At 40.8% G+C, this 144179-nt stretch overlaps 2 protein-coding genes across 2 annotated transcripts; one reads left to right on the top strand and one right to left on the bottom strand.

The window, feature by feature from the left end:
- Positions 1 to 33050: 33050 nt before the first annotated feature.
- On the top strand, positions 33051 to 126437 carry Dennd4c (DENN domain containing 4C). The gene is given in 34 exon segments (XM_032902220.1): positions 33051 to 33413; positions 47334 to 47658; positions 50721 to 50973; positions 52890 to 52959; positions 54627 to 54796; positions 60125 to 60363; positions 62519 to 62585; positions 63607 to 63665; positions 65263 to 65407; positions 69192 to 69367; positions 72172 to 72272; positions 73433 to 73651; positions 77013 to 77158; positions 78969 to 79004; positions 79096 to 79226; positions 80417 to 80549; positions 84154 to 84360; positions 85087 to 85215; positions 86157 to 86301; positions 86546 to 86692; positions 91910 to 91949; positions 91951 to 92027; positions 93302 to 93448; positions 97884 to 99046; positions 100897 to 101077; positions 108591 to 108700; positions 108970 to 109145; positions 113805 to 113987; positions 114722 to 114914; positions 116794 to 117039; positions 118050 to 118167; positions 120837 to 120987; positions 123860 to 123924; positions 124654 to 126437. Coding segments are annotated over 33 exon segments (5868 nt in total). The 5' UTR covers positions 33051 to 33413; positions 47334 to 47350; the 3' UTR covers positions 124791 to 126437.
- A 1882-nt stretch (positions 126438 to 128319) lies between these two features.
- Rps6 (ribosomal protein S6) lies at positions 128320 to 131234 on the bottom strand. Its single transcript, XM_032902210.1, has 5 exons — positions 131147 to 131234; positions 130506 to 130637; positions 129967 to 130177; positions 129691 to 129837; positions 128320 to 128611 (listed from the first exon to the last, which is right to left on the bottom strand). Exons 1-5 carry the CDS (start codon positions 131150 to 131152, stop codon positions 128358 to 128360), a joined length of 750 nt encoding a protein of 249 aa, XP_032758101.1. The 5' UTR covers positions 131153 to 131234; the 3' UTR covers positions 128320 to 128357.
- Between the last annotated feature and the right edge of the window lie 12945 nt (positions 131235 to 144179).

Genomic DNA, 144179 nt, shown 5'->3' with positions numbered 1-144179 from the left:
TTGCGGATTAAATCAGTGGCAGACATCTTTCCTTTAAAGTCCTGGGTTCAGTTTGGTCCCCAGCACTAAGGGGAAAAGAAAAATTAAGAAGCAAAAATACAGAATTTGTTTCCCCATAAGCAGAGCACAGGAATAGCCACAGCTATTACCAAATATGAATCATTTGATCCAATTCTATGAGCCCAGAAAGATTATCCTATCTCTTCCGTAGTGTCAGGAGACCTACATATGTCCTGACTCTCTGCCTACAGTCATAAGTTGACTTTATCCTGGAAACATTAAAAGCTTTGGCTTTGTTTTGAAACCATAACAACAGAGAGTGTGATCTTTGCAAAACCAAGGACTCCTGAACCTTGAAGATAATTTTGTAACTAGTTTTGTTATTTATTTGGCACAAGTCTTTTTTCTTTTTAGTAAAGTTTTATTTATTTTTACTTGCGTGTATGTGTGCATGTGTGCACATGTTTATGTGCGCCACTACCAAACGCCGGTGGAGGCCAGAGGGGGTCTTCGATCCCCTGAAAATGCAGCTGTAGAAAGTGGTGAGCCGCCTCATCTGAGTATTAGACCTCACCTGGGTGTTCTGGGAGAGCAAAGCTGTGTCTCCAGCCCTGTCTGCAGAGCTATAATAGAAACAAACAAATATAAGAAAAATGAAAGCCAGGGGCTAGAGAGATGGCTAGCGTGTTAAGAGTACCCTCTGCTCTTTCAGAAGACTTGGGCTGCATTCCCAGTGTCCGCATCCGGTGTCTTAACAACCAGGGCTCCTGATCCAGAGCATCTGATGTCCTTTGGCCCCATGTGCTGTACACAAGCACATGCACTGTCACACACACACACACACACACACACACACAACACACACACACACACACACACATCTAATTAATTAATGTGCACACGTATCACCAGGCAAAATGAATAAATCTTTTAAAAAAAGAAACAAAAGAAGGTAGGAAGGAAGGAAGGAAAGAAGAAAGAAAGAAAGAAAAAAAGAAAGAAAGAAAAATGAGAGCTACACAGATTCCCACAAAGAAGGGCAGGTATTTGGCTTGTATGGTGTTCTCTTCCCATGGCTGCAGTTCGCTGAGGAATGCTAAGGCTCCCTGGTATTTCACTAACTTGTTCTGATCTTCTCAGTTCACGGAGTAGCCAAACTGAGACTTGGTGGAGCTGAGTCAGAGATCTGTAACTCAAGCTACTCAGGCAGAAGAATCTTGAGTTCCAATCTAGACTAGGTAATTTAGTAAAACTCCTCCTTGTTGAGAGGTAGGCACGGAGGGAGGAAAGAGAAGAGATGGGAGGGGAAAGAGAAGAGAGAGAGAGAGAGAGAGAGAGAGAGAGAGAGAGAGAGAGAGAGAGAGAAGAGAAAGAGAGCACGAGAGAGCACATGGCAGCTTATAACCACTGTTAACTCTATGCCTAGGGCACCCAATACCCTCTTCTGGCCTCCATGGGGACTAACCATACATGTGTTGCACTGACATACATGCAGGCAAAGCCCCATATACGTAAAATAAAAATAATAAAATAAAAACAACAGCAAAAAAGAAAGCTAATAGTTACTTCAGAACTGTTTATCAAATTTAAAGCTGCAGTCTATTCGCTTGATGACTTATGTGGCTAACCAAGCAGGGTTCTCTGTTTCATTTACTCCTGGCAAGATTTCTCTGAGGCATAGGTGATAGTGATATCAACTCAAGAGATTAAAAAAATCGAGACGATAAGTAAATTGCTCAAGGTTGCACAATTTCAATGTTGTCTCTCTTCTCAACAGAAGTTGCTCCATCAGTAATTGGATGAGGTCATTTTCTGAGGCACACGCTAATGTGGATCTATAAAACTGTCTGGCCACAATCTCATGTTGTAAGACTGGTTCTTCTACCATGATCATTTTGTTTTATTTATTTATTTTTTTAGAGTCAGGCACATTCATCTACAATGTGAAACATGCAAAGGGACATTTAAAATGTAATCTTCAATTTCCCAATCAAGCAAGGTTAATAGCCCACTTAAGGGTAGGCACAGTAGTGCACACCTTTAATTCCAGTACTCGGAGGAAGAGGCAGGCAGATCTTTGTGACTTCATGGTCTACATAGTGAGTTCTAGGCCATCAGGGCTGCAAAGCAAGACCCAGCCTCTTGTCTACAGTAAACAAACAAACAAACCCACTTGAGAGCAAGTGCTACAAGGCCCCAGTGTGCCTTGTACAGTTAGCTACATCACAGGGGAAAGGAAATTGCCATTCTAAGTTTGCTATTCTGGAATATGGTTGCCTTGAGTAGGTCTCATTGTGAGAAACTGTCCTTTGTATATCTGACTTAAATTGGGATTTAAGTTTTCATTTATAAACTGGACATGGTGGTGCTCACGTCTTCAATCTTAGCACTTGGGAGGCAGAGGCAGGCAATCTGCGCGTTCAAGGCCAGCACAGAGTTTCAGGACCGACAGCACTACATAATAGAAACCCTGTCTCAAAACATTTTTTTTTTTTTTTTTTTTTTTTTTTTTTTTTTTTGGAGTTTCTTTTTTGGGGACCTGGCCTTGCACTCCCTAGGTGGCGCTCTACCACTGAGCTAAAACCCAGTCAAAAACATTTCTTTTGCATTTGTAAAAGTGTCTCCTTCTCTCACCCTGGAAAAGGAGAGTGACTCTTAATCGCTCCAGACTCTTAGCAACCCAAGTCTTTTGTCTGTTTTTCAGGTCCAGATAGGGAACTTAGGAGGGCAGGAAGAAAAGGGTTTGGTTTTATTTTGTTTTCTCTTTTTCCACTACATTTTGATGGGACCTCAAAGTATTGGTGTGGGGATTCTTGTGATCAGAGAACAATGAAATAAGTACTAGGAGGAGGAGGAGGAGGAGGAGGAGGAGGAGGAGGAGATCTGCCTACCTCTGCCTCCAGCGTGTTGGGTAAAAGGCATATGTTACCATACCTGGCTCAGCGTTCTTCAGGAAATGGGCAGCACGTTTTCATTTTATTTATTTTTTCTGTGTGTGCATTGATGTTTCCCCTGCTTGTATGCCTGCGTGAGGATGTTGGATCCTGGAACTGGAGTTGCAGACAGTTGTGAGATGCCATGTGGGTGCTGGAAATTGAACCCAGATCCTTTAGAAGAGCAGTCAGTTCTCTTAAACATCGAGTCATCTCTCCAACCCCTGGGTAACACATTTGCAGTTAAGAGAAGATTTTGGGTAGATAACACACCACACATCTGTCATCTTAGCATGTAAAAGGGACATGCTGGAACGGAGCAATCTAGAGGCAACTCAGCAAAACAAAACCCGGATGAAAATTGTTTATAGTAAGCCTGGATAAAAAGGTAACGTTTGGCAAGGAAATTAAAACATAGGACCCCGATGATCTTCGAGCTGCTGTGATGAACTTTCAATAAGACAGGGCTAGTTAGTAAGATGGCTCAGTGGGTAAAGGCTCAGCAGCCCCCAAAGAATTGGACATAGGGAGTTCAGACCAATTTAGGTACATTTTTGTTCTATATTCGATGGCACCCATTCTCCTTAACTTTGCCAGAGATCCCGAGACTATAAAAATGCCATGCCATCCCATAGTCTGGGGTCGAACGGTTTATTATGATGGCAGTAATCTCAGATCAAACGTCTTTGTTTCAAAGTTCCCTCCAAAACAGCGACCTAATCTTTGTTTGGGAATGGGGCTAACCCTGGAGCAGCAGCAACTCAGCAGAGGATGCCGGAGGGTCCGGGACCTGGCTGGATAGGCGGTAGTTGGCGGTAGGTACTCATGAAGTCTGAGGAAGCGATGTTCTGAGAAAAGAGTGGGGAAAAGGAGCAGTCCGCGCGCGCACATGACAAGGAAAGACCTGGGCCACCAGCTGGGAACCCAGCTCCTTCCAGGTTTTGACATCTGATAAGTTATTTCTCCACCCCAGAAATAAGCCAATTCAAACCGGATTAAAAGTAAAACAAGGGGTTGGGGATTTAGCTCAGTGGTAGAGCACTTGCCTAGGAAGCGCAAGGCCCTGGGTTCGGTCCCCAGCTCAAAAAAAAAAAAAAAGTAAAACAAGGCAGGTTTATTGGGAAACTGCTCTCGGGCAAATTCGATGGACCCAAGGACAGAAGCCAGGGAGAGGGAAAGGAAAAAGAGAAAGGGCATGCAAACAGAGAAAGAAAAGAAGAGAGAGAAGACCAAAATATCTGGATTTTATTGGGAAGAGCCTCTCGAAAAAGGGCAGCCCAGTCCCTGGGATAGAAAGTTCAGGTTTGGGGATAGGGTGTGCCAGGTAAGGACTGAGGGATGCTGGGAGAGCCTGGAGGCCTAGTCTGCTTTGATATGTAAAATATACACCTGGGGGCAGGGGGCTTGTCCCAGAGTCTGAAGGAAGTGTTTAAGGCCAAAGTTGATGGCCTAAGTTAGATCCTTAGGACTCTCAAAAGTTGTCCTCTGACCTCCACACTTGCTATGGCATACAGGGTTTGGGCATGTGACACACACACACACACACACACACACACACACACACACACACACACACACACACACGAATATATAATAAATGTGATAAAACTTTTAAATGCAAGCAATGTTTCTATGAAGATAATCAGTTCTTGAACTTTGACCCCAGTAAGTATTAAACACAGAGACGATTACACCTAACATCAAAGTAGCGTGGGTCTTTAATCTTCCTCATTTTACTGTTTCAAGTAACACTTAAACTCAGAATAGTTCTCTGGCTCTCTTGATTTGATTTCCTGAACAGGAAGCTTGGTTTCTCACCTCTCTGTATACATGCCAACTTAAAAGACATCTTTCACTAAGAGAATGAAACTACAGTGACTTTTAAAAGCTGGGGACTGGTGACCTCTGCTTATGATCGCAGAATTGAATAGGTAAAGGCAGAAGGATCAGGATTTCCAGGTCATCTTCTGTTACTTGGAACTGGAGGCCAGCCTGAGTTACTTGAGATCCTGTCTCATAAACAATGACAAACAAAATCCCCTGACATTAAAGGAGTAGCTGAGTGGCCAAGGGAAGGCTGAGCATGTACAAAAGACCTCGGTTCAACCCCAAGCATCACAAAACAAACAAACCAGCCTTGCAGTTCCGAAGTCCACTGACTTCTCCCACTTCCTGGGTTATCCCTTCTCCATTCTCATCTATCTTATGCTCCAATATTATGGCTTTTTTTTTTCTTTTATGGTAAAGCGAACAAAGAACAAAGATTTATTAAAGAGAAATGGTGAAAACCCCCAAGACAGGAAAAGGTTCCAAGGAGGAATACTTATGGAAGTTCTTTTTAAACATTGTATGTGTGTATTTGAGACACAGTCTCATGTAGCCCAGGCTGGCCTTGAACTAACTGTGCAGAAGATGATATAGAACTCCTAATTCCCCTGCCTCAGTGCAGCAATCCCTCCCTGCTAGAATTACACATGTGCACCATCATGTCTAGTTTTATGCAGGAGACCAAACCTAGCACTTTATGCTTGTTAGACAAGCTAACCCCCTGCCCCTGCAAGGTGAGATGAGTGTCGGGTTTCAGCCTGCTTTCCTCCAGCAGTCCTCCTATGACTCAGTATAGCTCTCCATTACACTGTATGCATCTCGGCACCATGGCACCCGCTTGCTTCATCCCCAGAACAATTACCTTTTCTTCCTGTGTTCTTCCATACTCTTGCCCAACTCACACTCTAAGACTATAATCAAGTAGCACATTCGTTATCTCTCTCTTGTTTTTTGCTTGTTGGTTTTTTAAAAAAAAAAAAAAAAAATCTGGGTCTTTGCTCTATAGTCCTTGGATGGTGTAGTTCGTGATTTGTAGCCCAAGCTAGCCTCAAATTCATGGCAGTCCTCCTGCTTCAGCCTCTCAATTGCTAGGATTATAAGTCTTCACCAGCACAACTGGATATCTACTTGCTCTTGGAGGTTTGGTTTGGTTTGGTTTGGTTTGGTTTGGTTTGGTTTGGTTTGGTTTGGTTTGGTTTGGTTTGGGAGACATGGTTTCTATGCATAACTCTGGCTGTCCTGGACCACACTTTGGAGACCAGGCTGGCCTCAAACTCTGAGATCTGCCTGCCTCAGCCTCCCAGCTGTTTGTTTTGGCTTTTGTTTTTGTTTCTTGGGAGATAAAGTCTCCCTGTGCAGCTCAGGCTGATCTGGAACTCACTACGTTGCTCTGAGTCGTCTTGAACCCTTGGTGATACTCCTGCCTCTGCATCCCCAGTGCTGAGATTTCAGGCATGAACTACCACACATTTCACCAACTCGATTCTTATTGTTTACCTAAAACCAGTGTCACTGTGTGGTTGCCATGGACCAGACACTCAGAGAGGAAGGGAAACCTTGACCAAGTTCCTGTTTTTGAAAACTTTGTGAGTTGATGCAGGACACTAACATTTAGCTCTACAGAGCAGTTTCTAAGTGTTGTATTATGATGTCTCCATTACAAACAACTGAACCAAAAGCCAAAAGCCAGGTCAGGAGTTCAAAATCACCCCCTGGCTACACATCAAATTCAATACCCTGTCTCAAAAAATAAAAATAATGGCTAAATAGATAAATAAATAAGGGGCTGGAGAGATGGCTCAGTGGTTAAGAGCACCATCTGCTCTTCCAGAGGACCCGGGCTCAGGTTCCAGCACCCATAGGACAGTTCACAGCTGTCTGTAACTCCAGCTCCAGGGGATCTGGCACCTTCGCTGACGTACATGCAGGTAAAACACCAATACGCATAAAACAAAAATAAATAAAAATTTTTTTTTTTGTTCTTTTTTTCGGGGCTGGGGACCGAACCCAGGGCCTTGCGCTTCCTAGGCAAGCGCTCTACCACTGAGCTAAATCCCCAACCCCATAAAATTTTTAAAAAGTAAAAAAAACCTCTGGCTTGGTATGGGGGCTAATGCTTGTCTGTAATCAGCATTGAGAAAACAGAAGCACGGGAGTTTTTACATAGCAAGTAGCCGGGACTACATAAAAAGCCTCTGCTTAAAGAAAAAAAGGGAAAAAAAGAAGAAAGAAAAGAAAGGAAAATGAGAAGACAGAGCCTGTACACCCATGCTTGCCTAGATGATGAAGCCCCTGGCTTGGTCCCCAGAACTTAATAAATTGGGTGTGATGTTGAGCACCTTGAGGGCAGCCTGGGCTACAGCGTGAGACTCTCTCTGGCCCCCAAATTGCTGTTCATTTCCGCTGCCGTTTATGTACAAAGTGGTACCACCTCTGGAAGAGTTTGGTGGTTCTCTCAAGTAAAGTATAGAAAGCCTACTACTGAGGTGCATATCTGTTGCCCAGACGTGGAGGCAGGAGGATGAGAAACAGCAAGTTCAAGGATAATCTAGGTGCAGGAAACCAGAACTTAAAGCACAGACTTAGTACCTGACTGCTGGTGGGAAGTAAATCCCTATCCTCAGCACTTCTCGAAGTGGAAGCAAGAACTAAGAGAGGCTATACACTGAGACCTCCACATTTTTCTCTTTAGAGTACAGTTTAAAGGGCATGGATAACTTGCTATTCCAAACTGGTTTCTTGTAGTCTTTGGCAAGATCCAGACACTCCCTGGACCAGTTTCTTATGTGTTAGATAAAGAGGCTGAACTAAAACTCCTTGAAAGTTCCTTAATGCTGTCAAAAATCTAAAAATCTAGGGGTCCTGATAGAACCTAAATAAAGGCTAAGCAGCCAATGGTTTTCAAACTGTTTCTCAGCCAGACCAGAGTTGAAGAAATTGGAACAAAGATCAAACAAGCCTTGGCTCTAACTACTTTCCCTACCTACAAAACAAACAGCAAACTCAACTCGGGAGAAAATGCAGAGTAGGCCAAGGTGTACATCAAAGCAAAGTGAGCTGCACAAAGGCCGGCTGACTCACTTACCTTCTTATCTCATAGATAAACAGCTGTAAATGGGCCATAAATACAGAGTATCAAGTTGGAACCCAGAAAGAGAAGCAGCTCCCTGAGAGAGCTTCAGAGAAGCCTGTCACTGGGCACTCTGTGCTGAGGAGAAACTAGCTGGACAGCTGGGATGGAGTGGGAGAGGTGGTCTTAGACCAAGGTGTTGTTGAGGTGAGGGGGAGGGCTACCCCGAATGAGGCATGAGATATAAAGCCTTCACAGAGGAACACCAGAGGGTGTTTGTAGGTGAGACACCTTCTCAGCTAAAGGCATTTTATCTTAGTGGGCTCAGTTCTGAAGACACAATCTGACCACTCACAGTCGGGAGTTTCTGAGCTCACCAGAAATGCAGAATCTCAGGTTTAACCTACATCTGCTGAATAGAAAAGTGCCTATAAGGACAGCATGGGAAATTAGTGTCTTTACAGGATCCTTGCAATTCTTTGCAGCAAAGCTTGGGTCTGGCTGGAATGCTAGTTTCGCAGACTGTCAGACATTAATCATGTGGGCTGTACCAGTGATTAGAAAACCACTGAGCACTCAAGCCATTACACATAGAAGGTTTCTCTGAAAGTCTTAATAAAGACACCAAAGACAGGGTTTTGCTGTATAGCTTTGGTTGTCTTGGAACTTATTCTGTAGACCAGGCTGGTCTCAAACTCACAGAGATCTACCTCTTCTGCTTCCTGAATGCTGGGATTAAAATTTTGCCATCACACCCAGCAAGAGATTAACTCTTACAAATCATTTCATTTAAGAAATTTAAGGAGGGGGTGGGGGCTGGAGAGATGGCTCAGCGGTTAAGAGCACTGCTGCTCTTCCAGAGGTCCTGAGTTCAAATCCCAGCAACCACATGGTGGCTCACAACCATCTGAAATGGGATCCAAGGTCCTCTTCTGGTGTGTCTGAAGAGAGTGACAGAGTACTCACATAACACAAATAAATCTTAAAAAAAAAAAAAGAAAGAAAGAAAAAGAAAGATAGCCTTATATTCAATCCCAGGAACAGTTTGATATAAGTATAGATTAATTCTAATCAATCTTGGTATGTTTCAAGTGCAGATAAATAAAGCAGGCTAACCACTGAAGATGGAAAACTCAAATCTTCATTCCACCTTCTATGCTAGGGATTGAAGCCAGCCTTTCACATGCTAAGGCACACACTGAGCAAATTCCCCCCCGGAATTCCCCTCAGTACAAGAAGCTGAAGTCTTGCTGTGTGATAACTCATCTGTACCATTTATGAAGGTTGGTTCTATCTCTATTTCATTTTGTAATACAGTAAATTGTATAATTCATATTTGATAAATATGGGGGCCAGAGAATACTGGTTCAGTATGTTCAAGGCCCGAATTTCATCTTCAACACACAAAAATATAAATTAAATAAAATAAGTTGAATGAATATTGGCACAGCTGGCAAATTGGGCTTTTCTTTCTTTTCTTTCCTTCTTTCTTTTCCTCATTCTTTTCTTTTTCTTTTCTTTCTTTTCCTTCTTTTCTTTTTTTCTTTTTCTTACCTAATGTAGCCTAGGGGTGGCTCCAACTTGTTATATGGCAAGGCCTGACCTTGAACTCCTGATCTTCCCTGTCTCCAGATACAACTGGGAAGGTACTATATAAGATTGGGAGCAACTTTGAGTACCTTACGTTTGCTTTTCAAAATATTCCATGTCTTAGTGTCCTATTGCTGTGAAGAAACACCATGACCATATCAATTTTGTAAGACAAAATAAAGCATTTGATTGGGGCTCCCTGGAAGTTTCAGAGGTTTAATCCTTTATTATCATGGTGGGACGGTGGAAAGTATGGGGCACACACACAGTCCTGGTGCTGGAGAGGTAGCTGAGGGCTCCTAACCTCAAAGCCCACCTGCAGTGACACACTTTTCAAATAGTGCCACTCCCTGGTGACCAAGCAAATCTATGAGCTATGGGGGCCATTCTTATTCAAACTACCACACCTGCCACATCCTGCATGGCTCCAGGGATTGACCTGGCCAGAAGGGAAAAGAAGAAAAAAATGTGGACAGAGAAAAGCTGGGGTTGGCTGGATTCGGGTGGCTGATGGAGGACTAAAGTATCCTGGAAACTCAGTGTGTTTATCATACACATTTGAACAGGAAGAGAGGCTATCGTGTACATGTGAACCGAGGATGCTGGTTTACCTAATCTCATTAGGAATGGTGTTTGTAGAGAAGTGGTCTTCAGGCTATGATCAGCTGGGGATGAGACTGAGAAAGCTGTGACGGATATTTTCTGCACTTGGTTCCTTTCATGAAGCAGCGGAAGGCTTTGACTTCTTCCTTCTGAGCCTCATTCTGGGAAGGCTATGCCACTCCCATGGGACCAAGGCTCTGTGGGGTACTTGATGTATCAGCAGCACACAATTCACTCAATACTTCACTCAATCCCTACAATCCCCATCACAAATTTAGTAGACATTTAGCATATTTGCTGGAGGAATACGTAATAGAATGAATGGATTTTACCAAGCATTTGAAAGACAGGTCACTTTTCTAGGAACAAACTGAAATTGGTATGGACACTGGGCAGTCTTAGAAGAGCCTGCCGTACTTTAGTCCCTATGTTCTCACGGTCAGAAAGATAAAATTACCTAACACTGAAATGGAACATAGCTGGATGCGGTGGCATGCATCTTAATCCCAGCATCCTCAGCACCCATAGGGCAGCTCACTATTGTCTGTAACTCCAGCTCCAGAGGGATCTAACACTGTCGCGGTCTCCTCAGGTACCTGAGCACACATGCATACACACACATATCCACAGAATTTTAAATCATAAAAGTAGCTGAGTATGGTGGTCTACTATATATCTTTTTTAAAATTTTTACTTCATATGCATTAATATTTTCCCTGCATCTGTGCCTAGGTAAGGGTGTTGGAGACCCTAGAACTGCCGTTATAGACAGTTGTGAGCTGCCGTGTGGGTGCTGAGAATTGAACCCAAGACCTCTGGAAGAGCAGCCAGTGCTTTTAACAGCTGAGCCATCTCGCTAGCCCAGTATACTCTGCATCTTTAATCCCAGCACTCAGGAGGCAGAAGCAGGCAGATCTCTGTGAGTTTGAGGCCAGCTCGGTTTACTAAGGAGTCCTAGGCCAACCAGGGCTATACAGAAAAAACTGTTTTAAATAACAACAGGAATGGGGAGATGGCTCAGCATTGAAGAGTATTTACTACTCTTGTAAAGCACTCAGGTTTGATTTCCAACACCCACATGGTGGCATACGAACACCTTTAACTCCAGTTCCAGGATATCTGATATCTGATACCTTCTTCTTCTTCTTCTTCTTCTTCTTCTTCTTCTTCTTCTTCTTCTTCTTCTTCTTCTTCTTCTTCTTCTTCTTCTTCTTCTTCTTCTTCTTCTTCTTCTCTTCCTCTTCTTCTTCTTCTTCTTCTTCTCCTTCTTCTCCTTCTTCTCTCCTCCTTCTTCTTCTTTTTTTTTTTTTCTTTTTTTTTTTTTTTTTGGAGCTGGGGACTGAACTCAGGGCCTTGTGCTTGCTAGGCAAACACTCTACTACTGAGCTAAATCCCCAACCCCTCTGACACCTTCTTCTAACTTCTGTGGGTACCAGGCATGAATATATATATTTACAGGGAAGTCCTACAAAATGAACAAACCTAAAATAATCTTAAAAATTAAAGGAAAGATATGAACCCAAAATAGCAGGAATTTCAGACACGGAGGCAGGCCGATGCTTTAATTTATGGTTAAGGCTGTTTCTACTTGCAATATTTCTGTTTCCTAACACAAGGCATTAAATTGATGATGCTAGATTCTCAGAAATTAAGAGGATCGAACACCTCCACACCCATGACGAATATTCATAGTGTAACACTGTAACAGGAACAGATTGGTATCAGGTTCGTTACAGTAACAGTAGAGCAGGTACAGTAAGGGTACAGTGGATTCACCTTAAGCAAGCGTATTCCTACTGCTCTAACCTCCACACCCAGAGGGAAGCCTGTGCCTAGGCTGACAGGTAGTGACAACCTGGAGAAACCTTGGCTCCTCCCACTAAACTATCTGATCTAGACAGAACCGTTGAGGCAAACGAGCCTGCATCTGATGAGCAAATTCGGGGGTGAGTGCTAAGGGAAAGACAGGTCTCAGCTGGGTAATCCCATGAATCTTCTCTCAGCTCAGCAATGACAGTGAATCTAGCAGGTTCTTGGTGTCCCTTTGCAGGGAAAGCACAGACAGATAACTCTTACACAATGATTGGGTTTTGTTTTGTTTTGTTTTCGTTTTTTTTTTTTTTAATCTTTTAAAGCTTTTATTATTGCTGTGTGTGTATGATGTGCGTGTGGGGGCACACTTGTGCCCTAACACCTAACTACTGAGCCATCTCTCCAGCCCTGAACTTAGGTTTGGAGAGTAGGGTTTTGTTAAGCTGTTCAGGTTAGCACTTGTCTGGAGGTTAGAAGACAACTTTCAGGACCGGATTCTCCCCGAGTGTGGTGGGCTATGGGGATTGAACCAGGCTGTCAGGTTTATGTGGCAAGTGCCTTTAAGATGAAGCATCTTGGGGCTGGGGATTTAGCTCAGCGGTAGAGCGCTTACCTAGGAAGCGCAAGGCCCTGGGTTCAGTCCCCAGCTCCGAAAAAAAGAACCAAATAAAAAAAAAAAGATGAAGTATCTTGCCAGCCTACAGTGGCTCTTAGATTATATATAGTCGGGGTTTGTTGATGATGGTGGTAATTAAAAACAAATATTTGTCTTATTTTTATTTTACATGTATGAGTATTTCACCTTCATACAAAAATATACATCAAATAAATTTGTGTGTGTGTGTGTGTGTGTGTGTGTGTGTGTGTGTGTGTGTGTGTGTGTGTCCCTTGTGCCTCTGTAGGCCAGAAGAGAACATCTGACCCCCTGAAATTGCAGTTACAGGTAGTAAGAGAGAGTGGTGCTGGGAACTGAACCTATATCCTATGGAAAAACAGCAAGTGATCTAAGTGCTAAGCCATCCCTCCAGCCCTGAACTTCAGGTTTTGAGAGCAGGGTTTTGTTAAGTTGTTCAGGTTAGCACTGACCTCTCAGTCCTTTCACCTGCCCTCTGTGATTTCCTCTGAGCAGCTGTGATTCCAAGAGAGCACCACCCCATCTGCTCCAGATTTCGGACTCTATGTGAGGACATTTCATCTAATAAAAGGCCTTACCTATTTTGTTTTATTCACTTGCTTATTGTTTCAGCAGCACACAGTGAGCTTGTAGAAGTCACAGGGCAAGTTGTGTGGGAGTCGTTTCTCTTCTTCCATAATGTGGGTCCCAGGATTCAAACGCAGGTTGTCATGTTTGTTGGCAAATGCCATCATCTGCTTAGCCATCTGCATCTGGAGGGTCCACAGATCTTAAAAAGGAGGCTTTTCTAGCTGAGCTGATATTTCTTCTATGGTTTTAGGCTCTAGATCTGACTTAACAAGTGAGGGGTGATGGCGTTAGAGCTTGGGCATGTCAAATTCAGGATTTTGTATTAGATACCAGCCCTGTATGGAACAAAAGTAGAAAAACATACCACAAGTAGGTCCTAAAATATGAGGAAACTAATAGATAAAAACCAAAATCCAAATCTAAGCTCACAATTGAGCAATACAGCAGGAAAAATTAAAAAAAAAATCAGATTCAGAATATGCAGAGAATATGGGAAGGCAGATATCAAATTGTGAAGCTTCATTATGCTACTCGAACTGAGAAATATAAACAGCCACCATGTGTGTGGATCATGTGACAGCCTGGACCTGAGGTGAGGACACTTGATCCCTCCTACATCTGATACCCGACTACACCGTAAGTTAACAGGTTGAATCAACCCATGTAAGTATTTAGCCAACAATATTACGTAAACAAATTAGTGCATCTTATGACTGTGTACACTGTTATATCCGAGAATTTCTGAGAATTAATTTTCTGTTGTGAGGTTTGTAGTTAGAAAACGTTATTTTGTGGAAAACCTAACAATAGGGCTGGTCACATAGCTCAGTGGAGAGAACGAAGCACTTTCTGAGCAGATCTGACATCCTGAGTTTGACTCCAGGAGCCCATGGTGGGAGAAGAGAACCAACTTTCCAATATTGCCATCCTTTGACCCCCACATAGCTCTGTGGCCCAAGAGTGCCCCACCCCCAGAACTAACCAACATTCACCCAATAATAATAAACTTAAAACCTGGGAATAAAATATGTAATAATAGCGATTTAACTTAAGAGCTGCTTGGCCATTTCTTCTCTGCTTGGCAGTTTTACCGATTTGATTTGGTCAAAGCTTTAGTTTCGAATTCAGAGCTCTGAGGATTCTGTATGCCTTTGAGTTTGTAAATCATGTTTACTGTTAACAGGGCTCCGTGATTCAAACAGCTGGACTTTAGGACCAAGTGTTGGTCAAGAGCAAGATTAAGACATTTGTACATTCTTCTTTCTCTTCTGGAAATAAAAGGTGATTGCTTACCACCGTGTTTGCATGGTGTCTTAGTCAAGGTTCTATTACTGTGAAGAGGCACCGTGACCAAGGCAACTCTTAAAAAGCATTTGACCGGGGTCCGCTTACAGTTTCAGAGGTTTAGTCCACTAGCATCATGGTGGGAAGCACACAGCACACAGCACACAGGCAGACGTGGTGCTGGAGCTAGGAGTTCTACATCCTGATGAGGAGAAAACAGGGAGAGAGACACATGGCCTGACTTTGATGTCTGAAACCTCTAAGTCAGTGACACTTTTCCTCTAAAATGACCACACCCCCTAATCTTTGTCCGTAGTGCCACTCCCTGATGACTAAGCATTCAAATCTATGCGCCTGTGGGGCCGGTCTTAGAGTTTCTACTGCTGTGATACAATACCATGACCAAAACGTTAAGCTGGGGAGGAAATACTTCCATATTGATCTTCATCACTGAAGGGAGTCAGGAAAGGAACTCCAACAGGGCAGGAACCCACAGGCAGGAGCGATGCATAGGCTACAGACGGGTGCTGCTTACTGGCTTGCTTCCCTGGCTTGCTCAGCCTGTTTTCTTATAGAACCCAGGGCTACCAGCTCAGGGATGGGCCTTCCCGCATCAGTCATTAATGAAGAAAATGCTTTATAGCTGGATCCTATAGGGTAAGCTTTTTCTCTCTCCGCGACAGACACAGGCCAGGTTAGACCAGATTAAAACAGTTAAAGTCAGGTTTACTAGGAGGCAGCTCTGTGGCAGGCTCACTGATCTCACAGGTGGAGGGCAGTGGAGTCATGAATCCAGGCTAAAGCAAGGGGGTTTTATAGCGCTTAGGCGAGGAGTGATGACGTGTCAGCTAGGAGCTGGGATGGTGTCCATACATGGTCAAAAACTGAGCCCCTGGACGGGCACTCTTGGGTGGGGTGGTGGTAACTTGGAGATGAGGAGTGATGGCATGCTAGCCCGGAATTTTTTCCAAGCTGGTAGGAAGTTTTCTCTGTATGGGCAGTGTTGAGGGACGGAGGGCAGATGGTTTCCTAGCTTGTGCAGGGGATGAGCAGGTGTTCCAGGCTAACACTATGGAGGCATCGTCTCCGTTGAGGTTCCCTGCTTTCACTTATCTCTGGTTCGTGTATCAAGTTGACATAAGCCTAGCCAGCACATCTGACCCCGTGTCACCTTCACACGCAAACACACTGTTAAGCCACACCTTTCCTGTCTTATTCATCTCACATTAATAGCATAAAGAACTAGAAAATTCCCATTGTATTTACAAATTAAAACACATTAAATTTTCCATCTCTTTAAAATATCCAGTCTCTCAAAAAAAAAAAAAAATCCAACATTTCTTTTAAACTTCCCAAAGTCTTTCAGTTGTGGGTTCCTGTAAAATCCAAATTAACTTCAATAACTTCTTCAGAGGGAAGAGCCAGGGCACAGTCACAATCTGAACCAACCAAAACCAAACTCCAATAGCATCAACAATTCCATGTCCATTTATGTGGGATTCACTCATAATCTTCCGGACTCCTCCGAAGGGCCCCCTGCAGCACAGTTTGGCTCCACTGCTGTTGGATCATCAAGGTGGTAGTCATCCCATGGTACTGGGATCTCCAAACGCACTGAGGTCCTTCACTGTGAGCAGGCTTCACTTTCACCAATCGCCTCTCACAGTCTCTCTTCCTGGTGCCAAGCCTCAACTTCTTCGCTTGACTGCTTCAGTCCTGGGCCTTCAACTGCCACTGAGGCTGCACCTTCACCCAAGGCCTCTCCTGGTCTCTCACGGTGCCAAGCTTCAGCTGCTCTTCATGACCCCTTCATGCCTTCAAAACCAGTACCCCCCGGGTGACTCTTACACATTACCAAGTCCAGCTGCCAATACAAGGGACGTACGTGGCCACCTCTGGAACTCAGTTTCTCTATGCTTTCAGTAAACACTTCCAGGAAGATTTCACCTCAGGGATGCTTGTCTCTTCTTAATTGCTGCTAATTTCTTAGCTCTAGCTAACCAGCATCAATTGTCCTAGTCACACAAAGGTTTCCTTTAATGGTGCTAGTGGTCTCTTGTTAATCATGGCTGACTCTTCAGCTCCAGCTGACCAGAATCTCAATTCAGAATCGCAAATGGCCCTTGTCTTAGTTAGGGTTTTATTGTTGTGAAAAGACACCATGACCAAGGCAACTCGTATAAAGGACAACATTTAATTGGGCTGGATTATAGGTTCATAGGATCAGTCCATTATGGTGGGAGCATAGCAGCATCTATGCAGTCATAGCTTGGAGTAGCTGAGAGTTCTACATCTTCAGATACAGACAGCAGAAGACTGGCTTCCAAGCAGCTACACACACACACACACACACACACACACACACACACACACACACACACACACACACACAATCCTTTGGTAACAGGAATGCAATGAAGTTTTTTTTTTACATTTTAATAAGATTAGACTATTTTCTTGCTATAAACAATAACATCAAGAATTAATTTAGTTTTGTTTTCTAGTTGACTCCCCAGTCAGCTATGGCCCTTATCAGCTTCTTCTGCCTGCTTTGTTCTCTTTCCACTTGGCATAAGAATAAAGAGATGATAGTCACAAAAATATATCTATGGAGACAGGGTAAGTCCCACATATGAGATCTAGACTTTTCTTCAAGAAAAAGCAAACCTTCCTTGTCAATAAACATTGGGCCATCTCTGTCTGCTTTTCTTTTCTTTTTCTCTATTTGTTTATAAGCCTTTTTGTTTGAATGTATTGAAGGACATTTTGAAAAAGGATTTTAAGTATGAGGGCTAAGAAAGGTGTTTAGAAAAAAAAAAAAAACAACCAACAAAAACACAGACAAAAACACCTGAGGACATGGATTGGGCTCTAGGAGGGAGACACTTGATTTTTATTGACTTTATTTTGAGACAGGGTCTTCATTGTAGTTCAGGTTGGCCAGGAACTCGCTATGTAGCTCAAGATGGCTTTGAACTTATGGCTGCATTCTTCAGCTTGCAAGGGCTAGGACTGCAGGACGCCACACCCGACAGATTCATTGCTCTTGTATTTTGCAGGTGAAGACTCACTTCTCAGCAGTCCAGACTGGCCTGGAACTTGCTATGTCTCTCAATCTGACTTTGAACACAGAGAAGTTCTCCTTCTTAGCGTCCTAGGATTACAAGTACGAGCCATTATATCTAGTTTATTCTTCCTCATAGCCAAATGATACCCCATCGAATCATATAACCCCAACTCTTTCATTAATTCATCCAGTAACAGCACTTAAGCTGACTCCATAGCTTGGTCATTGTGAATAGTTCTGCTTCTGAGAAACATGGGTGTGTAGACATTTCTATGCTAACTTAAGTTCCTTTGGGTAAATATCTGGAAATGACAGCTAGAGATCATAAGTAGTTCTCTTTTAAAAATATAAAAAATTGCTGAGTGGTAGCACTGTGGAGGCAAAGGCAGGCAGATCTCTGAGTTGGAGGGTAGTCTGGTCTACAGACTGAGTTCCAAGACAAACCCTGAGTTCCAAGAGAAACCCTGTCTTGAAAATCCAAAATAAAATAAAATAAGAAATTTACTTTTTCTCTTCCTTCTTCTCTCCCTTCCCCTCCCCTCTCCTTCTTCTTATTGTTTGCATATGTGACGTGTGTGCCCGTGTGTAAGATCAGAGGATAGTACTTTGACGTCTTCTCCTTCCACTTTTATATAGGGGCCTTTACTCACTGAACCATCTCTCTCTCTCTAATGCTCTAAACATTTTTTACATTATATTAATTATGTGTCATCCTTCCTTTAAAAAATATTTAAACTTTATTTTGCATCTGTAGGTGCTTTGCCTGAGTGTTTATCTGTGAACCACATGAACGCAGTGTCCTTAGAGGCCAGGAGAGGGTGGAACTAGAGTTATGGATGATTGTAAACGACCATGTGGGTGCTGGGAGCTGAACCCAAGGCCTCTTCGAGAGCAACAAGTGTTCCTAACCACTGAACCATCTCGCTAGACCCTTGAACCACTTCATTGCACCCCCCTTTTTAAATGAACTTTATCTTGATGTCTTTAGTGGCTACTCTAACTTGCATACCCTTCAACAGTTTATAGACATTCCTTTTCTCTACATTCTCTCCAGAAATTTTTTTTTTTATTGTCATTTTCCCTGCTTTGTGATAGTTGTTATTCTGGTACGGGTAAGATAACATTTTTCAAAATTGACTTTATTATTTTATGGGTATGGACATTTTGCCTGCATGTATGTCTGGGTACCATATGCATTTCTGGTCCCCTCTCAGATCTCTCAGAATTAGAATTACAAACGGTTGTGAGCTACCATGTGGGTGCTGAGAATAAAACCCAGGTCCTCTGGAAAGGCATCTGGTGTTCTTACCTGCTGCATCATCACTCAAGCTGCAGGAAATCTCCCGGAGCTGAGGACCGAACCCAGGGCTTTGCGCTTGCTAGGCAAGCGCTCTACCACTGAGCTAAATCCCCAACCCCAAGCTGCAGGAAATCTTAATGCAGTGTTTGTTTTTTTCTGAGAATGGGTTTTGCTGTGTAGCCCTGGATGGACTGAAATTCAACTCACAGCAACCCTCCTGCCTCAGCCTCTTGAATCCTGGAATTAGATTTGCAACTCCATGCTCCACTATTATTATTTGTTCTTTTGGTGTTTATCTATGGTTCTTCTCTCTCTCTCTCTCTCTCTCTCTCTCTCTCTCTCTCTCTCTCTCTCTCTCTCTCTTTTGTTTCTTTTTCTTTCTTTTTTTTTTTTCTCAGAGGGGTATCTCTCTCTACATATTCCTGGCTACTCCCTATGTATTCCTGGCTACTCTTTATGTAGTCCTGGAATTCTCTGTGTGGACTGAGGGAATGGCCAACCAATAACCAGTCCAACTTAAGATCCATTGCATGTGTAAGAACCAATCCTTGGCACTATTAGTGATAATCTGTCATGCTTGCAGACAGGAGCCTTGTATAACTGACCTCTGAGAGGCTCCACCCATCAGCTGACTGAAACAGATGCAGAGACCCACAGCCAAATATTAGATGGAATCTTATGGAAGAGGTGGGAGCACTGAGGGACCTGAAGGGGACATGGACTCCAAAGGAAGACCAACAAAATCAACTAACCTGGACTGTTGGGGCTCCCAGAGACTGAATCACCAACCAAAGAGCAAGCATGGCCTGGACCTAGGCCTCCCATACATATGTAGCAGATGTGCAGCTTGGTCTTCATGTGGGTCCCCTAACAACCGGAGAGGGGGCTATCCCTGAATATGTTGCTGCCTGTGGATCCTGTTCCCCTAACTGAGCTTTCCTTGTCTGGCCTCAGTGGGAGAGGATGTGCCTAGCCCTGCAGAGACTTGATGTACCGGGGCGGTTGATACCCAGAGGGGGGCTCCTCATTCTCAGAGGAGAAGAGAAGGTGTGGGAAGGTGTGGAGAGGACTTGTGGGAAGAGAAGGGACCAATAGGTTATAGACAACAGTTTATAGACATTCCTTTTCTCTACATTCTCTCCAGAATTTTTTATTGTCATTTTTCCTGCTTCATGATAGTTGATATAAAGTGAGTAAATTAATTAATGAAAACAAACAAACACAGGTTCCCAGGGTTAGTAGCAGGCACCGTTACCTATTGAGCTATCTCAAGCTCACCCTGGTATAAAACTAACTTTTATTTGCCTGATGTAATTGTTGTCTCCAGGCTTACTGACTTCATTGTGCAAACCTAGACCTAGTCCTGGACATTTCTTGCCTCCATACAATCTAATCTAGGCCTAGAATGTTTTCAGCCTGTGAGACTGGCTGAATGAGCTCACCCCTTTCCAGTCCTTTCTCTGGCTGGCTGATTCAACTCAGCAGGTCTGGCTCTGAACTCCTCTTCACGTTAACTGATTCATACTGACTTCTTTTACTTCTGACTGCACTGGTCTGCTTGGCCTCAAACTAACTCTAACAATCCGTTCTGATCTGACTCCTCAGTCTGTCTACATCTGTGTCTAGCTTTTTCTCTCTTCAGCCTGTCTCGGTAAAAGTATTCTGTTAAAACTGCTTCTCTTCAATTCTCTCTGCCCTGCCCCTCAAGAAGCTTCTCTTTTTTATTCTCTTCTCATGAGAGATGGGCATACTGTATTCTGTCAAATCTTTCTTATTCATCACTTTGTCTACCACACAATTAGACATCACTTTCAAACAGGGTGCTTCTGTCAACAGACTTTACCTTCATTGTTTGGGAATAGAGGTGTGTACTAAGGGTGCTTCTGTGTTCCAGTCAGAGAGCTTAAGGTATGTACTAAAGGACCACCCACACTACAACTAGAAACATTTTTTTTCAGTAAATAACACAACCTCGGGTGTTTGTAGTATGATTGAATATTCTGCAACATTCTAACCTTGAATTTCTGGTCTTGCCTCCACCTTCCACATGTTTGGCTCATAGGCATATAGCATCATGTCTGGCTTGGTGTTCAAGTTTTTAGTTCATTCTACATCTGGATATTAATCTTCTGTCTGTTGAATGGTAGATAGATACTTTCTCCTTTTCTGTGGGTTTTCTCTTTACTGTGCCATGGTGGATTCATTAGGTATGATACCCCACCCCACCCCAACCCCCATAGAGTCATGTGTTTGAATGCTTGGCCAATAGGGAATGGCGCTAACAGGAGGTGTGGCCTTGTTTGAGTAGGTGTGCTTTGTTGGAGGAACTATGTCTCTATGAAGGCAGGCTTTGAGGCCTCTTAAGCTCTAACTATGCCTAGTGTGGCACACAGTCTCCTTCTGATGCCTATTCAGCTTTTCGGTTTGTCTAGTACTATTAGCTAAAGGGGCTTCCTTTTCTCCAATGTGAATCTGGCCTGCCCCCCACTGTTAAGAATCAGATGACAGTAGCTCTGTGGATTGCTTTCTGGGTCCTCTAGTCTACCAAACTGCTCTGCAAGGTGGGTAGTTTATGGATGAGAAAACAGAGAATCAGAAATTTTGAGTAACTAGTCCAATAATAGCTAAAAAGTGACTGAGATTCAAGAGCTGTTCTATTTGTTCCGTAAGTGGTCATTTTTGTTGTACTAGGCTGTAGAAAATACCAGTATAAATGAGCAGATTCCGGGATATACAGATCAGGAGTTTAGGAGCATAGAGGGACTAGATTTAAAATGTCTGCAGAAACTTGCCTTCTTTTAGTTTCTTAATTAATGTTCTTTATTAATATATCAAAAGAGCATTTAAAATAGCGATTACAGGGCTGAGATGGCTCAGTCATTAAAGATTTAGACTCACAACCAAAAATATACACAGCAATTACACTTGGTGACTAAACTGAAATGCAATTTTCCCTTTGACAAACTAAAAAGGAAAAAAAAAGCCCTCTAATAATATTTGATGTAGGTGGCAGAAAGAGTAAAAAAAAAAAAAAATGGAGTCAAAGATTGATAGAACACTGAAGGTTGACACTTGTTCTCTGTGGACTCTTGCTTTGTTCTGGTGACTGTGAGCTTGCAAATGCTCACAGCCACATTTCATGCTGTGGACCCAACTCAAAGAACCCTCTGGCTTTGTCTTTTTTTTTTTTTTTTTTTTTTTTTTTTTTTTTTTTCGGAGCTGGGGACCAACCCAGGGCCTTGCGCTTGCTAGGCAAGTGCTCTACCACTGAGCTAAATCCCCAACCCCTGGCTTTGTCTTTTTATGACAGAGTTCCATTTAGCACAAGCTGGTCTCAAACTCTCTATGTGGTAAAAGAGTAGACTCAAGCTTATAATCCTCCTATCTCAACCTTCCGAGTTTTGGGGTTACAGGTATGAACCTCCAACAGGAAGAAACTGCATGGAAGGAATATGGAAATAGACTGGGAGTGAACTGACAGACGCTGATAGAGAGCCTCAGGAGGTGGCTTGTGCTACAGCGCTCTGCTTGCCTCTGCTTTCTGAGCACCAGGATTACAGGCATGTACCACCTATCCGGTTCCAATTACTTACCTCTAATTAATTGATTTTGAGACAGAGACTCAACATGTAGTCCTGGTATAAAGTACTAGATTAGACAAGGACAAGGGAGGCAGTTGGATAACTGACTCTAATCATTCAAGGGAATTTGGAATTAGAGAAATGTATTTACTAGCAAACAAATTAAGGACAGAATTAATACTATTGGGATAAACCTCTCTCCATCAAAGGGGAAGAGGTTGAGCCTAAAACAATAACGAAAGGTTAAAATGGTCCCTGACAAAATGACTCATTGGGTGAAACTGCTAATCACCAGGCCACATGACTGAGTCCCATCCCTGGAATCCATATGAAAGGACAACTCAGGGTCATCAGGAAGTACCGCACTGTCTTCTCTCTCTCTCTCTCTCTCTCTCTCTCTCTCTCTCTCTCTCTCTCTTCCCCCTGAGGATGATTTTGAACTTCTGACTTTCCTCTACCTTCTCCTAGGGATTCTGTGCATGGTAGGCAAGCATTATACTTAACCATATTTCTACTGTTTATCCCTAGCCCCAACAGTTTTTTTTTTTTCTATCAACTCACTATATTCTCTCTCTCTCTCTCTCTCTTTTTTTTTTTTTGGTTCTTTTTTTCGGAGTTGGAGACCGAACCCAGGGCCTTGCGCTTCCTAGGCAAGCGCTCTACCACTGAGCTACAATATACCCCAACCCACTATATTCTCTTTTAAGGTTTTAAAAAAATTGAGACAGGGTCTCACTATATAGACCAGGCTGGCCCCAAACTTACAGAGATCTGCCTACCTCTACTTCTTGAGTGCTGGGATCAAAGCAAAGCAAAAACCTTTTTTAGGGAGACAATGAGATGTTTATACAGGAAATGATAGGCTGCTTGCTCCAAAATACCCAGGAAAGAGCAAAAAGAGAGTAGAGAAATAAGATCAGCATTAGCTAACTGATAAAGCTAGGCAAAGGATACCGAAGCCATTTTATTTATTTCTGGTGCTGGACATGAACCCCAGGGCCTTGTATATGCTACACAAGTGCTCATCACTTCTAACTCTAGAAAATTTCACTGGGAGTGAACTGACAGACACTGATAGAGAGCCTCAGGAGGTGGCTTGTGTTACAGCGCTCTGCTTGCCTCTGCTTTCTGAGCACCAGAATTACAGGCATGTACCACCTATCCGGTTCCAATTACTTACCTCTAATTAATTGGTGTGTTAATTGCTGTATTTTATAAAAAGATAAGGAAGAGAAGAAGAAGAAGAAGAAGAGAGAAGAAGAAGAAGAGGAGGAGGAAGAGGAGGAGGAGGAAGAAGAGGGGTAGGGGGAGGAGGAGTAGAAGCCAGTCATGAGTCCATAGAGGCGGGGAGGGGAATAGGGAGAAAGGGAGAGGGCAGGAACAAGAGGAGAGAGCAAGAACAAGAGGGTAAGAGAGAGCTGAAGGGCAAGCAGCTTTTTTTATAGTGAGAGTCAGGCACACCTGGCTGTTGCCAGGTAACTGTATGGCAGAGACTAGACTAAATGCCAACAGTACTATTTGTACGATAGTCGTCCAGTCTAGACTCACCATGAATTTTTGATCTTCTTGCCTCTGCCTCTCAAGTTCAGGGGTTTATACCACATATGACTTTCCCCTTACTCTTTTTAGATTTTATTTTTATTTGTGTCTACGTGTCTCTGTAGTGTATGCTTCATGTGTGCAGGTAACTAGAGAGATCAGTAGAGGGCTCAGACCCCTGGGATCTGGAGTTACAGAAGTTTGTGAGCCACTCAATGTGGGTTCTGGAAATTGAACTCAGTCCTCTGCAAGAGCAAGTGCTCTTAACCATTGAGCCATCTCTCTAGCCCCTCCCTTTACTCTCTGCACACTATTCTGAGGATCACTTCCTTTCCTCCAACTCAAGCTGTATCTCGTCAAGCTTGCCTGAGAGGCCTTGCAGAGGAGGCTGAATAGGGACTGCTGAGTAACCACCAGATTCTCACATGAGCCCATCCTGATAATGCAGGGACAAAGTGTATGCAGACAAGGTGCGAGAAGAGAGACGTGGAGCTTGCCAGCACTCTGGGTCATTTAGGTATCATAAGAGTAAAGCAGATTGTTGGCGGTATAGCTTAGTGGAACATGTACGTGCCTGGCATATGCATGACCTAGTTCTCCCTAACCCCCAGTGAATACACAATGTCTGGCTTCATGGTATGTCTATTATCCTAGCAATGGGAGGTAGAGGCAGGAGGAGTTCAAGGCCATATTTGGCTCCATAGCAGGTCAATAGGCAGCTGTAATATATGTGTATTAGTCAGGATTCTCTACAGTAACAGAACTTACAGAATAAATGAATATATATTTATATGTATAAATTTATGTATAATATACATCAATATATGTGTATATTATATAGATATATAAAGGGGATTTATTGGAATGACTTACAGTCTGTACTCCAACTAACCCAACAATGAGCAGCTGTGAATGGAAGTCCAAGCAATCTCGTAGTTGCTCAGTCCCATGAAGCCGAGAGTTTCAGCTGGTCTTCTGTATAAGCTGGAATCCTGAAGAAGTAGGTCCAATAGATGTGCTAGCAAGTACGTGCAAGCAGGATAAGAAATCTTTCCTTCTCCCATTGTGCTTATGTAGGCCTCCAGCAGAAGGTATGGCCCAGATGAAAGGGAGCCTCAAGATCTGGATTAAATGTGTGTAAAGACTCAGATTAAGAATGTGGGGGTTGGGGATTTAGCTCAGTGGTAGAGCACTTGCCTAGCAAGCGCAAGGCCCTGGGTTCGGTCCCCAGCTCTGGAAAAAAAAAAAACAACAAAAAAACAAAAAAACAAAGAATGTGTGTCAGGGCAGGAGAGATGGCTCAGCAGTTGAGAGCACTGAGTGCTCTTTCAGAGGTCCTGAGTTCAAATCCCAGCAACCACATGGTGGCTCAGAACCATCTGTAATGAGATCTGATGCCCTCTTTGGGTGTGGCTGAAGACAGCATATATATTTGCTCTTGCAGAGGACTGAGGTCAATTTCTAGAACACGCACACATATGTAATACATATAATAAACAAATAAATCTTTAAAAAAAAGAGTATGTGTTAATTCACCTCAACCTCAAGATCTGGGTCACAGGTGTCCCTTCCATTTGTGGACTGTAGTTCATTCCAGGTATAGTCAAGTTGACAACCAGGAATAGCCATCATAATGTGAGATCTTGCTTTAAACAGACAAATGAGAGACAGTGAGGACCCGACCATAGAAATCATACTTACTCCATTTTCCAAATCAGTTTGTTAGAAGAAGTCCTCTCTAAATACTCCCTTGAGCATCAAACTTAAGGCTTCACGAAATAATGAAGACACGTTTCTTTTTTCCATTATGGATAACTTCTTTAAAAAGAGTACTTTAAGAAATTCCCAATCAAACCACTTTAACACTTTTTTCCCTGTTTTTGTTTGTTTGTTTGTTTGTTTGTTTTGTTTTCACACAGGATCTTTCTAGATCACTCTGGCTGTTCTGGAACTCTATGCAAACCAGTTGGCCTCAAAGTCACAGAGATCCACCTGCCTCTGTCTTCGGCACTTGTTTTTTAATGTGTATATGTGTGCACGTGTACCCAGGCGCCTGCAGAAGCCAGAATAACATTCGATGTGAGAGGTGCTGCCATTGGTGAGCTCTTGCTCACTTCTATGCACACTAAATTGACTTAGTCGGTTCTTGCTGTGTGTCAGATTCCTCCCAAATTTCGTGGCTAGAAAAAAAAAAGAAAGAAAGAAAGAAAGAAACGTTTGTTATCTCATAGTTTCTGTGACTAAAGGCTTCTGGAATGAAATAGTTGGCATTCATGCTCAGGAGCTATGGGGAAGATGCAGGAGGATGTGTTCACGTGGTAGGTGGTTTTCTTCTCAAGAGCAAGCAACAATTCCAGAAGTTGAATGTGCAGTCTGAATTTTCTTTCTTCTTTTTATTTTTTCATTTCTTTTCTTTCCTTTTTTTTTTTTAGGCTGCCGCCAAACCTTTTGGCAATCCTCTTCCCTCTGTTTCCTGCTGCTTGGGGTTATAAGCATGTGCTACCATACCAGGCTTAAGTCAATTAATTAATTAGTGAATTAATGTGACTGGTGATTGAACCCAGGGCCTTGTCTATGCTAGGCAAGTGTCTTCCACTGAACTACACTCTAGTCCTTAGTCAGATTTTCAGAATAGCTCCAAATATTGCCTCTAGACAGGGACCAAGTTTTTAACATTGATCTCTCATATTTAAGACGTAAGACAGAGAGACATACCGGAAGAGCAAGTGTTTTTTATCATTTCACAGTCTTAAATCTTCTTGCTCTCTACCTTCCTGAAATGGCCCCATGAAGCTTGTTCCATTTGTGCCATGCAGACCAGGCTGCTCTCAAACTTGCAGTGATCCTCCTGCCTGTGCTTCTGGAGAGCTGTCAAAGCCAGATGTGGTGATCCCAGGGCTCAGAGGTAGAGACAGGAGGAGTGCTGCAAGTTTGGGCTCAGCTTGATCTGTATAATGAGTTCCAGGATAGCAGAGACTATTCGGGAAGCAGAGGAAAAAGGATCAGTTCAAGGCCATCCTTAACTATAGAGCGAGTTGGAGGATAGCCTGGGCTACACAAAACCCTGTTTCAAGAAAACCCCAAAACAAATCTAATCGAGATGGCAAGATGGCTCAGTGGGTAACAGTACTTGCATCAAATTTGAGTTCAATCCCTGGAACCTACAAGGTGAAAAGAGGGAACCAACAATGGAAGGTTGGTCTCTGACCTCTAACCCTGACTCCCACAAAATAGACAAATGTTAAAAACAACAAAAACCCTCAAATCCAAGCAACAGAAAAGATAGTAAACAAACAAACCCACCTACAAACAAAGATATGGCTGTAACACTAGTGTTGATTTGGCTGGTGAGGTGCAGATTTCTCTCTTCCCTCACAGATTCATCAGTACTCCTGAAGCCATGCCCTTAACCTTGATGGATTGTTGAGCTCTGTTCTTCTGTCAAAGGTATACAGAGTAATTTTGCTCTCCTGCTAAAATTTGCAAACAGGCTCTCAAGTTCCACTTGTAGGAGAATATAGGGTTGTCAAACTAATCAAGATTCCAAGACTCCAAACATCTCTACAGGAGGAACTACACTAGCTTCCTCTTCTCTCCTTCTGGTCTCCTTCCTTTCCTCCACTTGCTCTCCCCTCCTTAAAGTGGAAACTTAAGGGTTCTCTGGAAATTCAGCTGTGTTGGATGGTGTTTTGCTGGGGCAAACATGTGAAGGAACATTTAGCTGAAGTGGACACAGGTGTGAAAAACTAAGGCAGACTGGTGAAGGGACGTTTTGCTGAAGTAGACCCAGGAGAGAGGATATTCTGTTAAAGCAAGCATGTGGAAGCACAGGTGATGAAGGATTCTTTGCTAACAACACACATGTATTGGTTCACCTTACATTTCTTAGTTATGAACCAACATTAAAAATAAGGTTTGAGGGGCCGGAGAGATGGCTCAGTGGTTAAGAGCACTGACTGCTCTTCCAGAGGTCCTGAGTTCAAATCCTAGCAACCACATGGTGACTCACAACCATCTGAAATGGGATCTGATGCCCTCTTCTGGTGTGTCTGAAGACAGCTACAGTGGACTTATAAATAAATAAATAAATCTTTTAAAAAAGACTTTTTTAAAAAAATAAGGTTTGAAAAAAAAAATAAAGATACACCTCCTCTTCATTCTTTTTTCTGAGACAGGGTTACATGAATTTGAGGCTGGCCTAGAACTAGATCTGTAGCCAAGGTTGACCTTGAATTTTTGATCCTTTTGCTTTTACCTGTGGAGGTGTAGGTACCACCATCTTGAGTGTGCCTTTTTTAAAAGAAAAAGAAAAATGAAACCAGTTAATATTTCTATCCTATACACAGAGGGAAGGAACTACCTGGGGTTGGGGATTTAGCTCAGTGGTAGAGCGCTTGCCTAGCAAGCACAAGGCCCTGGATTCGGTCCCCAGCTCCGAAAAAAAAAAAAGAAAAAAAAAAAAAAAAAAAAAAAAAGGAACTACCTAGAAGGCAGGACCTCTTATAAAAAGGAAAGCCTGCTTATCACCTGCATACTGTTTACCCAACAGGTCCATGACCTCTGCATCAGCTCCTGCCTCCAGGTTCCCGCCCTGTTTAAGTTCCTGTCCTGGCTTCCTCCAGTGTTGGGTACAATGCAGAAGTGTAAGCCAAATAAACCTTTTCCTCCCCAACTTGCTTTTTGGCCATGGTGTTTCATGGCATCAAAAGAAACCCCAAGACAGTATTGCATATTAATAAAGTATTTTCATTGGGAAAATCGTTCTACTCAGTGAGCCCCCAGATAGAACGAAAATGAGCAAAGCATAGGGTTATTTGTGTAAACCATTCATCAGTTCTTTTTCCTCTTCTCCATCCATCCTTTCTGTTTTGGTTTTGTTTGTGGCACTGAGGAGTGGACCAGTGCTAAACAGCTCCCCTTTACCTCTGACCGCACCCTCATCTTTCGTCCGCCCTCGTTACTTTTTTTTTTTTTTTTAAAGATTTATTCATTTATTATATATAAGTACACTGTAGTTGTCTTCAGATACACCAGAAGAGGGCATTGGATCTCTTTACAGATGGTTGTGAGCCACCATGTGGTTGCTGGGAATTGAACTCAGGACCTCTGGAAGAGCAGTCGGGTGCTCTTAACCACTGAGCCATCTCTCCAGCCCCGCCCTCGTTACTTTTGAGACGACTCTTTATGTTTTCCTGTGACAGGGTCTGTGCACCTGGAAAGAACACCATGCAACCTTGTCCCCACAGGAGAATATCAGAAGATTTTGAAAAGAACAGAAAGAATGAGCAAAAATGGCACCTGTAAGATGCAGTGCTGAAGACAGCCACCAAAACCTGCCTACTTGAAGAAGATAACTCTTCTGTCTGTCTAGTTCGTTCGCCCTGTAAATCCAGAGGACTCGACAGTGATCATGAGCACTGGAGGGTGGGGGTGAGGAGCTTCCAGCTAGAATGTCACTTCCTTTTATGGAGGGTTGGCCAGATTAGTCCTGTGCACCCCACCCCTCCTCTTTTTGTGAAGCCAGGTCAACCTGGGACCTCATACATGTTAGGGAAGAGGGCTGCAGCTGAGCTATACCCTCGGCCCTTAAGTATGTTTTTATTTATTTAGTGATAGGGTCTGACTATGTAGCCCAGGCGGGCTTGGAACTCACAGGAATCTCTGCCCCTGCCCCTGCCCCTGCCCCTGCCCCTGCCCCTGCCCCTGCCCCTACCCCTGTCTCTGCCCCTGCATCCCAAGTGCTGGGATTAAAGACATATGACACCATGCCTGACTTGTATGTATTCTCGTATCTATAAATTTAAATAAAACTCTGATGCTGTAATGATTATAACAGTTATATGCTTATTGGGCTCTTCAGTTCTCCTCCAGCTTTTTAGACAAATAATTTGGTTTTTTTTTGTAAGGATTTATTCATTTTATGTTACATATGTGTGTTTTTGATCATTCATATGTACACCATGCTTGTGCAGGTGATCACAGAGGCCAAAAGAGGGCATTGTGTCTCCCAGAACTGGAGTCTCAGGCTCTCTGCAAGAGGAGTAAATGCTCTTAATCTTGGGCTCATGTATTCAGCCCCTATTTATTTTTTTTTAATTGAACATTGAATGTTGTCTTTATTCTTTAGCATTTCATAACGTACACAATGAGAAATGATCCTATGTATTCCCACCCAAATATATGTGTATTCTTTTAAGTTCAGTTAGTGCTGCTCATATGGCCTTGGGTGAGGGACAATCCACTGGGACATGGGACTCTGGCAAGTAGCCAGATCCTCAAAAAAGGACTCTCTTTCCCTGAACAACTATTAACTGCAAATAGTTCCTCAGTAGGGAGAGACGAATAGCTCTATATTAAACACCAACGTGAACTTATTTATCCTGGATGTGCAAGAGTGATGAAAACATGCAAGACGAGAACAGCTGGCTCAGATGAGACGTTAGACGTGCCAGTCCATTCTACGAGATATTGGGAAGGAAATGGAGATGAAAAGCTATGGCAAAACTTTAGGGTGATGAAAATATTAAGGAAAATCAAGGGAAAAAATATGGATTTTTCTCAACTCTTGTAATCCACCATATGGAAAAATGGCTTCTTCCAATTTTCTTTCTTTCTCTCTCTCTCTGTCTCTCTCTCTCTCTCTTTCTTTCTTTCTTTCTTTCTTCTTTCTCTTTTAAGTGGGATAAGGTTTTGGCATTTCTGTCTTAGTTAGGGTTACTATTGCTGTGATGAAACACCATGGCCAAAAACAATTTGGGGAGGAAAGAGTTTATTTGGCTTACACTTCTACATCACTGTACATCACTGGAGGAAGTCAGAACAGGAACGCAAGAAGGTCTGGAACCTGGAGGCAGGAGCAGACACAGAGGCCTTAAGGAATGGCTGGCTCCCCATGATTTGCTCAGCCTGTGTCCTGGCTAGTTTTATGTCAAATTGGCACAAGCTAGAGTCATGAGAGAAGAGTGAACCTCAGTTGAGAAAAGCCAGCACACTGGCTTATTTATATGTATGGTGGATGAGTCTTAGTCAGGGTTTTACTGCTGTGAGCAGACACCATGACCAAGGCAACTCATAAGGACAACATTTAACTGGGGCTGGCTTAAGGTTCAGAGGTTCAGTCCATTATCATCAAGGCAGGAGCATGACAGCATCCAGGTAGGCATGGTGCAGGAGGAGCTGAGAGTTCTACATTTTCATCTGAAGGCCTGTAAGAGAAGACTGCTGGGCTGCTGTGTGGTTAGGAGGAAGGTCTTAAGCCACATCCACACCTCCTCCAATAAAGCCACACCTCCAAATAGTGCCACTCCCTGGACCAAGCATATTCAAAGTACCACAGGGTGTTAGTTAGATCCCCTGTTGTGAACCTCAGGACTGGGTGCTGAGAATTTAATGCTGGTCCTCAAGAAGAGCAGAAAGTACTCTGAAATAGTAAGTCTCTGGCATCCACTCTTCAGATTTACAGGTACCAAAGAGTATGGGTTGAGGAGAAAGGTAGGCACTTCAGTGCCTAAGAGTTAATGATATGCACCCATCAGAGCTAGAGATCCAACCTAGGGTCTGGTCTTGCTCTAGCTAAATATGCTCTCTCTCATTAAGTTAAACCCATAGCTCTGTTTAAATATTTTGAAAGCATTAGTTTTACATTGACAAGGAAATACAAGAAGTTCACAGTTAGGTTTTCAAATATGAATGTGTCCTTATCGTTTCTGCTGTCTGAACTGTTAGTGACAGGATGCTTCCAGGACCCCAGACCAACTCCTAACTATTGTTAATAAGGCGATATTCATATTGCTAAGTGTTTCTTCTTGAATCAATTCTGACTGCTAATGTGGTTAGGAAAATGGCATCTGTTACAGAAGTCGAAAGCCAAAACTTTTCAAACCTGCTGTTAACTTCAGAAATAGATCGCCAACCAGGCATGTATCAACCAGACTTAACATTATACTTGTTAGCAAGTATAGTGAGCAAATGAAAGAGTAATTCTCAGTAAAATGACCATTATGTACACAGGTGCTCACCAGTTTTGCACAAATCTTTAAAATAATTTAATGAACTTTTAAACAGCATACATAGAAACAAGTTTCACTAAGACATGCTCACACACGTCATTGTTGTTCTACCCCCCTTCCCCCATCTTATCAGTTCTAATTTCAATCAGCTACAGGTCATGAGCCAACCCATCTTTTGCCAGGAGAAAAAAAAAGTTGTTAACTTATTTTAAGCTATTTGTTTTTTGAAAACTTGATACCTTAAAAAAAATGTCACCAAGTAGTGGCACAAGTCTTTAATTTCAGCAATGAAATGAGTGTTTAAGGCCAGCCTCGTCTACAAATAAGACTTGTAGGAAATGCCAGGGCTAAATAGAGAGACCCTGCACACCCTCACCCTCCACTAAACAAAACAAAACCAAAACAAGCCAGAAATATTTTGCCAAAATTGCATACAGTGAAGACTCTCCAACCCCATTCGTCTGTACCTGCAAAACTGAAAAAATGGGTGCTAAAGAGATGACTCAGTATTTCAGAGTACTTGCTGCTCTTCTTGTGTCCTGAAGCTCACAACCATCAGCTTCAGAATGTTTACCTCTCGATCTAAGTTACCTTTGGGAGGCAGCGTGTTACGATTATCTAAATTAAAGAGTTACACGTTCGACGTTATCACAATCTGGGCAGAAGTACAGAAAGCCAACGCAGCCAAGGCCTCTCCCGAGAGGTCTTTGGATAGCTTAGAGAAGGGCAGTCCTCCAATGTCACTCAGACTTTGGGGTCACACAGTTATGGGTGGGACTTCCAGCCTCTACTAAAGAGAAACTGCAAGTCTCCCTTGGCTTTTTTTTTTTTTCCCCATTGACCTTGAGCTATTCTATGTCACTTTCTAAGTCTTTGAAAGCCCGACCTTGAGAGGCCTAGGTAGTCACCTGCCACAGGCCACCGCAAAAAACGCAGAACAAACAGTAAGGCTGCAACTAGAGCCCGGAGAGCTGGCGGTCTCTCCCTTCGGGGTCGGGTAGGCCAGCGTCAGGATTCCAAGGAGCGCTCCGAGGTCGGCCGGAATGGGTCCCTTTGCCAGGAGGAGGGCGCTCACGGGGCGGAGCGCAACTGAAGAGGCGTGGCCCGAGCGCGAGTCTTGGAAGGAGTCTGGGGGCGTGGGACAACCTTTGGGCGGAGCCCAACCAAGGGGCGTGGTCCTAGCGGGCGGGTCCGACCTCGGACCCCACCCCCGCGTCCTTTCTACCGCCCCCGCAGAAGGAAAGGGAGAGGGACGGAGGGAGGGAAAGTGGTGTTCTGTGGAAAGGGGCGGAAGGAGTGGAAAGCAAAAAAGAAAAGGAAACAGAAACATGGCGGTCTGTAGTCGGGACAGTCTCGCCGCGGGCAGCGCCTAGACCTCGGTCCTCCCGCAGCACTCGCGGCCCGCGAGCCCCTCGGTCGGCAGTTGCTCTCGCTGCAGGCTGTGTCCCTGGAGAGCCGGCCGCGCTGAGGCGCAGGCGCAGAGGGGCCACCGGAGTCCCGGCCCTGCCAGCGGAGGGTGTCCAGGCCGCGTAGCCGGCGCTTTCTTGCTCAGGAAGCTACGGTGTCGGGACGGTCGCCGACTGGGCGGGCGCAGGTAAGTCCGCACCGCCGCCCTGCCTATTCCCTCCCGCGCAGTCAGGCCGCTCAGGTAGAGCTGGAGGAGGGGAGCGGCCGGCTGGCCTAGTCGCCGAGCGGGCCGGAGGTCCCCAGAGCTTGCGGGCTGCGGTGCGGAGAGGCTGCGGCTGGAGGGTCTCCTGAGGATCGCCTCAGTGCAGGGACAGGGCCTGGCCTCTGCCGCCGGGGTGAAGCGGGAACTAGGCTCTCGGGCCCTGGCCTGGCCGGTGGGGTGCTGAGCGGTGGCGGCTGGGGTGGAGCGTAAGGATCCGCGGACGCTGCGGAGGTGGAGGTACCGGGGTGCAGGCAGGTGCCGCAGGTGAATCCAGGGCATTTCCTCCTCTGCCGGACCGTGGCTGATGTTTAGGGCTACTTTGTTGGGGATAACTTATAGGAAGGCTCCATTCAGCTCCGGAGTGACTAAACCCAAATAAAGCCAAGTAATGAGCCCCTAGTGCTGACTCTTGTAAGAGCCGCAACTTTAAAGCATTGGAGATGCTGTCACGACTTCCCTCTCCCTTTTTTGTGATTCGTAGGCCCTTTCCTCACGAAGAATGTGCTTGGAAAGAACAAATAAGGAATGACCCAGTTTTTAAAATGCCCCCTCTCTTTCTTCCCCTCAAAATTTGTTGGTTTCACACGGGAAAATTTAGGGCAGTTACTGTAGTTACTTGAGCAAATGTGAGAGAAGGTGTCATTCCCCCGTACTGAAAGCTCAACTTGCTGTGCGATTGTATCTAGAGAGGTCATGCACTGTAGTCTGAGTAGTTGACATACTGAGGCTACTTAATTGTGTGCAAACTCGAGTCCAGTTAACCCTAGAAATAGGTATTGCCGTCTATCTCCATGCTTCCAAGGAGAAGATAGAAAAGATCTTTAGGTGTAATGACCTGATGCCAGGTTTTCAGTAAACATTTGATTTGATAATCATGACTATATACTAAACTAACTTAAATCTTGAACTCATTATGTGACTTTTCTGTTTAAAAAAGAATTGCAAAAGGAAACTTTTTTTTGTATCACAGTCATTATGACCATAAAAACCCTCTATATTTTCTGCTCTGTTCTCAATATTAATGTTAAAAGTTGGCAAACTGCCTTCTTGATGTAAGACTGGGAACTCAGAAATCTCAGACATAATCTTAGATCTGTGCTCATGAACATGACCTGCTTCTTACTGGGTTGCTTTGAATTGTTTTTTAGTTAGTAGCAAAAGGTTTTCTGGTATTCAGTCCACTCCTCTGACTCTTTGCTACTTATAAAGCAATGGATTGAGATTAAGGGGTCTAATCGTCTTTATTACCGGCTTTAGTGAAATGATCCCATGTCATTTGATTTTTGGCCAACAGTACCTTGGTTGGAGTATAATTGTTTGCTTATTTGAATAATAGAAACGATGTGTCAGAAATGTTGATGTTTTGCATTTTAGTAATTTACTCCTGTGTAGTTTGTAAATGAGTGCATCTTGTTGGAATAAATACAGCGTTTTGCAGTGTAAACTTGAGCTACTTGTAGCTGAAGAGATTTGTGGAAAAGTTGTGGGTGGAGACTATTCTTAAAAGTAAATGTTTTAAATCACAAGGAAGTGCTGTGTTGTGTAGGCTGTGACAGTTGAGGATGGCAGATTTGGATGGTTATTTGGGCCACAGGTCTTTCTAAGGAAACACGCTAAGCATCTGTAGTAAAAGGCAGTTTGTAACTTATGCGTGAAGAGTTTTGCATGGTAAATAATGACAAGGCACCTTCGCTTTTTTTGTGTGTTTGCCAATTAAGACAGAAGCATCTCATATTTTCATTGGTGTTCCCTGCTAAGACAAATACCGTATTGGCTTTGCTGCTCACGTTGAAAGTTACGTTTTCACCTTGTTCTTGAACCTTAAGTACAGGTTGTAAAGGGAAAAAGAAAGCAGCTGAGTCAGTGGCAAGCTGTCTCCCTCGTCCGCCTGCTCTGATTTGAAAACAGAGTGCCTGTTATAACTCGAATTTCTAGTAGAAAATACTTGCAGAAAATGAGGACACAAGTTTTCATAATGCATGAATTAAAATGTTACCCTTTTAAGGACTGTGCTGCACAAGCCATACCAGATTGTCAGTTTTGTAGATTTATAGCAATGGAATGGGAAGTGTCTTTACCAGTTAAACTTTGGGAAGCCAGGTGTGGTGTTGCATACCTGTACTCCCCCCAGCACTTGGAAGGTGGAGGCAGGGTGACTGTGTAGAAGCGAGGCCAGCCTTCGTACTCAGCATTCCATGTCAGTCAGCTTGGGTTAAGTGGTGACACCTTGTTTAGAAGAAACAAAACAGAGCACCAAACAGAGAGTTGAAAATCAGGGAAGAGTGTCCTGTATGATAACCTAGTAAAAGAGGTCTTTTAGGATCATGGTATAAGGAATTGCAAATTTAGATACTTATATTATATAAGATTTATAAGAGTATTTGTGGGAAGAAGGCCTTGAATTTTTATAACCCTCCTGCTTTTGCCTTAGTGTGGGACTAAAGGCATGCCTACCTGCCTTTTTTTTTTTTTTTTTTTTTTTTGGTACAAAGTCCTGGTATATAGTTTAGGTAAGCCTGGAACTTGCTGTGCTTGCTGTTGTCTTAAATGCTGCAAGAGGTAAATGCCTAGGTAACCTTGAACTTACTACACAGCTGAGGATGACAAACTCTTCGGCCTCCTATTCCCAAGTGCAGGGCTTGCAGGTCATCCTCACTGTGGTCTGCTCGGCCTTTCATTTTACCTCCAATTGCTCTTACATTTATTTTCTTTTTCCCCCGAGTGCATTCATAGTTTTTGCTGAGAAGCCTGTCGGTACTTCCTTCTTCAGATTGGATCTGCTTGGGTTGCTGCTGTGGAGGAGAGGCAGTGTAATTCTCACTCATAACTTCTTTATGTTACTATGAGTTTTTAGGTTGAACTCAGCCTTATGCATAATGAACATTCCCTCAACCACTAAGTCATACATACCTCCAGCTCACATATGTAGTTTAGAAATTTAGTGACCCTACACTAAAATGAGTAACAATAAATGGAATCAAATAGTTGGGCGTGAATGCACATGCCTGTAATCACCAGTAGTTAGAAGGTGGCAACAGGAGGAAGAATCAAGACTAGCTTGAGCTTCAGAGTGAGGTTGAGGCCAGCCTGGCTACTCAAGATCCTGTCTCAGAAAACAAAATAAGGGTCACTGAGACAGCTGAGCATGTACAGCACTTGCTACCAACCCTAATGATCTGAATTTGATCCCTAGGCCCCGTATGGTAGGAGCAATGTGACTCCTGCAAGTTGTCTTTTGATCTTCATACATGTGACTGTATACCATGTGCTTCACTTATATACACAAATAAAAGAATAAACAAACAATAAAAATTAGACAAATGAAAACAAAACAAAAAAATCCCCAAAGCCCCAGGAACAATAAAATATGGTTTTGGTTCATGCCTGTCATCCTAGTACTTGGGAGGATTTTGAGTTTAAAGCCAATCTGGACTATAAGACCCTGTCTCAAAAAAAGCAATAAGGAAAAGAAATATAACAACAGAAGGAGGGGGGGTAGGTAAAGGAAGAGGTGGGGGAGGTGAACACAGAAAATACTTAATGAAACTATAATAGTAGATGTGTGCACTATTCATTTGTTCAAAGCCATAGAATTAATACCAAGAGGGACCCTGTACACTAGAGACTGTACATGATGACAGTGTGTAGACACAGCAGATTCTCCAGTTATTAACACAGATAACACTCTGAAGGGGGTGTTTATAGTGGAAGTGGCTATGCACTGGTGAGATTATATGGGAACTATAGTATGTATAGCTGGGCTAATCGTCACAGTCTGGCCTTAGATTTGAGACCCTCCTGCCACTGATTCCCGAGGGGTGGGATTTCAGGTGTGTGCCACTATGCTGGCTCTTGATTTTTTTGTTGCTCTAGATTTCTCTCTGTTAAAATTGCTTGCACATTCAGTGGTGCCTGAGGAGGTTAAAAGAGTAGATTAGATCTGAAGGATATGGTGCTGGGAACTCAACTTGGGTCCTTTGGAAAAGTGGCAAATGTTAACTGTTGAGCCATCTCTTCCTAAGTTTGCCTTTCTTTTTGTCTTAAAAGCTTTATTTTTATTATTTTGATCATGTATATGTCTGTGTGTAGGTACGTACATGTGAGTGTATATGCCTGCAGATGCCAGAGGAGTGTCCATCATCAGTCCTCAAATTCATGTCCTAGTAGCTGTTTTTCTCCTTTTTGCTTTCCAAGTGATGGACTGTAAGCCCAGTTGTGTTCAGTATCTTCGTTGTTCTAATTCTTAACATTTTGGACAAGGCCTACCAGTAAGCTTCTTTACTCACGGAGCTGTCTCCCGATTCCCCTGTACTGTGCTTTACAGTAGTTCTGGGGCTGCTGAGAAGTGACTCAGCAGGTAAGCACACTGTTCTTGCCAAGGATCTGGGTTTGGTTCCAACACCCACGTGTAGCCTCCAGTTCCAGAGATTGTCAGACCTTCTGACTCTTCTCTGACCTCGACAAGTACAGGGTTGCATTTGGTACACATACATATAGGGAGTAAGACACTCAGACCCATAAATACATCTTTTAAAAAGAAACAAAACTCTCCACTTGCTCCCTCTAAAACATTTTGTTCTTATTTGTTGATTGAGTGAGATTTTTCTGTATATCCCAAGCTCCTGCAGTTCACGGTGTGGCATGATAGGTCTCAAACGCATGGCAGTCCTTTCGTTAGCCTCTTGGATGCCATGATTAGAAGTATGTACCACTAAACAAGCCTCTTTCTCCTGAATGAATTAACCTGAAAAGTTTTGTTTTGTTTTGGAAAGAGTGAAGAGAGGGAGTTTACAAGATCAAACCACAGACCTATCACAATTAACTGGAGTTGCTTGGGAATTGGCTAATGGAATAAAACAGAAGGTAGAATTTTTTTTAAAAGGGTGCTGTACATTGAATTTGGAGCCTTCTTTTACAAGGTGGTCATGTACATCAGCATTTATCGAGATTCCCAGCTCCTACCTAGGATATTTTAATATATAGAAAGGTGAATTATTCAGAGGTAATGAGACGGCTCAGTAGATAAGGTCACTTGCTGTGTTTCCCTCCCACATAAAATAGACAGATGTTACATATGTGTTTTATAAAAGAAATTATTCAGTAATTTGGTTTTTCCATGATCAATAGGAGACCATGGTTGCACTGTAGACTGTAACACAGTGGTAACCATAAGACATGTTGGAGGTGTGGGGCTCTTTACTTTTCAGATAAAAGACTTAGTTAACTGGCCTTAAGCTTTCTTCTCTCTTATAAAATAGTTTCCTTATTACATGACAGTTTCTTTGCTGAAAGACTATTCTCACCTGTAATCCCAGCATCTTTAATTTTTAAAATTCTATGTGTATGGGTCTTTTGCCCGCATGTATATCCCCTGGACTGGAGCTATAGATGGACATGAGTTGTCATGTGGTTGCCAGGAATGAAACCCAGGTCCTTTGGAAGAGCAGTTGGTGCTCTTAAACTCTTAAACACAGAGCCCTCTTTCCAGCCTGTATGTTTTTCTTTTCTTTTTGAGACAGGGTCTCATTCTATAGGGTAGGCTAGCCTTAAACTTGCAAAAAAAAAAAAAAAAATTTGCCTTAGCTTTCATACCTGGCTTGAAGCTGGCTTTCAGTTATTTGGAGAGTTCCTTTCCCCCTACAGACTGGGTCTCTCACTGTGTAGTACTGGCTAGCCTGGCCTTCAACTTGCAGACTCTGTCTCTGGAGTGCTGAGATTAAAGATAAGGCTCTGTGTGTGTGTGTGTGTGTGTGTGTGTGTGTGTGTGTGTGTGTTTCCATGTCACTATTTTAAAACTTTTTCATGTGATTATGTATATGTGTTAAATGTGTTTACATGTGTGAAGCATGTTTACAGGTGTGCATGCAGGCATGTGAGTGCGCATATGGAGGACTGAGGTTGATATCAGGGAATCTTCCTCAATTTTTCTTCCACTGATTTCTTTACAGGCAGGATCAACCCAAAAGCTCACATAAGCTAGTCTCAGAAGCCCGCTTATTCTGGGATTCCCATCTCTGCCTTCAGAGGTGGAATTATAGGAAAGCTACAGGCCCACTCAGAATTTACATGGGTTCTGGGGATTGAACTCTTGCTTGTGGGGCAAGAACTGCAATCACTGGGCCATCTCTGACACCCCACCCCTTTTAAATAAACATTTGTGTGGTGTGTATGTGTGTGGTTGCCATGGTGCCTGTGTGGTGGTCAGAGGACAATTTGTAGGAATTGGTTTCTCCTACCATTTGAGACCTGGAGACCAAGGTTGTCAGGTATATTGGTAAGTGCTTTTATCTACTGAGCCATCTGTTTTGATTTTTGAGACATGATCTTTCTTTGCAGTCCAGACTAGCCTGGAGTTCCATATTTATTAGTTCAGGCCATCCTTAAATGCAAGATCCTCCTGTCCAGCATTTTGAGTGCTAAGTTCCAGGTATATTGTCTCTCACCAGACTAACATTTTATAGTTGCTGTAACAGTTTCTAGTGGACTTTTGCTCAGTGTTCTTTGAATGGAAAAGTAATTGTTGTGTTTTATTAAAAAAAAAAAAGTCCAGAATATGTTTTATAGAGCACAGTATGGTGAGGTGGGAAGGGTGCCTTAGTGTGCCCATGCTGAGGTATCCCTTTCCCCTGAGGTATGGTAGACAGGTATAGTGTGGAATAGAATTTATTTAGGGCATGGGAAGGGGAGTTGAAAAGGGAGTAGAGACAGAGAAAGATGGGTGGGGTCGGCCAGGAACACATGGAGAAGGGGGGTGATGAGGAGAGAAAGAAAAGGGGTCAGGGAGTGAGGAGTCCAACAGCTTCTTTTATTGCAAGCCAGGCCTATTTGGCTGTTGCCAGGTAACTGTTGGGCGGAGCCTAGAAGGAATGCCAACATAAATAAAAAAGGTTGTGACTGCTGCTAGGTATAGTGGAGGAGAAAGTTTATTATAGATAAAAAGGAGTGTGTAGCCAGAGACAGGGATATCTGGGAGAGTCCAGAGTGGACATGACTCTGAACCATGTGAGGAGAAGGTGAAGGGAAAGAGGGAAGGGGAAGGAGGGAAAAGAGAGAGAACCAGGTGCAGCAATCAGGAGGCCCAAAAGTGAAGGGGTAACCAAAATGACTGGATTATATAGAAAGGGTCCCTGGAGGACCAGTCCAATATCTGGACTAGAGTTGAGGATAGGGGGCCAAGGTATGCTAGCCAGGAAGATCCTGTGTTAGGTAGGGACTAAGGGATGCAGAGAGAACCTGGTAGCCTGGTCCACTTTGATATGTTAAACAGGCCCTCAGCCCTTTGTCCCAGGTTTGAAACCTAACACTTAGTCTCCTTCATTCTGGCTCACGTCTGAATGTGTGATTAGAAAATGGCTATATTCTATCATTCCTTCTCCCCACCTGTACCACTTGACATTCTATTGTAAAAAGTCTTCTGACCTTCATTTTGTAGGAACAGAATGGGCTCATATTTAGAAAACTTAATGTATTATAATCTATTGCTACCATCCTTTGTCTTTTTGTATGCAGTTTACTCCTGAGTCATGCCCCTAGTTTCTGCCACACATTTTGATTCAGAGATCATCCACAGTTTGAACTATGGGAGACTCATTAACCTAGTACTTGTGACTACTGACAGGACTCCATTAATCTTTAAAGTGCCTTTTGCCCTTTGCATGTGGCATTCTGGGTGTACCATACATTTTCCTTGATTCATTTCAGCCTTGTCATTTCTCTAAGGGACCCTGCCCCAGGGTGTTACTGTAGGGGGTGGCTTAAGTAATATTTGTTGTTTTTGGTGACATTGTTTCTGTGAGTGTGGGCTTTTGTTTGTTTTTGTATTTTGCTTTGGTTTTTCATTTTTTAAAAAAATTTTATTCATTTAATTTATGAGTGCTCTGCTGCATATGCATCTACCTGCCTGAAAAGAGCATCAGATCCACCTGTAGATTGTTGTGAGCCACCATGTGGTTGCTGGGAATTGAACTCATGACCTCTGGAAGAGTAGCCAGTGCTCTTAACTGCTGAGCCATGTCTCCAGCCCCCTGGTTATTGAATTTTCAATACAGGGTTTTTCTGTAGCTTTGGCTGTCCTGGAACTCACTCTGTAGACCTTCAACCTCAGAGATCCAGCTCCCTCTGCTTCCCTGGAATTAAAGAAGTAAGCCACCCTCTTCTGGCTCTGAGTGTGTTCTTAACCAGTCAGAACTAGGAAGGACACCCATATACACAGCTTTTAAAAAATTTTCTTCTTATGTGTATATGCATTTGGCTATGTAAATATGAATGCAGGTACCCACAGAGGCCATGAAAGGATATTGGATTTTCTGGAGCTAAAGTTATAGGTGGTTGTGAACTTACTCACGTGGCTTCTGGGAACTGGACTCAGTTCTCTGGAAAAGCAACAAGCACTTTCAGTCTTACTAATACTGCAACCCTTTAATACAGTACTCATGTTATGGTGACCTCAATCATAAAATTATTTTTGTATCCCCTTCTTTTTTTTTTTTTAGATTTATTTATTTTAATGTATGATGTACACTGTTGATATCTTCAGACACACCAGAAGAGGGCATCTGATCCCCTTACAGATGGTTGTGAGCCACCGTGTGTTGCTGGGATTTGAACTCAGGACCTCTGGAAGAGCCGTCAGTGCTCTTAACCACTAAGCCATCTCTCCAGCCCTTGTATCCCCTTCTTAACTGTAATTTTGCTACTATTATGAATCATAATGTAAGTATCTAACACGTGACCCCCAAAGGGGGTCTAGTACCTGTTAATAGTTGTGAGACCAGATCTTCTATTCCCCAATTGGCTTCTACATCTCCAGCTCTCCTCTCTTTCTCTCTAATGCTGGGATCACAGGCATGTTGGCCCATCCTTGGCTCTGTGGAACATCATGGTTTGAACAGGAGCCTCTTTTCTATTAGCAGCCCTTCTGCATTTCTCTTGAGTCCCTGCCTGCCTGAGTCTGCCATTCATCCACTTCTGCTTCTATATCCACTTTTGCTGCTGTTCTGAGCATTTTACTGAAATAGAACCATATCGCATATGTTTTCTGTGGCTAGATGATTCCAGTTAGTGGAGTGTTTTCAAGCATCATCTTTGTGGAAGCGTGTGTTGGTACTTTATTCCTTATTGTTGAACGGCACTCGATTGTGTAAATAAATATATGGTACCAATTGATGGGCACGTGGACTGTTTTTATTGCTGTTGACAATACTGTCCACATACATACATAATAAATTAATAAAACTTATATATTTAAATTATTGGAGCAGGGATATTGACTCATTTGTTAAAGTGTTTCCTGTGCAAGCAAGAGTACTTGATTCCTAGCACCCACATAAAAAGCCATGTGTGACATTGTGCTCCCATAATCCCAACACTGAGAAGGTAAGGAGACAGGAGGATCCCTGCATCTTGCTGGCCAATCTATTGAATTGGTGAACTCTAGGTTCAGTGACAAACCTTGGCTCAAAAATAAGACAGAAAAACACTTGAGGAAGATACCCAGGATCTACCCATGGCTACCACAGGCTTGTGTTCACAAAGTCATGGGCACTTCCTTTTCCTTCAGTAAAAAAATTAAAGAAAATCAAATTTTAATTTTATCTAGTGATGCTGTAGATTGAACTCAGAACTCCCTAGAAAAGTGACCTATCACTGAGATATGTACTCAACCTTAAAATTATAATTTTTAAAATAATTTTAGGTTTGTAGAAAAGTTGAAAAGATTGTATGAATTTTTGTATTTTTCTTCTAATAACATTTTACGCTACTATTTGGATGTGGTAGCTCACAATTCAGATCCCAGCACTGTTGAGGCAGAGGCAGGAGGATTGCCATGTTTTCCATACCAGACTGGGCACATAGTGAGTGGCAAAGTGAGACCTTGTCTCAAAAAACAGATTTCTTCAAGATGAAACATTTTGCATAATTGAAAATGAACATTGTGGGGTTGGGGATTTAGCTCAGTGGTAGAGCACTTGCCTAGCAAGCGCAAGGCCCTGGGTTCGGTATCCAGCTCCGAAAAAAAAGAAAAAAGAAAAAAAAAAAAAAAAGAAAATGAACATTGTGCAAAAATGAAATGATGCATAATTATCCTACTAATGAGCTTCATGTCCATACATACTTTGGTTTTATATCAATACACGTTTATTTAAGTTTTCCTTAAAATTTTTCATGTTTTTATTTGCATATATTATTTATGCATAATAATATGTTTAATTATGACATCCTCATACATGCATGTAGTGTAATGTAATCCTATTCATCCCTTACTCTCTTGTTTCCCTACTATTCTCCATCTGCTCCCATCTTTTTTGTGACCTAATAAGTTTAATTAGGGTTGTTTACAGGGGCATAGGGAACAGGTTATTTATAGGAACAACATTGAAGAAAATGTCTCTCTTCGTCTAAGAACTGTTAACTGTCTATAGTTCCCATGGAGTGGGTGGTACCTTATAACTCCCTCATCCTTCCACATAATATGTTAATGGATGTCGTCTTGTTCAGGAAATCATTTCTGCTGAGGCTTCATATCAGGTTTACCTGGGTGATAGACTTTCACAACATTCCATCCCAAACTTTGTCTCTTAGTTTCTTTCTACTCTCTTTTCTGCTGTTCCTTGAGCCTTGGTGTGGGTTTTATAGATAGCCTGTTCATTAAATATCCAAACATTCAGCAGGTGCTTGGTTTCAGTTTGCTTGGATTTCTTGAGACAGAACGTTGCTACTTAACATAGGCTGGCCTGACATCGTCCTGCCTCAGCTTCCTGAGTGCTGGGATTATGGGCCAGGCTAGTGCCACCACACCTAGCTTAATATGCTGTTTAAGGGCATGAAATTGCCTTAGCATACATATGCACTCACACTGTTGCTTCTGATTTCATTCTAGTATATTGAATCTTGTCTTCACACTTTCCAAATTTGTATTCTTTTCTTACAGCAGGAATTCTGACAAGCGTACTGATAGACGTAAGCACAGAATAATTTCAAAATTGTCACACCCATACCACCATGAGAAAGAACCTTTCTAAAAACAAAACAGTAAGGGTCAAAATTTCTTTTTCAGTTCTTGTCAAAGTACTCTTTCACTGGGAATAATAGATTTTTTTTTAAAAATAAACTTTATATATAAACTTTTTAATATATATAAAACCATGCCAAAAATGAATACACACACACATCAAAATTAACCAGACCCAAAGTTGTTCTTTTTAAAATTTCCAGCATGTGTTATACTCTCAGATACATAGGTGCATTGGCTTATGAACCTTAAGGTAAAGCTAATGGCCGCCTCCTCTTCTGCCTCTTTCCTCTTTCCTTTATGGGATCTCCTGCAGCCCAGGCTGGCTCCAGAATCCCTCCATTAGGTTGGCCACGAATTCCTGATCTTTCTACTGCAACCTCCCAAGTTCTGGGATTTTGCCACCCACCTCCACCCCTACATCCTTTCTTTGAGATAATGTCTCACTGGCTGGTTTAGAACTCACTGTGAAGACCAGGCCAGCCTCAAGCTCCTGGTGAACTTCTCTGTTTGCCACCACACCTGGCCAATTTGACTTTGTATAACATTCAAAAACGGAAGTTGTAGTTTTCCCAAGTGGATCAGGCAGTTAACAACTGGATTTACCCTATTAGTGGCTGCCTGCATCTTCTTCTACTTTCCAGGTCTTAATCATCCTGCCTGGCTTTCTCTTTTCTTTCTTTCCCCCCTCCCACCCCTCCCCTCCCTCCTTTCCCTCCTCTCAATCCCCTCACTCCTCTGGCCCTAGCTCCCTTGAGATAGGACCTCAGTCAGTAGCCTTTGCTGACCTGGAAACTCACCATCTAGCCTAGGCCTGGAACTTGCTTTAATCCTCCTGTTTTAGCCTTCTGTTGGCTGGCCTAAATACTTTTAAGCACTTGTGTTTGCAGCCTCTCTTTAGGTCACTCTTGTGTAAAACTTTGAGCCACATACACAACAGTGGAGAATATCATTGTTCTGTCAGCTGATTTTATTCAAAATGACTTCAGTGTTAAAGTTCTTTGGCTTAAGTGGTATAGCTGATCTTGATAGAGCTGTCTAAAGGAAACCACTAACCCCTTCTTTTGCATTGTTTAAATGTAGCCAATGTTTAAATGTAGCCATTTCAAAGAGAGGCAAGTCAGGAATATGTGGGGATTGTGGTGGTGGTGGGATGATGAGGAGATGGAGATACACTTTAAAAAGAAAAGCTTTGTTAAAGCTAAGCATGATGATTTATACCTGAAATCCCTTCAGCAGAATGACTAATGAGAGTTTGAATTCTAGCTAGTGTGGGTTTCAGAATGAGACCCTGTCTTTAAAAAACAAACAGAAAGAAAAGCTTTTGCTACACAGAGTTGCTCAAGGTTTAGAGCAGAGAGTCATGAAACACTATTTGTGGGATTATAAATTGGTACAAACATGGGAATTAATTAGGGAAATTACTCAATATTAAAAATAGAACCACTATATGGTCTGGCAATCAAATGTCTAGTTATTTAACCAGAGTAAAATTTCTTTCTTGAGGTGATACCTGTACCCTCAAGCTCATTTCAGCATTGTGATAGCAGCAGGGTACAGAAATAATTTAGTGTCATTAAGTAGATGGACGAATAAAAAATGTCAGGTACAAAAAAAAAAAAAATGTCAGGTACACATACACACAGAGCTAGTCTTCAGCCATAAAGTACATGCAGTATGAAGTGGTCATGGTAAAGAGAGTTAAATGTCTAGTGCCTGGGCATTTCAGAGGGTGAGGCCAAAGGGTAAAAGGATTGCTGTGTCTGAGTCCCATTCCTCTGCTGCCCCCACTGGGGAAAAAAAAATAAAGCTAAACAAATAAAGGATTGGAAAGATAGCTCAGCAGTTAAGAGCATTGGCTTTTCTTTCAGAGGACCTGGATTCGGTTCCCAGACCTTGTTCTCAAAAAACCCATATACACACATACATACATACACACACACAAAACATACATACATACATACACACACACATACAAAAAACACACACACATACATACACACGCACACACACACACTAATAAGAACAATAATACAAATGCCATCATATCCTTTTGGGGGTGCTCTGGTTGCTTCTACTTATTAATTTCACATCATTTTATTATTCATCCATAGATCAACATTGCATAAATCTTTAATGAATAGTAGTATGTATATGTGCATATATGATTGAATAGTTGTGTGTATGTGTGTGTGTGTGTGTGTGTGTGTGTGTGTGTGTGTGTGTGTGTGTACGCGCGTGCGCACATGCCACATTGTGAGTGTAAGGGTCAGAGAACAGATTGCAGGGGTGCTGGTTCTGTCCTTTTGTGGGTTTCAAGTATCAAGCTGAGGTCATTAGATTTTTGAGGCACATATTTTACCCCTCAAGTCACCCCAGTGCCCCCCTTTTTCAGGTTTTGAAACAGGATCTCACTGTGTAGTACTGGTCTCAAACTCAGAATCCTCCTGCTTTATCTTTCCAAGTGCTGGGATTGCAGGCTGAGCCACCATACTCAGCTGATGATCTTAAAGGAAGAACTGTAGGAATATGAAATGAATATAGTGGTGTTGCAAATGTACTAGATTTTGGTGTAGATAAAAGCTGACAAGAGGGGTTGGGGATTTAGCTCAGTGGTAGAGCGCTTTGCAAGCACAAGGCCCTGGGTTCGGTCCCCAGCTCCGAAGGAGAAAAAAAAAAAAAAAAAGCTGACAAAAATGGTAAAATGTTCTACAGAATGAAGTTTGATTACAAATTTGAGAAATGTGGTAGCTGATTATTCCTAACTCAAGAATGTCTTAATTTTGATCAGTATAAAGTATTTCCAACCAATGATACATTTTCTTCTCTTTTAGGAAATAGAACAGCCATCATGATAGAAGACAAAGGACCAAGAGTGACAGACTACTTTGTTGTGGCAGGTCTCACTGATACATCCACTCTTTTGGATCAAGAAATAAATCGTATAGATACAAATAAATCAATTGGCCCTAAAGCTCCAATCACAGACATTGCTGTTATTATCAAATCAGCTGGGGAAACTGTACCTGAAGGTTACACCTGTGTTGAAGCCACTCCATCAGCGCTCCAAGCAAACTTGAATTATGGAAGTCTGAAAAGCCCAGAGCTTTTCCTGTGTTATAGGAGGGGGAGAGATAAACCACCCCTGACAGATATTGGGTATGATCACTTTCTTTTGCTATGGTAAAGGGAATTAAATTTATTTAAAGGTTAAAAAAAGGTACATAGTAGAAATTAGAAGTTTCTGATAGTTATTATTTTTATTTCAAGATTAAGTTTAAAGATATATTGTATATCTATATGTATTCTTAATTAGATATAAAACATGAGGAGTTATGATTATGGGCATTGTGTTTTTAAGAGATAAGTGTTGAATGATGAATGACTATAAACATGAACATCTTTAGGAAAGAGCATTCCTTTTTAAAATACATATTTGGAAGCCAAGTGGTGGCTCATGCTTGTATCCGAGCACTTGGGAGATTGAAGCAGGAAGATTTAAAAATTGAGTTCATCTTTGTCTGTATAACATGTTCAAGACCAACCTAGGCTATATGAGATCCTATCTCAAATATTGGGGTTGGGGGTAGTCTTTTCTTCTTTCTCCCTGGAGATGGGCCTGCTTTTCTTAACATATAAGTGTTTGGGTTCAATTCCCAGCACTGCTTAAAAAAGAACTAGGCAGTAATGGTGTGCTCAGCACTCCCAGCACTCAGGAGGCAGAGGCAAATGGATCTCTGAGGTCCAGGCCAGCCAGGTCTACAGAGTGAGTTCTAGGACAGTCAAGGCTGTGATGAAAAACACAACCAACCAACCAACCAACCAAGAAAACCAAAACAACTTTTTTTAGTAGTTGTTGTGAGTGGCTGAGAGATGGCTCTGTAGTTAAGAGCACTGGTTGACTTTTTGGAGGACCTGGGTTCAATTTCCATAACTCATATTGCAGCTCGCAACTGTCTGTAAATCTATGGGATTTGACACCCTTATATAGACATAAATAAAAACAAATCATTAAAAAAATCAGTAGTTGTAGTTTGTTAATTGTCTCTTAAGATTTCTTCTTTGTAACTGATGCAAAGACTTTTAATTTCAAAATTTGTATTGATATTTTTCTTTGAAAATGATGTTACTTTTATAATCCCCTGATGATTTACTATGTGTGGATGCTATATTGAAGTGTCATGTTTATTATAACTACTGCTATAAAAACTGATGGTAGAACTGGGAGTCATAGAGGTACACGCCTGTGATCTTGGCAGGATCAGTAATCAAGGCTGTTTGGGTATATGTCTAGTTTGATAGATTTCTTGAAAGCCTGTCTTAGAACCATCCCCATCTCTAACACACAGACATAGACACATACAGACACAGACACAGACACACATATACACACACACACACACACACACACACACACACACACACACACACACACACACAAGTATTGTGGTTTCCACCATTTGCATGTCTATTTTTGAATATCTGTTTACATTCTTTGCCTACTTTAAAAAACAGGGATGGGCTAGAGAGATGGCTCAGTGGTTAAGAGCACTGACTGCTCTTCCAGAGGTCCTGAGTTCAAATCCCAGCAACCACATGGTGGCTCACAACTATCTGTAATCAGATCTGATGCCCTCTTCTGGTGTGTCTGAAGACAGCTATGGTGTACTTATATATAATAAATAAATCTTTAAAAACAAAACAAAACAAAACAGGGACATTTCATTTTAAGCATTTTTTAAAATTAGTACTTACTTGGTTTCTGGAGACATGGTCTAGTTGCACAGCCCAGTCTGCTCTAGAGCTTTCAGTCCTGCTTAGCTGTCCTGAGTCCGGGCAAAAACCAGTTTAGTTGAAAACATTTTTGTCTTGAAACAGGCACTGAAAGGGTAACAGAGTTCTCTCATGTCCTTCAGCAAGCTTTGTGCCTTTTTATTTTATATATTTTGTAAATTTTTACCTATTTTTAAAAATATTTATTATTTATTTCATGTGTAAGGGTGTTTCGTGTTATGTTTGTCTATACACTATGTGTAATCCAGCCTGAGTCTCCTGGAAGAGCAGCCGAGCTCTTAACTACTGAGCCATCTCTCCAGCCCAACTTGACTCATGTTTTTGAGACACAGTCTTACGATGTAGCTCTGACTGACCTGGAACTCAGACAGACATTATGTAGAAATCTATTTGCCGCTTGCCCCTGAGTTCTGGGAGGAAAGGTGTGTACCACCACACCTAGCCCCGTTTATTTTCCTGAGGCAGTTTAATTATACTCCCTGCAGTCTCGGCATCATAATTGCAGGACATGGTGTGTGCTACCATGTCCGGTTGTGTGTACTTTTACAAATTGTATTATGTTACTTGCAGACTTTTTTCACATTTTGTATAATTTTTTACTTATTCTTTTTGACATTACATTTTAAAAATTATTTTCTGTGTGTGCAAATGTGTGCGTGTGGGTACATGTGGAGTTTAGCCTACAAGAGTCCTTTCTCTGCTTTCACCATGTGGGTCTCAGCGATCAGAGCTAAGGTCGGGCTGGGTGGTAATTGCCCTTACCTACTGAGCCACCTCTCAAGCCAGAGAGCTCTGGCGCTTGTTTGTTTTGATACAGGGTTTCACTCTGTAGCCTAGGCGGACCTGGAATTGGCTGTGTATTCAAGGCAGGCCTTGGACTTTGTCAGTCGTGTGCCTCAGTGGGGTTGCTTGGCACGGTTTCCTTACTTGATAGTACTTACTGAGTGTATGGTTTTGTTGTTGTTTGCCTTCTTTCCCTGTCTGGCCTGGAACTTGTATAGACCAGGCTGACCTTGAACTAAGGGAGATCCTCATGCCTCTGCCTCCCTAGTAAATGGAACTCATTCTGTCTAAGGATTTTTAAAGATAAAAGTGTGACAAGAATTAGGAGGGATGTTTTTCTAAAACCAGCTTAATACTCTAGAAATTTTAGAGCCTGACCAGAGGATGTCTATAGTATTCCCATTCCTTTCTTATGTGTCCTGTCATAAAAAGTTGAGTTGCTCAATCCAAATTTTGCCTCTTAAATCATGTTTAAGGTTTTAAAAATTAATGCAGAGAAGAATAATTTCTAAAATAATACTTTAAGTTATGGTTTCTAGTTGAAGTTTGGAGAGCAACAGGAATGGCTAAGTTTTGTTTGCTCATTTCAAGAAGAAATGGCCTTAACTTAAAACCTTTCTCTTCCTTTCTTCCCTGCCATACAGAGTGCTATATGAAGGGAAAGAAAGGCTTATTCCAGGATGTGAAGTGATCCAAGCCACGCCATATGGCCGCTGTGCCAATGTCAACAATAGTTCAACTACTTCTCAAAGAATCTTTATCACCTATCGAAGGGCTCCTCCAGTGCGGTCCCAGAATTCCTTGGCTGTAACTGATATCTGTGTTATTATAACCAGTAAAGGAGAAACCCCTCCTCATACTTTCTGCAAAGTTGATAAAAACTTAAACTGTGGCATGGTAAGAACAAAGTTGTTTCCTTTTCAAAGTTTTGTTTGGAAATAAGCCAAAAAAGCTTAATTCTGGGTTCATAGTATATTTTCATATTTATATGATTCTTGTTTATATTTTTTTTATGTCTCCATTTTTTAAAATTAAAAAACTCGTGGAGCTGGGGATCAAGCCAGGGCCTTGTGCATGCTAGACCAGCTCTCTTGTTATGGAGTACTAGCTGTGTCTTTCTGATGTGCACCAATCATGAATCTTAATGTTCTGGTGACACAGAGAAAGTATAATTTCAGCTTGGGATTTTATATATGTCTGTATTTTAGTATTTTCTGTTATATCAATACAGAGATTTATTAACTTGGCTTTCAAGTAGCTTTAAGGACAGTTGCAGATAGATTGAGTGGGAACTCTCCTTACATTGTGGTTTTACTTTTTGACAGGGCTAGTAAAATTCAGACATGACTGTAATCCCAGCACTGAGGTATAGGCAGAAGAGTCAGGAGTTCAAAGCCAACTTTGATGGAATAGAGCATTCCTTAGCTGATCTGGGTTACAAAAGTCAGACCTACCTCAAATAAGCACACAGAGTGGTGAGGAAGGGAATTGGGCATATGCATTTGAATTATAGTTTCATAAGACTGAGACATCATTGGGTTAGGTTTACTGTGAAGGTCAATGGTGATGTTCACACCCATAACTGTTAGTGGAGGTGATAACCTCATAGTCTAGGGGACTCAGGTTTTCCTGTTTGGGCTTTAGTGTCCATTCTTCTCTATGTGGCTTCTTTCAGGTACTAGTAGGCTCTGAATGATTACAAAACTATACACTTTTGATTTAAAAAGTTACCCCCCCACCCCCGTGCATGTGTGTGTTGCCTTGCATATGTGCACATGGAGGACAGGAGATCACTTTTGGGAGTTGAGTCTCTTATTTCCAGCATGTGGCTCCCGGAAGATTGAACTCAGTTGTCAGGCTTAACAGTGAGCACCTTTGTCCACTGAGCCATCTCCCACTGGCCTCATCAACTCTAAACTTTTTGAAATTGTCTTTTAAAAAAACCAACAAAAACCAAAAAACCAACTTGTTTCTTTCTAGTTAGTATTGTCAACCATATTTTTACATTATTCCATATAGTCTGTTTAGTAAATAGTATTTTTATTTATTTATTTTTGGGTGCTGGCATTGAACTCTACCACTGAGCAACATTTCTACCCTTATAAATGTAGGTTTTAGTTTAAGAATATTTATTATTGTTGCTGTTGTTGAGTTAAGAGTCTCACGTATGCCATTCCAGGCTGGTTTGGACATGGTTATGTAGGTAAAGAAGACCTTGAACTCCAGTCTCCTGTCTCCACTTCCCCCCAGTGCCAAGATAGCATGTATGCACCACCAAGCCCAATTTTATGTGGCACTGGGGATCAAACTCAGGGTTTCACACATACTAGGCAGGCATTTATTATTAACTAGGACACACAGCTCTTCCCTGCCCTTCCTGCTCCCAACACGCACACACACACACACACACACACACACACACACACACACACACACACACACACACACACACACACACACGGTTTCTCTGTGTGGCCCTGGCTGACCCTTGCCTTGCTCTGTAGACCAGACTGGCCTCAATACTCCTAGGCATCCTCTTGCCTCTGTCTCCAGAATGCTGGGATTAAAGGCGAGCACAACCGTTGTCAAAGACAGGAGCTGTGCATTTTGTAACCCAGGGTGGCCTCAGATTACTGTCCTCTGCTTCCTCATTCTAAATGCTGGGATTACAGGCAGGTATTGCCTCTCCTGACTCACTACCAGTGAAAATGATTTCTGTGGATGAATATCAAAATCTAAATGACATTAGAGAGCATCAGTTCTGCCCTTTTCACTTTTTGGTAGTTTTTTGAAAACCTATTTATCTTTTCCAGTGGGGTTCCAATGTGTTTCTGTGTTACAAGAAGTCTGTTCCTGCTTCAAATGCAATAGCATACAAGGCTGGTAAGTGAACTGAAGTTCTGTCCCAATTGAACAAACTGGTGGGTGCTGTATACATTGGGCTGGCTAGAAGAGACAAAATATGTTCTGTAATATACTTTGTAGAATTGGTTTATTAGTTATCTATAATTTTAGCATGTAAATGCTGAAGTTTTCTTATTATATGCTGTAAGATTACTAATACCACCCTCTATATGTTGTTAAGTTTAAACTTTTGTCCAAGCAAGTATTTGAGGCATAAACCTGCAAGCTTTTGGTCTACACTAATAGATTTAATAATTCAGTGGAAATTGCTTACTCTTTAGTCTTTGTATTTGGGCAATCATAGAAGTGTCAAACTGCGTCTTTACTTCTTACATTTCCTTCTCTTATCTTTGTGTGTCTGATTTGAAAGCACATGTTACTTGCCATGAAAGGTGGACTTGCTTCCTTTCTCTCTTGTTGCAAAGAATCAGCTATGTGGAGGAGAGGAGGGCCTGAGAAACTTTTCTGCCATGAAGTTTTTGGGAAATCTATCGCCACATTCTAACTGAACACTAAAGTGTCAAGGGCTGTAAAGATTTAAATGTGCCTTCTCCATCCCACTGGTATGGTGGGATAAAATCTGAGAATACAGGTATGCTCCAGTTGTAAATAGCAGATACTGGAATGCTTCTTTGTGAAAAGAAGCAATGTCAATTACTTTTTGCTTATACAGTTTTTAATATGAAATTTTATTTTAGGAAAATTAGGCAAATCCATATTTGAAAACTCTTGTCCTCATAATATCATTTATACTAATGGATTAAACCATTTACTTTATATAAAACAAAAACAACAATTAATTGGAAATTCAGAATCATTTTAGAATGTGATATTGTTGTAATGTGTCTATAATACACGATTTCCTTGAAGTCTTTTCTTTGAAAGGGACATGGTACCAATAGATAATGCTCAAGCCTAAATTATTTACAGAAAGGTTACAAAAGTATTTAGAATCTGAATTTTACACATAGAATACAGAGTTTTAAAGATTGAACTTTCAAGTTTTTAGCTTTGAAATAGGCTGTGTGTTGGTGACATTAGAGGCTAACTAATTGATGGTGTGTAGCTCCTTCATCTGAAGGGGCTGTTAGGGCTCTCAGTGCGGCTTGCTACCTGCCCTCCTCCTGGGTGTCATGTACTTACTCATGTTGAACGCCTTTCACACTGTAGCTTTCAGCACTGCCTTAGTTTAAGAAATAACATTTAGCTGGTCTCTGAATTTCTCCCAAATATTAACTGGAGTAGTTAGTAAATTTGCCTTTGCCTTTCTTATTATTCTTTATAAGGTATTGACATATTTAGGTTAAGCAAATATATAAATATGTGGATTGTTGATCAGATTGACTGAATTCTTTATTAGTGTCTTTTTTTTTTTATTTTAAGGTAGGGTTTTCCATCTAATGGAGTCCTGGCTGTCCTGGAATATTATTATTCTTAATATATTTTATGTTGTAATTATAAGTTCAAGGATAACATATAAAGGATAGATTAGCTTATCTTAATTTCTGTTATAGCAAAAATTAATTTAAAATTTTATATAAATATTTTAAAGAAATTTGATATTACAATGTGTTATTAAATATGTTTCATGAATAATTTATATAAAGCAAATTTTTAAAAAAGAAATGTTATCCTTTCTCTGAAAGGTTTGATTTTTCGATATCCGGAAGAAGACTATGAGTCTTTTCCGCTCTCAGAATCTGTGCCTCTCTTCTGCCTTCCTATGGGAGCCACTATTGAATGCTGGGATCCTCAAACCAAATATCCACTTCCGGTTTTCTCAACATTTGTCCTGACAGGTTCTTCAGCTGAAAAGGTATATTTTGGGTCTTATTCATTAAACCTTTTTTGTCCATATTTTAATGTTGTAAAGTGGTTCATATATGTTTTATTTGAATGTTAGGATTATTTGGATAAAAGATATTACTATAATTCCCAGTAAAAAAGTAAAAAATAACCAGCCCCAAAGTATGCACAATCCAGTGAACTTTTTTTTTTTTTTCAGAGCTGGGGACCGAACCCAGGGCCTTGCGCTTGCTAGGCAAGCACTCTACCACTGAGCTAAATCCCCAACCCCCCAGTGAACTTATTTTTTTTTTTTTTTTTTTTTTCGGAGTTGGGGACCGAACCCAGGGCCTTGCGCTTGCTAGGCAAGCACTCTACCACTGAGCTAAATCCCCAACCCCCCCCCAGTGAACTTATATACAGTTAGAATTAACAGACTTTGGGGTAGGTTGATTTTAGTATATTTTTTTAAATTTATTTGCAAGCTTTTTAAAATAATAAAGTTTATAAAATTTTAAAATACTGACATGAAAACTGTGATTGGGAGGGAGAGAGGCAGGTTCAGACAGATCTGTGAGTTTGAGGCCAGCCTGGTCTACATAGCGAGTTATAGGATAACCAGAGGTACATAGAGAGATGCTGTCTCAAAAAAAGAAACAAACAAAATTAATAGACAGAAGAAAACAGATGACTAGAAATTAGGAATATGATCTTTAAAATTAAAAAAATAAATGCAATTAAAATTCAGTGACTTTGATTTTGGATTTTGAGATAGTGTAGCTTAGACTGGACTGATCTCATTTACATGAGTCTTCTTGCCTCGGCCTCTTGTGTTGAATTATAGGCATGTTCTACAATGCCTAGCTTTCAGCAACACATATCTAAATACCCAAAGGGAGAATTAATGAAGAGAAAGGTAGATTTTCTAAAATGCAGCACTGAAAAGAGTAGAAAATGAAATTCAAAAATATAGTAGATATGAGTAGGCATGGTGGTACATACCTTTAATTCTAGCACTTGGGAGGGAGCTGGATCTCTGAGTTTAAGGCCAGTCAGGTCTACATAGCAATTCTGTCCCAGCAGGGGACAGTGGGACCCTGTCTTAAACAAACAAACAAGCAGATAACAAATAAAAATATAACATATAGAGTAGTTAGAGGGGTCAATAAATGAATTCCAATGCAATAGCAAAGATTGCATTTTTAGTGCCTAGCACTTACTTGGGTACTGGGGATCCGAGCTTAGTTTCTCATGCTTGTATGGCAAGTGCTTCATTCACTGAGCCATCCTCCCAGTGTCTGTTGACTTTTGAAAATAGTGGCTTATGTTACTGGTCTAGATAGGGATGTTACCAAGTCATCTGGACATAAGAATTGATTTCTGGGATGAGGTCAGACAAAAATAAAGATATGTGTTCTGTTAGTGAGATGGTTGTAGTTCAAACCATTAGAGAATGAAATTTTTCCCAATAGAATTAGCCAAAAAATGGCAGTATTTAAATGATGAGCAGTGGGTTGGGAATTTAGCTTAGTGGTAGAGCGTAAGGCCCTGGGTTCGGTCCTCAACTCTGGAAAAAAAAAATTACAAACTTAAATGATGAGCAGAATTGGATCTACTGTGGGAAAGAAAGAAGTTAGCAGAATAAAGAAAAGTGTTTACTCTCATACCAGAGAAGTCGAGATTTTGAAGATAGCACTGTTCATTTTAATTTCGTTATAGAGAGGGAAAGGAGGCAAGCACTGAAAGTAGTCTTGCTAGCTCATTGTTGGTAATCTTGATGAGAATTGTGGTAATGGGCTGAGGTGAAAACAGTTACCTAACATAGAGCATGACTATTAGCCTGCCACAGGTGCTTCACTGGGAGGCTGCGGGACAGCAGATCATTCAGGACACATAGGGACCTATAACGTCAGATAACTGGAGAAAAGGAGAGAAGAGTTTAAATGTGACCAACAACCAGACAGGGATTAGACCGTGTGAAAATCAGCTGTCCTTCAGTAATCTAGCGCTTGCTGTGTGCAGCCCTGACTTGTATTGCCAGACAAACAACCAAATCACATGCTAAATAAACTCAGATTCTACTTCAGGCTTCATCTTAAGGACTGAAAGGTATAAATCTCTTAGAGGACTGGCCAGAATGGTAAAGGCACATGCCCCACCAGCCTGGTTACTGGGGCCCACATAAGGTAAAGAGAAAGAACTGATTCCACAGATTGGCCCTCTAATCTCCACACTGAAAACATGCCCTGTACACACACACTCTCTTCTCTCTAATGATAAAATGTTAAAGGAATATTTTATAAGAAACCATTGGGAAAAGTCTTCATGCATGCCATTGAATTTGCTAATATGACACCAAAAGGTCAATTGGCTAAATTAGATTTCACCAAAATGAAAAACTTTGATCTGTCAAAAAAATATATGAGTGGTGCACACGTGTGGCTCTAGCATTTGGACAAGGAGCCTGAGCCTCTCAAGTTTGAAGCCAACCAAGATTACATGAGACTATCTCAAAACAAGCAAAACAAAACAAATAAAAAGCCCCAACATTTTAAGAGAGGGAAAGAAACCACAACTGACAAGAAGGGAGAAAATATTTGCAAAATATGTATCTTCAAAGGCTTTTATTTTCTCTGGTGGGGATTGAACTCAGGGACCTCTTTGCAGGCAAATGTTCTGTTTACACACCTAGCTCATAAGTGTTTATATTCAAAGTATATAAACACACTAACAACAAAGTCTTGACCAATTCAAAAATGAGTCAAGGGACTGTGTTTAAGTTTGATTTCTGTTGTTGTGATAAACATCATGGCTTAGAGCAACTTAGGGAGCAAATGGTTTATTTTATCCTACACTTCCAAGTCATAGTCTATCATTGAGGGAATTCAGGTCAGGCACTGATGCAGGAGAGGCTGTGGATGAAAATGGTTTACTGTGTGTTTCTCCAGCTCATTTTCAGCTACTTTTAAAAGAGCCCAGGCTCACCCTTGTGGAGATGGTACCACCCACAGTGGACAGGGCCCTGAGACATCAATTTGCATTCAAGAAAATGCCTCAGAGTTATAGCTACAGGCCATTGTGGTAGAAGTAGTAATTGAGGTTTAAAACCTCTTTTCAATTGTGTCAGGTTGACAACCAAGATTAGTCATCACAGACTTACAGTTCTATTGCTGTGAAAGTAGACTATGACCAAGGTAACACTCATAAGAGAAAGCATTTGATTGGGTCTGGCTTATACTTTCAGAGGTTGTTCATTATCATGGTGGGAAGCATTCTGCACACAGGTAGACATGGTGTTGGAGAGTAGCTTAGAGTTCTATATCCTAACTCATGGGCTTCAGGAAGAGATAGTGACATTGGGCCTAGCTTGGGCTTTTGAAACTTCAAAGCCCACTCCCAGGGATGAATTTCTTTCAACAAGGCCACACCTCTAATCCTTCCCCAATAGTGCTACTCCTTGATGACTAAGCATTCTAATCTATGAGCCTGTGGGGCCGGTCTTATTCAAACCACCACACAGACTTAAATAGACAGTAATCCAAAGAGACATAAATGGCCAGTGAGCGTGTAAGAGATGCTCAGCTTCATGTAATTTGGAGATGCAAAGTTATGGTAAAGTAGCAAGTATTTCACATCTATTAGGTTGGCTTTTGTAACAGCAATAAAACAAAGTCAGTATTCCTAAAGATATATAGAGAGTGGAACCCTTGAACCCTGCTTGTATGAACAACAAACTGGCAGCTCTTTTGAAAGGAAAATGGAATTATTACTTGATGAAGTTGTTCTATTCTGAAGACTGTACCCAGAGAACCTGAGACTCATTAAACCTAGGGCCTTAGAAAGAACCTGGATGCCAGTACAGTATTATCCCAGCACAAGTGTCCACTGAGGAATGAAAGGAACGTGGAATTTAGTTTATATATTTTATAGAATATTACTCAGCCTTAAAGATAAAATTCAACTACATGCTGTAACATGAATGAACTTTGAAAACATACAAAGAAAAATAAGCAAGACACAAAGAGCATAAACACTGCTTGTAACTATAGTAGGTACCATTAGAATAGGAAGTTTTATTGAGACAGAAGAATAGAAACTATTAACAATTTGGATTAGGAGTGGGAGAACAGGGAAGTTATTGTTTGAAGGGTACAGAGCTTCTTTTTAGTGGTCAAAAAGATTTTGAAAGTGGATAACAGTGATGGTTACCCACGATTGTGAAGATTAATGCCACTGAGCTGTATTCGTAAGAGTGGTTAATTGTTCAGAGGTGAGCGACACCTGCCTTTAACCCCCAACACTCAGGTGACAGAAATGGGTGAATCTATGAGTTCCAGACCAGCCAAGGTTATGTATCTTAAGAGAAAAAAGGAAAATTAATGTTGGCAGAAGAGATGGCTCAGTGCTTAATGTCTTGTCATGCAGGTATGAGGGCCCACATTTGAATCCATAGAGCCCACCTACAGTCAGATATGGTAGTAACCTCAGTGTTCCAGTGGCTAGATGGGAAGCAGGAACAGGAGAATCCCAGAAGCATGTTAGTTGTTAGGCCTCTTAGCTGGGCATATATAATGCAAACAACAGAGACCCTGTGTCATGGTGGAAAGGGAGGGTTGATATAGATACCATGGCACATGCTTCACATGTAGGTACATTTAAAAACTGACAAATGTGACCAGTTGTGTGTTTCTGTATATTCAGTGTTCTAAGAAATGGCATACAAGCAAGTACAAGTTGAGTAAGGTCCTTAGAGTATTCTCTCTAGGTGTTGGGTAAAAATACAAAGTGGTTAAAGGTGAGAACAAGTCAAAACAAGGTTGTCTTTTTAAAAAATGCATGTGTTAGTGTAGGAATACATGTGTTGTATATGCCTGTAGTGGTCAGAGGGCAGGTTTTAGGAGTCCGTTCCCTCCTATTGTGGAATCTGGCAGTTTGGATTCAGGGTTCAGGCTTACAATGTAAATGTGCCTGCTAAGCCGCTCACCTGCACAAAAGGCTGCCCTTTCCTCCTCTTCTGTTTTACTTCCCTGTTCTGGCTCTGCTCTCTTCTGTTCTCCCCCTCTTTCTTTCTTTTGTAGATAAAATATTTAAAATATTTAATCATACTGTGGGAACATCTAGATGGGTTTGCATCAAAATCTGGTCGAGATATTTCACTTTATTTGTTTGGTATATAGTCCGATAAAATATTTGTTTAAAAAAGAGCATTGGGCATGAATATCTACTGGCCGAGTGGTTGCCTAAGATGTTTGGGGCTTTGGATTTAATTTCAGCATGAAATATAAAAAGTGAAAAATGTAGAGAAAAAGTTGAATTTTCAAAAACAATTTCAAGTCTTACAACAGTTCTTTGACTGTAGGTGTATGGAGCTGCCATCCAGTTTTATGAGCCTTACTCTCGGGAACTTCTCACAGAGAAACAGCTGTCACAGCTGGGCCTGCTGACCCCCGTGGAGAGAAAAGTGGTCTCTAAGCCCATCAATTCAAACAAGTGCATTTGTTTGCTTTCACACTGGCCTTTTTTTGAAGCTTTTAAGAAATTTCTTATGTTTATCTACAAAGTCTCTGTGTCTGGACCACATCCTCTTCCCATTGAAAAGTATGTATATGAGGAGGCGTCATGACTATGGAAATCAGATGCGTAATGCTCATTTCATTGTTTATATAACTTAGCAGCAGAGTTGAAAGGAAAGGAGAGTTATAGCTTTTTCCCTTCTCCACCTGAATCGTTTAAATTAGGAACTTGCCTTATGACTGTTCTAAGAGTTGTGGTGAGGAATTAACTGGCACAGATGTGTGTTTTCTTCCTATTCATTCTTCAGAAATCAAGACAACGAGTGTACACTTGGGCTTTGTGTGAGTGGTCAAAACAAGACCTAGGTATAATGAATGCTCACCTCTAGACTAATGGGGAAATTAGAAAGGTACATTATCTGATTTCAAATACATGGTTTTAGCATGAAGCAGAATGCTCCATAATTCTCTTTGACATGGAAATGGTTTATAAGGAAGGAAAACAGATGTGGAACTGTGAGGACTGTGGATTTTTTTTTTTTTTTTTTTTTTTTTTTTTTTGGGGGGGTTGTTTTCAGATAGGGTTCTCCTTGTAGCCCAGACTGGCTGCAAACTCCTGAGCCTCTTAGTTTCTGAGTTCAGGGACTTTATGGGTGTGCATAGATCATTTATTTTTTGAGGTCAGAGAGATGGTTCAGCAGGTAAGAGGATATGCTCTTGCAGAAGACTTGGGTTGAATTTCCAGCACCCTCATGTCAGCCCACAAGTTAACCATAACTTAGTTCTAGAATATCTAATATACTCTTCTGACCTCCACATGTTGTGCATGTACAGACATGTATGAACAAAACATTCAGACACATAAAATTAGTGAATGAAATAAATGAGTAAATAAAAACTTACGGTATATATGCATTTATCTATGAGCACACATGTATATATACCACCAAGGCACATAAATAGAGGCCAGAAAATAACTGAGTGTCTGTTCTCTCCTTCCACCACGTGGGCTCTGGGAGAATCAAACTCAGGTTGTCAGGCTTGGTAGCAGACACTTTTTACCCACTGAGCCATCTTTCTGGCCCATGGTTTTTGTTGATTGTTGTATCTAATAAAGATTTTAGTAACCAAGAAAGGTCAAGAACTTTGTGTAAACTCATCACAAAATCAAAATTTAGTATAAAAATAGGATTTCTACTTTTTTCCCAGAATGCAAATTAGTGGTTTATGGTTTTACATTTAATTTTCAGTTGTCAGATTAATTACATTGAGGTGAAATTTAACGTTGGTGGTAAGTAAACAACTTGTGGACAGTTGAGAGTCTGTGGTTTCTACAGTAGATACAGAGATCAGTGATGTGATCATTGTTCTCTTAAGGTAAATTCTACATTTTGTCTCTCCCCAGAGCCAGACCTCTGGAGAAATTTGAAAAACATTGTTTTTAAGTAGAGAAATAGCATTTAGGTGTTCAAAGTTCAAGTAGTAAATCTAGGATTAAATTTCTTATCTATATTTCCTTATATTAGCATTGATAAGCAGGGCTATAAAAATAACTCTTGTTTGTTTTTATTTTTCAAAACAGGGTTTCTCTGTGTGGCCCTGACTGCCCTGGAATTCACTCTGTAGGCGAGGCTATTCTCGATCTCAGAGATCTACCTGCCTCTGCCTTCTGAGTGCTGGGATTAAAGGCATGTACTTCCACTGCCTGGCAAAATTAGCTTTTTCAAAGAAGATTATTTTTACTTGTGTATGTTCATGTTCATATATATATGTATACCACAAGTCTATGATGCCTATGGAGGCCAGAAGAGGGGCATGGACCCCTGGAGCTGGAGGTTGTTGTGAGCCACTGTGAGCTTAACTCAGGCTCACTGCAAGAGTGTAATTATTCTTGGCTGCCTCTGTATTCTATTGGAGCTACATTTATTGTTTTCCTGATGAAAATAATGTTTTTTTTTTTGTTTTATTAGACAAGTTCTCACTCTGTAGTACAGGCTGGCCTAGAACTCATTAGGAAACCCAGGCTAGTTTTCAACTTGTAGTAATCCTCCTGCCTCAACCTTTTAAGTACCAGAATTACAAGAATCTACCAGTATGCTTTGCAGGTGTTTGTTCTTTGGCTCAGTTTTAAATAAATAGTTTTTCTATTGGGATGATATATAGTGGAATGAAAGGCTTGCTGAGATCTGAGATACATTTAAGAAAAGTAACTATGGTATTCATTTTACGATCTTTTCTAGGCACATTTCACATTTTATGCAAAACATCCCTTTTCCTTCGCCACAAAGACCAAGAATCCTTGTACAGGTAATGAAAAGGAGTCTATTCATGTTAGTTTGTGCTAAGTTTTTTGAGTTTGAGATGAAGCAGTATGTGTGTTTGAAGTTCTGACTATTCGTTATTTAGTAGCTGTGTTAAGCATTCTTTCCTAGTCGGCTTTTAGACCCCAGGTGAATAGAACTGGAGTAAATATAGCTTGTGATTCATGGTATTGTTTTCATGGTCTATGTGTGCTTTTTACATAGCTAAATTTAATAATTAAATAGTTAAGCCCATAACATAAGATTATGTTATGGTCATGTCCTTAGTTTCTGAGTAACTGATAATATTTAGTGTTTCAATATTTAAATGCTAAGTATTTAAAATTTATTTGGGAGGAAGGAAATTGATACAGCTTTTTACAGTACTTTCAGACTAGACTAAAGAAGTTGCTTCTTTAGTGATAGGCCTAGGTAGGTGCACAACTTGTGACATTTACTATTTAGAATCAGTACAGACAAGATTCCATAGACTTACTGCATGGCTATACGAATGAGATCAGGTTGTTATGAAAGTTGCAAAATATTTAGCTTTCTGTTTATTTACTGTCTCTTCCTGAATCATAACAGTTTACAAACTGACACTGAGTAACATTATAGTCTAACGAAACAATCTATTTAATATTTCTTCTAAGATATTATCTATACTCTAGCAGAACTAAGTCAGACACTATTGGTCTTGAAGGTATTTCAGTTCAGCAAGTATTAATTTGTACTAGACAACTACTAAATGCTTAACTTTCTTGAATGAATAAATTTGAAGTTCTTATAAAAATTATTCCAAAATTTTAAATAACTGCATTTAACCTCCTAACTGGGTCAAACCTCAGTCATGAATATGAGAAGAGCTGATTAAAAACAAACCTCTGAGTATTCACACTTATCATTTACATCTCGGTGCTTGAAATTTTATACCTTTCTGTATATTAAGCAATTTTCTGTTTAGCCCTTGATCTAAATATTGAGAGTATAAAATTGCTTTGGCTAATTTATCTCTTTGTTTGTTTAAGCTATCAGTCCACGATGCCTTAATATTATCACAACCAGTTTCCACACCTTTGCCGTTAAGGTAATGATGGTTTGCTTGTTTGTTTGTCTGTGGCTAGAACCCAGGATGTTATATATGTTGGGCCTTATGATCCACACCCGCATCCCATTTTATAATATTTGAAATGCTATATTTATTTGCTTAGAACAAAATGCTTTAAAATATTTTACTGAGCTAAGCATGGCTGTACAAGCTTGTAATCCTAAAATCTTGGAAGACTCAGGCAGGAGAATTGCAAGTTTAAGGCCAGCATGGGCAACTTAATGAGACCCTGTCTTAAGTGAGAAATCAGAGTGCATGTCGTATAGAACCTCTGATAGAGCACTGGTTTAGCTTCGCACCCCGCCCGAGTACAGCCTCAAAAAGAAACAGGGTCAGAATACTTTTAGGGGCTTCTTTAAATTCAGAATTCTGTAGAGGCAGGATGACACTAGGTAAGGTAGGGTCTCACTTAGTATTGCCATCCTTGATACCTGGGTGGATGGTATGGCTAATTTAATATGGAGGCACTTTGAGACAATTGCAAGGCTGGGGAAGCGATTCTGTAGGTGAAACATTTGCCCTGCAAGTTTGAGAAACTGAATTTTGGTCTACAGAACCCATGTATGTAGAAAGCATGTTTGGGTCATACATGTCAGAAATCCCAACAGTGGGCAGACAGGAAACAAAGACAAATGAACTCTAGAAATCATGGGCCAGCCAGGAAGCCCACTTGGTTAAGTTCTAGGCCAGGGATAGACTCTTGTAAACAAAAGATGGCAGGTGCCAAAGACCAACACCTGAAGCTGTCTTCTGACCACCACATACATGTCCACATACTTGATGCACAGGCTTCTACAAAATCTGCAACCATAACTCTCTCCTTTTCATAGTCAGTCTGTAAGTAAATGTCCATGGTAAGCTGATGTTTACCCCCGACATACCCCTTTGCTGCTTTTCATCTGCATCACGGATCCCGCTACTCTCTGGACTATTTCCTTAGTAACCTCTTGATTGATCCTTTTACCCTTAGACCTTCAGTTCTTTACCTGCAGCCAGCGCATCCTCTTATGAGTATGAGTTTAACTGAGTCATTTCTCTTTACCATAATCTCTTGTTATTTTCACATGCTCCCTTGTTTTGAAATTCTTGGATTATGATATTAACTTTCTCCTACTTCAGAGTTTTTATATAATGCTGTCTCCCAGGCCCATTACACCCCTACCTCTGTTCCTTTAAATTCAGCTCAAATATTTGAGTTTCAGAAAATGTTTACTTTTTTATTTTTTATTGGTTATTTTGTTCTACATTTCAAATGTTATCCCTCTTCCTGGTTTCACCTCCAAAAACCCCCCATTCCACCCCTCCTCCCCCTGCCTCCATGAGGGTGGTCTTCCACCCACCCACCCACTCCAACCCCACTGCCCTATCATTCCCCTACACTGGGGCATCAAGCCTTCACAGAAAATCTTTCTTAATAATGCTCATTTGAATCATAACCATAAACTACCTCATTAAATTAGTTGTATTCTGCAAAGTTATGAATTGAAATTAACATTAGATTCTTAACCTGCTTAATAAGTAACTCTTGATATGTTTAGTAAAGTAGTACCCAGTCCTTTTTTTCTCTGTTCTCTAGTGGAGCCAACTTTAGTTCCTTGCTGATGAATCTGGGTCCTGAGAATTGTGCAACATTGCTGCTGCTGGTTTTACTTGAGAGTAAGATTCTGCTACATTCTCTTAGGCCAGCTGTACTGACTGGGGTAGCCGAAGCTGTTGTTGCTGTAAGTATGGTTTTTCTTTTAGAACAAAATTACTACTAGAGGATTTTATACTCTTCTTCAAAGAAGGCAACTTTGCAAATTCCAGCCCAGTCACATTAAAATGGATGTAATTTGAGCGTATGAAAGAAACAAAAGTTTGAGAAAAAAAAATGTCACTTTCTAATTTTTCATATTTTATTTAGTGTTCTTTTGAGAGTAAATTCTCATTACATAACAGTAAAACTTGTAAGTGGAGCCTGGCAGTCTCTCCCTGTAGTCTTATGTTGTCTGGGGTGACACAAACAAGGGTCTTGTCATCCTAATAGAGAATCCAGGAGAGACTAAAGTAATGAATCTCCCAAAGTCCAAATTGGAAACCAGTTTTATTGAGATCACTCACAAGAGTATAGATGAGCAATTTCACAGAGGAGCAGGGACAACCCTGATGTAGCTGAATCATGGAGCGGTTCACTGTAGCCTGCATGACCACTCATGGACGCTGGAACCCCTAACCCCCCTAGCCTAGCATCTCTATGGGAGGGACTTGAGGCATCTCAGTAGGTCAGAGTCTTCCAGATACTGAGCTGGTGCGATTATTTACTGTTCTTTGATCTAGGAGAGGGGCCTTATGAATCCCAGTTAAGTTTCCCAGACTTGTTAGTTTAATCTCCTGAGTCTCTGCTTTTTCAAGAAGGGAATTCTTCAATTGGAAGAAAGTTGCTATACAGTATCATAGCACTTGGGAGGCTGAACCAGAAATATGTGTGTGTGTGTGTGTCTGTGTGTATGTGTGTGTGTGTGTGTGTGTGTGTGTGTGTGTATCAAAATCTTGCCTCAAAAAATATAAAAAAGAAATAAACCAAAACACTAATGAAACTCTAGTTGATTTTATTTTAAGTTGTGCAAATTAATTACATGGTTAATTTCTAATTTTAACTTTTAACTATTGTCTCTTGCTATATATATGGCTTTATTGTGAATAGGATACTATAAAAATGATTCACTCCTGGGTAAATCACAGATGAAGTCAAATTGTATTTAAAACACTGTAATGCCTTTTTACCGCACTTAGAAATCAGATCACAGTGAGTTTTTTTTATTGCTGTATGTAGCTGTGTGCACATGCCTCTGCATTCATGAAATACTGGGCTTGCTCTGTGGGTGCTGGGATCTGAACCTCAACTCATATGATCCTGCAGCTGTCTGTCTGTCTGTCTGTCTGTCTGTTTACATGAGTGCAGGTGCCTGTGGAGACCAGAAGAGAGCATTGGATCTCCTGGAGATGGAGTTACAGGTGCTTGTGAGCTATTAGACGTAGGTTCCTGGAACTAAATTGAGGTCTTCAAGAGCAGAACTCACTCTTAAATGCCAGGCCATCTTTCCCATCCCTGGCTGTGCTTCGTTTTGTTTTTTAAAGGCAGGCTCACATCAGCTTGAGTTTACCTGGAACTTACTTACAGGTTGGCCGTGTGAACTTTCACAGTTCTCCTGCCTTGACTGGCTGACTGGGTTGTGACTAGAGGTGGAAGCTGCCATGCTTGCCACCCTGCTTCCTTGGTGTATTTCTGGAACATTTTTGTTCATGTTTCAGGCAGTTGTCTCTTTGTAGTAAGGCTCACTTCGCCTGTACTAGTGCAACCTGCTCTGAACTCTGTTCATAGGCTTTTTTCTCCACAGTATGATTTGCTTTCTGATAGAATATATACTTTTTATGTCTTTTGTTTATTGTGTACCTCTTCCTGTCAGACTAGGTGTCAACAGACCGGGCAGGTCAGGCCTGCCAGGAGAATATGACAATAGTTTTATTGGAACATAGACTACTTATTGACTTATTACTTGTTACTGTTTCCTTGTACAGTAGCGGAATTAAGTAATTGTTACAAAGGCTTTGAGACCTAAAATACTCTGCACTTTATAGGAAAAAAAAGACTAAAATTTTAGATTTCAAAGCTAGGAGGCATGGGTCTGTTTTATTGATACTGTAACCTCATGGTCTAAGAGTGCTTGGCACTTAACAAATGCTCGTGTATCTATTAGTACATAATTCTTGAATACAGAAATGCCAGTCTTGAATAATTATCTGTAATGCCTAGCAGAGGTGGTGCTATAGGTATTCCTTTGGGATTGGTGATGATGAATAAGAGTGAAAATTGAACCTGACTTTAGAGCAATAGGTCATCACTGATTACATTTGTAGCCAATTGTTATTGAGCATTCAGGTGCCAGAGCAGGCCATTGTCTGCATAATGAGTTTGAAGCCACCTATACTATGTAATGCTCTGTCTCATATAAAAGTATGTTTTTTGAATGAGGCTTTGTAGTCACTATAGTACATTTGGTTGGGAAGGTAACTTTATATGAACCAAACAATATTTTACTCTCTTTTTTTCTTCTTAGATTTGTTTTATGTGTCTATGCCTGTGTGTGTATGGGCTAGTGCCCATGGAGGCCAGAGCAGGGCATCAGATCTCCTAGAACTGAAGTTACAGAAGGTTGTGAGCCACTTCAGTGTGAATTCTAGGAATTGAACCCAGGGCCTCTGGAAGACTAGCCAGTGCTCTTAAACACTAAGCCATCTCTCCAGCCCCTTAGTATTATTTTTTTCAACCTATTAAAAACTGCTCTTAAAAATAGAAACAAAACAAAACAAAACAAACAAAACAAAAACCTAAGCACACATACATTAAGATGGCAATTTGTGAATTAAAAATTTCCATTAAATTTTTTTGTGTGTATAAGTTTGTGTGCGTGCGTGTGTGTGTGTGTGTGTGTGTGTGTGTGTGTGTGTGTGTGTGTGTGCGCGCGCGCGCGCGCGCGCACTACAGACAAACATCTGACATCATTCTTGTCCGGTGCATTCTACTTTTTTGGGAGACAGAGTCTCTCATTGACTATGTTGGATGGCTAGCAAGACACAGAGATCTGCCTGCATCTGCCTCCCCATTTTTGGGATTGTAAGAGCCCCTTATGCCTGGCTTTTTGTTTATTTATTTGAGATTCTCAGAGAATATTTAACATCAACTATATTTTGTAGAGGTCAAGCTTCACTGAAGTTGAATTATTTTAAATAAATTATTATTAAATGAAATTATTAATTAAATAATTTATTTGAAGTGTAGAAAATGTTTGTTGAGATCTTTAAGTGATTAAAGATTTTTTTTGGTTCTTTTTTTTCGGAGCTGGGGACCGAACCCAGGGCCTTGCGCTTCCTAGGCAAGCGCTTACCACTGAGCTAAATCCCCAACCCCGATTACATTTTTTTTAATTATTTTTATTGGTTTTTTTATTTATTTACATTTCCCAAGTGATTACATTTTAATTATTATATTTTATTTTTTAGTGTGGCGCTTGAGATAGAACCCCAGGTTCCTAAAACACGCTAAGCAAACACTATACCTAACCATAGTCCCACACTAGTTTGTTTCTCTCACTGCCGGTAGGCCCTCTGTGCACTTAGATTTTGGTCAGAGCTCATAAGTGGGTAAAATGCCCAAGTTTATAAAAATGTAGGTTTGTTTTATTATTTTGGGGGCAGTTTTATCTTTTTACTTTGATTCTCCATAAAGTATGCATGAGATTTGTGTAAAACAATTAAACTGCAAAGAGCTATTAGTGTGCCATGATCGTCAGTATTCTTGAACATTTTAACCCAATAATATGTGTAATCACTTAACTTTGGAATGAAACTTAAAGTTGAAAAAAATGTTTTTCATTGCTTTTCAATGGTTCCTTTCAGTAATAGTTAATTGTATAGTTGTCATTGTAAATTCAAATTTGGTTAATTTTTAAAAAACTTTTCCCCTAGATGATCTTTCCATTTCAGTGGCAGTGCCCATATATCCCCCTTTGTCCTCTTTCATTGGCTGGAGTGCTTAGTGCACCTTTACCATTTATAGTTGGAGTGGACTCAAGGTACTTTGATCTTCATGACCCACCACAAGATGTTGTTTGCATTGACTTGGATACGAACACGTTATATGTGTAAGTGATTCATCTTCTATTATCTCCCATGTGTACTTTCCACCATATATAATTAAAGTTATTTAGAAGCATTTAAGAATAAGTTGAATTGCCAGGAAATGTGTAGATAAAGAAATTGGAGGTGCTACTGGTAGTAGTGGTACATGCCTTTAATCCTGGCACTAGGGAGGCAGAAGCAGGTTAATCTCTGTGTTCAAGGCTAGCCTGATCTACAGAGCAAGGTTCCAGGATAGCCAGGCTTGCTCAGAGAAACTCTATCTTAAAAATCCATAAAAGGGGTGGGGTGAGGGTATAGCTCAGTTGGTGGAGGGGTTGCTTAGCATTCCTGAAGCCTGGGTTCCAGGTCCAGTGCTGTAGTGGTATTTGCACTTAGGTCACAGAGGTAGCAGCATCAGAAATTCATGGACCTTCTACAGAGGAATTTTGGAGTCAGCCTATACTACATGAGGCCCTCTTTATCCAGGCCCATGGTCACTGCAGGACAATTGTTTGGGCAGATACCTGTATGTGACTGACAGAATATCTGTATGAAAGGCAGAAAGTATTGCTTAGAAGATAATACTGAAGCTAGTGTGGTAGCTTGTGTTTATAAACCCAGTACTTGGAAAGCTAAAGAAGGTCATCTTGAATTAGAGATCATTGTGGGGCCACATAGTGAGATCCAGGTCAGCTTTAGCTGCAGAGTGAGATATTGCCTCAAACAACCCCACAAAAAATTTAAAGTTAAAACAATACTGAAGTAGATACACTATATTTTGAAACTGTATCCCTACCGTAGCTCATTATTACGTATATCTAGATTTATAGATAACTTGGAATATTGAGTCACTTCATGAATTCAGTTAGCTCCACCTCACCTCCCCATCTTCCTCCCTCATTTCTTACATTTCTTTCCATCCTCTCCTGGGAATTGAGCCCAGGGTCAGCTTTGAGTTAGGTCTGATCGCTACCATTCAGCCTCATAGCCATCTCTGAAATTTTTGTTTGTTTGCGAAAGTCTCATATATCCCAGACTGGTCCTGAGTTAGAGCTAGCTGTGGTAGCCAGGATGATCTTGAATTGATCTTCCTGCCTTTCCAAAGTTCCAGCGTTACAGGTATGTGTCATACACCAAGTCTAACATCCTTTCTTTTATGGCAGTAAAAACAAGTGTTTTATAGTTGATGGCTCTCCTTGGATTAGACAGACTGTGGCATGTGGATATATGTCAGTTCCTAGTCATTTGGTACATTATCATTGCCATTTTTTAAAAAAGATTTCTTTATTATGTATACAGTGTTCTGCCTGCATGTATGCCAGCAGGCCAGTAGAAAACAGCAGATCTCATTACAGATGGTTTTGAGCTACCATATGGTTGCTGGGAATTGAACTCAGGACCTCTGGAAGAGCAGTCAGTGTTCTTAACTGCTGAGCCATCTCTCCAGCCCATCATTTTGTAGAGAAGAAATTTGAGTAACAGACTTTCAAAGTGATTAATTTTCAAGGTCAGATAGATAGTAAATGTTAGAGCCAGATTCCAAACTGATGATGATTCATATAAGGATGACAGTGTTCATTTGGGGATTTAAAGGGCAGCACTAAAATAGATACTGTGTAATTACATCAAGTGAGAGTACATGATCAGAGTTAAATGTTACATGCCATCAATTTTAAATACATGAAAGTTTCATAGTTGATTTGACATCTTATTTACTTAATTATAAGAAAAATCTTTCTATGTGTCCTTGGCTGGTCTGGAACTTGTTAGAGTTCAGGATGTCCTTAAACTTGGGGTGATCTTCCTGTCTTTGCTTCCTAAGTCATAGATACGGACCATCATGCTCAAGTCAAGTGTGAGTCTAACAGTACCTGGAACATGGCAGTGGTTACAGCCCTTTTAGTCAGTTTTCTTTGTAGGGAGGATACCATATTTGCTCTGTGCTGGTAGCATTATCAGCCAGGGAGTATTGGAAGTTAATTTCTACTTGGAGTTCCTTGGATGGTACTAGTAAATTTGGTTGGATAGTAGTTATTAAAGGAAGGAATCCCTTCTTCCCAGTTGAAATCTAAGTGAAGCCAGTGTTACTGAGTCTTAGTTTGGTTTTCTTTCAACACTGTACTTGATTGAGACCAAAACAGGGGCCTGTTAATTAATCCTTAGGTCAGATGGGGCTTTGGCATTTCTGTAAGTTTCTGATCACTGAAGACTGAAGACTAAGCTATAACACTAAAAAAGAAAACCTGGTACATACATGCTGACTTGTAGAAGAACACTTTTCAAGCCGTTGTCTCTGCTCTATTTTATATTTCTGGATTATAAAATTTTGAAAATTTTAAGTGTCTTTAGTTTATCTGAGTCTTTAGGGTTTTTTTTTAATGTTTTTATGGTCATAGATTATGTTAAATAATGTTGTGTTTGATTTCTTCTTATACTTCTGTGAGGAATCCAATGAACTAGATGTACTTTGATTCTTTGTTAAATTTCATCCAGGTCTTGGTTTGGGCATATAGTATTTTAGAGTTCTGCCAATAGGTTAATGTTTCAAGTCAGTTAATTTAACTCGTAAAATAATATAGGGTTTAAGTGTAACTTTTTTAGAGGCAGACTTCAAGTCAGTATTGCACTGTGGTTGTGAAGGCTGCTGGAGACAGTCACATTGTCTAAGGTCTATTGGAAAGAGGAGAGAAACACCCTAAAGCACCTCCCATTCCACATGCCAGTGTTAGTCTTCAGTGCATGAAAATGTCTCTTTTAACTTTGACAGAAGAATTTTGTTTAGTACAAATGAATTATATAGCAGATTTTCTTAACTTTCATTTAATAGAGCGGATGAAAAAAAGAACATAAACTGGAAGCAGCTTCCCAAAAAGCCGTGCAAGAGTCTGCTTGGCACCCTGAGGAGGCTGTATCTCCAGCTCTGCTCAGGTGAGTGTGAGGAGGGAGGGCTGGGGCGCTCACCACAGTCCGTGTGTGTGTGTGTGTGTGTGTGTGTGTGTGTGTGTGTGTGTGTGTGTGTGTGTGTGTGTGAGAGAGAGAGAGAGAGAGAGAGAGTGTGTGAGAGAGAGAGAGAGAGAGAGTATGTGTGTGAGAGAGAGAGTGGTACATATCTGTGAGTGACTGTATGTGTGAGAGTGTGAGTGCGTGTGTGTGTGTGCGTGTGAGTGAGTGGGTGTGTGTGTGTGTGTGTGTGTGTGTGTGTGTGTGTGTGTGTGTGTGTGTGTGTGAGAGAGAGAGAGAGAGAGAGAGAGAGAGAGAGAGGAGAGGTGCATACATGTGTTAGGTACCTGTGCAGTCCCAAAGAGTAAGCTGCCCAGCGTGGGTGGTTAGTCTTATGCAAGAATAGTACGCATTCTTAACCACTGACCTATCTCTCGAGCCCCTTTTTGTGTTTCCAGACAGTCTCTTTGCTACACAGTTCAAGTTGACCTGGAACTTGTGATCCCTTTGTTTCTGCCTCTACCCTTTGAAAGTATTTTAAATGTGAAAACAAGATAAGATAATTAAAATAAAGATAATTGTTGATTAAACATTTTATTCTATTTAGTGAGTTTTTTTATATCAGACCTAAACAATCTTTGGTTAGTTATCTTTTGTTTTTTTAACATATTCTTTGTACCTTGTCCTCTTTGCTACCCATTGTCCTGAGATCTAAAGATGACTTCAAACTCCTGATGCTTTTGTCTCGACCTCCCAAATGTTAGAGTTATGAGTGTAAAGTCCAAGGCCAGTTTGTGTCGTGCTGGGGTTGGACCCGGGGTGGGTAGGCACACCATCTGAGCTGCAACCTGAGTCCGATTTTTTGTTTTGTTGGTTTGTTTGTTTGTTTAGGGTTCTTGAGATTGGAGCTAATGTTTGTCCTAGGGCTAGTTCCAGCCTGCTATGTATCTGAGTAACTCCAGCACTTAGGGAGGCTGAGACAGAAGATGAATGTGGCTGTGTGGCTAGATATAGCAAGACTGTCAAGGGAGAGAGAATGAGAGGGGTGTGGGGAGTATTGTGAACTTTATTTTGACCATTTTCTTATCATCCAATCATGATATAATATTATATATTAATACCCGTTTTGCTTTTACTTCCTTTGTCAGTTCACCGAAAACCTCAGGAAAGTTCAGCAATTGAGATGACTCCAATTGAAGCAGATTTCTCTTGGCAAAAAAAGATGACACAACTTGAGATGGAAATTCAAGAGACATTTTTGCGATTTATGGCATCTGTTTTAAAAGGATACAGGTCATACCTCAGACCAATCACAGAAGCTCCCTCCAATAAAGCCACAGCTGCAGACTCACTGTTTGACCGACAGGGTGAGTGCCAGTGAGCTCACAGTTGCCTTCATTAAAGTCAGAGGTATTTCTATTAGGGTTGGTACACAGATGCATTTACTACACCATAGAAGTTCATACTCAAATGTAAGGAATTTCCACTTTCTGTAACCTACCTCTGTTCTTGGATAACTTTCTATTTTTATGCCCTAGTGTTTTTTATGAGAAATGTGAAACTGAATGTGTTTAATTTGATTAGTCCAATGTGTTGTGTACGATCCCGTATGATCAGTTATTTTCAAGACACATCTGAGATTTGCCAGGGTTTTTTTTGGCAGCTTTTCTTTCCTCAGTTTTGTAATTTGTGCCTCAACAATTATTTTACAGACTGAAAGCACCAGTTTTTATGGCATGGTCTGAAGTTTTATGTAAATAGTACAGCACTTGTTCTAGGGAATGAAGACATTGGACAACAAAGTACTGTGAATACTAGGTTCAGTGTTCATTCCATGAAAGGGCTAACTTGGTAATATGTCCTGAAGACGTAACAAAGTGGATAGGAATTGGAGAGTGGCTTTGGCTTAACTTCTATGCAAATAAAACACCTGTGCAATCCCTCACATAGCTGTCATCCAGCTTCAGTGGTTTGTGTGCCTCGGCCATTCCCTTCCCCCCATTTTATTTGAAGCACAATGTAAACAGGTCATCATTTCTTCAGTAACTGTTGTTACCTTAGAATTTTCTAGATTTATATGTATGAGCTGCTACATCATTGTGTTGTTCAACGTTTTTATCTCCTATTTCTTAGAAACTTGATTGCGTCAAGAGCCACTCTCTGCCTAGTAAAAACTACCCTGTGAGCTACACAGAGTTTTAAATTTTCAGTAGTCACATAAAAATTTAACAATCAGGAAAAACTAATTGTAACTGTATTTGCTCTAACATGTTTGAAAGAGTATCATTTCAACATATAATTTTAAAAATTAAGATTTATTTATTTTATACATGTGAGTATATTGTAGCTGTCTTCAGACACACTAGAAAGCATGGGATCCCATTAACAGATGGTTGTGAGCCACCATGTAGTTGCTGGGAATTGAACTCAGGATCTCTGGAGAGAAGTCAGTACTCTAAACCACCGAGCCATCTCTCCTGCACCCAATCAATAATTTTTAGTTACTAATGCTATAGCCTTACATTCCTTATGTTTATATCATCTATAAAATGCAGTATGTATTGTGTAACTTGCAGTATAGTTCCATTAGTTGCATTTAAGATGGTGTATTACCACCCATGGTTACTGAACTGAGTAGTACAGGACTGGCAGCTTCATTATTAAAGATTGAAGTTCAGTAGTTTGGCATATAACAGAATGCCATCCATTCTCTCTCTTTTCCTGTCTTACGGTTTCCTCTTTCCCTCTATTTCCTTTCTTCTTCTCTGTTCATTTCTCTCCTTCCCTCCTCACCTTTTCCCACTCTCCTAACTTACCCTCATAATTTGTTCCTGTTTTATTTAATAATTTTTCTGTTGATCAAGAGGATGGGAATGAATACTGCATGCCAAATGCCCTAAGGCATCAAAAAAAAAAAAAAAAGCAAAGCAAAACAAAACAAACAAACAAAAACGAAGACAGAAAAAGTAGCCTAAAAATCATATTTTAAATGGTGTTGAAGCATGGAGAGGATTATTTGAGATAGTTAAAATTTCAGTCTTGAAGAATGAATTGGCTGAGCTTACATGCCCTTAATTCCAGCATTCAAGACGCAGAGGGAGAAAAATCTCTTGAGTTCAAGGGTGTCCTGGTCTATATAGAAAGCTATAGGCCAACCAGTGCTGCACAGTGAAACTCTGTCTCAAAACAAAAGAGATAGCTAGCAGTTAAGAGAACAAACTGCTCTTGTAGAAAAACTGAGTTTGGTTCCCAGAACCATTGTTGAACAGCTCACAGCTGCCTTTAACTCTAGTTCCAGGGAATCCAGTGTCTTCTAATGGCCTCCTAGGACCCCTGCACACATGGATCATGTACCTACACACACACACACACACACACACACACACACACACACACACACACACACACACACACAGACAATGAAAGAGAGAGAAAGAGCTCAAATAAATCTTAAAAGTCTTTTTAAAGGGTTGGTGTAGTGGTGGTTTCAGTAAGCCTATTTCCTCACCTTCTTTGTCTGCTACCTTCACCAGAAAAAGAAATAAAAGTTAAAATTTAAAAAAAAAAGGGAAAAGGACTGGTAGTAGTAATTCAACTTTATAGAAGCAAACCAAATAAAGATAGTGATCTGAAAGTGACATGGAAATTAAAGATTAGTAGTTATATTGAGAACCAGCAAGGAACATATGATGAATATGCCTCTGTGAAGACTCATTGAGAACCGTGGTCTTTCATGGTTTGTGCACATTAGTTACCTTTTAATCACTGTGACAATATGCCGGAGGAAAATAGCCTCTGATAAGACAGAATTTCCCATGGCAGAGCATGGCTAAGGAAAACTGTGCACCTCTTGACAGTCAGGAAACAGGGAGAGACAGGGCTCTTGGGGCAAGACATTCCCTTTCCAGAACTGCCCATACTCACCTGCTTCCTCCTGTGGACCTTCCTGCTAATTCCTCCTTTAATTTGAACTAAATGGGTTAACCTGTTGGTGAATAACCTGGTCACCTCTCAATAGTGCCCTCAGCTGTGGGCGTGAGCCACTTCATGGGACACCTCAAGCCAGAACACAACAATGAAGAATGATTGACGATGGTAGGAATGAGGGACTGATGTGTGCTCACAGAAGGAGAGGCTCCTGGCCTCAGTGAAACAGTGGATTACTAGCCAAGTGCTTAAACTTGAACCACACAGCAATCTTCATCACGTGCAGGAATGATGCCTGATAGCAGAGGAAGAAACTGACCCATTAATATATATCAGCCATTGGCATAAGAATGAAGAGTCTCAGAGAAAAATTAGTTTTTTTTTTTTTTGAGACAGGGTTCTCTCTGTAGACTTGGGTGTCCAGGAGTTTGTTCTGTAGACTATGCTAGACCTGAACTCAAAACTCAGAGATCCACCTGCCTCTGCTTCTAAGTACTGGGATTCAAGGCATATGGCACCATGCCTAGCTAGAGAATAAGAGTTCCTATCTTGCTGAGGACATAGAAACGAGGTTCCTTAGAAGACTCATAATTCAGTGACATAATTCAGTGAAGAGATTGGTATCAGGGGTTTTCATCGTTAAATCAGGCAGAAAGAACTTTACATTATTGTTAGAAACTCCCATAAATGATGTGAATTTGCACGAAGGGAATATAATATATATTATTCATATATATATGAATAATGTTTGACACGACATTAGTCTGTTTTTAAAATTTATTACGATTTTGTTTTCTTTAGGTTTTTTGAAAAGTCGGGATCGTGCCTATACAAAATTTTATACACTTTTATCCAAAACACAGATTTTTATTCGTTTCATTGAAGAATGCAGTTTTGTAAGTGATAAAGATACTGGATTAGCATTTTTTGATGATTGCATTGAGAAGGTAATATTTGTTTTATATGCCAATTTAAGAGAAATAACCTTGCTTTAATATCTATAGTAAAGGGGTGTGTGTGTGTGTGTTTAAAAGAGCGCAGCAGAGATGTGGGAGGGGAGAGAGAGAGAGAGGGAGTGGGGAGAGAGAGAGAGAGAGAGAGAGAGAGAGAGAGAGAGAGAGAGAGAGAGAGAGAGAGAATATGAATATCTTTGCTCTGTGGTATGTACTTCCTTCTATACTTGATTTGCTTTTCTCTCTGAGTCTTGAATGTTAAAACTGTTTCCTTACTTTTTTAAGTCTATCTGTTGTTGTTGGTTTAATCTAAATGAACAGGATATGATTAGTTTTATTATTTAAAAGCTATGGAGTTATGGGTAGTGATGTGCTATGTCTTCTTGCTTTAATGTCTTTCAGAATACTTTGATAGTATCTCTAAGACTTTTTTGTTACTGTTCAAGGTTTCTTTTGAGCCCGAGTCTTATGTGACCCAGGCTGGCCTTGAATTGGCTACTTGACTAAGGATGACTTGAATTCCTCCTTCCAAGTGCTGTAATTTAGGCATGTGTCACCCCTTCTCCAACCCCACACCGTATCATTTTCTTTTTATTTTGATAGGGTTTTGATATGTTACCCTGGCTGGCCTGGAATTTGTTGTATAGACTAAGACTAGTCTGGCCTGGAACTTGAAATTGTACCTCTGCTTCCCAAATACTGGGGTGATTAGAGCCATCTACCTCTATGTCCAGCTCTTAACTTTCTACAGTGAGGAATTAAGTTCCTATGTCTTCCTAATTTTAATAGTTTTCACATTTTTTCTAAATAGATCTAGGAGCCGCTTTTTTTCTTTTCTTTTTTTAAATAGTTATTTACTTTATGTATATGAGTACACTGTAGCTGTCTTCAGACACACCAGAAGAGGGCATCAGATCCCATTACAGATGGTTGTGAACCACCATGTGGTTGCTGGGAATTGAACTCAGGACCTCTGGAAGAGCAGTCAGTGCCCTTAACTGCTGAGCCATCTCTCCAGGCCGGAGCCACTTTTTCTTTACACAAATCATATTGTGTATAAGATTTGAGATTGTATTCATGAATGATTGAGTATTATGTTTTAATTTTTATTGGTCTTCAGTGATTCATATACCTTAGAAACCATGTTTGACCATGTTATGACTAATCAAAGTCAAGTATGATAACATGCCTGTGATCCCTCTGCTTGAGAGGATAAGGCAGAAAGATGGGAAGTTCAGGGTCAGCCTAGACTATACAGCAAATTCTAGGCCAGCGTGGCCTAGAGTGAAAAAGAGGAAGGAAAAGAAACTAATAAAAAGAAATAACCTCTGACCTATATAAGTCATCAACAAATATGCTTTAATATAAGCATAGAAAGCCTAATTGTATATACCTGGTATTGAAAAAAAAGTTTATTTTTATGTATGTGAGGTGCATGCACACACATGTGGTGATGGACATGTGCAGAGGCCAGAGGAGGATGTTGGGTGTCATGCTGTTCCGTTCTCCACCATGCTCCTTTGAGATAGGGTCTCTCACTGAACCTGGTGCTGGGCTGGTCAGCAGGGTCCAGCAGCCTTCCTGTCTCTTCCCCTTGGTGCTGGGCTTACAGGCGCTGAGGTCGAGCTCAGATCCTTATGTTACTGTATCAAGTGCTCTTAATCACTGAACAGTTCTCCAGCACCAAGTTGTTTCTCCTCTTCCTCCTCCTCCTCCTCCTTTTTAAAATTAGGATTTAAAATTTTTAAAAATTATTCAACCTGATACAGGTTTTCACTTAGAATTTCTCTTTTTCTCTTTTTAGTTGTTTCCAGATAAAGGTGTAGAGAAAACAGACAAGGTATGATTTTTTTTCTTAGGTTTAAATATTGCCTTTCAGAATTAGATTTTACTTTATATGTACATTAATTGGAGGACATTCTTATTTTCAGGTTGATTTGGATTCAGCAGAAGACACCAAATTGATAGAGCTAGATGACTCACAGAAAAGCGAGCACACTGTATTTATAACGCCCCCTGAGCCCCCTCCAGATGACGGGAGTAACCTGTCACCTCAGTACAGGTGGGTGAATTTCTTTAAGAGCTACTTGGGCATATGTCTCAGTTTTTGCCATGATTAAGAGATGCACATGTTTGTAATATGTGTAGATAATTTTCAGTGTGAACTCAGTGACCTGAGAGAAATGTTCTGTGGAGTTAATAACCGAGTGTTCAGTGTAAGGGTGAGTGGCCTTACTGGAAGGGAGGTGGGGCAGTAATGTCTACTTAGGAGTCTCACTATAGTTTAATCTGCAGAATTGTATTTCTTAAAAAAAAGTTTTGAGTTTGGGTTTTTTTTGTTGTTTTGTTTTGAGATTACCTACTGACTAACTTTTAGGAGTTTTAATCTTGTGAGATTCTTCAGTTAGTGAGATGGAGGAAATGTGAAAGTAGAGGAATCAGCCTGTTTAAAGACAGCCTAGCAAGTAGAACTTAGATAAGAATCCTTTCAGAAATTACAGTAAGCTTTTTCCTTATTATAATCATCACAGTACATGGCTTAATAAACTTAAGTAAAATCAGAAATGTAGCACACAATTTTAGTACTAATTTTAGATATATTAGTAACTTTAGGTATATGTATATATTGTGTAGACAAGTTTATCTTAAACATTTAATTTGAAACCTGTGTTTATCTTTAATGGTCTGAACATTGTTTCATGCCACTGAAAATTTTCATGGTTTATAATTTTAGCACGCACCAACTTTGTGTGCAGTTAATGTAATTTATTTACCTTGTTTCTTGTGGGTTTGTTCATAGTTATTTGTATCTGCATGCATGCATACATACACATGTACATATATACAAACATACATACATTTGAACATTTTTATTTTAAATACTGATGTAAACTAATGTGTTAAAGAAAAAGAAGATTATTAAATATACTAACTGATATTTTAAATAAAATTATCCATGAACATAGAGATTTTTTTAAAAGAGTTATGAATTCCTCTGTAAGACAGACATCAGAAATTTTTCTTTTTTGCAAACTGGTTAAAAATAACAGATAGCTGGGACCAGCTAGAGGTCCTGACAGGACATTCTGTAGTACTAGCTGTGTTTTCTCATACTCTGAAACAAATTATATGGAGTTTTAAAGAATATTATAGGATAATATTTGAAGTTTAGATATTTTTACCTAAATACTGAGTATTTGAAGAATTTGATGGATTGTAAACCAGCTTTTCTATTTTTGCTTTCTATTTTAGTTACACATACTTTCCAAGATTGGATCTTAAGCTTTTTGACAGCCCACAGGAGCCGAAATTGTGCTTCAGTAGACATCCTCCTGGGAGTGGCATTACAAATAGCCCTGCCCTCATGGCTAAAAGAACTAAACAGGTCAGATACTCTTTATATAACTCATGCTCATTGACAATGTAAATATATATATATATATATATATATGTGTGTGTGTGTGTGTGCGTGTGTGTGTGTGTGCGTGTGTGTGTGTGTGTGTGTGTAAATCCTTAGCAGCCATTTGAAGGCTCTCTGTGGTTGTCATTTGTGTATTGCTTTTTCTTATATCCAACTTGATATTAAAACTGAAGTTTAAAGCACCCATTTATATTTAAGGGAAGTCTTGGGAACCAAAGAAACCTTAACTTTTCTGGACTCGTGGTGGCACACTTAATCCCAGCATTCAGGAAGCAAAGACAAGAGGATTTCTCTGTGTTTGAGGCCACCCTGGCCTATATAGTGAATTCCAGCTAGCCAGGGCTACTTAGTGAGACTGCCTCAAAAATTAAACAAAATAAAATAAAAGTATGTAATTTAGTTGGACAGTGGTGGTATATACCTTTAATCCCAATACTTGAAAGTCAGGGTTAGGCAGACCTTTGAGTTGGAGGTCAATGTGTGTGTGTGTTTGTGTGTGTGTGTATAAAACTTTATTATGATAAAATTCATACACCACATAATTTACCCACTCTCAGTATTTGTAATTCAGTAGCTTATCTTCTGCCCTGGTACTTTTTTTTTTCTTTTTTTCGGAGCTGGGGACCGAACCCAGGGCCTTGCGCTTGCTAGACAAGCGCTCTATCACTGAGCTAAATCCCCAACCCCTACCCTGGTACTTTTAATGTGTTCTCAGAGTTGTGCAGCCACCACCTCAGTTCATTTTAGAGATGAAAATAACTCTAGAAGAAAAGCTTATATCCTCTGCAACCACTAATCTTGTTTTCTGTCTCCACAACTGGTGCACTATTCTAGGCATTTCATCTAAGTAGGATAATGATGTAGTAGTATTTTGTGATTATCTCTTTTAGCTTAGCATAGCTTTTTTAGGATCTAGCCATGCTCTAGCATGCATTAGTCTTAATTTTGACTGAGCGGCATGTACAGAGCAGCTTATCTGTTCATAGGCATGCAGCAGTTCTTATTGTTGGCTACTATAAATAATGTTGGTGTAAGCATTTGTGTGCAGTTGCCAAGTAGATGTATGTTTTCATGTCTTTCCAGAATATCTAGGAATAAAGCTGTTATATTTATTATATGGTAATTCTGTGTTTCTGTTTCTGAGGAAATGCCAATAGTTCAGAATGGCTACACCATTTTACATTTCTATTAACACTGTTTAAGGATTCTGATACTACAATATCCTTTTCACTTCTTATAATCTGCCTTTTTAAAATTACTGCCAGCCGATGAATATGAAGAGATGGATACTTCACTGTAGCTTTGATTTGTATTTCCTTTGTATCTTATGTACAAAACAGTATTACAAATACTACATCAAAGGGAGTTAACTCAGGACAACCTTGGTATCTTATATTACCACAGCACCTAATTTAGGAAGAAAGGAGTAAGCTATGCTGAGATGCATTAAAAATAACATCCTTTATACACTGATATTTGGAGGTTCTTTAGAATGAACTGAAATTGTGGCAGTTCTGCTTCAGCCTCCTGGGTATTGGTATTGTAGTTATAAGCCACATTGTCTAGCCTTGGACCACTTATTTTTAAAGACTTACTCGGCGAGGGAATATGTAAACAGTTAACTCAGACAGGAAAATTAAGTGGAAATCTTGGCAGTAAATAACTTAGGGCATCTTAATTGTTAGTAGGGAGAAGAATGAGAAAATACTTTTTTAAGATTAGAGGCAGCCTGGAGAAAGCCTGCTGTGCAAGTCTGGTGACTTGAGCTCATCCCCCAAGCCCCTCTAAATGTGGAAGGAATCATTCCACAAAGCTGTTCTCTAACCCCTGCACATGAGCCATGGACATGTTGCAGGATATACAGCATATTCAGTGTTTTTCTGAGTTAATGAATACTTTGATTTTATACTTTAGTGCTAAAAATGCCACTTTGCATAAATATTTATTACAAGATAGCAAAAGTATGTTTAGGACCAGTCCAGAAGTTATTGGAAATTCTGTCCTAATCGTAAGCCAAAGAAAGTTGGTTAATGATTCTTGTTTCCCCTCCACCCCAGTGATTCTTTTTTAAATGAAACTCAAGTCAGCAGCCCATATAACATTTTTAAAAGTAAAACATTATGATATAACACGGTCCAAATGTAAAACTAGATGTAGCTCAGTAAGTAAGATGCTCAGTCTACAAGTCTGTAGACCTGAGTTCTTGCCTGAGAAGAGCAGGTGAGATGGTTAACCGTTGTGATCTCAGTATTGAGAGGCAAAGGAGGGTCCCTTGGGGTTGCTGGTCGCCAGCCTTATCTAACCAGAGAGGTCCAGGCCGATACGGGAGCCTACCAAAAACAAAACAAAAAAACCCAGGGTTGATAAAACAGGAGGGACATCTGAGGTTGACCTCTAGTCTCCACATGTCTACACACATAAAAATCTGAACAGGTGTTACACACAAAAATCATTTTTTTATGTTTACATACCTAGGATAGGGATAGGGATAGGGAAATAGTAAGTCTGTTTTCTCTTCTACACTTACACAAGTAAGCCATTGTGTTTCTGTAAGAGCAAGGAACTTCATGTGTTGTAAAAACACTGGGTTCCTAACATTCAATTGTATTGATTAACAGTAAAGGCATTTTTGACAGTGTCTCTTGACGTTTGTGATGTGATTGGGTGTCCAGTGCAAGTGGGTGATGGAGCGTGAGCACTCACACACCTTGGAATCTTGATATGTCTGATTTTGAATTACTCTTTGGCTATTGTATACTTGGAGCAGATGCAGACACCCATGGCTGAACACTAGGTGGAGCCAAGGGAACCCCACAAAAGAGGGGAGGAATGGTTGGGGGGAGCCAGAGGAGTAGAAGATACCAGGAGAACGTGGCCCACAGAACCAACTAAGCAGGACTCATAGGGCCCACAGAGACTAAAGCTGCAGTCAGGGAGCCTGTATTGGTTTGAGCTAGGTCTAGATTCTCTGCATCAACTTTATGGTTGTATAGCTTAGTGTTCTTGAGGGACTCCTTCTGGATCGCCTCCTCAAGCCTTGATAGGAGGTTTTGTGCCTGGTCTTATTGTAGCTTGTTAAGTCTTGTTTGGTGAATATCCCTGGGAGTCCTATTGTTTTGTTTGTTTGTTTGTTTGTTTGTTTTGTTTTAAGGGAAATTGAGGAGGAGGAGATCTGGGGTAGAGGGGAGGTCAGGGAGGGGCCGGGAGGAGTAAAGCGAGGGGCAACTGCAGTTGGGGTGTAATGTATGAGAAAAGAATAAAAGAAAAGAAGTAACCACATTAACAAAAAAGAAGCTGGATTATAAGCCAAAGTTCTTGGAACCAACTATGTGACACAAAATTAAGATTACAAAGTCCAGGGGTTGGGGATTTAGCTCGGTGGTAGAGCACTTGCCTAGCAAGGGCAAGGCCCTGGGTTCGGTCCCCAGCTCCGAAAAAAAAAAAAAAAAAAAAAGATTATAAAGTCCTTCATTTTTAAAGTCCTAAGTTTACATTAAAATTTTTTCTTTATTTCTTCATTTACTAAAGTGGATTTTAATGAATACAGTGATATTTATTTTCTTTATAGGAAATAAAAACAGCTCATAAGTTGGCGAAGAGATGTTATACGAATCCACCACAATGGGCCAAGTATCTATTCAGCCATTGTTACAGTTTGTGGTTTATTTGTCTCCCAGCCTATGTTAGAGTTTCTCACCCTAAGGTCCGAGCACTCCAGCAGGCACATGATGTGCTTGTTAAGATGAGGAAGACAGACGTGGATCCACTAGATGAGGCAAGTACAAGACATTGAGATGTTTCTGCAGCTGCTGTTGCTGCTGCTGCTGCTGCAGTGTGGGGGATGAATCCTGGGCCTTGCTTGTGTTTGGCAAATGAGCTGTATTCCTAGCCCTAGCTGGTACATATTGTTTTGTAATTTTAAGTGTTTGGGTATTGGTGACTCGTGATTATAATCCTAGCACTTTTTGAGGCTGAGGCAGGAGATTGTCCCAAGTTTGAGGCTAGCACACCCTGACCCTACAGAACCACAACCTGTCTTAAGCATAATAAAACAAAATAAAGTAATAAACAAAAAGGAAAGTAGGAAAGTTAGTTAATTAAGTTTTTAGTCTGCTGGGCTTGGGCTTGGTGTTCCTTTGCATAGAATGCAAAGCATACCATCTGGGGTGAAAAGTATTTTAACCATGTTTGAGTTTAGAAATGAGTTCTTTTTCACATTATGGAGAACAATGATTGTCCTTATATAGATTTATTTTCTTAAACAGATGAGGCATGTGCATGAAATAATGCTGTTGATTATTTCTATTAGGTTGAATAGGGTTTATTGTTGTATTTTATTTATGTTTTCTTAGACAAGAGTATTTTGAAACTCATTCTATGTATGGCCTTGAAGTCCTGTGCCTCCATCTAACCACCTGGTTGAGTGGAGTCTTTTCAAGTCTCTGTAAGTCTCAAGTAAACTAAGTGCCAAGGATTAATGCTTTGTTGTTCTCCTCGTTAGGTGTGCTATCGAGTGGTAATGCAGCTTTGTGGACTTTGGGTTCATCCTGTCTTAGCAGTGAGAGTCTTGTTCGAAATGAAAACTGCTAGAATAAAACCAAATGCTATTACTTATGGCTATTATAATAAGGTGAGTTGGGTTAACGATAGGCAGGGTAACATATTTGTTAAAAAGTTTTATTGTTTGTTAAACTTAAGTTAAAAGGAGGTTGTTTGCCCATCTTCATTGACAGAATTTTATAAATTATACACAACATGTTTTGAAATGTGTATATATTTTGGAATGGCTTCGTCAAGCTAATTAACATATTTACTAATTTTTGTGGTAAGAACACAAAATCTACTCTTACCAATTTTCAAAATAAATATGTTGTTATTAACTATAGTTGCCATGTTGAACAGTAGATCTCTTAAATGTATTCCTTCTGTCTAACTGTAGACCAGCCATAGCTCTTTACTACTCCCTACCGCCTGCCCCTGTCTGTGTGAATAACTGCTTCTGGTTCATTCACCTCTTGAATTCTATGTGAAAGGCAAGATCATGTGATCTACCTGTTCTGCCTACCATATGTCCTCAAGGTTCCCTGGATTGTTCTGGCAAGGTTTTTGGTTTTTGTGTTTTGTTTTTTTAAGCTAGTATTTCATTGTGTATATATGCCACATTCTCTGTATCCAGTCACGGATATTTAGGTTGGTCCCATTTCTCAACTGTTGGGACTAATGCTATAGTGAACTTGGGAGTACAGATGCCTGTGTGAAATAGTCATTTCACTTCCTGTGGACATGTATTCAGTAGTTTTTAGCTTTTAAGAACTTTTCTTATTTTTTTCCACTGTGTGTTTACTAATTTATACTCCCATCAATGGTGCAAAGCCCTCTTTTCTTCACATATATGTTATATATTTCTCTTTTTAACAAATTTTTTATTTTAAAATTTGAGTGGTGGTTAGAAGACAATTTTTGGTTCTTTACTTTAGCTTAGGGTTCTGGGGTATCAGGCATGTACAGAGAGTTTTTTACCCAGGTAGCCCCTGGCCCTAAATAACTTTTATTTATTTTTTAAACCTTTAGGTAGTTTTGGAGAGCCCATGGCCCAGCAGCACTCGCAGTGGTATTTTCTTGTGGACGAAAGTACGGAATGTCGTACATGGTTTGGCCCAATTTAGACAACCACTTAAAAAGACTGGGCAAAAATCACAGGTCTTTTCAATATCAGGTAATATATGTGATTGGAAAGATGTTTTAAATCATAGGTTTATAGACATGAAGTTTTAACTATATGAAAGAGAACTTAATTCTGTTTGATATTTTATTTAAAAGTAAAGATAGGTTATGTTGGGTTTTTTTTCTCCCAGAAATCTGTAAATCGTTGTGTAATTATAAACTAACGGTGGGCCATTCATGTTTAGTTTCAGAAATATCATACATGAATTATTGAACTACATTGTCCTTACCTTTAGCTCCTCAGAATGCTGCATGTGGAAGTGATGGGGACACAGTGAGCCATGGTAGTGTGGATAGTTCTAACGATGCTAACAATGGGGAGCACACAGTCTTCGTCAAAGACTTAATCAGCCTTGATTCCATTGATAATCACTCTAGCACAGGTACTAAAATATGTATTTTACTAACCTTTTAGTTACCACCACTTAAATGTTTCTTTTTTTAAAAAAAAAATTACATTTCCTGAATTTTCATAAAGGGAGTACTCTGAAAGTGTATATATCACTGAGAGGATTGTGCTTCTGTACTTCTCTTTACTTCCTGAAGTGTGGAATTAACTTTGGGATGCAGTGCGCAGTGTGCTTGCATGGTATGTCTTTACATTTGCTCATCTTCAGTTTATGAATGTGTCTGAGACAGTTCTTAGGTCATGACCTAATGAACTGAATGTGACGACAGGATTTATTTGAAGTTGAAAGTTTGACTTAGAACTTTTAAATCATGAGTACCTACCTATAAAGGAAAGAAAATAAGTCATTTTGAAGAAGGAGTTTCCCTTTAAGACTTCTGATTGTAAAAGCTGCTTATATGCACGGCCTCTTCCTTGAAGCCAGAGCAACTGTATTCAAAGCCCACTGGCAGGTGTACATACCTCACATCCGCCCCTGTGTGTTGTCTGGTTGCCGTACCCGAGCTTCCTTGAAAGAGCGGCTCACAGTCTAGTTCCTGTGCTTCTCTGATGAACTTGTCTCAATGACTGAAGTTTCCTTTTCTCTGCTCTTTGTTGCTCTGCTTTTTACTCTGTGCTGTTTCTTGGTGCTGCATTTGTCCTGGGCTGTCAAGGTGTGGGGCAAACAGACTTTTGTGAACTGAAGCTATGGATACACCTGTGCTTTAATTCTACCTTTGAATGTTAACTACTTCAGGTAATTTCCCATTTATTAGGTTAAAGTTTGCGGACATTCAAGGGTGGGGGTAAGATACTTGGTTGTATTTTAAGTATTGTATTTTAAGGGACAATTTTCAATTTCTTGGCCTTTTTCTTTAGATAAGGGTAATTGTATATAGGCTCTCAAAGATTTTTATGTGATAATTTATGACCAATTTACAAACATTTATTTTATTTAGAAATAAAGTGTTTTTCTGCAATTATAATTTTAAGTTTGTTTGTAGTATTATTGCATGAAATGGTATCATGGGTATGAAAGAATCCAGATGTTTAGGTACTCGCTGCTTTCTAGAAGTCTGCTTAGCTTTTGTGCCTAAAACTGCCTTGCACAATTACAGGAGCGTATGTAAACCACTAAGACAACACAAGCCTGTAGTTTGCCATCTTGTAGTAATTAGCCTTTTAAACCAAGACACTTTCGTGGGACTTTAATTTTTAGTTTTATTTTTATGTATATGGTTTCTTTGCCTATATGTTCTGTGTGTGCATCATGTGCATGCCTGGAATCTTGAGGAGTTTAGAAGAGGGCATTCATGTCCCCTGGGACTGGAAGTACACTGAGCCACCATGTGGGCACTGGGTCCTCTGCAAGAGCAAGACGTGCTCTCAGCCAACCCATGATCCTCTCCCCTGCCCTGGCACTTTTGTTTTCAACTACTTTATTTGTTTCCTCTGTTGATTTTTCTTGCAACTTAAAAAAAGATGTATTTATTTATTATATATAAGTACACCATAGCAGTCTTCAGACACACCAGAAGAGGGCATCAGATTTGATTACAGATAGTTGTGAGCCACCATGTTGTTGCTGGGATTTGAACTTAGGACCTCTGGAAAAGCAGTCAGTGCTGTTAACCACTGAGCCATCTATCTAGCCCTGCTACTTTTTTTTTTTATATCAAATTAATGTTTTGGTTTTTATTGTATATTATTTGGACAAAATAATGTTTCTTATAATATTTTCATATGAATATATGAAGTCATCTGAAACTTTATTTTAAAAAAGTTTTATTTTAAATTAGCTTTATTAGCCTTATTTTAAAAAGTTAAGTATGTATTTTTGATATAAACTTAGTTTATGAATGGTATGATAACAAGAGATACATTCTCAAAAAAAAAGAAAAAAAAAAAAAAAAAAGGGGGTTGGGGATTTAGCTCAGTGGTAGAGCGCTTTGCCTAGCAAGCGCAAAGGCCCTGGGTTTGGTCCCCAGCTCCAAAAAAAAAAAAAAAAAAAAAAAGAAAAGAAAAGATACATTCTCATTTTCTTCCTGATTCTTCAAATTTTTAAAACTTGTCTTATAAATGTAATTTAATAGTTTACTATTCTAATAATTGGTATAACAATTTAAATAGTTAGGATGGCACCTTGCAGATTTTTATGGGTTTTTAGCTTCATTGTTTTAACTATATTTTATGTATACAGGTGTTTTCTGCATGTTTGTCTGCATATCACATATATGCCTGGTGCCCTCATAGGCCTACAGATGGCATCAAATCCCCTGAGACTGGTTGGTTCTGGGAGGCTGTGTGGGTACTGGGAACTAATCCTCCGTCTTCTGGAAGAACAGCTAGTACTCTTTCCTGCCAAGCTGTCTCTCAGCGGCTCAGCTGAATTTCTCATTAGACACTAAATTCCAGCGAGATTGTGTCCTTAGAGCTTCTAGTGGGTCTCTTTGGCCTGTGCTGATTATGATCATTTTCTTTATCTTGTGAAATCTTTCTACTTGGTGCCCAATACAGAGATACTTCTCAGAGACCCCTGAACCTTATCTTTTTCTTATGGGACCATATTTTAACAGCTGACTTTCTGAGGAAGCTAACCAAAAGAACAAAACCAGAATACTTTATTTGGTCTGGGCAGGATGTGGGAGTGGGGTTAGGGATGGGGGTATGAGGATGAGCAGTTTTCCACGACACTAGTGTGGAAGTCGAAAGACAACTTGCGTGAGTTGGTTCTGCGATTTGGCCAAATGAATCCCAGGGTTGTCAAATTTGGGAGCATAAGTCATTATCTGCTGAGCCATTTTGTCAGCTCTGAAAGTTAGTGATTCTAAATAGTGGTGATTAAACTCCTCCTTAGTCACCTTTAACCTGATACATAGATTTTGTTCATTTATTTTCTTATTGAGAGCACTGTGTAGCTCTGGCTTGTTTGGAACTCAGAGATCTCTGTCTCTGCTTCTCGAGTGTTGGGATTAAAGGTGTGCACCCTACAGCAGGCTCATCAGCATTTCTTCATGATGACTTTAGCCTTGTTGGAAGATTCAACTTGTTTAATAGGATGTTCTTTTAACGTGTTTGTATGTTTCTTTGCAGTTAGCTTAGGTTCTGTGTACTGCATATGTGATTTCTCCTCCTCAGATTGTTATATACCTATCTGCACTTTGTAAGTAGTGTTAATTTTAGCACTTGATATCAGCGTGGTCTGGTTTCTCTGTATGTAAATCTCTTGCCTTTTCTAGATCATAAGCTGTCTTTAGAGGGTCTGGGGAAGCTATGAGACTGTGTAGTGACATCCTGTTTTTCATCACATGTTTAAACATGAACATTCATTGATGAAGCTTGCCTGAAGGGATCTTTCCTGTGGTGGTCACACAGTGGTTACCTTACTGCTGTGTTTAGACAGTGGCATTGTAATATAGCCAGGAAGCTCTTTCCTTTTCTCTGATGAAGCGTGGATTTATGGGCTGCTGTATTAGTCAGTAGGTTATAATGTATTAATCTTTACCCATTCTCAGATTACCTCAGTGTTGGCCCAGTGGATAATCCTTTAAACTTAGCTATTAATGTTTTTTAGATGTATGATTATGGTTCTTTTCTGGAGCAAAACCCCACTGTTCCTACTTTTGTGTATTTTCTCCCTGAGCTTAGGAATAACCCCCATCAACCCCAGGGTTCATTTAATGGAGATTAGATTTTCAAAGTCCAAGTTTGGGTCTTGGTGTGCCCACTGCTACAGCAAGTGTTGTGGCCCTGCTTTTAGAATTTTAACAAAGAGGATGAGAAACTAATTATATGTAGTGTTGTAGAAATACCTCTAGTTCCAAATCAACTCCACAGGATCCTTTTTTTACCTTTTTTCAGTCTTTTTTTTTTTTTTTTCCTAATTGGGGGCATGGTAGAATGCTTGCCTAACACACACACATGTTCTCACTTAGTTCCCAGTATCATGCACATAAAATCTCCTGTTCTCCCATAGTGAAACCCTTGTCTCCTAATTCCATTACATGTAATTGTTTACTCAGTGTGCATAAAGCAGGGCTGGTGGGTGGGGGCTGGATATGATAAAGATACATTGTTTGCAAGTATGAATTTGACAAAGAATAAATTTTAAAATGTCTAATATTTTTCAAATTCACTCCACCCCACCACATCTATCCATAGGAAACAAACCTTACCTTTTATAGATTTGACATTCACTTCCATGAGTAGCGTGTGGATGGACTCTAAGTAAAGCTATTAAGCTTAAACTTAGAGTTGGGTATGGTGGCATACACATAGACCCAGTATTTGGGAGGTGGGGGCAGGAGGATCAGGAGTTGAAGCAAGGCTAGCTACGTATTGAATTTAAGGCTAACCTGAACTACATAAGACAGTGTCTCAAAAGAAACAAAGTTCATTCAGAGGATGGCATGATAGCTCACTGCATGGCGTGATAGCTCACTGGGTGAGAAGACACTTGCTGATAAATCTTAAGGCCTGAGTCCAATCTTTGGGACTATACGGTAGAAAACAACCAATTTCCCAGTCTCGTCTTCTGATCTCCACCTGTGTATGTAAAAGAAATGTAGTTTTAAAACGTCCAATTTAAAAGTTACATAGATTACCCTTTACCCTTTGTTTACCCTTATAGGCTTATGTTGTTTCGTGTATAGTATTAGTTGGCTGTACCTATTTCTACTTGCATCAGTTTTAGTGAACACTAATTTTGTTGGTTTAATTTTTTGAGTATGTAGAAATGTATTAAAAATAAAACAGCACCGTAAACCATACTTGAGGAAGTTTCCTCCTTTTTTCAAATCTCTTCTTCTCCATCCTTTGTAGGTAAACTATTTTTATTATTTTCTTACAATAAAAATCTTATTGTTCTTCCTACATTTCTTTTATAAAAGTAGCAGGTAGGCATTTCAGTCCCTTTTTGTTCTTACCAAAAATAAAAAAATAAGGATGGCAATATGCTGTAGACCCTCTTCGTAAGAGATTCAAAAATGCTTTGCCCAAATCACCTTTCATTTTAGGTGAGGAGATTAATGTAGAACAGCTTCAGTCTGTTCTGCTCTCATTTTTGCCTAGTATTGTTTTTGAAATCCGCCTTGTGAGAGTTAATTTTTTTCTTTTTTATTGTATAGTTTTGATTGTAAGATCTGTGGTGTTTTCTGTTTGTGACTGTACTTAAGCACATGAAAGTATTTACGAGCATGCATCCTTTAAACAGGCGGTCAGTCTGACCAGGGCTATGGCTCGAAGGATGAGCTCAAAGGAGGATGCAGACATCCACGCATTGGAAGAGCACATGCCACAAGAACTGACAGCCACAGAACTGCACATTGAAGGTGAGTGCTGGTGTTTGTGGGCTTTGTGTACAAGAATGTTCCGATTGTTTTACTTTATGTAGTGATTACAGCAATAATTCTCAGGAATTTAAGGCCTGATTCATAGATTGACTCTGATAGTCTTTATGGTTGAAATTGTAGCGACTTTAGAAAGTTTATAGATGGGGTTGGGGATTTAGCTCAGTGGTAGGGTGCTTGCCTAGGAAGCGCAAGGCCCTAAGGTTGGTCCCCAGCTCCAGGAAAAAAAAAAAAAAAAAAAAAAAGCAAGAAAGTTTATAGATCATCCTTTATCCATTGGCAAAGTTACATTGATAACTTTTTGACAAAACTAGGACTAAACTTTTCCTACTTTGATCTTGAACTCCATTTCTCCTACTTCTGTCTTTAGAGTCTTGGGACAACAGGCATGCCAGTCACCAAGCCCACCAGTAAGACCACACTTGATCTGTTAAATTGATACTTATTGTTCTTCTCCCCTCCCAACTCTGAACCTGAGGATTATTCCCAGGGTCGTAGAAGATAAACAGTTTACATCTCCAGGCCCTGAGGTTCCTTTGATTTTTTTTTTTTTAAGGGGTTTTTATTAGAACATTTTTGGGTGTCTCCAAGTATATAGTTTGCAGGGTAGTTTAAAAATAAATATAATTGGTTTTCCCAGTTTTTTACAGGACTCTTTGAGGTAGAGAACATCTGTTATAATCCTTTTATGAATCTGTGAGGAGTATTTTGGTTTATAGCAATAGATTTTTCCTGTTCTCTTACTCAAATGTATATTTTCCTTTATTATAATACTTACCTTATGCTCTAGAGTTATTAATAAGCTACTTGACAATTAAAGAAATAGAAGTCAAGGCCAAGGGTTAATTGACTCACTAAGAAATGCTCAGGTCCAGATTATTAAATGCTAGAATAAAACAGTTAGTCAGGGCTGGAGAGATGGCTCAGTGGTTAAGAGCACTGGCTGCTCTTCCAGAGGTCCTGAGTAAGTCCCAGCAACCACATGGTGGCTCACAACCACCTATAATGAGATCTGTTGTCCTCTTCTGGCCTGTAGGCATACATGCAGGCAGAACTCTGTATACATAATGAATAAATCTTTAAAAAAAATTTAGTATTCTTGGTATTTACGGCATACTGTAAGCTAACTACAATAAGTCAATGAGTAATCATACACATCCCTACCTGATGAAAGATTAGATCCATACCTAAAAATCTCTGTTTTTTGATCATTATTGTTAAAGTCAGAACAATAACATCCAAATACTTTCTTTCAGAGGAGTCTGACCTATCTACCATTGTCCCAAAACACTCGCAACCTACTCCAGAACCTCAGAGTCCTACTGAGCCTCCTGCATGGGGCAGCAGTATTGTGAAAGTCCCATCCGGGTTATTTGATACCAACAATAGGACAAGTAGTACTGGTGAGTAGAAAGCATTGTCTCCACCATGCTCAGTTAGAGTGTCTTTAATGATATTATTTCTCTTGACTTATTACAGTGGATGTACTAGGAAGCCATGATTGAGTCTGAATTCCATAAGTGAGCTAAAGTAAAGTTAAAGTTTGTAACTTAAAGGGATAGCTTGAGAGCTTTGCACAGCGGCACATACAAAAAAAGTACTATGGAGTAATTTAAAGCAGATGTGAGAAAATATGTAAGTTATATGAAAATACAGTACCATTTTATGTAAGGGAATTGAGCGTTAGTATGTTGGTAGTCACCTGATAAAACTTTCTGAAGTACAAGTATGAGGTGTTTACTAACTTGGTGTGCTTTTTTGCCTTAGTACCTCATCTATTTGGTCGTTCCTTTTCATGATAGATAATGGGAGTACTGGAAGGTCTCTCTTGTGCTTGTCAAGAACAGAAGCAGTGATTTGATAAGACCCCAGCACTGAGGAGGCAGAGACAGGTGGATCTCTGAATTTGAGGCCAGTCTGGTCTACATAGTACAGCCAGGACTATACAGAGGGATCTTGTCTCGAATGAATGAACGGACGGATGGACGGACGGACGGACGGGATTGAGGCCAAGGCAGAGTTGGTGTAGAGCCCAGGCTGATTCTGACCTTGCGATAATCCTTTAGTTTTCACCCCTGCTCCATGATCACAGACGTGGATCACTACTGCTCCTGACTTGGGAGAATGTACCACTATCTTAGAAGATTTATTCCATAAAGAAAGGGAGAGGCAGTGAGAGGGCCTTGGTATTGTGTCAGTCAGTTTTATTTTAAGTTGGAAATAAGCTGTTCAAACAAGCGGAACAACAGTAAGAGCCTAAATAACCACAGAGACCTGAGAAAGGTGTCAAAGCAGGCATAACTATAGAGTGTTGTAGTTAACTATAGAGTAGGTTACTTGAACTCCCCCAAAAGCCTTTTCTAAAAGTCTCTTAGTGGGTAAAGCCTAACTGTCAAGCTGGACAACCTGAGTTCAATCCCTGAGACACACATGGTGGAAGGGGAGAACTGACTCCCACAAGTTACTCTTTGATGAGTGTGCCCCTGACCACACACAGCAAAAATAAATGATTAAAAAGTTAAAATGAAAAAATAATCCTTGGGGTTGGGGATTTAGCTCAGTGGTAGAGCGCTTGCCTAGCAAGCGCAAGGCCCTGGGTCGAAAAAAAAAAAAAAAAAAAAAAGAAAAAATAATCCTTTTTGAATTTTTCAAAGAACAAATTAAGTATAAATTATTTTTAAAAGAAACAGTTTACAAATATGTGAAACACAGTCAATAGTTAATTAGACCAGTTTGAAAGATTAAAAGTATATTATATGAAAGGCAACTTTTTCCTTCAAAGCTTCTAGATCATTATACTCTTAAAAACAAATAAGCAAATAAAACAGAAACAAAAAACTAAACTAAAGCTAACATAGTGCCACACCTCTTTTAATCTTAGCACTTGGCAGGCAGATCTCTGATGTTAGGGCCAGCCTGGTCTAAATAATGTGTTCCAGGATAGACCCTGTCTTGAAATATCACCCCATTCACCTCCAAAATAGGAACACCAACCAGTTATGGTAGTGCACACTTTTAAAACCAGCACCTAAAGACAGAGGCAGGTGGATCTCTGTGAGTTTAAGGCCAGGCAGGACTACACAATGAGACCCTACCCTCCCACACCCCTCAGGAAAATGCAGGTAAAGGTACTACAACCCCAGTTCAACTTTCTGGATCCATGTTGTGGAAGGAGAGATCCAACTTCTACAGGCTGTCTTCTGATGCCACGTGTGTACTGTGGCTGGCACATTTAAATACACATATGAGCTCCCATGCACCCACTCCAATAAATAAAGTAGTAAGTTGGAAAAACAACAAATTCAGATGTGAGTGGATGATATTTTAGTTGAGAGAATACACTGCAGATTGCAGCTTATATATGACGGCAGAAATGTCTAAGACTGGAGTTGCCACATGATGAGTTTGACTGAGGGTCCTCTTAGATTGCAGATTACCTACTTCTCTTTGTGTTCTTGGGTTGTAAAGGCCTGGGTGTGGTAGAACGTGTTTGTAATCCTAGAACTTGGGAGACAGGTAGGATGAGAGATCAAAGACAGGTCTCTGGATTCTTTTCCATAAGTATCATAATCCATTCATAAGAATGTTACTGTTATGCCCTAATTATCTCCTGTATTCAGATTTTAGACTTAAGTCTTTATTTTTCCAGGTTTTATGTTTTGGGGGTTTTTGTTTTTGTTTTTTGTTTGTCTGTTTGTTTTTTTGAGATAGTTGCACTGTGCAGCTAGCTTAGGATTCCTTATGTAGCACAGACTAACCTTAAACTCAAGATCCTCCTGTTTTGCTTCCCCAGTGTTAAATTTTTAAACTTTATTTCTTTATTGTTGAGTGGGTTGAATGTGCCATAGTGCATATGTAGAGGCTAGAGGACAACTTTGTGGGGTTGATTCTCTCCTTCACCTCTGTACAGGGTTTGAAGATCACACTCAAATTGGCAGGCTTGTGTGGCAAGTGCTTCCGCCTGCTAAGTCATCTCAACAGCCCTCTGGTTGTTAGAGACAGGGCCTTGAACTTGCTGTGTGTTACAGAAGATAGACTGGAACTCCTGATCCTCCTGTCTCAGCCACCTGTGTGCTGGTGGCTAAAATTTAAACCTAAAATTACAGACATGCAACCATGTTGGACTTAAATGCTAAATTATAATAACATGGAGCTGGAGAGATGGAGAGTCTGCCATTTAGAGGACCGACTTCAGTTGCAGGGCATCCTCTTTGGATATACTGAGGTACCAGGCATACACGCTGTACAGGCATACATATCATGCATATAAAACATCCATATACATAAAATAAGTTTGTTCATATATGTTTATAAACTTATATGTGTATATATAAATGTATATGTGTATATATATGCACATATGCATATACATACAGTTCACTTAAATAGAGGAAATGAAAAATTGTATGGTAACAAAGAATTTAAAAAAACTTGCGTTCTGGAGATATGGCTCAGTGGCTAAGAGCATTTGCTGTTCTTGCAGAGAGAAGCTGGTTTCAATTTCTAGCACTCATGTGCTTCCCTTATGGTTCTAATTCCCCAACCATCCAGAACTTCAGTTCCAGGAGATCTGACACCCTCTTCTGGCCTCCATGGGTACTACATACATGTTTTGTACTTAAATAGACATAGGCAGAACATTAATTCATACTCACAAAGCGAACCTAACAAAGTTTTTAATTAACCAAAAAAAAAAAAAAAAAAAAGACAGAGCAGCAGGGCTGTGGTGGTTCATGAGTTTAACTCTAGTACTCAGGAAGCAGAGGCAGATGGATCTCTGATTTCTAGACCAGCCTGGTCTATAGAGTTGGTTCTAAGACAGCCAGGGCCACACAGTGAAACCCTGTCTCAAGAAACAAAAACAAGCAAACAAAAAGACCACTTGTTTCCCTAAAGCAGTTGTTGCTTCTTCAGACTTTTTGCATGCTTTTGTTTACCTGATCTAATGGTTCAGCCTGGTTTAGTTGCCATTGTTTTTGTAGTACCTTATATAGTTAATAACTAGCATTCACATATTTGTTCAAATATCAAATATAAAATTCACTCAAGATTTCATCAACCATCAAGGATTTTTCTATTTTCTTTTTTAATTTGAAGCAATCCTCTTACTTTAATATAGTAATGCTTTGGCTGTAACAAATGTGTAATTTCTCCATAATTACCAACTTGTTTTATATAGAGTAGGTCTCCTCTCTACCCCCTCTATGTGCAGAGTTATTAAATCCAAATCTTTTTCTTTTTTTTTTTTTTTTTTTTCAGAGCTGGGACCAACCCAGGGCCTTGAGCTTCCTAGGCAGCTCTACCACTGAGCTAAATCCCCAACCCCCAAAACCTTTTCTCTTTTTAAGCTGAGTAAGTGCTTTACCACTTAGCTATATCCCCAGACTCCTGGCGAGTGTTTGAAGAATTGAATAGATGAAAGTTAAACTAGAAGAGAATTTTTCTTTTTGAGTTTGGTATTTAACTCAGAGTATTTTTCCTAAATTGACTATTAAAATATAAGAAGAATAGTTGTATGTTGACAAAGGTAAGCAGTGCAGGCATATCCAGCATGGACTGCATGCTGTGTTTTCATAGGCATGCTGTGCACAGAGGAGGAGGGTAGATATTACCTGTAAGAGGCAGGCTTGGATAGGTTTGGGCTGTACTTGTTCTGCAACAGTTTATGTAGCTTCTAGATGAAAACCAGGCATTTTAATTGCTAGACCCCTTGGGAGATGCTGTTTTATACCCTCCAGATTCTCTGTAGTCTTGCTCTCAGTATAATGAGAACAATAATCACTTTGCTATTTTGGAAAGTAGTTATGTTTCACTTTGATATATTGCTGCCCCCTTTAGGTTGTTCTTCAAATGTGCTATTTTCTACTCAAGCTCTAGTCGAGGATGCAGTCTTCGGTGAGGCTACTAATTTCAAGAAGAATGGTGATAGAGGAGAAAAAAGACAGAAGCATTTTCCAGAGAGGAGCTGTAGCTTTAGTTCTGAAAGTCGAGCGGGGATGCTGCTTAAGAAGAGCAGTTTGGATCTCAATTCCAGTGAAATGGCCATCATGATGGGAGCTGATGCCAAGATCCTCACAGCAGCACTGACGTGTCCTAAGACTTCTCCGCTTCATGTCGCAAGAACTCATAGCTTCGAGAACGTTAACTGTCATCTAGCTGACAATAGGACTCGTGTGTCTGAAGGCATCTGGGATTCTGAGCATAGATCATCTCCTGTGCTAGAGATGCTGGAGGAAAGCCAGGAGCTCCTGGAACCTGTGGTTGGTGACACTGTGGCAGAGACTGCAGTAGAGATGACATGTAACAGTGTACAAAGTGACAGTAACAGTAACCAGTCCAGAGACACAAAAGCAGGATCCCAAGATACAGTGAATAAGAGGAGCAGTTCCTATGCTACTGGGAAAGCCATTGAGAGGGAAGATGTTGAAACTGGACTAGATCCTTTGTCTCTTTTAGCCACTGAATGTGTAGAAAAAACTTCTGATTCCGAAGATAAGTTATTTTCTCCAGTAATTTCACGTAATCTGGCTGATGAAATTGAAAGTTACATGAACCTAAAGAGTCCGCTAGGTAGTAAATCTTCTAGTATGGAATTGCATGGAGAGGGGAACCAAGAACCTGGCTCTCCTGCTTTGTTTACTCACCCTTTAGAAAGGAGATCGAGTCTACCTTCAGACCATGGTCCGCCAGCACAAGACAGTACTGAGATTGAGAAGAGCCCCCCTGCAGTGTCCAGGTCTAAAACGCTGACTGGGCGTTTCAAGCCACAGACTCCTTACCGCACTTACAAAGACCGGTCCACTTCCTTATCAGCATTAGTCCGTTCTTCACCAAACAGCTCTCTGGGTTCTGTAGTAAATTCTCTATCAGGGCTAAAGTTGGACAATATACTCTCAGGGCCCAAGATAGATGTCCTAAAATCTAGTATGAAACAAGCAGCAACAGTAGCCAGTAAGATGTGGGTGGCTGTAGCGTCTGCCTACAGCTACTCAGATGATGAGGTAAGAATACTGTACTGTGTAGGCCGTCTGTGTAGGATGCTTGTAGTGCTTTACTGTGTATGCGCATGTTTGTGTTTGCATAATATAGGGGTTTCTGCTAAGGGTAGTTTTATATTTTAAAAACTTTATTCATGTTCTGTTTTATAAAGTGACTTAAATGATGTAAAAATACAGTGTCAGAATTGCCAGGTATGGTGGCACTCAACTATAATCCCAGCACTTGGGAGGTAAAGGCATGAAGATCAGAGGCTCAGGGTCATCCTTCACTATGTGTTTGAGACCAGTATGGATTACATGAGTCTTAAAAAGGAAAAATAGGAGGCTGGAGAGATGCCCCTGTGGTTAAGAGCACTGGCTGTTCTTCCAGAGGACCTGGGTTCAATTCCTGGTACCACATGGCAGCTCACAACCATATGTAACTCCAGTTCCAGAGGATCTTATATGATCTGACCTCCTCATGTGCTGTACACAGGTAGTGCAGAAATATATCCCATGAACATAAAATAAAAAAATAAATGTAAATAAAAATGAACAAGTAAAAACATTAGAATCACTTTATAATTCCATAATAAGTCTAAATTAAAACTTGAAAGTACTGATAGTGTTTGAAATTATAACATCATCATTGTTATATATACATAACATTTTACTTTCTCTTCTGGGGTTTTTTAGAGATGGGAAGGTAACTGTGCAGACCAGGCAGGCTTTAGTCTTATTCTCTTCCCTCCTCAGCCTCTTCAGCATTGGTTTGCTCGTGTCTGCCACCCCACTCTCCATGGGCACTTCCATTTTTGCATAGCTTTTTGCCTTTGTTACCTCCTTACTATATACCAAGTCTCCTTGCAGCTGAAAATGTTGTGAATAGACTAAATCATTATTTTCTTTTTGTAAAAATACAAATAGGAAAACTAATTATAGAAAAAAGTTGTAATTTCTCCTTCATGTTCACAGAATTGTATGGTACATGAGTATTTTAAGATAATATGACTCCAGATTGCTAAAGCCCTCTGGTGTAAAGTCAGCCAAAACAAAAATGGCAAAGTCAGTAAAGAAGCTGGAAAATAAGCTGGATAAGTAAGACTTATTGAGGAAAAGCTTCTAGGAAAGGTACTCATTGAATAAAAAGTGCAGGATTACAACAACAAACTGACATTTGCCTGTACAGTACTAGGGCCTTTGCACATGCTAGGTTAGCTTTAAACCTTCTGCATTCTTTCTTAGCCTTTGTACTTAAAGAGCTTTACAAGATCAGTCCATACACAGAATAACTTCAAAAGTGTTCATCCAAGACTCGAGATTTGGCTTACTTGGTAGAGTGCCAGCTTTATATAGAAGGCCCTTGATTTTTCCCCTCCTTGAGTTGTAGTGGATAGGGGTAGGGGTGAGGAGGTAGCTTACTTAGCATTATGATAAAGAACAGAATGAATCATTTTATTTCTGAAATGTTTTCTGACTTTTAGAAAGGATTTTTTTCATGGCCATTTGAACTTGGACTCTATAACTGTATACAGTCTTGTAAAGAATCAATGTATTTGGGGTGCTTAATTAAGCAATAGGGGATTTACTAATTATGTAATATATAAGTGAATGATTAGTTCACCTAGGGCAGGTAGTAGGTGACCTTGTGAGGGGACAGTTTTTGAGCACCCTATCCAGGTATGTCACTTCTTGAATGTCTTAAGACTGGAAATTTCATAAGTCAGTGAGATAACTTGACAGTTTTGAAAAGACATAGGGGTTATTTGCTTTAAGATACAAAATTTCAATCAATCTGAAAGGAGTAAAGTGAATCCATTTCCATTGCAGAAGATATTACTTATGATGCAGGGTTTTATTTTTTTTAATTATAGGAAGAACCTAATAAAGATTATAGTTTCCCAGCTGGCCTAGAAGATCATCATATACTGGGGGAGAGTCTGTCGCCTAGTACAAGTATCTCAGGGTTGGTTCCCAGTGAACTTACCCAGAGCAGCACCAGCCTCGGCAGTAGTAGCAGCAGTGGAGATGTTGGGAAATCGCAGTGTCCAACAGGTATGGGAACGTTTGTTCTCTCGCCTTCTGGTTTTGCGTGTTGTTTACGTATCTGTGGTGCTGGAGATTGGACTGGGGCCTATGCATATGGGCAGCAGTGCTACCACTTAGCTACACTCTCATTCAGTTTTCACTATACCCCATGTATATGTTTAACTCTGACTTTATGATATCCAAGTATTATTACCATGTGCTGTCAACTGAACCACTTAGGAATCCCCCTCCCTTCTATTTCCCCACTCCTTCCTCCCTTCCTCCTCTGAAACTGAATTTGTGGAATGCGGCCTTGGGAGTATGTATTTTTTTTAACTTGTTCTCTGGGTAAATCAGTGATTGAAATAGATTTTAAGGATCTCTGAGAATACAATTACAATTTCAAGACAGAGAAGTATCACCTCTATTATTAAGCCTTTTATCTATATTTCTTCTGATTCTTTTTTTTTTTATAATTATTTCAATCTATAATTGATGGAAGGCCTACAAATGCAGAAGGAAGACTACAAGATAAAAACAAGTTCTAAATAATTGTGCGAAGGGGAAGGAAAAGAGCAATGCCATTGTGAAATTATGAAAGATAATTTTTTCCTTTTTTCTTGGATATTTTATGTATTTATATTTCAAATGTTATCCCCTTCCCTGGTTCTCCTCTCTCACATTCCCTCTCCCCTGATTCTATGAGGATGCTCCCCCTCCTCCCCGCCCTGGCATTCCCCTACACTGGAGTATGGAGCCTTCACAAGACCAAGGACTTCTACTGATGCCAGACAATGCCATCCTCTGCTACATATGCAGCTGGAGCCATGGGTCCCTCCATGTGTACTCTTTGGTCGGTGGTTTAGTCCCTGGGAGTTCTGAAGGGTCTGGTTGGTTAATATTGTTGTTCTTCCTCTGGGGTTGCAAACCCTTTCAGCCCCTTCAGTCCTTTCCCTAACTCCTCCATTGTAGTCCCCATGCTCAGTCTGATGGTTGACTTCAGGTGTCTGCATCTGTATCAGTAGGGCTCTGGCAGAGCCTCTCAAGAGGCATCCATTTCAGGCTCCTGTCAGCAAGTACTTCTTGGCATCAGCAATAGTGTCTGGGTTTGGTGTCTGTATGTGGGTTGGATCCCCAGGTGGGGCAGTCTCTGGATGGCCTTTCCTTCAGTCTCTGCTCCACTCTTTGTCCCTGTATTCCTTTTAGACAGTAGCAATCCTGGGTTAAAATTTTGAGAAGGGTGGGTGGTCCCATCCTTGCTTAACCTCTGGGTATGGTCTCTACAGGTTCTCCCTCCCCTTTGTTGGGTGGGCGTTTCAGTCAATCTCATCCCCACTGGGTCCTGGGAGCCTCTTGCTTTCCTGCCATCTGGGACTTGCTGGTGGCTGCCCCAGTTCCCATCGCTATTCCCTATTACTACCCGCAATTCCCCATCACCATTCCCTATCACTACCCGCAGTTCTCATCACTATTCCCTATCACTACCCTTAGTTCCCATCACTAATCCCTAGTAATACCCGCAGTTCCCCATCGCTATTCCCTATTACTACATACCTCTGTTCAAATTCCTGGCCCTCTGAATATCATCCCCTCTCCGCTCATACCAAATCTTGCCCCACTTTTTCCCCTTCTCCTCCTTTCTTCCTTCCAAGTCCCTCCTAACTCCTACCTCCTGTGAGTATTTTGTTCCCCCTTCTAAGAGGAACTGAAGCATCTGTACTTTGGTCTTCCTTCTTCTTGGGCTTCATATCGTCTGTGAGTTGTATCATAGATATTCTGAGCTTTTTGCCTAATCCACTTGTCAGTGAGTATATACCATCTGCGTCCTTTTGTGACTGGGTTACCTCACTCAGAATGATATTTTCTAGTTCCATCCATTTACCTAAGAATTTTATGAAGTCATTGTTTGTTGTTGTTGTTTTTATCTTTTTTTTAAAAAAATATTTGTTTATTATGTATAAGTACACTGTAGCTATCTTCAGACACACCAGAGGAGGGCATTAGATCTGATTACAGATGGTTGTGAGCCACCATGTGGTTGCTGGGATTTAAACTCAGGACCTCTGGAAGAGTCTTAACCACTGAGTCATCTCTCTAACCTGAAGTTATTGTTTTTGATAGCTAAGTAGTATACGTACTCCATTGTGCAGATGTACCACATTTCTGTATCCATTCCTCTGTTGAAGGGCATCTGGGTTCTTTCCAGCTTCTGGCTATTATAAATAAGGCTGCTATGAACATAGTGGAGCTTGTGTCCTTGTTATATGTTGGAGCATCTTTTGACTATATGTGCCCAGGAGTGGTTTAGCTGGGTTCTCAGGTAGTACTATGTTCAATTTTCTGAGGAACTGCCAGAGTGGTTGTAGCAGCTTGCAATCCTACCAACAGTTCCTCTTTGTCCATTTCCTCACCAGCATCAACTGTCACTGAGTTTTTGATCTTAGCCATTCTGACTGGTGTGAGGTGGAATCTCAGGGTTGTTTTGATTTGCATTTCCATGATGACTAAGGATGTTGAACATTTCTTTAGGTGCTTTTGGACCATTAGACATTTCCTTAGTTGAGAATTCTTTGTTTAGCTCTGTACTCCATTTTTAATAGGATTATTTGGTTCTCTGGAGTCTACCTTCTTAAGTTCTTTGTATCTATTAGATATTAGCCCTCTATTGGATGTAGATCTTTTACAAATCTGTTGGCTGCTGTTTTGACTTAAGGACAGTGTCCTTTACCTTACAGAAGCTTTGCAATTTTATGAGGTCCCATTTGTCGATTCTTGATCTTAGAACATAAGCCATTGGTGTTCTGTTCAAGAAATTTCTGTTCCAGGCTCTTCCCCACTTTTTCTTCTATTAGTTTGAGTGTATCTGATTTTATGTGGAGGTCTTTGATCTACTTGGACTTGAGCTTTGTACAGGGTGATAAGCATGGATCGATCTGCATTCTTCTACATGCTGACCTCCAGTTGAATCAGCACCATTTGTTGAAAATGCTGTCTTTTATGTCCTCCCAGAAGGCTGCCTTCTGTGCTAGTTCCTCTTTATTCTGCTGCAGGAAGGCAAAAGGATTTAGGTCAATACTTCAACTCTTGGAAGAAAAGTCTTGTTAGTACATACATGAACCAAGTGTAGTTCTGTTCAGGTCTGACATCTTAGCCTAGGGTCTTGTATCCCTGGTGTGGTGGAAAACCCCTATTTCTTCCTTACTCAGTTCCTGTATATCAACCTGCCTGTCTCTGTATTTTTTCACTATGGCTCTGTAATACTGCTTGAGGTCAGGGATGGTGATTCCCCCAGAAGTTCTTTTGTTTTTGAGTATAGTTTTTGCTATCCTGGGTTTTTTGTTATTTCAAATGAATTTGCAAATTGCTTTTTCTAACACTATGAAGAATTGAGTTGAAATTTTGATGGGGATTGCATTGAATCTGTAGATTGCTTTTGGCAAGATGGCCATTTTTACAATATTAATCCTATCAATTCAGGAGCACGGGAGATCTTTCCATCTTCTGAGATCTTTTTCAATTTCTTTCTTCAGAGACTTGAAGTTCTTGTCATACAGATCTTTCACTTGCCTGGTTAAAGTCACACCAAGGTACTTTATATTATTTGTGACTATTGTGAAGTGTGTTGTTTCTCAGCCTGTTTATCCTTTCAGTAGAGGAAGGCTACTGACTTGTTTGAGTTAATTTTATATCCAGCCACCTTGCTGAAGTTGTTTATCAGCCTTAGTAGCTCTCTGGTGGAACTTTTGTATACTATCATATCATCTGCAAATAGTGATATTTTGACTTCTTCCTTTCTAATTTGTATCCTTTTGACCTCCTTTTGTTGTCTAATTGCTCTGGCTAGGACTTTAAGTACTGTGTTGAATATGTAGGGAGAGAGTGGGCAGCCTTGTCTAGTCCCTGATTTTAGTGGGATTGCTTCAAGTTTCTCTCCATTTAGTTTGATGTTGGCTACTGGTTTGCTGTATATTGCTTTTACTGTGTTTAGGTATGGGCCTTGAATTCCTATTCTTTCCAGGACTTTTTCATGAAGGGGTGTTGAATTTTATCAAATGCTTTCTCAGCATCTAATGAGATGATCATGTGGTTCTTATCTTTGAGTTTGTTTACATAGTGGATTAGGTTGATGGTTTTCCGTATATTAAACCATCCCTGCATCCCTAGGATGAAGCCTACTTGGTCATGATGGATAATTGTTTTGATGTGTTCTTGGATTCGGTTTTCAAGAATTTTATTGAGTATTTTTGCCTTGATATTCATAAAGGAAATTGATCTGAAGTTCTCTTTCTTCGTAGGTAGGGTCTTTGTGTGGTTTAGGTATAAGTGTAATTATAGCTTCATAGAAGGAATTAGGTACAGCTCCATCTGTTTCAATTTTGTGGAATAGTTTGGAGAGTGTTGGTGTGAGGTCTTCTATGAAGGTCTGATAGAATTCTACACTAAACCCATCTGGTCCTGGGCTTTTTTTGGTTGGGAGACTTTTAATGACTGCTTCTATTTCTTTAGGAGTCATGGGACTGTTTTTAGATGGTTTATCTGAACCTGATTTAACTTTGCTACCTGGTATCTGTCTAGAAAATTGTCCATTTCATCCAGATTTTCCAGTTTTGTTGAGTAGAATCTTTAGTCGTTGAATCTGATGATTTTTTTTAACTTCCTCAGTTTTAGTTGTTCTGTCTCCTTTTTCATTTCTGAATTTGTTAATTTGGACACACTCTCTGTGCCCTCTGGTTAGTCTGGCTAAGGGTTTATCTATCTTGTTGATTTTCTCAAAGAACTAGCTCCTGGCTTTGTTTATTCTGTATAGTTCTTTTTGTTTCTACTTAGTTGATTTCAACCCTGAGTTTGATTATTTCCTGCCTTCTACTCCTCCTGGGTGTATTTACTTCTTTTCATTTTAGGTATGCTGTCAAGCTGCTGATGTATTATATTCTCTCCTGTTTCTTTTTGGAGGCACTCAGAGCTATGAATTTTCCTCTTAGCACAGCTTTCATTGTGTCCCATCATTTGGGTTATGTTGTGCCTACATTGTCATTAAATTCTAAAAAGTCTTTAATTTCTTTCTTTCTTTCTTCCTTGACCAAGATATCATTGAGTAAAGCATTGTTCAGCTTCCATGTGTATGTGGGCTTTTTGTTGTTTTTGTTGTTATTGAAGACCAGCCTTAGTCCATGGTGATCTGATAGGATGCTTGGTATTATTTCAGTCTTCTAGCATCTGTTGAGGTCTGTTTTGTGACCAAGTATATGTCAGTTTTGGAGAAGGTACTATGAGGTGCTGAGAAGAAGGTATATTTTGTTTTAAGATGAAATGTTCTGTAGATACTTGTTAAATCCATTTGGTTCATAATTCTGTTAGTTTCACTGTCTCTCTGTTTAGTTTCTGTTTCCATGATCTGTCCATTGATGAGAGTAGGATGTTGAAATCTCTCACTATTGTTGTATGAGGTGCAAATGTGTGCTTTGAGCTTTAGTAAGGTTTCTTTTATGAATGTGGGTGCCCTTGCATTTGGAGCATAGATGTTCAGAATTGAGAGTTCATCTTGGTAAATTTTTCCTTTGATGAGTATGAAGTGTCCATTCTTTATCTTTTTTGATAACTTTTGGTTGAAAGTTGATTTTATTCAATATTAGAATGGCTACTCCATCTTGTTTCTTGGGACCAGTTATGTTGAAAATTTTTTTCCAGTGTTTTACTGGAGGTAGTATCTGTCTTTGTCAGTGAGGTTTGTTTCCTGTATGCAGCAGAATGCTGGATGCTGTTTACATATCCAGTCTGTCGGTCTATGTCTTTTTATTGGGGGAATGGAGTCCATTGATATTAAGAGATATTAATTAATAGTGATTGTTGCTTTCCGTTGTTTTTGTTGTTAGAGGTGGAATTATGTTTGTGTGGCTCTCTTCTGGATTTGTTCAACGATTTCTTTCTTGCTTTTTCTAGGGTGTAGTTTCCCTCCTTGTGTTGGAGTTTTCCTTCTATTATCCTTTGTAGGGCTGGATTTGTGGAAAGATACTGTGTAAATTTGGTTTTGTCACGGAATTCTTTGTGTTCTATATCTATGGTAATTGAGAGTTTTGCTGGATATCGTAGCCTGGGCTGGCATTTGTGTTCTCTTAGGGTCTGTATGGCATCTGCCCAGGATCTTGTTGGGAATTCTGGTGTAATTCTGATAGGTCTGCCTTTATATGTTACTTGATCTTTTTCCTTTACTGTTTTTCATATTCTTTCTTTGTTTCGTGCGTTTGGTGTTTTGATTATTATGCGATGGGAGGAGTTTCTTTTCTGGTCCAGTCTATTTGGAGTTCTGTAGACTGCTTATATGTTTGTAGGTATCTCTTTCTTTAGGTTAGGGAAGTTTTCTTCTATGATTTTGTTGAAGATATTTACTGGCTCTTTAAGTTGGGATTCTTCACTGTCTTCTATACCTATCACACTTAGGTTTGTTTTCTCATTGTGTCCTGGAATTCCTGGATGTTTTGGGTTAGGAGCTTTTTGCAGTTTACATTATCTTTGGCAGTTGTGTCAATATTTTTCTATGGTATCTTCTGCCCCTGAGATTCTGTTTTCTATCTCTTGTATTCTGTTGGTGATGCTTTCATGTATCACTCCTGATCTCTTTCCTAGTCTTTCTATCTCTAGGGTTGTCTCCCTTTGTGATTTCTTTATTGTTTCTATTTCCATTTTTAGATCCTGGATGGTTTTGTTAAATTCCTTCACCTGTTTGGTTGTGTTTTCCTGTAATTTTTGAAGGGATTTTTATGTTTCTTCTTTAAGGGCTTCTATTTGTTTACCTATGTTCTTCTGTATTTCTTAAAGGGAATTATTTAATTCCTTAAAGTCCTCAATCATCATCATGAGATGTGATTTAAATGCAAATCTTGCTTTTCTGGTGTGTTGGGATATCCAGTATTTGCTGTGGTGTGAGAACCTGGCTCTGATGATGTCAAGTAGTCTTGGTTTCTGTTGTAGTCTTGGTTCTTGTACTTGCCTCTCACCATCAGGTTGTCTCTGATCTTAGTTGACCTTTTTATCTCTGACTGGAGCTTGTCCTCCTGTGGGCCTGTGAGCCTGTGATCTTAGGAGTGACAGTGCTCGTAGGAGACCAGCTCTCTCCAGGCAGAATTTGGATAAGGAGGGCTGTGCGACAGCTTTAGCTCTGAGTCCAGATGGAGACTGGAAGGCTTTTTTTCTGATTCTTTAAGACAAAGTCTCATCGTATAGCACAGACCTGTCCCCCCAGCCAGTTCTCCTTTTCCCTGTTTACAAGTACTGGTAGTACAGATATATACCTGTAATCATCTAAGTTGGTATTAGGAAAAGTTGAGAAAATTATTTAATAAACATTTATATATCCTCTACCTACATTTAGTTAACTTTCATCAATTGTATCAGTTTATAGCTATATGCACCCACATTTATATAGTAAATATTTATTAATACCTGATTTCATGGTACTTACCACCTTATATTTCAGCATGTATTTCCAAAGCATTGAGAACATTCTCCTACATTATGTATTCTACTTCTTTCTTTTCTTTAGGTGAAGTTCCATTTTCAAGAAATATCAAAGGGCAGGACTTTGAAAAATCAGACCATGGTTCTTCTCAGAATACCAGTATGTCTAGCATCTATCAAAATTGTGCGATGGAGGTAAAGATTCTATAGTTCTTGTACCTGTGGTAAAGTGTCTGTAAACATTCTTACCTCATAATAACCCTTACTAGGATTCAATGGGATCTATGTGGATAGTCAGAGGAGTGTTTAATATCTTTGAAGCATTAGTTTGTCTGTAATATAAAAGAGCTTTTACCTCTAGTTGAAACCAATAAAATAACTAAAAATTATATTTTTCCCCAGTAGAATAGACCACTGAGATCCATTTCCACCGTAGAGACTCTGTCTTCCTATTCTTCCTTTAGGTTTTGATGTCAAGTTGCTCGCAGTGTAGAGCTTGTGGAGCTCTGGTTTACGATGAAGAAATCATGGCTGGGTGGACAGCAGATGACTCAAATTTGAATACAACCTGCCCATTCTGTAAAAGCAACTTCTTGCCTCTTCTCAATGTAGAATTTAAAGACCTGAGAGGCTCTGCCAGGTTAGTATTGTGCAAGCTCCCTCAGGAGGTAAGTGCCCTAAAGAATGACTGTTCAGGAAAGGTCCACACCCAGCGGACTGTGTAAGGGTGTCCTCTCCTCTCTCTAGACTACTTTTCTGCTCTGCTTAATGTATGAATAACAGGAGCAGTGTCTTGAAATTAAACTCTGTATAGCTGATTCAGAACTAATGTTTTAGGGACACTTTAGGGGCTGAGGAGGTGGCTTGGTTTCGACAGTGCTTCTTGGTCAAACAAGAGAGCCTGAATTTGGATCCTGAGCTCCTGGGAAAAGCTGAGCACCCATCTGAAATGCCAGCACTGGAGGTGGAGACAGCTAAGTCTCTGAAGCTCACTGGCCAGCTAGCCTAGCTAAGTCACTGAGTTCCAGGTTCAGTGAGAGACGCTGTTTTTAAAAACAAACAAACAATAAAAACAAAATACAGTGAAGCCAGGTCTGGCACCTTTACTCAAAATGTGAGGCAAGCAGATGTCTGAGTTCAAGACCAGACTGGGCTATATAATATAATCAGAGTCTTGAAAATAAAAGCAAAACCAGTTTCTGGAAAGTGATTGAAGCAGTCACAGGACATTGACCTCTGAGTTCCACATCCTACATATACACTCATTCATGTATACACCTGTGCATTCAACTACACAAACACATATGCACACAAAATTTCTGCTGTAGTGACCTAAATTAAATCTTCACATCTTGTTGCCACTGTCTGATATAGTGAGATGAACAAATCCTAGATAATAGAAATGCCACAAATTAGAGGCTGGGATATGGCTTAATAGTAGATCTCTTGGCCTAGCATGCATAAGGTCCTAGCCTGGAAACAAAATAAATGAGACTAATCAGTCTGTGATCAATTGAAAGTTGACAAAATAGGTGAGTAATTGAGAAATATTTTATTTGCTTTGTCGTTTTGTTTTGATTGTTGAGAATCAAAGCCAGCACTTCATGCATGTAATATAAGCGTGCACTCTGATTACATTCTTAGCCCCTTAGGGATTTTTGTTGTTGCTGATGATTTTGTTTAATTTTCAATTAAAGTGTTTTTTAAAAAAATTTATTTATTCATATTATTACATGTCAGTGAGTGTGATTACAGATACATGTGTGACACTGATGCATATGTAGAGGTCAGAGGACAACTTAGACCTTCTCCCCTGTTGAAGCAAGGTCCTTCCTGTTTTTCTTACTTCCACCTCCCATCTTGCTTTAGGAGCGGGATCACACATGTGTCTTTATGTGGGTTCCTGGAGTCAAACTCAGATTGTTTAGACTTGTACAGCTAGCACTTTTACCCATGGAGGCATCTTCCTGGCCCTGGTGTGTGTTCTTTGATCCAGTCTGTAGAGTCTGTGTGTTGATTGGTATATTAAGGCCATTGGTACTAAAGGTTACTTTTGGTGAGGTACTAAAGGTTACTTGTTGCTCTTTATGGTGGTTTGCTCTGGTTGCTTGGTCAGTTGGTAATTCTTTCAGTCTTGGCAGTATTAGGTGTTCACTGGTTTGCTGTGTTGGACATGATTGATCCCTCCCCTGTTCTCTTCTGTTCATCTGTTATATTTATGGACTGTGTACTGTCCTGCATTCTTTTGTGTGAAACTGAGGTCCTTCACTACCTTAAGAATTTTCTGCACTGCTGGCTTAAATGTCATGAATTGTCTTGACTTGTGTTTGCCTTGAGATAATCTTTTTTTATAATTAGTTTTTTTTATGTGTATGAATATTTGGATACATGTATCTCTGTGTACCATCTGTGCCTGGTACCCTCCAGGTCTGGAAGAAGGCATCAGATCCCCTGGAACTGGAGTTAATGGTTGTTCATGCTGGTTGTGGATGCTGGGAATCAAACCTAGGATTTCTGGAGGAGCATCCAATGCTCTTAACTGCTAAGCCAGCTCTGTCTTGAAATGGTCTTACTTCTCCATGTTGTTGTTGGTTTTGTTCTTACTTGGTTGGTAAGATTGGGGCTGGGAAAAGAATTCTTTCTTGGCTTTTAGGGATGCTGGTGACAAATCTGATGTTATTCTGATATTTTTCTCTCTCAGTGTTTTTCTTTTATAGCTTTTAGTATTGTTACTTTGCTTTGTGATTTTTGTTGGTTTGTTTGTTTTAAGATTTAGTGTGTGTGTGTGTGTGTGTGTGTGTGTGTGTGTGTGTGTGTGTGTGTGTGTGTATCTGTCTGTGTCTATGTGCCTATAGGGCAAAAGAGGGTGTTGGATCCCATGGTGCTGGAATTACAGGCAGTTGAGAGCTGCCCCATGAGAGCTAGGAACCAGACTCTATTATTTTGCAAGAGTAGAAGGTGCTGTTTTAACGCTGCACCATCTCTCTACCCCCAGATTTGTATTTTGACATCACTGTGATATGTGTGGAGTGTGTCTGGCCATGTGTATGACTGCACGTCTATTCCTTTTTCTGGGTTTTGGAAATTCTCAGTTATAATTATCTTGAATATATGGTCCAAGTCCTTAGATTTTATTCAGCTCTTAAGTTTGGTCTCAATGTATACCCAACTTTTTGCAAGTTTTTTTTCATTAGTTTTTGTCTTTCTCCGTGTGTGTATTGTCTCAACGCTGTCCTCTTTTCCTGATATTTTTCCTGCTTAGTGTTATCTGATGCTGCTGCTGTGTTATTTGATTTATTCTTTCATATTGGAGGCTGAGGCAAAAGGGTTGCTGCACCTTTGAGGTCAGTCTAGGCTAGAGTGAGTCTCTGTCTTAACAAAACAAAAGGGGTGAGACTGGCTCAGTGGGTAAAGGCACCTGCTACCATGCCTTAGGGATCACATACCTTAGGGACCCAACATATATGTGCATACATTAATAATCAGTAAAATTAAAATTTTTGAATCAAATAAATACAAGGTAATAAACACAGGTACCTATTATATATGCTATATATAATAAATTATTTATAAATCAAATAAATACACAGTAAATATTAATGTACTTCTTAATTTAAATGAGTTGTCATTACATACATGTAATTTAGCATTACATACAGAAAATAGGCAAATGTAAAATATCATTTGAAGAATAAATGTATACATTAGTGGAAATCAAACCCTTATCAAGAGTAAAACATCATTAGCTTAGTTAATAATGTCCTTTGGGGCTGGAGAGATGGCTCAGTGGTTAAGAGCACTGGCTGCTCTTCCAGAGGTCCTGAGTTCAATTCCCAGCAACCACGTGGTGGCTCACAACCATCTGTAATGGGATCCAATGCCCTCTTCCGGTGTGTGTGAAGACAGATATAGTGTACTCACACATAAAATAAAAAAAAAAAGTATAATAATGTCCTTTGCATGGCCCTATTGTCACCCAGTCCGACCCAGAGAAAGAAGGAAAGAGAAGACAAAATTAAGAACACAACATGGAGGTCTATAAATGTGTCATTATGAGCAGTTAAAGATTAACATAGATTAACGACTGAGATTATAGGCGTGTAGCACAGTGCCCAGCAAGATCAACCTAAAACATACTGCTGGAGCCAGCCTTACCTGGTCCTACGTTTGGTTTGGGAGTGGTTGAGAGGGATCTTGTTAGGTAGTACAAGTTGAATTTGAACTCAATGTTTCCTGCCTCAGCCTCCAGTGTCTCATATTACAGGTTTGTTTCTCAGATTACAGGCTTGTGTTAGCATGTCTCTACTAAATTTTCTTTTAAAAGACTTTTATCCTTACTTTATGTGTATGCATGTTTTGTTGTCTGCACATATGTATATGCACTGTGTGTCTGCCCAGTCCCAGGGAGCATTGGAACATCATCCCTGGACCTGAGCTTTATGGATAGTATAAGGCACCGTGTGGGTGAGGGGAACCAAACTCGGTCCTCAGCAGAGCAGCAAGTGCTCCTGAGTGCTGAGCCGTCACTCCAGCTTCCATGCCTTTTTTTTTTTTTTTTTTTTTTTTTAAATTAGGGAATGTTTTGTTTTCCTTTTTCAAGTTTTCTTTCATAGTGTCAGAAGTCAGCACTGCGGGATGGAGAGGGGGAGGAAAGCAAAAGCGTGCATCTGAGGAGGGAGCACGGCCCCGGAGATTCCCAGCTAATGCTGATTTCCTGTAAATCAGTGATTCTAAATACGATTATTTGAGGACATGGAGATTTAAAGGGAGGGAATTGGTCACATACCTTTAATTCCAGTACTGGGAGGCAGAGGCACTTGGTGTCACAGAGACCAGAGATTGGAAGCCAACCTGGTCTACATACTGTATTCCAGGCCAACAAGGGCTACACAGTAAGACCCTACCTTAAAAAATATATTGTAAGCCTGGTGGTGTGGTGGTGGCTCACATCTTTAAAGCAGAGGCAGATAGATCTCTGAATTAGAGGCCAGCCTGGTCTGCAGAGTAAGTTCAAGAATAGCCAGGGCTACACAGAGAAACCCTGTCTCAAAGTAAATAAAGAAATAAAACACACACACATTGTGGGTGTGAGTGTGTGTTTGTATATGTGTGGAAACAGGAGTGTGTGTAGAGGTCAGAGACTGATTTCTCCACAGTTGGTTTTCTTCTTTCACTGTGGATTCCAGGGATTCAATTCAGGTCCTCAATCTTTCATGGCTAGCATGTTACTCACTGAACTAACCTAGACTTGGGAATTTTTTTTTAAGCCTTTTTTTCCCCCTTTCTGTTCCTTACTTAGCTTTTTCTTGAAACCAAGTACATCTGGTGACAGTTTACAAAGTGGCAGCATTCCATCTGCAAATGAGCCCTTGGAACACAAACCTGTGTCCAGTTCAGCAGAACCTGACTTGATCAGCTTTATGGACTATTCGAAACACAGCGAGACCATAACAGAAGAAGCAAGTTATACAGTCGAATCGAGGTACCGAAGGGTGCAGAGTTCACTGTAAGAAAGTCAGTATTCCTGTAAACATTCTGCACCTACACATAGCCTGGCTGGGCTTGGTGGTGCACGGCTGAATGAGGAGGCTGAATGAGGAAGATTATAAATTCAAGACCAGTCTGTCCCATCCCTGCCCCCTGCCAGTGTAAATCATATCCTGTCTCTGTTTTTAGTTAGATCATAGCCCAGTAGAAATTAAAAGCCTCTCAGCAAATCTGTATTTACTTACATGGACAAGTACTTTGAGATTGTGTTTAATAAAGATGAAGTAATGTTTAAATAAAACAACTGACTAGGCATGTCCTCTCATACCTGTCACCAGTTAACCATCTGACCAGGGTTAGGAGAATGTTCGATGAATGTTTGATGGTTTTATGGGGAGAGAGATGGTAGAGATTGAATGGCAGGCCTCAGGAGGCAAGTGCTCCACCATTGAGCCACACCTCCAGCTTCACATTTAAGGTTTACACCAGCAGAGGGGATTGGATCCCATTATAGACGGTTGTGAGCTGCCGTTGCTAGGAATTGAACTCAGGACCTCTGGAAGAACTCTTAAACTACTGAGCCATCTCTCTAGCCCCACATTTAATTCTTAACAGATGCCAGTTCTTCTCAGTGGATTCAGAACATTTAAATCCACTGTAGAAAATACTGTGCCTCTCTGGAATTTAGATTGTTTTTCATGACTAACATTGCTTCTTTGTTTTTTTCAGTGATGAAATAAAGAAAACCAGTGATGTCCAGAGTGTGAAAATGTCCTCTGTGCCTAATAGTTTATCTAAACGAAATGTATCTTTGACTCGAAGTCATAGTGTTGGAGGTCCTCTGCAAAATATTGACGTCTCCCAGCGACCATTTCATGGCATTTCAACAGTTAGTCTTCCAAATAGTCTACAGGAAGATGTGGTGTGTATTGTTGTAACCACACTGTATACTTTTGTAATATCACTTGGAACACCTCACAATTTCATGGTATCATGTGAAAGTGATAGGTACAATTTTTTTAGTGGCACTCAAGGCCGAGACAGGAGGATTAAATTTATCTTTGTGATACACAGTGAACTTTAAGCCTGGCAGAACTACTTACATAGCAAGATCCTGTCCTGCTGGAGAGATGGCTCAGCCATTAAAAGGCTGCTGCACAAGCATGAAAACTCAGGAGTTGAGCTCTCTGCACCAGCGATAGCAGCCACATAGAATGGTACATGCCTAATAATGCAAACACTGTGAGGGTGGAGACAGGAAGATTGCTGGGCTTGCTAGTCAGTCAGTCAGGCTGAAGTGTTGAGCTCCAGGTTCAATGAGAAACTTTGTCTCAAAAAATAAGGTAGAGAATGTTGAGGGAGATACCCAGTGTCATGTTCTGCACATACACAAACACATAGGAACATAGAAATTTGCCAGGTATAATGATGCATGCCTATCCCAAAAAATCCATAAAGAGACTGAAAGATTTTCAAACTGAAAATGTACTTGTGTGTGCATGTGTTTGGCTCTTTTGAGACGTGATCTTGCCCTGTAGCTCTGACTGCCTTGGAACGTGGTATGTAAATGAGACTTGCTTCAAACTTGTGGGAGTCCTCATGCCTCAATCTGCCAAGTACTGGCATTACAGGCATTTGCCGCCACACCCTGATTAAACTCTTAGTATTGAAATGTTCAAAGATGTACACGGCCTCACAGTATAGGCCAGGCTGGCCTCCAATTCACAGAGATTCTCCTGCCTCTGCCTTCCAAGTAGTGTGTGTGCGCACTTCTGTATCTAGCTCATAAAGTCTCCTGACACTACAGCTACTTTTAGTAAGTTTTAGTTGATGGCCATTCTTTTTTTGCTTTTATGAAAATCCTTATTAACTAGATTAATTTGAAAGTAAAGCAATGTTTATGCTACATGTAAATATTTCAGCAGGCATCTGTAACACGCACACACCCCTAAACTAAGGAATCATCAGGATATTCAGTCTTTGTTCAGAGTTTTAATCATGAAAGTTGTGTCAAAAGTGTGTCTGGGGCAGGGTGTGGTCTCGGGCATCAAGGTAAAGTCAAGTCACGACTTGCTTGGTTGGGACACTTTAGTCTTTAAATTGCAAGCACCCTTTTTTCTCTCACTAGTTTGTTTGTTGGTAGAGCTGGATCCATTGTCCTTTAGGTACTAGAGGTTTCCACAGTCCTGATTTGGTTGATTGAAACCTTACAAATTGACATTTGAATCTAGAAACATGGTTAGCTTCAGGGTTTGTTGTGTTTTAATTTTATTCTAAATTTAACATTTTTAATTTTAAATCTAATTCTAAAATTAACTTGGAAAATAGAAAAACTTGGAAATAGAAAAAACTTGGAAATAAAATATTAGACACCAAAATTAACCAGACCCATCTGGAATAAGTACTTTGAGGTGGTAAGCCTTCATGTTGGATTTTACATTTTCACATTTTGTCTTTGTAAATTTTGCCTTTGTGAGACATCTTTATAGGCCTAGATGACTTAAATTCAGTATGTAGATCACTTTGAGCACTTCTGTCTCTGCCAGCCACACTCCTAGCTAACAAAGAAAACAAAACATCCATCTTTTAGACGAAAGAGTCTATTGAAATATAGATTATCAATTTTGTCCTATAATGATTTAACTTAAACATAATCTAGGCTGTCTCTGTTTTTGTTCATTAAAATGTTTTACCACATATAATAATAGCCCTGAAATACCAATTTTAACAGGATAGTCTCACTGCAGAGTACTGGCAAGCATACAGAGTTAGATAATGCCCACTTTCGTCCATTTTTAAAGGATCATCTAGGAAAGCGGCCCAATCCTCCTCCTGTGTCTGTGCCCTATTTGAGTCCTCTGGTGCTTCGGAAGGAACTGGAATCTTTGCTAGAAAATGAAGGGGACCAGGTTATTCATACATCCTCGTTTATCAATCAACACCCAATCATTTTCTGGAACCTGGTTTGGTATTTCAGACGTTTGGACCTTCCTAGCAACTTGCCAGGACTTATTCTCACCTCTGAACACTGTAATGAAGGTGTGCAGGTGAGTACTGCTTTCTGCACTGCGACTGCACTGCTGAAGGTTGGTGAGGATGAACCTCAACTCCTGAGCTGTAACAGGAGCTCCACAGAGGAGCTAAAACCCTGGAGGGTAGGTAGTGTTTGAGCTCTGAGTCTTCTGTTTCTATTTTGTTTTTCTTAGCTGTGTGTACTCTCCATTTTTAAGGTTTTCCATTCTAAGATAACTGACTTCTGTTTTCAGGCTACCATAGTCATATCCCAGCCAGCAGTGAGGAAAAAATTGGTAGCCAGGAGAGTGTCTTATCTCTTAGAGCTCATGGAGTTGCACATAGTCTTTCCACATGTATGTGTCATATGGCCTGGATTTAGGTTGCTCTTTCTAGCTGTGCTGGTGGCTAGAAAAGGAAGCTTTTATCATTAACTATCATATTTTCTCATGAAAAATGCACAGCTATCTTATTGGAAATATTCATAATTTTCAAAAAATATAATTAAAAATTAGGGAAGTATTTGTGTAAGGTAAATTTCTAATTAGTGCTTACACTAAGATCACTGTAGCTGCCTGCCTCCCAAGTCCATGCTGGGGTCACTCACTGCAGACAAGGAGCTGCCGGCATGCCTCTATTTTATACTACCGAATTTTGGGAGACACCAGACCCGACACACTTGCCACATAACAATCTTTCCTAAAGTATTATAAAGTCTAGTTTGACTTGTTTATTTTAACAAGTAATGAGTTAAAAAAAAAAAAAGATACCTCATAAAAGTAACAGATGATGATTTATTGTAATGATGATTACATCATTGTGCCTTTGTACAATTTGTGCATTTACCAAATTATCCATGCAGTCTTTTCATGTTAGAAAAACCAAACATATGTGCCAGAAAACAAGACAGTTTGTCATCAGGTATTAATAAAAATTAAAACTTTTGCTCAGAACTTTGAGCCTATAATTAAAAAAAAACACACACAAGTTTTCTTATTACTGGTAACATTTTATTTGGAAAACTAATTTTATTAATCTCTTTTAGCTTCCTCTATCATCTTTGTCCCAGGACAGCAAACTGGTATATATACAGCTGCTATGGGATAATATCAACCTTCATCAGGAGCCAGGAGAGCCTCTGTATGTCTCTTGGAGGAACTTGAGTAAGTAAAAGAAAATTGAAGAAACAACAGGATTGGGCTTGGTGGGACATTTCTTAAATCCTGGGATTCCAGAGGCAGAGGCAGGTAGATCTCTGTGAGTTCTAAGCCAGCCAGGACTCACAACATAGTAAGACACTGTCTTTAAGAAAGACAAAATAGGGGTTGGGGATTTAGCTCAGTGGTAGAGCGCTTGCCTAGGAACAAAGGCCCTGGGTTGGTCCCCAGCTCCGAAAAAAAAGAACAAAAAAAAAAAAAAAAAAAAGACAAAATAGTGTCTTTAATCCCAGCACTCTGGAGGCAGAAGCAAGTTCTAGGCCAGCTAAGTCTACAGGGCAAGTTCCAGGACAGTCAGTGCTACAAAAAGAAACTCAGTTTCAGAAAACCAAATAAATGAGTGCATGAACAAACAAACGAAGACAGAACTGTGCTGGCAGGGTTATTCAGCAGATAATGCTCTTGCCATCAAGCCTATCCATCAGAGTTCAGTCTAGGTATCCAGGTTGTAAGGAAAGACTCCCCAAACTTGACCTCTGACCTCCAAACATACATGGTCTCCACACATACATGTGTATACACATAGACATACAATCAATCAATCAATAAATAAATATAGTAATCTTTATGCTATCTTTGGCTTTAAGTCTTCTTTCTCAGATGTGGATATAGACTGCTTGTTTTCACTTTGGTGTGTGTGTGTGTGTGTGTGTGTGTGTGTGTGTCAGTTTGTCTGTCTGTCTGGGTGTGTGTATTATTTTTTTTTCCTGTAGTTGGCATTTTAAGTAAAATAATGTCATGGAGGATTATTTTGATAGTCATGTCTTTCTGGGTTCTAAATGCCTCTTGTGCTTAGATATCTATTTCCCTACATTTTAGGAAGTACTCAGCAAGGACTTTGCTCTGCTGAGCCATCTTGATGGCTCTATCTAGCTGTCTGTCTGTCTATCCATCCATCCATCTATCCTTTATTGGTATCTGAATATAACTTTTCTTCAACCTGCCCCCTTTTCCATATTCTCGATATTCTTTCTTCTTTAAAGATTTACTTATTATATATGAGTACACTGTGCCTGGCTTCAGACACACCAGAAGAGGGCATCTGATCCCATTACAGATGGTTGTGAGCCACCATGTGGTTGCTGGGATTTGAACTCAGGACCTCTGGAAGAGCAGTAGTGCTTTTAACCACTGAGCCTGAGCCATCTCTCCAGCCCAATGTTCTTTCTTCTATTGGCTCCTCCTCTACTAACAGGATGTTTTCTTTTGTGTTTGTCATCTGACCAAGTTCATTTCTATTGTTGCTAGTTTTGTTTTGGTCTTTTAATCTCAATTTCTCATCCATGTTGACAACTTTTTCATCTATATTGCTGACTTTTTATCTATGTCTAAACATTATTTTCTGGGGCTAGAGAGATGGCTCAGTGGTTAAGAGCACTGACTGCTCTTCCGAGGTTGTGAGTTCAATTCCCAGCAACCACATGGTGGCTCCCAATCATCTGTAATGGGATCTGATGCCCTCTTCTGGTGTGTCTGAAGACAGTTACAGTATACTCACATACATAAAATAAATTAATTCATTTTCTAAGAAAGAAAGAAAGATAGATAGATAGATAGATAGATAGATAGATGGATGGATGGGATGGATAGATAGATAGATAGATAGATAGATGGATAGATAGATAGATAGATAGATAGATAGGTAGATGGATGGATGACTGGTAGCTGGGCAGTGGTAGCTAGTGCACGTCTTAATCCCAGCCCTCGAGAAGCAGAGGCAGGTGGGTCTCTGAGTTCAAGACCAGCCTGATCTATAGATTAGGTATCAGGATAGCCAGGGATATACAGAGAAACCCTGTCTTGAGAAAAAAAAAAAGGAAGAAAGAAAAGGATGAATAGAAAGATGGTTCAGGGGGCTGGAGAGATGGCTCAGTGGTTAAAAGCACTACTGCTCTTCCAGAGGTCCTGAGTTCAATTCCCAGCAACCACATGGTGGCTCACAACCATCTGTAATGAGATCAGATGCCCTCTTCCGGTGTGTCTGAAGACAGTGACAGTGTGCTCATATACAATAAATAAATAAATCTTTAAAATAAATTAAAAAAAGAAAGAAAGAAAGATGGTTCAGCTCTTGGCACTTGCTTCCAGCCTAACTACACAAGATGGAAGGAGAGAACCAACTTCTGAAAGGTGTCCTCTAACATGTGCATGCATTTATGAATACACATATACAGAAATAAGAAAATTTTAAAGATGAATTGCTTGGTTTAGTGATTGTAGCTCAGTAAAGGTGTAATTTTAAGAACTGGAGGGGCTAGAGTGACGTCATGAGGGCTTGTTGCTCATTCAGAGGACTGGAGTTCAGCACCCACACGAAGTGGGCAGTCAGTGCCGCTCATAGCCACCTGTACTCCAGTTCCAGGGGATCCTGGACACCCTTTTCTGGGTACGAGGGCACCGTGGTCCCACCACAGTTTCTGAAATATAGTATGATACCCCAGCCTCTGGGAAGAAACTGTAAATGAGAGTAAAGGGAAGAAGGTTATCCTATTTGAAAAGAACAGAGAATATGTTTTATAAGCGCACTGTCACATGATTTTACTGGAGGTGATATTGAGTAGACAGTGAGAGGTGACATAGCTCTGGAAACTTGCTCTCCATGTATGGCTCTTTAGATTCTGAGAAGAAGCTGTCCCTTCTGTCAGAGGAGCAGCAGGCAGCCAGCGCGTTAGTGGAGATGATCCGGCAGAGTATTCAGCAGAATGATGTTCTGAAGCCCATCAACCTGCTTTCCCAGCAAATGAAGCCGGACACCAAAAGACAAAGGTAATGATTTCAGTATCTTTTACTTGATTCTACTTGATTTAACATGTTATGATATATGGGTTTTTTAACATTTTATTTTATTTTAGTTTTTGTGAATTTTACATTATATGCCTCAAACCCACTCATCTCCCTGTCCCTTTTTACCTGCCTTGCAACCTCCCTACCAAAAGGGGGTAAAATCTCATTATAGATGCTGTACAGCGTGACAATGTACAGTATGTGCCCCACAGTATACCCTTTTGTCCACATTTCTTTACTTGCAAATGATCATTACAATGAGTAATTGGTCTGGTTCCAGACCTCTGGCTCCTGCTACTCTATCAATACCAAATCCTCACCAGGACTCCATGCAGATTGGTTGTTGCTCTGTGTCATAAAGGTCCTGCAGCTTTGAATCTGCAGGACTGGTCCCTTTATGTGCTATAGCAGTTCATAGATGGGGGCATTGTTGGGATGTTCCCACTCAAAAGTCCTAGATTTAGACCTGGGTGGTAGCTGAGATGATCAGCTGGCCAGCTCTCCAGTACCCACCCCACTCGGGCAAGCTCCCCAGCACTGGCCTGGCTAGCTCACCCAAGGCAACAGCCAACCAGGGGCAGATCCAGAGAGCTGGCTCTCATACCCTTGGAGCTGGCTCACCCATACCCATACCAGCAGGGCCAGCTCTCCTGCCTGCTGTAGGTGGCAAAGAACGATGGGGTGGCATCTCATTCTTACCATTGCATGGCATACAAGTATCAGGGCCAGCTCTTGCTCACACATTTGGGTCCCACCTGCAACCTCCATAACGAGGGCCAGCCTATCGCTTGTCGCCTGATTGTCTCTGGCCTGCCAGCTGCCCAAGTAATGATGCAGAGACCTTTTATTAATTATGAAAGCTGTCCTTAGCTTGGGCTTGTTCTCAACTAGCTCCTAGACTTACATTGAGCCATTTATACTAATCTACATTCTATTACATAGCTGGTTACCTCCTGAGTACCAAGACTTGATTCTTCCTCTGAGTTTGGCTGGTGAATCTCTCTCCTTATGCTTTCCCAGAGTTCCTATCTCTTCTCCAAAATAATGCCTATCCTTTCCTGCCTTGCTGGAAGCCATTAACTCTTTATTAAATCAATCAGAAGGTTTGGAGATGCTTATAAAACACTGAGATAGGTGAAGCTTCATACACAGTGCATAAGAGATCCTAGCAGGTACCAGGAAGGGGTTCTCTTGGGTTTGCTTTGCCTGCCCAGGCCACACGAGCTTGTATATTATATGTAATACCCCCAGTCATAAAAGAAACGGGTGCTACTCAAACATATGCCTTCATATCTCATCACAAATGTACAATGAGCCAAAGAGGTTAAATCATAGATGATGATGGTATGTGGTTTATATTTGGAAATGTTTCTCCTCTTCACTGGAGATCTGTTAATTTCTAAAGTTTTATATACATAAGTATCTATGTGCCATCCTGTGATGACTACATACATTTTTCTTGTTGAGTAAAAAGATTATGAGATTGGAAGTAGAATTGGTTAAGGAAAGAGATGGAAATAATAAAAACTCAGATGTGAGTCTCCTCCTAATCCTTTTGTTGGGACCTATACATATTCCACTCTTGACTAAGTGAATTTTACTGTGCAAGCTTTGGAAGTGGAGCATAATTATATCAAACATTATGAATTTCCCCAGAGGACTATTTTTCCTTTTTTGGAGATAAGGTCTCCCAGTGTAGTCTTGACTGGTCTGGAACTCAGTGTGTAGATCAGGTTGTCCTTGAACTCACAGATATCTACCTGTATCTGCCTCCAGAGTGCTGAGATCAGTGGTATGTGCCACCGCACACCAATTCCCAGACTCCTTTTGGGGGCTTCTTACTCATAGCCCCTTAGATGATGACCTCAAAAGTGAGAGAACAAGAATTCACACTGGTGGGGTTGGGGATTTAGCTCAGTGGTAGAGCTTGCCTAGCAAGCGCAAGGCCCTGGGTTCGGTCCCCAGCTTCGGGGAAAAAAAAAAAAAAAGAATTCACACTGGTACCTGATGGTGTACTTATTTAGCATCTAACTGTTGAAGTTGAGATGATTTTTAAGTCTCAGGAGTAACTTGCATTTGTAGTTTGCATGCTAAAAAGGGTTTGAATGTCATTTACTGTTTCTGAAGCTTCTAAAGAAAGCTTCATATGAGGCATAATTACAATTTGCATTGCTTCCAAGTTTCTTTGCTTTTTGATACAGGTGAAGTCTTTATCACCCAAGTGCTGGAATTACAGGCATGTGCCACCAGGACAGCTTGCAAGTCCACCTCATCATTCTTTTTTAATGTTTGTCTTGGTAGCTAAGGGTTAGACTCTGGCTCTTGTGCTTGGTGGAAAAACACAGTGCCACTGTGTCACAGCCCTAGAGCAATAGTACTGGTGTTCAAACCCAGAGAAGGCCTTGTACATGTTCAGCCAGGGCTGTGCGAAGGAAACACACCTCCCAACCCCCTTACCTTTTTTAAGTTTAAAATTTGAATCAGAGGCTCACAGGGTACTTTTTATAATATAAAGTTTAGTGTACCATTCAACTGCTTTCCTCAAAGATACCTCCCATACCTGAGGTGTTACATGAAAGCAGGAAATAATTACATAGCTATTAGCTAAGTATGCAGTTGAATGTATTTTTACTGTACCCTGCCAGGTGTACTGCTTCCTATCTGTGGTCTCAGCACTTAGGCAAGACAGGAAGATAGCCAAGAGTTTGAGGTCAGTCTTAACCAGGCAGTGAGTTCCAAGCCACCCCGGACTAGAATGACCCTCTGTCATGATGAAGCCCCCAAATCAACATTCCATCTGTATGCATTTTGTTGTTCTGCTGACTACTTCAGAATCTTTTTTTTTTTTTAATAGGAGTTTATACAGAGAAATCCTTTTCTTATCATTAGTGTCTCTTGGGAGAGAAAACATTGATATTGGTAAGTTAATTAATGGGGGATCAATAAAAATTTTAGTTTTATTTTCGAAGTTAAGAGGTTATTTTTGTTTTGTTTTTTAATGGAGCTGGTGGGAGTGTTAGATCACATGCCTAGCATACAGGGACATGAGCTCATTCATCAGCATAAAAAAAAGGGAAGAAATCGTGGTATTATTAAGTAGTTGCCTTTAAAAAGGTTGCAGTGTGATTGGACAGCTTTCTACACCTGCTGTCATGTCATATGCCTTTGTACCATTGTGAACTGTCCCACTGGAATTGTAAGCTAAAATAAAACCTTTCTTTAAAGAGAAAAGCAAAACAGATTACTGCTTTTAGCTGGGCCCAGTGCACATGCCTATATTCTCAGCACCTGGGGCTAAGATTGGAGAACCACAGTTGGAGGGCAGTGGGGGTGGGAGGATTTATTCTAGTAAGACTGCCTTAAGATAAGACAGAGGTGAGATGGCTTATCGGAGTTCCATCCCCAGTACCCACATGATGGAACTAGAGAACTGAGTCCTTCAGATTGTCCTCTGATCTCCACACATGCTGTGGCCCTGTATTGCCTACTCCACTCTACCCTAAAAATTTCTATTTAAAAAGATAATAAATAATCACAACTTATAAATAAGCAATGTAATCTGTGTCACATGATTCAGTATAATTTTTAAAGTACACAGCTTTTGTTTAACTAACAAATTACAATTGCATTTTTGAAAATGTCTTTCAGAGGCTTTTGACAATGAATATGGACTCGCATATAGAAGTCTGTCTTCAGAGATTCTTGAAAAGTTACAGAAAATCGATGCCCCACCCAGTATCAGTGTGGAGTGGTGCAGGAAGTGTTTTGGAGCACCTCTCATTTAAATAAGATTCATTAAAATTTTGGTAGAGTATTGGGGAAATAGACCTGTCGGGAAACTGTTCTTCCCAAATCATAACTTGGTGAAAGCTGAGGATGAAATACAAATGAACTGTATTTCATACTGAATCTCTCAGAATGTAAAACACCACTCAGTTCCCCAAGGCTTATTGATGTTGGAGATTCCTGACCTATTTCCCTGCCTCTGCTGAAAACACACAATATGTGTAAAAAAAAATAATGAAATTTTCATCTTTCTATATAATTTGCTTTTATTGAAACTGTCTAGCTAGGGAATGGCAAATCAAATTTGCCTAACCGAAAGACATGCTATATTTCACTTACAAGAGTAGCTGTGTATGATTGTATGTGTGAGGCTATGTAGTCAATATGTGTATGTGTGTCTATTTATTACAATACTGAGGTTGCATGTTGCAGCAGTTTTCTGAAGGGGGCCTCGTTGCCCCGTCAGTGACTACTACACTTGTTTGTAGTCAGCAGTTCCAAAAACATTTAGGTCTTTCTTAACAACTGCCTTCCCTGTGACTTATATCTTTGCCTTTTAAATTATGTACTATCTTGCTTAATAGGTTATATCTTAGATATCCAGGTGCTCCTTTCCATCTTCTTCCAATACTAAGTTAATCTGCAATGCTTTCATTGGAATCCAATAGGTAAAATGAAATTAATTTTTGTTACGTAACAAAATTATCCAGAACATGTTTTAAAATGCTAATGAATAGTCTTTGACCCCAAAATCCTTATTCAGGCAGGCCACTTGTTGGTGTTGTTTACTTTTTTATAATCCTGGTTTCATTGGAGACAGAGGCAGGAGGATCTCAAGTTCAAGGCCAGCCTGAACAACCTTTAGTGAGCCCTGTCTCAAAAACTTGAAAGGAGATCTGGGAATGTAGCTCACTAGTAGAGCACTTGCCTAGCATACATGAGGTTCTAGGTTCAGTTCCTAGTACCACAAAATAAGTAAGTAAATAAATAAATACATAGATAAAACCTGTGGGATGGAGAATTTGCACTGCACATAAAAGTTTTATTCTTGTACAATATTTTGATTTATATGCTTGTGAATAAAAGTGTGTATTTGTAAATACTGTTTTTTTAGGTCGAATCAATTAAGTCTAAAAACTTTAAAGCTTATTGAGCTCATTGGCAGGTTTAAGGAAATCATGACCTCACATGCCCCACCTTGACATAAATTGTGCTTTTTGTTAAAACATCCATTTAAGAACAGCAAGTTTGCCTTAGCTGTCTGTGTGGTTTAGAAAACCAGTGGCTATGTGTGCACTTATAATAATAGTGCAGATGACTAAACCGGTTGACAGACTTACCTCAACATGGTACACGCTAATAGCATGAATCTCTTCGATGTGGTGGGAACTTTTTAAAATTATGTACCAACATTTCAATGTAACATTAAAAGTTGTTAATCTGACTTTGCAGATTCTAGTCTGAATTTGAGTGTTAAAAGTTTTATCAGAGTTTTGTAAAGGCTTTCTTACATTCAAATTTGGATCTTTTACAGTTTCAAATATATATATTTTTTACAGCTTATACCTTAACATTTATTGACCCAACAAATTTTGAAATTATCTTACATATATAAAATTAAAGTTGAATAAAAAGAAAAATCTCAAGTTTGGTGTGTCTGTTCAATTTCTAAAGCTGCTGCAATATCCAGGATTTACTATTCCATTTTCTGTTTGAGGGTTTTTTTTTTTCTGCTCTGTGAAACTTGACTTGCTATTTGTTGAAGTACCTTACCAAACTTATGAGATAGTTACATACTTAAAATATGAAGTTACACCTTTTGTTATCTTTTTAGAAACTTCAATTTTTGCTACCATTTAGATTCATGAGAACCACTTTCTGGTGTTCTTTTGTTTTTTGATTTCTGTGTATCCCTGGCTATCCTGGAACTTGGTTGGCTCTGTGGATTAGGGTGACCTCAAGCTCACAGAGATCTGCCTGCTTACCTGTGCTTGGATTTAAAGGTGTACACCACCACTACCCGGCTTTGTTCATTTTTTTTTTTTTAAATGCTTTTCTCTAGTACCTTTGTAGAGATAGAGAGGTACTAATCACATTTATAGTACAGTCTGGATTTAATAGCTTACAGCTAAATCCAGGAATTTAAGGATTCAGAATTTGAGGCCAGCTTGGGCTATAGACTTAAAAAAAAAAAAAAGTACAAAGTGGCTATTAGCCATAATATACAGGGTAACCACAGACCCAGAGAAGCTAATTAACAGGAGGCCCCAAGGGAGAATGCTTGAATCTCCCTCTGAAGGAAAAATACAACAGACATCAGAAGAGGAAGAAGGGGGGATAGGGGAACAGGAGTGGGGATCCTGTGTGTGTGTGTAAAAAACGGGGGCATCTCCCAGTTTATGGGGACTCCTAGCACCTGGGGGATATGGAGACTGAAGTGGCCTCCTATAGCCAGCCAGGTGGGACTTCCAATGGAGGGAGGGGTCATGAACTCAACCAAAAAACTTTCAATCCAAAGTTTATCCTGCCTACAAGATGTACAAGGAAAAGACAACAGAGATTGAGGGAAGGGCTCATCAATGACTGGCCCAAGACTGACAGGTTTAGGAATTCTGATATTCACAGCCAAAGTTAACCAGCTTCCAGAATTACAATGTACTTGAACATTGATCAATACCACCTGGGACTTAATACTAGTTTCAGAGATCAGTTAAATCTTGGCATATGACGTAAGACAGAATTACAGGCAACTACCAAAAGTGATCCGATGCACCTGGAATGTTTTACAAACTAAAGGCTTTCATTTGAGTACAGGTAATTTGTATTGTAAAACCTGTGCATTAAAACAAGAGGTTGCCTTGTTCTGGGTCATAACCTGTGAATGGTGTCCTAACACCCAAGTATGAATTAACTCTTTAGCTAGAAAAAAAATCTTATTAAATTACTAGATTAGAATTCCTAAACCTGTCAGGCAATTTTAGAACACACCTTTAATCCCAGTACACGGGAGGCAGAGTCCAGATCTGAGTTGCAGCAGGTGTGGTGGTCTACAGAGTGAATTCCATAACCAAAGTTAGACAAAAGAAACCCTGCCTTTAACTCCTCACCCCAAAACCAGAGCAGGTCCTTGGAAGGGTATTTGCCATTTTACTATTTGCAGCACACCTATGATCAACAGTCATGTGTAACAAAAATAAGATGGAGAAAGTAACTTGTTTCACAGCTTCTAACTTGTGAAACACAACCTAAACTACCTCCCCTAAGAGGGTGCATACAAATCAGTGGCAGTGACTGGGAAAGAATGACTGAGGCCTAGGCTTAATTCCTGCCATTACCATTCACCAAGAATGCAACCTACTAGGCCATTGCCACTGTAGAAATTAGGGTACATTAGGGGTAGCAGTGGATGGGTGATTCCTTTGGGGACTAGTTATCTTTAGTAAAGGCCTTTAAAAGCTGTGTTTCTATGACTCATTTCTTTTCCTTCATTTATGTAGTTACATTATTAATAAAAGCCAGTAAAAGAGATTCAAGGTCTCATTATTTATTTGTTACTCTTTAAAGACTTATTTTTGACTGGACTCAGATTTAGAAGTAGAAGCTCTCAGCGAAGACAGCCTACGTCTCTTGGCAATCTGTTCCTGGCGCTTTTCTTTGGCTTCCTTCATTCTCTTGGCCAAAAGTTTAGCGTATTCTGCAGCCTCCTCCTTGTTTTTCTTAGTGCGTTGCTTCTTCAGAGCAATACGTCGGCGTTTGTGTTGCAGGACACGGGGAGTAACAAGACGCTGAATCTTGGGCGCTTTGGTCCTGGGCTTCTTACCTAAAAATCCAGATGAGTAATCACTTAACATCCACCATGCTGGATGGCGATGCCCAGTGTATAACACACGCCTAGCACACCCAAGCCCAACTCAGTCCCCACCATCTACCCAAGGCCAGTGCTGTCCTCAAAACATAAGTATTACTCTGGCCCCATGGTCTGCATTGTTATAACCCCACCGTATTTTCAACTTCTCATTTATGTTTTAATCCTATTTTCAGACCGTGCTATTAGAAATTTACGGTATGTTATAAATTATTCATTTTAGCCTTTTGGATTTACACTCCTTATCCCACATTACGGGCCTCTCTAGAAACAGAACCCTGCTATCATCTCAGCTCACAGACCCTTGTAAAATAAGCTGGATAGCCAAGTTCTGCTACAGTTCAGCCACTCTGAACTGCTCATGAGGGGATGAAGGACCATTTTTAAACCTTTTGTCAACTAAGTTACACATTCTCTCTAATAGCACACTCTTAATACAAGTCAACAGTCCTGAGTTATTTGTATTAATATACATGCTATGCTTCCTACTGAAGCATTAACATTATGAGGGCTGGAGAGGTGGCTCAGTGGTTAACAGCAGACTGTTCTTCCTGCTCTTCCAGAGGACCACAGTTCAATTCCTAGCAACTACTTGGTGGATCACAACCATCTATAATGGGATCCAATGCCCTTTTCTGGTGTTAGAAGGCGCAACAGTGTACTCATATACATAAAAGCTTTAAAAAGTATGTATTTGTTCATACATTTCCCTTTAAAATGGGTGTTTCTCCTGATTTTCACAATCTATGTCCCAGAGATGAAAAATATGGGGAGCCATTCATTAGTAAATTAAAGTGGTTCTTCTGTAATCTAAAGCACCAACTTAGAGCCTGGTCCCTCCAAAATGTTGTCTCCTGCAAGTTGTCCTTTAACACCCCCCCCACAACATACACACAAAGTGCTTTAAAAGTTTTTCATGTTAAAATGAGAATACTTTTGTAAAATCCTTGTCACTCCTAATGCCGAAGCCATGAATTTAGCTGTGTGGCAAGCACAGCTGCAGCAATAGCACAAAAGGCCCAAATCCCTATTACCTTCTTTGTTTAAGGGCTTTCTGACAACATACTGGCGGACATCATCTTCTTTGGAGAGATTAAAAAGCTTTCGAATTCTACTAGCTCTTTTAGGTCCCAACCGACGAGGCACAGTAGTATCTGTCAGTCCCGGAATATCCTTCTCTCCTTAGAAGAAACAATCGGAATTAAGACATTAAATCTGTACCACTTTGGTCAATGCCCCACTACCTAGGAGGCAGATCCTTGCGTCCAGGACAACCAATTTCAACTAATAAACTCGAACAAAAGCCTTACCTTTTTTTACAATAACCAAGTTGAGAACACTCAGGTTGGCATCCACAATGCATCCGCGGACAGACTTGCGCTTCCTCTCTCCAGTTCTCCTTGGTCTATAACAAGAATGCCCCTTACTCAAAAGCAGGCGCACTCTGCCATGGGTCAAAACGCCTTGCTTCATGGGAAAACCTTGTTTGTCATTCCCACCGCTGATCCGGACCACATAACCCTGCATTGAACATAAAACGGTACATTTACCGGCTGTTACAAAGTGTGGTTCTTAACTTAGGAAGAATAACGGAGTTCAATTTCAACCACTCACTTTTTTGTCTCCGTTTCCAACTAAGGTCAACTAGCAATCTCTCCATTTCAACTTATACTCCTAACTACCCAGGTCTTAGGACAACACGCAGGACTTGAGGCCTTGAATTATAACAAGCAAGAGAGAAGCAACTCCTCTTGGTACGTTTCCCCAAATTTGGTTCTAGCAATGAAACTTAACCAAACCCAACAGTACTTGCTGTGACGAGTTGGGGTAATGATGCCAAAAACTTTACCTTCCACTCTTCACCAAGAGCATCAGCAGCTACTTCTGTGGCCATGCGCTTCTCATAGAACGTACGAAGCTTGCGTTCGTCATCCACTTCTATGAGTTTCTGACAGCCAGTGGCAGGGAAGGAGATATTCAGCTAGGATTTTAAAGGGGGCAAAAGAAGACGACTTTAGGCACCTACACAACTTCAACAATGCACGTTCGCAGAACGTTTTGAGCAGCTCCCACACACAGCAGAAAACCCACGACTCGGACTCGCACGCCCTGCAAAGTGCCACACGTCAATGGAACATTTTGCCAAAGCTCTGTAGAATGTTATGAGGACGTCAGAGCGACCCTCACGATCTCGGATAGCAGAGTGTCCAGGAGGGGTCAAATGCCGCGGGACAGCCGCCGCAAGTGGGGCTTCAGGCCCGCATGTGCCCGGTCGGGAACCGGGCGCCGCCATTGCGCTACGTCCGCTGTCGCGGCGTTGCAATCGCCCGCCATCCGCTCTCCCAAAGGGTCCCAAGGCCCTAAAAGCAAGCTTCCTCCTGCCTCAGACCCTTCCCCGCTTAGTTCGGGTTTCGTGAAAGCCTGGGGCTGAGGCAGTCCCGTGTTCTGGGACTCAAACTGCTTTACTCAGTCCCAGTCAGGGACGCCTACCTTCATCTTGAAACAGCCGACCGCCTAGGAGGCGTCACGAAAAAGAGGCCCGACTTCCGCTTAGCCCAGGTCACATAGCACTCTAAGTTCTCGCGAGAATAGCCCGAGCTGGAGCCGGCGGATGTGAGTTTAGGTGGGCGGTACTTCCGGGGGCGGTACTAACCAGAATAATGTGAGGCCGGTTTGTAGTGAGGTGTTGGTTGGTATTCTGGATGTTCCCGGTGACGGGGTACCTTGTTTATCACGAGTGTTAGCCGCTTCTTAGCTAATTTTTCCCATTTCCGACCAGACTGGTCCACTGAGGAGCCGAATCCCCGTTTCCAACCATGGTTTTTAGTAGTACCTAAATGGAAAAACTCGATCAGAATTGTCACCCGGGCTGGCCTGTCCCTCATCTCTGCGGAAGATTTCCAGTTCAGGATCTTGTCCTGGTCCCAGCGGATGACGGGAGAAATCTTGAAAGCCAGGCTTTGTTCTGCATCGATCAGAGTGACTCCTATAGTCCCCGGACCGCAGAAGACAAGCAGTCCAGCCCATCCATCACGTTTACCTGGCACAGACAACTATCAGATGCCTCAGTCTTGAGCCTTTCGGCTTTCTGTTTTCTTCTGCCAAAACTTTCTGCTTTGTAGGTGGGGTGAGGGTGACAACTCAGATCGGAGATTGAACTTAGTCTTCCGAGTGTCACTGTCATCTTCAGCTCTTTTTCAAAACAACACCATTTCTGTGCTTCTCTTGTTTACTGCAGTTACATGCTGTTCTGTCCGAACTCATTTTTTGAGACTAAGTGTCTTTGTATAACTCTGGCTGTTCTGAAAGTCCCTATGCACACCATACTGGTCTGCTTACTACTGTCACCCATTTCTGTCTCTGAAATTTTGATTAAGCCCATCATGCGATGGAATCAAATGGGAGTTGCCTTTTTATAACTGGCTGGTTTCATTAAATGTAGTCTTTAAGGTTTATATTTTATTGTGTGATGGAGTTTTCTTTTAAAGGCAGTGTGTGTGTGTGTTCACATTTTTGTGTACTGATTCTTTTGATGAACATTCAAGTTGCGTACACAACATCCTTGAGTATGAATGCCTCAAGCCCTTTAGACATTAGAAGGTGTCTGATCCCTTTGAACTGGAGTTACAAATGGTTGTCAGCTGCCATGAAGGTTCTGGGAATTGAATACTGGTCCTCTGGAAGAGTGGCTACTAGTCTTAACCACTGAGATGTTTCTCTAAACCCTGTTACCTATTTTTAAATTTTGGATTGTTAGACCTGCCATTAGTGACACATGCCTCTAACCCCTGCGCTATGGAAACAGACAAGACAATTTGCTACAAATTCTTGGCAGTTAGGTCTATATAGTAAATTCCAGAGTAGGCAGAAATACATAGAGTCTGAAGCAAACAAGCAAACAAATGAGATTGGGCTTGGAGAAGCTTGCATGAGATATTGAGGTATATTCTAGAGGCAGGCTTTCACTCTGCAGCCCAGGCTGATGTCAAGCTCCATGGTGGTGGGGGATGACTCCTGATCCCCATGCTGCTACTTCTCATAGGCCTGTGCCACCACTAATCTGCTTATAATTATTTTAGTTCTTTTTTTTTAATCTTTTTTTCTTACTTATTTTATGTATGTGAATACACTATAGCTATCTTCAGACAAACCAGACAAAGGCATCTGATCCCATTATAGATGGTTGTGAGCCACCATGTGATTGCTGGGAATTGAACTCAGGATCTCTGGAAGAGCAGTCAGTGCTCTTAACCGCTGAGCCATCTCTCCAGCCCTATTTTAGTTCTGATATGAGGTCATTGGTCCACTTGGAGTTTTGTTTGTTTCTTAAACCAAGTCTCCCTGTGTTGCCTAGGCTGGCCTCAGTACTTGAACAGTCCTCCTTTTCCAGCCTTCCAAATGGCTGGAGCTACAACACATATGTCATTGGAGCCAGCACAGTGGTCAGCCTCATGTGTCTCTCCAGAGGTAGAATCAGCCTCCTCCTTTCTCATGTAGGTGTGTAGTTGTTCCAGCAATACATGTGATGGGAGCTCTCCCAGCACACTTGACCTGTTCTTTTGGTTTGTATGTCTGTCCAGTGCCAGGTCACACAGTTTGATGACCATAATTTTCCAAGATTCCTAGAATCCTAACACTCAAAAGGAGAGGTGGGAGAGTGGTGAATTCCTGGCCCAGCCTCCACAAGCTAGCAAGACCTCATTACCACAAACAAAACACACACACACACACACATACAATTTACCTATGAATGTCTGGGGCACATAGGGAGAGCCTGTCTTAAAATAGATGAGCAAGGTGGTGCACATTTTTAATCTTAACACTCTGGAGGCAGAAGCAGACAGATCTCTGTGAGTTTGAGACCAGTCTGGTCTACAGGGTGAGTTCCAGGAAAGACAGGGCAGTGTACAAAGAACCTGTCTAAAAAGAGAGAGTAGGGGGTGGGGAGGAGAGAGAGAAGCTGGGTTTTGCTATGGGATAGAGAAGATGGTGAGTATGAGCTTTGTGTAAAGCATCAGTACAACCTCAGATGATGTTTCCATGGTGGTTAGATAGGATCTGGAACTTGAGAGCACACCTGTCCCCCAGATCTTGGCTTCTAAATTCGGTGACCTACCCAGAAATACATGCAATCTTTAGAAAAACCTCACTGATTCCAGATCTTTGGCAGATAAACAACAAAGTAAATGTAGACTATTTGTTCCTGAAAGAAATGTCTCAAAAACTAAAGGGGAAAGGTTTCTGACTCTGAATATTAAGAAAGCCATGGTACAGGTCCAGAATGCATGCTGATCTATATAACAGCTGACTTGAACTTTTAAAAATTAGTATGTCTTGGAGGTATACATCTGCCCTCAGAGTAGCACTTAGATGAGGCAGAAGGCTGAGGAGTGTAGGGTGAGCCTTAGCTACAGAGCAAGTCTGAGGGCTCGTCTCTCTGCTTCTATGAACTGTTGGTGTCATGGACACCTGTGGATGCCGAAGTCCATGTTCCTTATGTAAAATAGCATGGTACTGAGTACTGCACACATTCTACTTCCTGTGTACCACCTAATACCATATACATGCTATGTAAATAGTTGCTTTATGCTATTTGTAGAAGAGTAATGGCTATAAAAAGTTTACAAATGTTCACTATATATGCAGATTCTATTCTCAAATATTCAAGATTATTGTAGATATGTAGAAATCTAGAAATGCAGAGGATTATTGTGCAGAGGGAAAGGAAACACCAACCAGGAAAGTGGTGCATGCCCGTACGCCAGGATTTGGGGGGAGGGGCAGCTTCAGCAGGAGGATCAATTCCAGTATTTGGGAATTAAGAAAGGAAGATCGTGGGGTTGGGGATTTAGCTCAGTGGTACAGCGCTTGCCTAGGAAGCGAAAGGCCCTGGGTTTGGTCCCCAGCTCCGAAAAAAAGAACCAAAAAAAAAAAAAAAAAAAGAAAGGAAGATCGTGAGTTTGAATCAAGCCTGGGCTACATAGTGAGTTCCAGAGCAGCCTGGGCTAACTAGTGAGACACTTTCTCAAACAAAACAACAGTAAAATACAGGAAGAGAAGTCGTAGGAGACGAAATGGGTTCAGTGTTTCAGAGAGCTGTTTGCTTTCTTTTTTTTTTTTTGGTTCTTCCCCCCCCAGAGCTGGGGACTGAACCCAGGGCCTTGCGCTTCCTAGGCAAGCGCTCTACCACTGAGCTAAATCCCCAACCCCCAGCTGTTTGCTTTCTAGCCCAGGCTTGAAACACACACACACACACACACACACACACACACACACACACACACACACACACACACACACACAGAGAGAGAGAGAGAATCGTTTTATACACAAAAAAGTTCAACTTAAAGGACAATCTCTACTTCTTTCCCTTTTTCACTTATTTATTTATCTATTTATTCACTTTACATCCGGATCAAAGCTCCCTTCCCTCTTCTCTTTCCAGTCTCACCCTTACAAGTCCCTCCCCCCATTACGCCCTCCCCTTCTCTCCCTCCCCACCCTGAGACCCCACATCGAAGCAGGACTGAGTGGATCCTCTCCCACTGAGGCTCAGCCAGGCTGTCCACCTAGGGAAGAGGATCCAATGGCAGGCAACAGTCAGATACAGCCCTTGCTCCAATTGTTAGGGGACCCACATGGAGACCAAGCTGTATATTTGCTACAAATAATTAGGGTATCTAGGTCTAGCTCCTGCATGTTCCCTGGTTGGTAGCCTAGGCTCTATGAGCCCCCATGGGCCTACAGTTGACCCTGTAGGTCTTCATGTGGTATCCTTGACCCCTCCAATTCGCTCAACATCATCTCCAACTCTTCCACAAGACTCCCTGGGCTCTGCCTGATGCTTGGCTGTGGGTCTCTGCATCTGTTTCCATCCACAGCTGGAGGAAGCCTTTCAGGAGACAGTTCCTGTCTGCATGCATAGCAGAGTCTCATTAATAGTGTCAAGCAGTTGGCTCTCTCCCATGGGATGGGTCTTAAGCTGGGCCAGTCTTTGGTTGGCCCTTCCCTTATCTCCCCTCCATCTTTATCCTTGCACATCTTGCAAGCAGGATAAATTTTGGATTTAAGGAGTTTTTTTTTTTTTTGGAAAGGTTTATTTTTTATTTAAATATTTATTTATTTATTTATTGTATATGAATACACTGTAGCTGTCTTCACACACACCAGAAGAGAACTTCAGATCTCATTACAGATGGTTGTGAGCCACCATGTGGTTACTGGGATTTGAACTCAGGACCTACTGGAAGAGCAGTCAGTGCTCTTAATTGCTGAGCCATCTCTCCAGCTCCTGGATTTAAGTTTCTGTGGGTATGTTGATGTCCGTCTTCCTCCACTCCAAGTACCGCCTAGCTACTTGAGATGACCACTTCAGTCGTCATATCCTCAGATGCTGGAAGTCTCTGGTTACGCCTGGAACTCACCAATTCCACTAAGCTAGCTGACTAGTAACTTCCAGGGACTGACCTATCTCTGCTTCCCTGGAACTGGGATTACAGACGCGTACCACTCTACTCTGCTTCTTAGGTAGATGTTGGGATCCAAATGCAGGGGCGTACTTGTGTGTTGCAGGATATTTGAGCACATTGTGAACACCAAGATTGTGTTATTTACTGAAAAGCCCATAGAAAGTAGGAGGAAGTCAGGCAGATGGATAGAGAAAGAAGCACAGGAAGAGGACGGCAGGGACATTCAGTCTGAAGGGATTTTGAGATGGCCGTGAAGAAGGAGATCATCCTTCTGAGCCATCAGCTGAGGAGGAAGGTTAGCTGGGTGTGTTCTCTGCCTCTCTGAGTTAGGAGGCTTTCACCCCAGCATCTGGCTCCTGAGTCTTTATTGGTAAAATCAAACGATTGGGATTTTGTTGAAAACAACAACCTAATACATGCTAAACAAATGTTCTACCACATGTATGCATACACCTGCCACACACACACATCTCTAGCCCTTAAATTATTGAAGTTCACATATTTAAATTTCTCTCTATATATAGATAGTCAAGTTATCTTTTTTTTTCTTTTTTTCAGAGCTGGGGACCGAACCCAGGGCCTTGCGCTTGCTAGGCAAGTGCTCTACCACTGAGCAAAATCCCCAACCCCAAGTTATCTTTCAAGTGGAAAAAAAAACTAAAAATTTTATTTCAAACTGAGGGAAAATTTCAGTGGTTCACATATCCCACAGAATTTTTAAACTTTATTTTTATGCACATGTGTATGAATCTCTGTGAGTATCATGCATCACATGTGTGTGGGCACTTTTGGAAGCCCGAAGAGGGTGCTGGGTCTCCTGGGGCTAGAATAGCAGGCAGTTGTGAGCTGTTTAACGTTTGTGTTAGCAAGTGCTCTTAACTGCTGAGTCATCTTTCCAGCCCGCATAGCTTTTCTTTGAAAAAACATGTTCTATTATTATCTGTGTGGGTGAGTGCGTGTGAACATGCAAGTGTCATAGTGCATATGTGGTGATCAGAGGACATCTTGCAGGAGCTCAATCTCTCTTTCCATCATGTTGTTCTGTAGATTCAGTTCAGGTCATCAGGCTTGGTGGCAAGTTCCCTTACCTGCTGAATCATCTTGCTGGCCCCTTCTAAAAGAGATCTGGGGGTCTATGGGTGAGATAGGTTCTTTCTGTAGCCCCGGTTCTCCTGGAACTCACTCTATAAATCACGCTGGCCTTGAACTCAGATATCCGACTATGTCTACCTCCAGAGTGCTGGGATTAAAGGAATGCGCCATCATGCCTTGTTTATTTGTTAGCATTTCTTCTAGGCTTCCCCGCACTGTTACCTGGCAAGATCCAGGTATGCCTGACTCACTATAAAAGGGGCTGCTTGCCCCCTCCTCACTCTCTTCTCTTGCTCCTCTTCTCTTGCTCTCTTCCCCTCTTCCCCCTTTGTCCCTTCTCTCCCCATACCCCTCCCCCCTCTCTCTCTTCATGCTCCTAGCTGGCCTCTACTTCTCTACTCCCCTTTCTCTACCTTTCTCTGCTACCCCCTCAACTCCCCTCCCTGTGCCATAAATAAACTCGATTCCATACTATACCATCGTGTGGCTGGTACCTCAGGGGGAAGGATGCCTCAGCATGGGCCCGCAGAGGCACCCCTCCCCCCTCACTGTACCCTTGCCTCGACCAAACATATTCCTGCCTCCTTTATCTTTTTTATAAAACACAACAATATTAAAATAAATTTTTCAGGGAGAAAGAAAATTGTTTGAGCCAGAACTCATTCCCACATAAAGAAAGGGAAAGTATTAAAAGAATGAAAGGAAAAGTCCAGTTTTTCATATCTCTGCATGCATATATGTATTTATTATTGAAGATAGGGTTTCTATGCATTCTAGGACAGACCTGAACTCAGAAGCTCTCTGCTTTAGCCCTTTCTGTTCTGAAATGACAGACCTGTGCCACCATACTAGGCTAAAACCTTTATTGACCAATTGATTGATTGATTGATTGAAATGGGCTTACTTTGTAGACCAGGCTGGTTTCATATTCACAGAGACCTGCCTGTTGTTAAGAATAAGGGTATATACTAGATACCCTGCTAACTACTCTTATTTTTACCAAAAACAAAACAAAGAAAGAAGGAAGAAGAAATGCAGCCAGGTGTGGGTGTGCATGACGTTAACTCCAGCACATGTGAGGTAGAGGCTGGAAGATAACTATGAGATCAGCTTCACCTATCGTGCTCACATGAGTAACTTCTCTGTGTGAGTGGAAAAATTTCAGTAAGTCCATTTAGGGAACCACCAATTATTTCTAGATTGAAATTTCTTCAAATTTGGCCACTTCAGAGGAGCATCAAGTGTCCCTCAGCTAGAGTATCATTTGTTCTTAATGATTTGTTGCATTTGCTAGGGAGACTTATACTCTTAGTTCTCGGTGTCTAGACTGGAACTTTCCCACGGACAGCTGACCACGCCCATATGCACTGGCTGTATTTCAGCCCCGTGCCTTTCAGGTCGTAATGGCCAGAGTTAGCACGGTGGGATGTAGGCTGTAAGGATGCTCAGCACTTAGGAGCACTGCTTTGGCTCCTGTTCTTGGCTTTGTTTTGATATAGGGTGTCTATGTATCCCTGGTGGGCCTGGAGCTCACTATGCAGACCTAGCTGACTTTGAACTTACCATTTTTGCCGAGGCCCATGTTTGGTTGCCAGCACCCACATGGTGGCTCACAACCACCTCTTACTATTCTAGTTCTAGAATTCTGACACTCTTCTGGTTTTCCAGGCTACTATGTGCATATAGTGCACATTAAACTCATGTAAAACATACACACACATATGCATAAAAATTAAAAAAAATCTTAAGGGCTGGAGAGATGGCTCTGTGATTAAGAGCACTGGTTGCTCTTCCAGAGGACTGGGATTCCATTCCCAGCATCCCCTTGACAGCTCAAGACTGTCTGTAACTCTAGTTTCAGGGGATTCAACACCCTCACACAGAAATGCAAGGAGGCAAAACACCTGATGCACATGAAATAAAAATAAACCTTAAATAATAAATAAATAAATAAAAGTAATAAAATAGTAGCGTGAGCTTATTGATCCCAGACTTTCCACTGCTTCCAAAGCCCCAGTCTCACTCCCACACCTCAAAATCTCAGGGGTAGGCTTTCTTCCACTTCTTTCTCTTCCTGCTTTTCCTTCTCTCATGACTGAGAGAGAGAGAGAGAGAGAGAGAGAGAGAGAGAGAGAGAGAGAGAGAGAGAGAGAATATGTTTTTAGATAACACACAGGTCAGAGGACAATTATGAGCAATAGTTTTCTCCTTTTGCCTTTGTGTTGGTTCCAGAAATTAAATCCCGGTTACTGGGCTTGTACAATGAGCCACACATTTACCCAGTGAGACGTCGCTCCTGTGTGCCCTGACCCAGTGAGACATCTCTTCAGAGTGTTCCCTCCCTTTCCGTTGTCTTTAGACAGGGTCTCACTATATAGCCCTGTCTGGCATGGAACTTGCTGTGTAGACTATGCTGGCCTCGAACTCAGAGATCCACTTACATCTGCCACCTGAGTGCTGGGATTAAAGGGCTATATCACTATGCCTGGATTCTTTAACTAATTAAGTAATTTGCATTTTTGTTTTGTTTTGTAACAGGATCTCTCTATGTAGCCTTGACTGTCTTGAAACTCACTATGTAGACTAAGCTGGTTCTGCTTCTGCAGGTACAGGGATTAAAGGCGTGCACCAGTACGCCCACATCTTTCACGAGTAAAAATATGAAACTCAAACTCTCTTTACTTGGGGCTCTAATTTGCCCCAAATTCATGTGAAAGGAATACCCCATGTCCCTTAGGTTCTAGCTCAACAGACATGCCTTCCTTCTGGGCTACGTAAATGTCACCTGCTCTTTAATAACACTTTACCCTCTCTGGATTTGTCCCTCTTTCTTTCCTCCTCCAGTGTCATTTTTCCTTCCCTCTCATGTTTCCTGATCTTTGGCAGAGTGAGGAAACATGAAGTGGGTAGGCCACCTCCACATAGCCAGCTCCCAGAGGTAAGATAGACGGTCCTGATGGACCAGTGTTATCTCACAACACAACGTCAACATTCCCCTGGGCTGAGGACTGTGACATTGCCTGGTTCCAACTTGTCTGTGGCCACTGAACCAGCTAGACCCACCAGGATGCTGATAGGAGCTTGATTACTGGAGGTTGCCTGGGTCCAAACTTTTCCAGGAAGAGAGTGATTGATAATCTTTGTGTCCTCAGATAGGGTAACCTTGGCTGTTCTGCTTGTGTCCTCTGAAGTTGAATGATAATAACCACACGCTGTACAGAATCTGCCTTTGGCACTAGCTAAATTTTGTTGGTCTTGAGTTATGTGATGCATTTGCAGATAATCCACAGAAGCCCTTTGTTTCTGGAAACAATGTGTACCAAGTAAAGATACTATCGGAAGTACCTGCCACCTAGTTTCAACGGTTACCCATTTGGGTCAACGCTGCTCCAAGTGGACCTCCCAAACCCGGCCGTCCCCTCACCTGTTATTGCAATACTAATCTCCCATGTTTTACTTTATCATAAATACTTCGGTCTCTATCTCTAAATGAGCTTTGGTTTTTGTTTGCCTTTGAGTTTGACCAGATTTACCCTTACGTAAAGTCCCGGGGTTTATGAACTCACAGTTCTGTTACCTTTCAGAGCCCTGTGACCATCTGTAGTGAATTCTGTCTCTCATCCCTAGGCAGCCAGAGGTACGCTTTCTCCTCTAGTTTTCTCTTTGCCAGAATGCCATAGAAATGAAGCCATAGTATTCTTTTATAACTCCACCTTTTAAGACATAACTGTGGGGGGCTGGAGAGATGGCCCAGTGATTAAGGGCACCGGGCACTATTCCAGAGGACCCAGGTTCAGTTACCAGCACTGACATAGCGGCTCACACCTATCTGAACTTGTAAGAGGAGATCCAACATTCTCACACAGACATGTGTGCAGGCAAGACACCAATGCACATAAAACAAAAACCAATAACCAAAAAAACACAACTATGGAGCTGGGCACAGCGACATCCACTTAGAATGTCAGTACACTGGAGGCTGAAAACCTCTCAAAGCCACCCTGGGGTCTACGAGACTCTGTTTCAACATGTACAGCCACCAGACGCGCTAAGTCACAATAGGCATTGGTAACACTGAGCAAGGCCCACAGGGACTCGTCTGCTGCTGTAGGTTGGTAGTGAGAAGTAGTGAGGCGTCTTTTTCCTCCTACTGGGTCTCACAGAGTAGCCCAGGCTGGCCCAGGACTTCGGGCAATCTACCTGTATCACTCTGTCTCATCCTGGGGTATAGTCATGAACCACCATGTCTATCCGGAAGTAGTCTTGATGGTTCAACAGCCACCATGACTAAATCCCACCCCTGTCCTCCTCCTGAGCTGGTTGCTGGGGGTGGTTTTGCCTCTCGTTTCTCAGCCTGGCCCACTGTCCTCGACACCCCTCTGACTGCTCTGCTGCCAGGCCCTGTTGCCTGCCATGGTGCAGGCTCTGTAGATGTGCGGACGCTCAAGGAGATGCTGTTCTTCCCCTCTCATCCCCATGCTCTACAAATCTCTCTAATCCCAGTGTGCTCTTAATCTCCTAGCTTGCCTTTTCGGTGGTGGGGCAGTGTCTTTGCAGATATTCAGCCTGCACCTCGACTCAGATAAATCTAAGGCCCCGTTTTCTCTTTCATCTGGGCTTCCGGCTAGTCACCTACTTTTTGACTACTCAGGTCATTTGAAGTGGTCTCTTTCATGCCCTAATCTCTCTTTAGAGATTTAGCTTTTAAAACTCTCCTGTGCTTGCTAGCCTTCATTACGTCCTGCTGGGGGTGAGAACAAAGCTTCCATGTTAGTGGTTTGCAATATAGTACAACTTGCTCAAGTTAGGTATTTGTGAAGGGTTTGCCTGAAGCTCTGATTTGCTTCCTGGACTTGGTGATATAACGGGGATAGGGGGAGGCATGGTCAAACGCTTGTTCAGGTGTGGCACAAATCAGTTCTAGTTGGCCACAACTGAGAGGTCAAGCCCTGTCCTGTAGGTTTGAAAGTATGTCAGCTGGCCTCGAACTCACAGAGATCCGTCTGTGTTTGCCTCTAAAGTGCTGGGATTAAGGGCATTCACCGCAACACCCAGACTTCAGTTTTTTTAATTAATCCTGTTTCTTTCTTTTTTCTTTTTTTAATTAGAGTCTCACCCTTTGTCTGGAACTTGTTATGAAGCCGATTTGGCTTCAAACTTGCAAGCCTCTCACCTGTGCATTCCTCATGCTGGGGTTACATGGCACTTTTGTTACATCCAGCTGTGGGATTAGGTTCTCTGGGGCTGAGAGCAGTCTTTTCATTGGTCTTATATTATCCATCACTTATATGGAGATGCTCAAAGACTTCCTGCTAAATCTTTGCAAGTCAGGGCCAGTTAACGGCCCTCTATCCAGACGCATTAGACAGAACACACAAGAGCACTGACTGCTCTTCCAGAGGTCCTGAGTTCAAATCCCAGCAACCACATGGTGGCTCACAACCATCTGTAATGGATCCGACGCCCTCTTCTGGTGTGTCTGAAGACAGCTATAGCGTACTCATATAAATAAAAATTAAAAAATTTTAAAAAGAAACATCCTATACTCTTCAAGCAGGCAAAGCTTTCTAGCCCCACCCCCAGCTATTTTTTTTAAGACCGGAGTTACCTAGGGTCCGGGCTAGCCTCAGACTCACTGTGTAGACAAGGATGACCCCCTGCCTTCATCTCCCAGATATTGAGATGACAGGTATGTGCTACCATACCCAGTCTCAGACGCTGCTGGGGATGGAGCCCAGGGCCTCAAGTGCATGGCAAGCGCGTGTTAGGCAAGCATTCTACCAATTGAACTACATCCTTAACCCCCAAACCACTTACTTTTATTATTTATCCAGTCTTAACACTGTGGTTTTTCAGCCCAGATTTGAGCCACAAGACAAACACTTCTAGAGCCCATCAAGGGCTTGTTAACACACAAGTTGCAGGCACCTGACTCCAGCAACCATAGTGCCTACTTGTGGAAGCAGTGTTTCCTGGCAAAGACCTGCTGCTTCCAACCCCCAACAACCCCCTCTTTCCCCCTCCCCTTCTCTCCTCCTCCTCTACCTTTTCTTATTTTGATGCAGGGGATAGAACCCAGGCATGGTACATAACACTTGTCATGATACATAACACTTGTCATGATACACAACACTTTACCACTGAGTTATGACCAACCCTCACCCTCATTTCTGAGTCTAGACTATCAAGTTAAAAGCAAGCAGTAGGACTGGAGAGATGGTTCAGTAGTTAAGAGCACCGACTGCTCTTCCAGGGGTCCTGAGTTCAATTCCCAGCAACCACATGATGGCTTACAACTGTCTGTAATGAGATCCGATGCCCTCTTCTGGTGTGTCTGAAGACAGCTACAGTGTACTCACATACATAAAATAAATAAATCTTCAAAAAAAAAAAAAAAAAGAGGGAGCAATATAGCCTTAAGAAGAAAAAAGAAAGCGAGAAGTAAGGCACGGTAGTGCATGCTGGAATCCTACAGCTCGTGAGGCAGAGACAAAGGGGTCATGAACAAGTTATAGGTTTCACTGCGATGCTTTCAATGCAGGTTTTAATTATTTCTCTTGTTGCTGCAGCCAAATATCTGACAAAAGGTTATGCCAAGGAAGAGACTGGGCTTATTTTGGTTCATGGTTCTTAGAAATATAGTCCATTACAGAAGGAAGACACGGCAAGGTAGTCACAGTGTTGCTGTGGGAAAGCTGTGAGAGCGGAGAGCCGGTGCTCACCTATCTAGGTTTCTTCCCTCTTTTCTTCAGCCCAGGACCACAGCCTGTGGGATGGAGCCGCTGGCATTCAGGGAGGCTTTTCCTTCTTCTGCATCGCCTTGGTGACTCCAAATGTAACCGAAGTGACATGATCGACCTTTATATTTGTCACCGTATATTGCTCTTGTTTGGCCCCTCACCAACTGTTCGATTTGGCTTTTTAAAGGATTATAGTCCTTTTCACACACTGCTTGAACATGG

The sequence above is a fragment of the Rattus rattus genome, chromosome 1, assembly GCF_011064425.1.
Source record: "Rattus rattus isolate New Zealand chromosome 1, Rrattus_CSIRO_v1, whole genome shotgun sequence".
Taxonomy (NCBI): Eukaryota; Metazoa; Chordata; class Mammalia; order Rodentia; family Muridae; genus Rattus; species Rattus rattus.
The sequence above is the reverse complement of the archived record's forward strand: the minus strand, read 5'-3'. Positions and strand labels throughout refer to the sequence as shown.

What these genes read in the sequence shown, in the direction of transcription:
- Rps6 (XM_032902210.1), bottom strand. An exon ending in CTTGGTTATTGTAAAAAAAG is followed by an intron (nt 129,838 to 129,966) that starts GTAAGGCTTTTG and finishes GTTTCTTCTAAG; the next exon opens with GAGAGAAGGATATTCCGGGA. An exon ending in AAAGCCCTTAAACAAAGAAG is followed by an intron (nt 128,612 to 129,690) that starts GTAATAGGGATT and finishes CTGGATTTTTAG; the next exon opens with GTAAGAAGCCCAGGACCAAA.